The sequence below is a fragment of the Zonotrichia leucophrys genome, chromosome 2, assembly GCF_028769735.1.
Source record: "Zonotrichia leucophrys gambelii isolate GWCS_2022_RI chromosome 2, RI_Zleu_2.0, whole genome shotgun sequence".
In the NCBI taxonomy this organism is placed as follows: Eukaryota; Metazoa; Chordata; class Aves; order Passeriformes; family Passerellidae; genus Zonotrichia; species Zonotrichia leucophrys.
Window position 1 is genome coordinate 4,264,975 of NC_088171.1, and position 144,179 is coordinate 4,409,153.

A 144,179-nucleotide genomic window follows, 5' to 3' on the forward strand; every position below is an offset into this window, starting at 1 on the left:
AGGATATTAAGGAAAAAGTTTTATCTGCTGGTCTGTTCCTGAAAGGAAAAGGTTATGGAAAATGTATCCTAAGCAAAATGTGAGAAGAGGGAAAACTTATTTTTTCCTTTTTAGTTTGTTTCCAAATATTAAAGGAAGAGAATTCTTCATTACCTTACACAGGGCTGCACAATTCGGAGCAGCAAAATCAAATTACATCAAATTTCAGTGGTCAGGAAGGAAAATGTTTCAAAATCTGGGAAAACTTTTCTTTAAAAATTCCTAAACAGTCTTAACATTTACCATGCACAATGTCAAGATCATCAGAATAAGAGCCACAAACAACTCTTCTATGTAAAATCTTTGAGGCAGAAGGAACATTTATATATGACTGGTCCTCCCACCAGATATGGGAAGGACAAGCAGAATTCTTTTAAGGTAGATAAAATTTCCTTTTGGATAGAAGTCCACCTTCTATTAGTCACCACAATGGGAATCTGGTGGAATTTAGCCATAGGCAGTTGAGTTCTGCATTTCTTTACTCTTTTTGGTTTTCTTTTTTATGTTCATCCCCCTGTTTGTTTTATATCAAGACAACAATTTGCTGTCCTTTATTTCTTCATTATTCTTTCACTCAGGCATGGCTTTCTATTTGTTTATCTTTATCATATTTGATCCATCTTCTGAAATGCTAAATACGCAAAACTGATTTTTAATTTTAAAAAATCTTTAGAAATGAAAGAATTATTAAAAAAATTAAATCAGGAAATACTTTCCTGGTGGTGTACATACGCATGACTTCTTAGCTCTGATATTTATTCATTTTTATAAAATCTTTGATTTGAAAACACCATTCATTATTATAGTTCTGACAGGTGATACTTGCTTGTTTTGTCTTTGAGGATATTTTTTTGAAAATGAATTTATAGATAATTTTCAAATGTAAATTTAAAAGATGTCTATTAAAACAGAAGATGAAAATGTAATATGAAATGTCCTGGTTCTGTGCACTGCTCTATTCTGGATGAAATATCAGACCTACCACTGATTTTGTGTTTTTTTCCTCTGTGATAAGCGTGTCCATGCCATAAAACCACAAACTCCTAACAGATCAATAAAACATCCAGCTGAAGAAAGGCTTTCTGTTTGGTGGGGCAGCAAACACACAACCATTTCCACCACAAGCTGTAAATTTCCAGTGTCACAGGGATGGGCACTTGCTCAGGAACAGTCCCCCCATTTATGCAGCCTCTCAAAGCCGTGTCCTGTTCCCAGCCTGTGTTTGCTGTGAGCAGTGAATGCCATCCCTGTGGGGTCAGTGTCTGATGGGCCAGACCAAAAACACCCCTTGGCAGAACAATCCCTCCATGCTGAGACCTCTGCTGCCCTGGCTGCTCCACCTCCACAACAGGAGCTGAAGGTACCAGCTGAAAATAGGTGATAAATTCATCCCATGGTATCAGATTTACATTTACAGAGCAGGACAAGACTTTGGAAAAATTCCCATTTACTCATTGAAAACAAGGTTTTCTAAATATAAAGAAGCTTTAAGTCATCAGTGTTTTAAGGCAAGCACTGAAGATCTACAGAACTGCAGCGTTAGAAAGGTGAGGTTTGGAATTTCTAGAACCTGAGGTTTGACCTACATGTAGAGAAAAGCAAGAGAATGGGAAAGAAGTTCATCATCCAAGCTGCCCAGGGACCACCTAAATATCAAATAAAGTCCTTTCCTTCTGTCCTCAAAGCTGTCAGGAGCTGTTATAAACCTTCCACCCAGCAGAGCCCCCAAAACAGGCTTTTAGCATTTGTCATCCTCCCTCTCCTGCAAAACAAACCCTCCATCCATGTGTTCCACTGCAGAGCAACAAAACAGATAATGGAGATGCCAAAAAAGGTCATTTTGTGTATTTCTTCTCCTTCCCATTTCACGCAGCTTCTGTGGAAGATCCTGACAGGTGGTTTGAATAAAACATCCCACGTGCTTTCTTTTTTTTCATCAAAGGCTGACAAAGGATAATTTGTTTTTCTGCATCCCTCCTGCAGTGCCTTTATTGGGAAAAGCTGCAGCAGAGGCATTTTTGGGTTCAACGGTGATCCTAAGCATTTCTGGGTGGCTGAAATGAGGCAGATGGATAGATCAGACTGCTTTGCTGCACTGCAGGCCAACAACACCTTCTTTCCAAGCCAACCAGGGCTACCAGGGATTCATTACAGCTGAGCCTTGGCCAGTGGGTGTCACTAAAATTAAGCTGCAAGGGAAATTAGGAAAAAAGAAAAAAAAAAGGCATGGGGGCAAGATAACCTGAATTTTAAAAGCATTCCAGACCTTACTTTTGGCCCCAAGCCTTGTTTTGAATCCTTCCTTTGGTCAAACAATGGCAATGAGATCAGAGCCAGGCATCCAGTGCCCACTAATTACCGCGCGCGCTGACGCTCGCAGGGAATTGCTGGTAGGATGCCTGGATGGGATGGGAAATGCTTTTACTGAGGCATCCCTGGTGGTGGTGGCATGTTTCTTTATGGGTTTCCTACTGGCCTGTCCCTCCTGCAGTCAGCCAGGTGACTCACTGAGGTTCTGCCCCATGTTTACTGCAGCAAACCTCCCCACAGGGAGTTGCTCGCTGTGCGCAGCCTGATTTTCCCAAGAACACCTCAAAGGGCTAATTTTAAATGAACAAAAGCTTTGGAAGGCAGGGAGAAGGGAAGGGGGAGGAGGGTTTCTTGAGGGAGGAAAGAGATGGCAGAAATAGCCTCCTTCCTTTTTCCTCTCTCTTGTCCAAGATAAGGAAACATCACACGCTAAGGGCAATTTAAAAACAACTTAAAAGGCAGATAAATTTAGTCACAAGTATTTCACTGGGTGGACAGTCAAGATACAGAACAAGTCTTCAGCCAGAAAAATTTGAGGGAAAATTACCAGTGGTTAAGGCAAAGGGGCAAAAATCAAGGAAATATGGTCATCATTAAAACTGCTGTAGGACGGGGTCATAAAACCCCAATTCCACCCACAGCAGAGGGAAACTGAGCTGGGATGTTTCAGTATGCTTTGATTAGAGGTGTCCTTCTCTAAAAAGGGTGGAATGGCCCATGATGAGCATAAATACCCAATTTTCACATTAAAGAGTTCATGTTGCTGTTCTATCAGAATTCAGACTCTTTCAGAACTCTAAAAGGGTGAAAAACTTATAATTTTAGGAGATGAAAAAGTGTTGAATGGACATCACAGGCACTGCTGTGGTCTGATGATCCTTCCATGAAAAGCTGAAGGGACTTGCAGCTCTGAAGCAGAGAAATGCCACCAGAAAATGACACTGGCAACTGCTCAGCAGTTGAGGTTTTCATGGAATCAAACGTGCTGGAGTCACACTCCACAGATAAAATACATGGATTATAATAAAGTCTCCTCCTTTTGTGTCTCCTTTCAACTCTTTGCTACTTTATTGACTGTCTTCTCAGTGGGCTTTGGTTTATATGGAATTTGAGCCGAACTTCTAAAGTTGGACAGGCCAGCAAAGATATTCTATTCATCATTGTGGTGAGCATGTATCAACCACAGGTCAGCACTAGCTCGAGGACATCTGAACAATGCTCCATTGCACTAGGCAAACATGTCTTTAATCTCTTTGTACCATCTGGAAAATAATATTTCTTTTATTTTTCCCTTTTGATTTTCTTTTCTGTTGAGATTGCAAGTATTAAAAGGCAAGCCCTTTATCTGATTACAAAAGGATACACCAACACAAGCAGAACAAACAGTTCAGGACCTGTTCCTTGGCCCTGAAGGCAAGTGGTGTGATTCATCTTATGGACATATGGCTAAATTTTTGTCCATTTGAAAAAAAAAAAAAAAGAGTGGCCTCACCCACACCTCTTCATGGGAGCAGGCTCTGACCCGTGGTAATATTTGAACCAACTCTGAGCATTTTCTGGGAAAGAGAAAAATGGCACGGAGTGAAAATGTTTCAGGGAGGAGATCACTATGGAAGATAGCAGGCCCAGCCCTGGTCATCTTTAACAGCATAAACCCAGCTTAAGTGTACAATGCCCAAGATAAAAAGACACAAGGTTGTCTTGTCAAATCAACAAGGTTGATTTGGACCTGTGTTGCAGACATCTTTTTATGAAAATCCTTTCCTTAGGATTTTTTTCCTGCTGAGAGGCTGAGAGGCCTCAGGGATAAAATGTAAACAATGACTGTCTGCTGCTGTGGAATGCGTCAGGTAGATTTTTGATTGGCCCATTTTAGCGGTTTATAATTAATGGCCAATCAAAGCCCAGCTGTCTCGGACAGAGTCTGAGCCAGCTGCCTTTTGTTATCATTCTTTCCTTTCTATTCTTAGCTTAGCTAGCCTTCTGAGATGAAACCTTTTCTTCTATTCTTTTAGTATAGTTTTAATGTAATATATATCATAAAATAATAAATCAAACCTTCTGAAATGTAGAGTCAAATCCCCATCTCTTCCCTCATCCAAAAACCCCTGTGACCACCGTCACAGACCTATAGGTATTACTAGAAAAGAAAGAAAGAAAGAAAGAAAGAAAGAAAGAAAGAAAGAAAGAAAGAAAGAAAGAAAGAAAGAAAGAAAGAAAGAAAGAAAGAAAGAAAGAAAGAAAGAAAGAAAAGAAAGAAAGAGGATTTTTCCAATTTTGTTTTTGGTTTGGCTTCTGTTAACTCAAATCCCTGGTCATGAGCACCTCCCAGCAGGAAAATACCGACTCAAAGGCAGCAGGCAGCCCCTACACAAACCAGCACATGCTCTGGTGCACTCCCAGCCATTCTTTACTTGGTTTTCCAGCCCTGGAAATATGTGTTTCCAGCAGAATATTTTACAGAAGTTCATGAGGTGGAAATGCCATTAAAGAGCGTGACTCTCTTGACAGAGCAGTGCTGGTGTGCATTGCTTGGCTTGGCTGTGGTGCACTTCCAAACACACAGCAAGGAAAGAATCACCTCTCAGATAATCCTTCCCAAGTGCAGCGAGAAGGAACTGCTGGTGCCACAGAGCAGAAGAGATTTCCAAAGCCTGGATTCTAATTTCCTGATCTTTAAAAAGAAATTGCTCATCTGCAGCTAATCATGTTTGCGCCTTTCGCCGTCTCCAAGAGCAACATTTTCCAAGGTGCCTTTAATGAACTCAACAGCCTCCTAAAGACTCAGGAGAGACAGAGAGGCTGTCAGAGACAAATCCCTTTATTTGATTAGGCTTCACAGGATCTTGGTACATTCCTAACAGAAAAGAACACAACAAAGATTGATCCTCCTCCCACCCAAATCAGTTGGGCTTTCTCTCTGAGGCGGGACCAAATCCAGCACATATTAATTAGAAATGGGTTTTGATTAAATGTTGTTCTGTAGAGTGAGGCGTGGAACCAGGAAAGCAGATGGTGTTGCAGCAGAGATATTGCCGGAAGTGACTTCCAAAGGGAAAAGGACAAGCAGAGGCCAAGGTGGCAGGTTTGACCACAAAAGACAACAGGGAACAAGAAGGGGCAACCACACAACAAACCTCACCTCTTGTGGGACTTGGCCCCTTCTGTGGGACACAGTGGTGTAACCCCACCTACATTCCCAACTCTGGGCCAATAGATAAAGGCATTTCTTCCTAATGAACTGCTTCATGTGCCTTGGCAGAGAAGCACATAGCTGGGAGCAGTTGGGAAAGCGTTTTGTCAGAGGCATTCTGGCTGAAGGTTTGCTTGTAGCACTCTTTGCTGCAGTTCTGTTGGGATACATTTCTCATTTTCAATCTGTTCTGCTTTTGCTGCTTCGTTTTTCTTTAAGTATTATTTCTACTCTATCTAAAAGAGCATTTTCCCCCAAACCCAGATGGAATGCTCAGAGTTGTTAATTTAGTCATTTTGTGAATTTAGTGGCAGATTCTTGCAATTACCTGCATATAACACGGTCTCATAAACACCTTTGACAGAAATCACAAGGCACTTTCTTCACTTCTAGGCAGAGTCTGTGGTTTGTCTGTCAATTTATCTCCCACTTTTATGCTCTCTCTTTTTCTGGAAGCCAAATATTGCATAAAATTTGAGCACATAATTTGAACCAGCTCAACATAAACTGAAATGTTGTCAAAGGTTTATTCACAAGTTATAGATTCAGCTCTAGAGAAAAACAGACTTTTCTTTCTGCTCTGTTCTTTTGATGATAATCTCCTTTTGAACAAATGAAAACCCACTTCAGTTTTCATCTGTAGCTTTCCTGACATGTGAAAAATGGACTAATTCCGTGAAATAACATTTTCTTACATGTTTTCCTTCTTTGGTACAATTGAGATTTGGCCAGGATTATGCGGAAGGCGTAGGATTCATGGTATTTCAGACCCAGTCAACACAATTAAGCCAGCTTTGTTCTATTTTAAATTCACAGAACGCGGCAATCACCTCAGAAGTAACTTCCAGAAAGTTTTGATTTGTTTTGTTTTGTCCTTAAATGCAAGTTCTGGGCTGATTTCCAGGACATTTAAGTTTCAAACCTGAATAATCAACTTCTGAGGGATCACCTGAGCTGAACCTGCAGGTCCTTGACAAGAACTACCTGTTGGGAACAGACAGATCTTCTCTGCACACAGAGATCTGTTCAGCTTCAGGCCTCCCTGTAATATCTTCTCTAACTGCCAAACCATATCTTTCCAGAAGTATCTAGCAAAAATCTTCATAATCTCTGACCAAACCTGTTGGGTAAATGAAAAATGAAATAATCTATAAAGCCCTCCAGTGTTCCAACAGTGCTGGTCTATATGATGAAAAAAAAACCCCAAAATCTCAGATGCCTACATTAAAAAATATGATCCATATTCTAATTTTGTTTTTCTATTTGATTGCAAACGGATTTAAATACCAGGTTAAATCTAGCTCAGTCTTTTCAGAGCTCTGATAACCCCAAAGCAAATTGCATTCTCAGCTTGCTGACAGGAATATTAAGGGTCAGAACTCTAAATTCCATCACATAGGTTGAGTGCCAAGTACTTTGGAAAGAGAAAAAAAAGAATCAAGTAATCTTCATATGCATCTTAACAGATGCAAATAATTTTAATAAAACTAAAGTGTTGCCTGGGACTCTGCACTCTGGAGCCTCATTCAAGTTTTATTCTGACATATAAAATAAAACCTAATGAGAAGTTACCATTGATTTATGGGAAGAGAAAGGGAATTATTATTTTTTTTTTTCATTTCCAAACTGTTGTGGAGCCAGTAATGGATAAGAACGATTTGTGTTGGATACCATGGTGTAGTTTACATTGTCGTTACTGAGTTTTGGTTATGACATAATATCAGCAGAGTGACATGGAAAATAATTAATTTTAAGCTTCTTCTGGGCTTGCTGTACCCTTAGTTTCCACTACATTTTTTTGCATCTGGCATGAATTTCAACATTATTTACCAACTCCCATCTCAGTTGTTAGAAAAGAAAAATCTGGGAGATTTGGATTCAAAATATGGAAGCCAAACACTCAGCCCCTGCTATCTGTGAACAAGCTCTTGCTGTTTTTACATAATCACAGAAGAGTTTGGGTCAGTAGTCATCTGAAAGATTAACTTCTTTCAATCCCCCTTCCATGGGCAGGGACAACTTCCACTATCCCAGGCTGCTCCAAGCTCCATCCAACCTGGCCTTGACACTTCCAGGGATTCAGGGGCAGCCACAGCTGCTCTGGGTAATGTATTCCAGGGCCTCATCACCTTCACAGGGAAGAATTTATTTCTAATATCTCATTTAAACCTGCTCTCTGTCAGTTTGAAGCCATTCCCCCTTGTCTTGTCACTCCAGGCTTTTGCAAACAATCTCTTTCCATCTTTCCTGTAGCTCCCTTCAGGCACTGCAAGGCCACACTGAGGTCACATCTTCTCTTTTTCCAGCTGAACAATCCCAATTTTCCCAGCCTTTCCTCCCAGCAGAGCTGCTCCATCCGTCTGATCATCTTGGTGCCTCTTTCCAACGCCTCCACATCCTCCCTGTGCTGGTCCCAGGGCTGGAGCAGCTCTGCAGGTGGGGTCTCACCTGAGGGGACAAAAGGGGAGAATCATACCCAGGGTGTGATTGGCTCAGCCTAATGATTCAGTCATAAGAGGGGAATGTGAATTCTGCATCGTTTTTTGGAAATAAAATAGCTCTGGACGTTATTGAAAGCTTAAGGCAGCTGTATCATAACTGAGAGATCTCAAATAGAGGTTGAAATGGAAATGGGTTCAACCTGCTCTGCTGTTTCCAAGCACAAAGTCAGAAAGCAAAGGAGTTGTGCCATTATATCAACAGTCCCTAAAGCTCCCCTCACCTTGACAGCTCTAAAATTTTGAAAACCAATTACAAATGGGATTAAGTTTTCAGAAATATCTTTTAAAAGCAGGGAGCTGGGATGTCTTGGAGATTCCAGTATTGAAGTCTTCCACGTGCAATAAATTCCTGCCTCTTCTCAGTCCTTTCTCTTACAGAATAAGCCTCAGGAGGGTGATTAAATACAGAGAAATTATTCTTTTGGCTCCTTGGCAAGAGAAGGCTCTGGGATCATCCACTCCACACCGCTTCCCTAAAAAGGAGACGAGGAGCATGCACTGTAAAAAGTGCTTCCCAGGGAATGCTGAGGGAGTGATTAGGCACTAATGATCCTCCTGGGGCAGGGAAAGGTCCCGTTTCCCCTGGCCCAGGCTGGTTTTTCAGCCCATTTGCCTTGATAGCAGCTCTGCTTTTTCATATCCCGCTTTTTGTTGAATCAGTGATTCAGTTGTTTAAGTTCCAAGTTTTCTTAATTTATTTTTTTTCCCTGCTAACCTTGGTAAACAGTCCTTCAGTTGTCAGGTCCTGACTGATTATCTTCACCTGGCTAAAGACTCTGCATTTTTCCTTCTTTGGTAAAAACTTCATGGGTGTAGACATTTATTCCCTGATAGGGAACCCAAATTAACAGATAAAAAACAAGATTTTGTGTAGCCAAATGGTTGTACTATTTTTTTTTTTATATTAAGTGAACAGAATTTTTCTGTTTAAGTCAAGGCTACATTTTGTCTGAGACTCTAATTGCTCACCCAGTTAATTAATCCGAAAAATATCATATGATTATTTTTGTGAGGAACCATCCATCACTGACTTAGCACTGAAAGTGCACCATGGCCATAAAACTTCAGCTGAAATAGGCCAGCTCAATAGAATAACACACAGTCAGTTGGTTTAATATTATTTATTTTGTGCTTTGGGAGCTCCCAAATCAAGAACCTTTTCTCAATTATAGATTTTTATTTGATCCCAGATACCTCAAAGCCGATTTTTAGTGAAATTATCTTTGTTTTGAAATCAAATCATATTGATTTCAGAAGGAGTGGAGTTTCACTTTTAAATCCTTTTAATGGGATTCATTATCTTTCACACTCAGTTTCCTTCAATATAATGCTAAAACTTTTCTCCTCAAAGAAGTGATCGGTGGAGGTCAGCCAGACTTCTTAGCTGGGAATTAGGAATTAGGAGGGCAACGAGGCTGGAGAGGGGCTGGGAACACAAACCCTGTGAGGAGCCCCTGAGGGAGCTGGGGGTGCTCAGCCTGGAGAAAAGGAGACTCAGGGCTGCCCCCATCACTCTCTGCAGCTCCTGAAAGGTGCCTGTGCTCAGCTGGGGCTGGGCTCTGTCTGCAGCAGCACTGACACAGCCAGAGCACACAGCCTCGAGCTGCACCAAGGGAAATACAGGTTGGATAGCAGGGAAAAGTTTTTCACAGAAAGAGTGATAAAGTTCTGGAATGGCTGCCCGGGGAGGTGGTGGAGTCCCCATCCCTGGGTGTGTTTAACAAAGCTTGGATGTGGCACTGGGTGCCAGGGTTGAGTTGAGCTGTTGGGGCTGGGTTGGACTCGATGATCTTGAAGGTCTCTTCCAACCTGGTCATTCTGTGAATGTCTAGGCCTGTAAGAGCCTGCTATGGATTAGTCTAAACATCTTGTGCCAGTAGGGACAGAAGGCCCTTTAGACATGGTACTGATGGATACTGAAAAGTATCAAAGGCAAGACAGAAGTTCCCTGATTAATTCTGAGAGAATCCCAAAATGTTCTGGGTTGGAAGAGATCTTGAAGATCATCCAGTTCCAACCCCCTGCCATGGCAGGGACACCTTTCACTATCCCAGGTTGCTCCAAGCCCTGTCCAACCTGGCCTTGAACTGTTTCCCTTCTAATATTACAGCACTCACTCAAAATCACAGGGGAATATTGCTTTTTATTTTGCAATGGGATCTTGCATGTTAGAGTACAAAGATGCCAGTTTTGGTCTCAAACTCTATGCTGTTAAGAAATAGAAATAATTGAAATAATTGAGATGTTAAACTCAGTCAGTAAAGACTTCCTGAATATCCTTAAGCATATTAGGACAGAACTTAACAAAAGACAGCTGGATGAGGGCACTTTATTTGAATTTATTTGAAGCTATTTTCTTTCTTCTCCTGATTTCCCTTCCCCTTACTGCAATCATGTATTGCTGTTGTCATTATAGTCTTTGTTTTAATTTCTAATTAGAGAAGGGAAAACAGGACATTTTAAGTAGTCATTTTTAATTTAATAATAACTTGATGTCACTTACAACATGGGTGCTTTCAGAAGAATGTGCAGGCTAAGTTGATGCTGCCAAATGCTGCTAATTTTGGATAAAGCAGCAGTTTTACACTCCAGCTCTGGAGGATGCTGGAGCTTTCACCCTTCTCACTCCTAATTTACACAAAGGGCAACTTCACCATGGCTGAGTTTATTTGTTATAGCAGCAAACATCTTGGCACAGGCTGGCACTGGCACAAAAAGCAGAGAAATGTCACCAGAGGCCGTTTCCTACACACAGTACTGGGTTTGCTCAAAAATCCCCCCTGGAAAAGGGAATGCTGAGCCCTGAGATCATAAAGGGCTCCTCGTGCGCAAATGACACCGACCCTGATGCTGAACCAAGCAGTGAAAGACTCTGCAAACTCAGAAAGAACACACAGAAAATGCCTCTGAAGTTATGATTCATCATGTGTGCTGTGCTTCACTTTTGTGTATTCCCAAGGCAACTCCAAAAGCTGGGTCAGGATGGGCCATCCATTCAATCTGGCCCTAAAAGTTGTGTCTGGTGATGAGCTCCAATAAACCTAAAATTAAAAAGGACAGGTTTTACCTCAAAAGGAAAGCAGCATTTCACACAGTTCTGATTGATATTCAGGTACCAATCAGTGTCTGATATTCAGGTATCAATTCAGGTGCTCAGACTCCTGACACAGATTGTCAGAGCAGCTCTTCAAACCCATCCTCACAGCCCAAGAGAACTTTGTGTTTGTCAGAGGGGATGGAAAGTAAAGCTCTTCCCCTCATTTTGCCCCATTTTTGGTGTAAAATGGAAAGCAGACCCATGCTGCAGTAAACAAAATGCAACTTTGCTTCAGCTGGAAGGGACACTTGGTTTTGAACATAGAAGTGATTACAAGAAATAGGTAAGCTATGATTTTGACTGAAATCCAGATAAAATCTCCTGGCTAATCATCACTTTCCTGATCTGAATAGTTTTTTTCTCCAGTTCTCTGTTTTCACAGTTAAAATTTGTGTATGATTTGTGGACTTTAATAGGATAATAGGCAGAATTAGCCATGAGTTTTCCCAGGAAACCCTCATTGAGATAAGTTAATGATCTTGTTCATAAAAAAAAGTCCTTTATTTTTTTTAAATCCTTAGCAAAAAACTGAAAAGCACAAACCACAGATGAAAATCAAGGTCATGCACTGGTGAAGAGCAGGTAAGCACACCTAAGCATAAAATATTTCTGAAGATAAAGAACAGAAGAAGATAGTGGATCTGCATTTTCTGTTAGGCTCTGGAAGTGGTTTGCCTTTGGATTTTTTTCACAGATCAAAGTTATCCATAATATAAATTCTCTTTGCTTGTATCTGTCTAGATGTTGGATATTTTTTGATAATGAGAATATTTTTATACTAATTGCCATTAAAACTCACAGCAAAGAAGAAGCTGGTGTTAGGGTTTCACTGGGGTACCGTGGAGTTAAAAATCAGTAACAAAACTCTGGTTCAGACAAATGGCATTTAATCTTGGATTTGTGATTGGATGTGATGTGATTGGGTTGGATGTGAGGCACAACACACTGGTTTGGCATTTCATAAGTGTTCTCCTTTATAATGGAAAAGATGAGAGAAAATATTAAATCAGAAACCCCCTGGCCATGGAATTACATAATCCCAGAACAGCTGGGTTGGAAGGGACCTTAAAGCCCATCCAGTTCCAACCTCTGCCATGGCAAGGACACTTTCCACCAGACCAGGTTGCTCCAAGCCCTGTCCAGCCTGGCCTGAAACATTTCCAGATCTGTAGAAACATGGGGAAAAAAAATAATCTGAATTGTTTGGCAAGCAAAAAGACAGAGATGATCTCATGGAAGAGGAAATTTGAAGTTCTCCCAGACCAAGAGTGGTGGTGATAAGACTTTGTTATGTGTCTGCAGTGGAAATAAGGAGCAAAGAAGATTTCCCTGAGTTGCTGAAGTCAGCACACAATGTCCTACAAGTCCTTTCAGGAACAGAATCACAGAATAATGAGGTTGGAAGAGACCTCTAAGATCATCTAGTCCAACCCATGCCCTAACACCTCAACTAGACTATAGCACCCAGTGCCATGTCCAGTCTTTTTTTAAACACATCCAGAAATGGTGATTCTACCACCTTCCTGGGAAGAGCATTCCAGTACTTTATTATTTAATTTATTATTTATTTTTAATTTATTTTTGTTTATTTTATTATTATATATATTTATGTTTGTTGATGGAGCAACAAGTTCTCATCCCAGAGATTCAGAGCACTGGGAGTCCCCAGGGGGTTGCAGCTGTCCATTAGTGCTGTTAAAACCCCACAAAAGCATTAACATGAAATCTATTTCCCTTTTTAAAAATAGCTTGAAATAGGTACCCAAAAGCTTGGTCTCTCCCTTGGGGACTCACAGCATGACTAAAAGCCAATCACCACAAGCACCAAGGCTCAGTGAGGATCAGAGGGATGATGATGGGGGTCAGGATGATGGATGTCCGAGGCATTTGGGATCCCAGTGGATGTGAGATGTCCACAGCTCCACATCCCTCAGCCCTGCTTGCTGAGAGGCCCAGTGTGTCCTCACAGCTAAGCACACACCCCACAACCTCCCGAGAAGCTGCTTGAGACTTCAGACCCTGCAGCAGCCAACTTGCCACCCTCTGGCCCCTCCAGTATCTGTCCCAGGGCCGCAGTCTCTGCCAGGCTGAGCTCACAGAGCTCTCCCCTTGTCCCCAGCTGGGCTGAAATTCTCTCATCAAACCAGGAACATCCATGTGCAGGAGTGCAGCTCCTCAGGTGTAGAAGCCATGGGGGGTAGGATGGTGGGGGTAGATGGAGATGAGAGATCTCTGAAGCCAGGGCTTGGAACTTGGGTTTTATTTCCAAGGGCCTGGGTGCAGGGCCTTGCTGGGAGCTGCCAGCCACAGCTTGGAGAAGGCCTGAGAGAGGGAGAGAGAGGTTGAGAGAGTGGTAAAGAGGATGAGAGAGCGAGGTTCCCATTGTGATACAATAAATCTTCTTTGGGTCATGGAACTTGGGGTTTATTTCCAAGGACCTGGGTGCAGGCCCTTGCTGGGAGCTGCCAGGCACAGCTCAGAGCAGGCCTGGGAGAAGGGTAGAGAGGACGAGAGAGAGAGAGGATGAGCGGGTAAGAGCATAAGACAGTAAAAGGGTAAGAGAGTGAGGTTCCTGTTACAATATCATAAATCTTCTGTGCTGAATATTCTAATTCTCACTAGCCAATCTAGTACAAGATACAAATCCTACAGCATTTACATACAGCCTATAAGAATCATTACATTACCATACTGTGTTACATTTTAAACCCTAAAAACTCCTCTTTGGACCCCTTCTGCCAAGCTGGCAGGGTCTGCTCTGGCTCTTGGACCTGTCTGTGAGCAGAGGGTGTTGTTCCATCAAAAGCGGACTACATTCAGCTGGCCACACCATTGTTTTCCAGTTGTTCAGTAACTAAGGTATCTCAAAGCTTGCTTCCATTTCAATCTCGCTTATAGTTTCTATATTCTCAAAATATTTTGCCAGACAATCATATTTATAAAGATTTCCTGTTTCATCTTCCCCAACACTCAGGGAACACTCACATCCTGCTCTCTGCAGTTCCTGGGCCACACCAGCCCTGTAAGCCATGGCCCCTTCTCCAGCTGCTGGCCCTGAGACCCCACACAAACCTGTGGGGACCCAGGAAAATACCTGGAAAATGAGTTTAATAAGGAGACAGGGCAGATTGAGCAAGAGCAGAGTGTGGCCAGCCCAGTTTTTTTGCATGTTTTACAGCTTTTATCTCCTTATGTCTGTTTTCCCACACTTGCTCCTCCCCAAGCCACATTGATTGGCCCTTCTCTAAATATTCTACAATAACTTTCACACACTCTCACAGCTCCTGTAAAATCATCTCACTGTGAGTTTTATGTAATCTTCAAATGCTCCTCCTTTGCATCCCTGTTCCTGTGAGGGCAATAAACCCCACAGCTCTCAAGCTAAGACATTCTTTGGCCAAGCAAGCCATCTCAGTGGGGCTCAGCTGCTCACCAGCCTCAGTGTGACTGAGACAGAAAATCCCATTGGCACCAATCACATTTTTGGGGTTTCCTCCACCTAATTGTAGTTCCTCAACTCCTTGATGAGCCTTTGGGTTTATGGTGATTAGCTGTTAATCACCCATGCTAATGGCTTAGGGAAACATTCTGCCTGGTTTATTGCTCTTTCTGGCCAGCCCTTCCATGGCACCAAGCATGACTTGCACAACTGCTAATCAAAAAAAAAAAAAAATTTAAAAATTCCCAAGGTCTGGGAAGCCCTGCCTCGTGAACATCTTGTGCTCTCTTCCTTTCAGCCACCCTACATCAATCAGCAGCTTCTCCTTGCCCACATCTGTGAAGATTTGAGATCCTGTAAACCTCTTCCTGATAAACAGCTTCTGTGCCATTTGTTGGTGTGTGCCTTTCCCTGCAGCTCCCTCCCTCCAATTAAGCCACGAGTTTTATTTCTGAGTTTCCTTCTCATTCACTATGAGCCAAAGATGTGATGCTGACAGCTGTGCCCCATTCACATCCCTACTCAAAGCTGTCGTCCATTCACATCCCTACTCAAAGCTTTTGCTGGGAAGACTCACCAGATCACAATTCACCTCAGCTGGTGAAACATTTTCTCCACCCCACTGTGAGACAGAAGGGCAGGAATGAGGAGATTGGTGAAAACCAGCAGCAACTGCTTTATCAGAGAAATATTCTAGATCTTTCAGACTGGTTTTAAAGCAAATAAATCAATTTTCAAGAAGGTCCACATGAAATATTTTTGCTTTTCCATAGCTAAGGGTATCCCTTCCAGACTCACCCCAGCAGCCACAGAACCACAGAAGGCAAAGAAAAAGCTCCACCTGACTGAGCTACATATCAGAAAATTTAGCAGCACCCCAACATGCAGCCTTGAGAACCCCAATAAGAACAGATTGTTCCATTTCCCCTTTACTTCACCAGCCACTCCAGGACACATTTTTTCCATCCTCTTTGATGGAGCAGGGACTCTGTTCTGAAGGTGTGGCCATGGCACAGCTCAGAGGATTTACGCAGCCTCAAGACCTGGCCCTGCATTTTACCTTGGCCTTTCCAAGGTTTAATTTTACCCAAGGCCAAGAATTAAAATATTAAAACAAACCAAAAAACAACAAAAAAACCCCAACAATTCATGCCTGGTTACATTTGTGCTTGTGACCTACGCCTGTCCGAACAGGAGTTGGACAGGACAAAGCACAATGCACTTCCTTGCTTTTATTGCTCTCATTCACTTCATGTCATGCCAAAGAAGGTTGATTTAGGAAGTTCTAGTAATTAACTGCTGATGTTTTTGACTGCTGTTCCCAAGGGACTCACAATGACTTGTAATTGTTGTTCTGTAGGAAATGCTTTCTGGAACGATTGTAGATAACATATATTCTCTCTATGGCTTTACTTTTACTTGATTATTTTTTTAAGCTAGGAACATGATTTTTTTTTTTTTCCTTTAAGCAAAAGTCACCTGTTCCCTGCATCCTGGAAATCTCATAAATCACCTTTCTCCTCGCAGACCATGCTTACATTTTGCTGTCCACAAAATAAAGAAGCTTCTTATTTCAGTTACACATTAAACATAGAATATGTGACGTGGAAAAAAACAAGGACAGAGTAAAAATTAATGCTGTTTTTAAACTTCAAGTTACAAAATGCCTTTCTTTGCTCTCAGCAGCTGAGAAAACTTGAGAGGAGAAGGCACAGGGGCAATGTATATTTAGAGAGCACCAGTTGTTACAAGAATTTAAACCCAGGCTGGTGGTATTAGAGGAGGCTCTAACAGAATCATAGAATGGTTTGGGTTTGAAAGGACCTTCAAAATTATTCAGTTCCAACCCTCTGCCATGGGCAGGGACACTTTCCACTATCCCAGGCTGCTCCAAGCCCTGTCCAGCCTGGCCTTGGACACTTCCAGGGATCCAGGGGCAGCCACAGCTTCTCTGGGCACCCTGTGCCAGGGCCTCCCCATCCTCACAGGGAACAATTTCTTCCTAATATTCAGTTGAAACCTGCCCTCTTTCAGAGTGAAACCATTCTTCCTTGTCCTGTCACTCTACACCTTTGTAAATCCTCTCTCTCCATCTTTCTTGCAGGCTCCCTTCAGGTACTGGAAGGCTGCAATTAAGTCAGTCACTTCTCCAGGCTGAATAATCCCAATTCTTTTAGCCTTTCCTCATAGCTCTCAATATAGCCTCTCACTCATCATGATATTTCCCTATGTTTTCACTCGCTGTTCTGTTAAAAATTAATTTGTGGGTGCCTTAGCACCATTGCTTTATTGAATGCTTTTATAGATTCTACTCAAAATTTAAAATATATATTAATTATAGTTTTAATTCCTCTTTTTGTGGTCCCTGCTACTCATACACACAGACATGTGGTGTGATTTTTGGGGCGTCCTGTTCAGGGCCAGGAGCTGGACTTGATCCTTGTGGCTCCCTTTTAGCTCAGGATATTCTGTGATTCTGTGATTCTGTGATTTTATGCATTTCTCAAATGCAAATATTAAAAACCTATTTTCTCTCTCAGATGACTCAACAGTTGCATATCCAGAGCTATATTTCATAGTGAAAAAAATTTTTCCAAAAGCCTAATTTTCAGATTTTCACTTATTATATTCCTCTGCTACTGACAGAGAACCAACCCCAACGAACCCAGAGCAGATTCTACTGCTCGTGCTGTGTTTGCCAGGTTTACAAACTGGAATAACAATCTGAGAAATGCTGGATTGTTTCACAGGACTGACCTGAGCAAGGGAGACTCAGGAAGGATATGGTGATAGGAATTCAGCCCTGAGAAGGATGTCAGTCATAATAAAAGTGCTCTGCATTGAAGTGCTCGTAAAAGACCGACTTTCTTCACACGCCATGGCAGAGCACTCATTACTCATTTGTCACCGTGCCTGGGAGTGACATTTACCAGCTGCAATCTGCCATTGTGATAGTTTTCCCCTTTTGCTTCCATTGATCAAATGTAAACAATTCTTGACAGCAGCTCTGAGATGGCATCAACAGCGTGCTGCAGCCACTTCAAAACAGGAATACGGCCATGTGTCACTGACAATAAAACATAAAGGCATGGACCATGGAGGTTTTCCTCAGCCAAGGTGTCACAGCATGCAAGGGAGTGATCTTCCATCAGAAAGAGAAAAATGTGGAGCCCACTGAACACAGTGTTTAGCTGATTGCAACAGAAATGGGTCAGATTGGAAGGGAGCACAGTGAATCCAACCTCCTGCTCCAGCACAGGATTGTGTCCAGGCAGTTCTGGAATATCTCCAGATCCACACTTGGAATGAGCTTGGTCCTCAGTAGGTTTTTCTCCTGACTTTAATGCTCAATGAGGCAAATGAAGCACAGGCCTAAAACTGCATCACAAATGAAAAATAATCTGAGTAACACAGAAGTCAGTGATTAGTGATGTCCTGTAGAGTAAAACAATTTGTTTCATCTTCCATGCTCAATGTTTAAGGTGGATTTTTATTTCTTACTTGTGATACTAAAATTAATTTACTGTTACACCTTCCACCCTCCACCCCATGACAATATTTTTATAATGTTTGGGATTTAATACCTACCAAAACCCCACTAGTGTGACCCATGACACGTTCACAGCTCATTCACAACCTATGGCTGCTCCTTTCCTGTGATATTCAGCTTGGATTTGTACATCTCTGGGGAAACAGCCTTGCAGAAACCCATCCATCCTCAGGGGAACTGCCCCCACAGACCTGCACAGGTGGAGACCCTGCACTGCTCCCTTTCCCCAGCCACAAGGGACATTTTTCCACTCTCCCTGCAGCAGTGATTCAGCTCAGGCTCTGGAGACCTTGGCTGCCATCCACACCACTCACCAAACCAAGTACAGCTCAGCAAAAGGTATGCTAGTGGAATGTAACTTTTAACCTCCTATCCTTTGTGTATTTTACAGAGAAGAGCTGAACACTTTTATTCTTTTTTTGGTTACACATTCTTCACCGGCGTTCTGTCAATTAATAAATATTTGCTGAATTCCAGTGCACGGAGTATTTTTACAAATGCCCAGAATATTTCTTAGATTAATTCAGAAGGCTTTGCCAAAAGATAAGATGATGATAAGGAAGTAAGCAGAACACTCACAAGGTACAGTTATCTTGGGTGTTTTATCAGGATTTAGGGTTGTGACACAGCCCCAGTGCTGTTCTACAAGGAATCTGTGCTTACAAATTCTCACGTCCAGGACACCTTCCAGGTCCCACCTCTGATACAGCTCCTGTGTGCCCACGTGGGTAACCTGATTTATCAGCAACTCCTTTTCCAAAAGCTGGCAAATTCCTGCTACTCAGCCCTTTGCTTTCTTCCACAGAGGTAATTCTCTGTCACAGGTGAAAGCTGTGAAGTGGAAGCCAGAGGTGCAGGAGGCAGGAGGAGTCTCTGACCCATCAGCTCCTTCACTTTTTCTGCCAAGCTCCATAAACACAACTTCCTTCTTTTCAGGTTTTATCATTCACACACAGTGGGCTTCATTTGAATCAGTCATCCTGAACTCCTCTAATAATCAGTATAACCTGTGGAGATCCAGAGAGCAGCATGCAGGGAAGAGAAAAATGCAATTCCTTCTGTAGCACCTAACCCAGACCAGGTAACTCCACCAGTGCCTGCTTCTCACCAGTGGCTTTCAAGATATTCCTGGGTCACTGGTGTAGATGGAGATATCCACCCTGTGAGGAGATATTTTGATGATGATGATGATGATGACATTTACAGGGATGGGGCAGCCACAGCTTCTCTGGGTAACCTGTGCCAGAGTTTCACCATCCTCACAGGGAATAATTTCTTCCCAATGTCCCTTCCATCCCTGCCCTCTGGCAGTGGGAAGCCATTCCCTGTGTCCTGCCATTCCATGCCTTGTCCCAAGTCTCTCTCCAGCTCTCTTGGAGCCCCTTTAGGCACTGGAAGAGGCTTTGAGGTCTCCCTTTCTCTTCTCCAGGCTGAACAACCTCAAATCTTTCAGCTTTTCCTCAAAGGAGAAGTGTTTTATTCCTCTAATCACCCTCATGGACCTGCTCTGGACTTGCTCCAGCTAAGCTGGAAGTTTCAGAGCCATGTTAAAGTCACCTTGCAGATTTATCACCTCTGAGTATCTCTGCAGGACTCCATCTCAACTCAGGTTGTCCACAGCCAACTCTTTGTGCTGTATTTTTTCACAAATTGCCCTTGAAAATGGAGGCACCCAGATCCAGGGGTTGCTATAGGACATTTTAATCAGTGTTGAGCAAAGATGTGGAATGCATGGGATGTGCACAGTGCCATGAAAAACACTGAAACACCACCTGAAAATCACTGTGGGGCCAAGAGGGAGAGATCACAGAAGGTGTTTTAATGTGAGGGTCTGGAAGAGTTTCAGGGCTATTATTGTATGGATATTTGAGTTGTGCCTTTAAACTGAAATTACCCTTAATTCCTTCAGAAAAAAAAAAAAAAAAAAAAAAGGGATTTTAAGAAAAACACCTCATAGCAGATGAAACAAAAAATGTTGAATGATTTATCTTAGAAAGAACCCAACTTTTTCCTTGTAAAATCTGTTCTTGATTCCTTGCTGATATAGTCAGCAACTGTTACTGGGGGATGTCACAGAATCTGGTTGTTTTCCATTGTACCAACAATCCCTCCCCATCCTGTTTGAAATGACAAATAAAATACCTGATTGAGCCCTTTTTCCTTTTCTAGTTTTATAAACAAGGCTGCTAAGGAGGAACTGCTTCCTTATTTCAGAGCTGGTGTTGAATTTATTATTTGAAAGCCAATGAAAACAAATCAATGAAGAGTGTGAGTGTACACAAAGTGTTCTTCATGGAGTGACTTTTCCTTAGGAGGTGCAGCAGATGGGATCATGCAGAGATGCAGGAGCAACCATTCCATTAAAAAATCTCTGTTTCCAACATGACCTTTTTGATGAAAAAATAAAATAAAACTATGCACGTTAAGGCTTTGATGCTTGATTCTTAATTTTGACATTTCTGAAAACACAAACTAAGCAGACAAATTATCACAGGACAAACTTTGGTGAGGGTTAAGTTTTTGTCATCTAAAACATAATTGTGCATAACCCACGAATTGACAATGTGAAATTCAGGGCAGTTCCCTTCATAGTAAACTTACTCTGGGACAGGAAAATAAAACAGATTTACCAAAATAATTGAAATACTTTTTTTTTTTACTACATTATGTTATTGCAATCATAGCCAAAATCATGTAAGCCTTCTTAAATACTATTTTACTGCTTCAAAAGATTGGTGCAAGTATTTTCAGGAAAAAAACAGTGGTCTGATGTCTTTGGTTTCTTAATGCAGCTCCCATCCAGCACCAGAAGAAATCCTGCCTTCTCCCAGTACTTCACTTTCAGCAACTGAATCCTCAGAGCCCCTAAATCACTTCTCCCTAATGGAAAACTTGGCTTATGGTGGTGTCATTCTTCCAAGCTCTTCAGCTTTCCTTGATTACTGAAGTGACCATTTCCTGCCATTTCAAATTAGCCCATTAGATACATTGCAGACACAAACAAATCAAAATCTGCCCCAGGAAAGTGAAAACTTGAAAGCAAGAGACTCAAATTGTCATTTTTAGTTTACCTGGGAACCAAACCCACAGTGACTGCAGGGATTCACTCATGAGATCAGTCATCATATCTTGTCCCAGATTCAACCAGAATAAGGACAGGCATGTAAAAAACAAACACTAGGTCTACAAAATTGTGATTTTTTTTACCTATAACCATTATTTTTTGCTCTTGCCATTATTTTTCCACTGAGCTGATGAGGCCCATGAAACATTCACAACTCAATGTCCCAGATTAATTTCCACTAGCAAATCAATTATTAAAAAATGAGGAGGAAATCTGGGCTTTTGCCTGACCATTGCTTTAAATGTTTTATTTGTAGGAGACACTCTGTACAAGACAAAGCTAAATAAACATTTTGTAAAAAGGTGGTAGATGTGACACCCTGCCAAAATAGTAACTCTGCTTCCATATTCATCTCCATAATCCATGTTTGTTATTAGTTAAGGGGTCAATTTTCAGCACAGAGTGCACTTTTTTATTCCACAGAAGAAAAGAGAATGAAATGAAGACACCATGCAGACCTAAGTGCCAACACCACTGGTGCCTTTTAAAGCTCAGTTATCAAATGGTCACTGCTTTGTTCAGCTCAGGAAGTCACATTATTTGGGAAATGAAAAAAAAAAAAGAAAAAAAAGAGAGAAACAAGGAAGAGGAAAATATAATTTTAAAAATTGGATGCACATTGTGCAGAGGATGTGTTTTTACACAGATCTGTGCAAAGGTTTTTGCACTGCCACACAACATTTTGCATTGCCTCATGCGATTGACACAAAAATCTCAAAAAGTCATGAATTAGGGAAATAATTTCTGATGCTTTACACTGAATAAGAACATGCAAGTCTTGATGCAGGCAGTGACCAGGCAATGCTCTGGCACCTCAGCTTGTGCTTCAGTGTTTCTGGGAAGTCCCAACAGTCAAAGATCCCAGATGTAAAACATTTTTCCCCTCTTTGAAATTTCTTTATTCTATAATGTGCACTTTGTTTCATGAATAAAATAGAGTTTGATTTTCCCACTTGCCTCACAGGACATCCATAAAATAAAATTTTGAGGGGGGCATTTGGACCCCTCATTGTGGAGATGACAAATGTTGGACAATTTTTGGAACAAAAAAAAATTCCTTTCTGGTTTTTCCAGCCTAGTAAACCCACACCATTTATTTCAAAGCCTTAAACTGTGTCAGGTTGGAGATAAGGCAGAGATAAGGGCTGCTCTGGGGCAGGAGGAGCTGCTGTGGGACAGGCAGATGTGATCTGACTGAAATCTGGATGTCTGCAGGGCAGAGGTGTTCAGGGGATCTGTTCTCTGTCCAGAGGAGGGGAGATTCCAGGGTGTGGTGGAGCTTTGTTTTAGGATGAGAGAGTTGTTCCTACAAAGGGATCCCAAGAGGATTGACTCCAGTGCATCACACCCATGAAGATGTAAAGATGTTTAGGGTATGAGAAAGAAAATGTTTGGAAAATGTGGTTTTTGGGTTCTTGTGGAGGGTAAACAAAGATGAGGAGAGGCCCTGAACTGTTCTGGTTGCAGATTCCTTCCAAGGAGCCATTCCTTCTTGCCTGGTAAGGACACTGAGGTGCCCTGCCAGCTGGGGCTTGGGGAGGTGGCTCAGGTTCATTTTTTCTCATTTGTGAGTGAGGGCCTGGGCGAATCTGGAGCTAATTCACTGTCAGGTGGGCAGTGGACTTTGCAAACAAATATACAAGGACACAATGACAGATAATATGTAAGGAAAATCTGTTTTAACAAAAAATATTCTCCATCAACCAGTGATGAAGGAGGCTCAAAGTTCTTTGGAGTCTGTTTTAGACAGAGAGACAGAGTTCAGGGCCTCTCCTCATCTTTGTTTACTGTCCACAAGAATCCATAAACCACATTTTCCAAACAGTCTATCCTCCTTCTCATACCTTAAAAATCTTTACATCTTCATGGGTGTGATGCACTGGAGTCAATCTTCTTGGGATCCCTGTGTAGGAACAACTCTCTCATCCTAAAACAAAGCTCCACCACACCCTGGAATCTCCCCTCCTCTGGACAGAGAACAGATCCCCTGAACACCTCTGCCCTGCAGACATCCAGATTTCAGTCAGATCAGATCTGCCTGTCCCACAGCAGCTCCTCCTGCCCCAGAGCAGCCCTTATCTCTGCCTTATCTCCAACCTGACACAGTTTAAGGCTTTGAAATAAATGGTGTGGGTTTACTAGGCTGGAAAAAACAGAAAGGAATTTTTTTGGTTCCAAGAATCTTCCAACATTTGTCATCTCCACAGTATCTTCTGTCCAAATGCACCTCTCAAAATTTTATACTATGGATGTCCTGTAAGGCAGGTGGGGGAAAATCAAACTGTATTTGTTTCATGAAACAAAGTATGCATTATAGAATAAAGAAATTTCCAAGAGGGGAAAAAAGGTTTTACATCTGGGATCTTTGGCTGTTTAGGATTTGCCAGAAACACTGAAGCTCAAGCTGAGGTATCTTAAAGGCATTATTGAATCCACCTGCAGGTGACAGAGGAAACACATCCCTAAGTACACAGGGATGGCAGGGGCAGCAGTCAGCAATGAGCATGGATCTGGTGCTGATGATGTCTCAGAGGCTGAATCTCTTTGGGAGACCTGGACCTCACAAAGTTTTAAGTTCATCCATGTGAACTAAACCAAACAGATTTTATTACACTGAAATAAATAAAATTAAAATAACTGCAACCCTGAGATGCTTTACTGCATATAAATGGCTTTAAACTGAAAGGGGGCAGGTTTAGATTGGATATTAGGAGGAAATTCTTCCTCGGCACAGGTTCCCAGAGAAGCTGTGGCTGCCCCTGGGTCCCTGGAAGTGTCCAAGGCCTGGTTGGATGGGGCTTGGATCAACCTGGGATAATGGAAGGTGTCCCTGCCCATGGCAGGGGGGTGGAACAAGGTGATTTCTAATTTCCCTTCCGACTCAAACCATTCTGTGACAGTTTGATGTGAATGGGAAGCAAAGGGAGAGGCAGATCTTCATCCAAAGGCCATCTCAACCTTTCCTTTTCCTTATGTTCAGGTTGATTTTCAAATCTAACTCCAGTGCTAATTCCCTGAGATCTCCATTTTCACAGTCAGTTGGCACCCTGCACCCAGAACAACACTGAATTTTTGCTGGAAATTGATTTTCCACCCATTTTTCAGGACCCAGAGGAGTTTCCACACTGACTAGGAAGAAGGTGCTACAATAAACATCAGGAAGTAAAAGTCCTTTATTGAACTCTCATGAAATATTCACTCTCAAGAGAGGAATACCTCTAGAAACACCATTTATCTGCCTTTTTCCCTGAGGCATTTTTTCCAACATTCTGTACAGTAATTTGCCCCAATTTTGGTAAAGTGTTGCTAAAGCAGAATTAATCAGATTACAAACTGTGGCTTCAGTACCTCAGTATCCATCTCCACAGCCCCTCATTCCAGCACATGCATTTTATTTAACCATGGAAACTGGTACTTATCACAGATAGGCACCATTTGAATTTCAAAACTAACAAATCTTCTGTTTGCTTGTAGTTATGAAGAAGCAAATCCCAGCTCTGATCTGCCACCTGGGTGTGAATAAACCCTCATGGTAGAAATAAGGGCATCAAGGTAAAGACACTGATACAGCTGCCTCTTAGCAGAAAGAAAAATGAGCTATATCAGTACGAGGCACTGTTACACACCAGCTGCACCTACAAACTATCAATGGGATTATTCTGGTAACACACAACCACAATCCTTACTGCAAATTTATGACACAACAAGAACTTGGTATAGGCCAGGCTTTCCCCAAAAAAGCCCAGATGGTCACCAGCCTATTTAGGCTTGCTAACACCAGGTAACTAGCTGAATATATGTTCCTTGGATGATGTTTTATAGTGGCACTGCAGCTTTTTTCAAGGAAGAACAAGGCAGGACAGAGAAGGCTGTAAAGTGAGAGAAATCTGGGTTCAGCATCTCCCATCAGATGCTTCCAAACAATTGCAGGATACAGAGTGGATCCAGCAGGAGACCTCAAGGGGACGTTGATGACTTCAGAGCTTCATCTGTAACCTTGATTTGGTGGTGGGAACCCAGCCTGCCCTCAGGAGCTTTATGCTGAGGGCAGAGACAAGGAATTTACGTCAGTGTTGTTTATATTAAAAGCAAAATATCTGAAGCACGAGGTGACTGAGGTGAAACTCTGCCAGCCTGCAAACCTTGTCATTCTTCCTCATCTCCAACTGCCCTATTTCCTGCATTGGTGGGAATAGGAATGTGCTCATTCAGTCATTTCCTTTTGGTCTTCCCAAATAAAGTGCAGCTCAGATCAGTCACAAGATGGGTTCTGTGCCGTTCCAGTCGATGACAGCTCCTTGCCACCTAGAAATGAAATAATTTACATCCATCAGTTCATCACCTGAAAGGCAAACCCAAACCACCCAGGGAAGCTCAGAGAGATTGGGATGGGCTTGTTTGGGGTGACTAATCCTATCCCAAAGGGAATAGAGCAGAAGTGAGGGAATTGTACCCTGATTTTAGGTGCCAAGGTTGGAGTTCTCTGTCTTGACTCTTCCTTCAGCCTCTCTGGGCAACAGAGCAGATTCACAACAGAGACCTTCATGTTTGACACAATAATTAGGGAACTAATCCCATCCCAAAGGGAATGGAGCAGAAGTGAGGGAATTGAATGCTGATTTTAGGAGCCAGTGTTGGAGATCTCTGTCCTGACCCTCCTCCAGCCTCTCTGGGCAACACAGCAGCAGCTGATTCAAAACAGAGACCTTCATGTTGGACACAATAATTAGGGAATGCCCAAGATGGCTACAAGAATTAACCCTAAATAAATATTAACCCAAAATACTCACTGTCAGTAAGCAATTTGCTTATTTTGTTATTTTTGTTTAGCTCTGATTAGGAACTCTTTTACTCTGAGATCCTGTGCCTGGATCCCTTCACTGAGCTCCTCTCTTTGCTCCTGACCTTGGCTCCATGGCTCACTTTAATGGTGGTGTTTTGCTTTTCCTGTGCTAAGTTCTGCTTTTCTCTGCCCTTATTCCTCCTTCAGCATAACCCTGAGGAAGGACACTGAGACCAGAATGATTCTGGAACCTTCCAGGTTTCTCATTCCTGGCTCTGCACTGGCTGCCCACCTCAGCAATGTGACTGAACGCAAAGGAGGCATCAATCCTGAATCTGCCACAAAATGTGTCTGCAAACCATGGCAAAAGACAGAGATCTGCCCCAAAACCTGGTGAAAGCAGGACAGTCACCTCCCTGAAGTGAGCCACCTCACCCCTCATGGCATGGATTCACCCTTGGCCGTGGCTTTTCTCATCTGCAAGGTCACGCTCCACTTTTTCTAGGAACTAAACTGTTGCATTCTCAGTGCTGAGTATTTATATCTGTTCTGAAAATGTGTCTCAGAGTAGTAAGGCACCGGTGAGGGGGTGGAGGGAGCAGGGAGCTGCCAGTGCCACATTCCTTCTGTCACTGAGGACAGGATGTGTCAGCGAGGGTATGGCAGCTCAGTCCTTGAGCTGAGCAAGCCAATTAAGTGTAAAACAAAACCAAAAGCTGAATTCTTGCAGTCTTCAGGGCAATGTCTCAAAGGAAGTGACCATCTGAGGGCTGTTGTGAAATTTTTCCTTCTGCTTTTTTACTTTGCTGAGAAAATTATAATTGAGAATTGCAGAAAGTTTGTCTCCATCCCAGGAATACAGAGCAGGATTACACAGCAGAGACGTCCGACATCTTAATTAAAAGCAGAATTTGTTTCATCTGGGGTTATTCATCCTAAGTCTGGCATTTGCCAGAGGTGAGAGCCGTCCCTGCCAGACAGTTCAGAATGTCACCCTTAAACAACTAAATGGAAAAAACAACTGCCACCTTCTGTCCCCATTGGGTTTGTCAGGTAATGCCATCAAATCATCCCTTATCTTTGAGGACAATCTTCCCAAAGTGCAACTTGCTGTTTCACCAGAGTGATTACAGTCTTGAGACGGATCCACAGAGGCCAAAAAACCCCAAATGAGTCTGCACTGTGCCCTGTGGGATTGCTCACATTGCTGACACCATTTCTGCTTTTAGTAAAAGTTGTTAATCACTGTGCAGTGAGGAACTGGCTTTTATTAAAACTGGCTTTCCATAAAGAGCTTAAACAGAGCATAATTTCTGAAGCAGGCCTGAAGGTTATTTTAGGAACCAGCCTCATCTCCTGGGTTTATTTTCAAACCATTTTTTAGACCAAAAAGAAGCTTTTGGCTATTTGCTTCTATGAGACAGGTCTAAAACATTTTTCCCCCTCTTGCATCTGCACAAGAAAAGGCATCAAAGAGGGAGGAATCTCACTCACAGATGCTGAAATAGTATTATATTTACAAACAGATACAAAACTTCCTGGACAATGCAGCTGATCACTTCCCCAAACTCTCCTGCCCCAGTGTAATTGCAATATGAGGCCTTTTCTAGCTGCTGATTCAATTATAATTTATCAGATCAGCAAAAGGAAAACTACATTTGACCCACCTGCCTCAAGTACAACCTCACCCAAGGTCATGCAGTTACGGGAACTGGAGAGGAACAGGTCAGGCCCTGAACAATGCTCAGTCTGGAATAGCACTCAGGGAGCATCTCCTGTCTGACAATTTGGTATTGTTTGGGAGCACATCAATAATTCAGGGTGAAATGCCCAGGATCTGCTCTTCTCTCATCCACCAAATTCCCTTTGGGTGTTTCACAGGTGAACTCATGGATCCCACAGCCCCACTACCACAGAGGGTTAACAAAAAATCCTGCTAAATTCAGGTTCTAAAAGCAGAGGAGATTTTGGCCCCCTCAGGCTGAGCTAACAGATGTTATTTCCTCCAGTGCTGAGGATCAGCACTGTGATATAAGAGTATTCCTCAGGGAAGAACAGGATGAGTTGTCTGCACGGCATCTCCAAAACAAGCCAGGGATGCGCATTCCAGACATCCCTGGGCAGAATCCTCTGCTGCCACAGATGTCTGGGGCTCAGAGCCACAAGAAAAGCACTTTTACTTGTCCTTTTTTGGGGCCTGCAGGTTACACTGATACCTGGTGGTGACTGGTCATGCCAGAGGCAGCTAAAGAGTTCCCTGCTCTAAACTCAGAACTGAACTCTTCTGATGTTTCAGGGACTGAAAACACGAGCTTGCTCCTCCTGCTGCAGAGGCAAAATAACTCTCCTGATAATAATAATAATTTTATTAATAATAATAATGATGAGTATTACCATTATTAAAATTAAATGCAAAATAATAATAATAATAATTATTACTACTATTATTAAAAACTAAGTGCAAAATTATTATTATTATTATTATCATCATCATCATCATCATCATCATCATCATCATCTAAATGCCACAAGAAAGCACTTTTACTTGTCCTTTTTTTGGAGGCCTGCAGGTTACACTGGTACCTGGTGGTGACTGTCATTCCAGAGGCAGCTGAAGGGTTCCCTGCTCTAAACGCAGAATTTAACTACTATTATTATTATTATTACTATTACTATTATCTAAAAGCAAAACCTGTCTATTACCAGTGTAGTTTTCCCTTTAGGAGAGGGTAAGAGAACAAAGAGCAGGCAGATGTGAGGTGCTCAGGTACTGGGGTAAGCAATGGGCTTAATTTAATTAATGTAATTAATCTATTTAATTTAATCCATTGTCATGGACTAAACCAGAACTGAGGCATGTGAATAGAAGCAAAACTCTCAATTAACAATAAAACCAATTAATGATAGTTTATTGTCTCAGCTCTGCTTGTCCAGAGTGTGGAATTCTCCACTCTGCCTGAGAAATGATCCTGCATGTTTTGAAGAGAGAAGTCTTCATCATGAATTCTTCATCAAAAATAAGTAACAGCTCTTTGCTTTATTAAAAATTAGTTTAGGGGAGTTTTCCACAGTTATATCATAAAAAACACTCCTTTTTTAAATCCCATAAATTGCTAAAATTTGGTTATTTGGGTTGGTTCTTACTTTTCCTTATATGCTGTTCTGTAGTTGGAAGAAAAAGTTCTTAAAACAAAAAGGAAAAGAATTTAACATGAAAAACCTCTTGCAGCAAGGCCACGCTTAAATAAATACCCTCAAAGCAAAGGGAAAACACTGAAAACAAGGAGCCAGCCTGCCCAGGGTAAATGAGACTGAGAATGCTACAAACAAAATAAATTGACACTGGAATTTGCTGGTAATTTACCTCTCAAGCAGATGAAAGCAGGGAACTTAAAATAAACAAACAGCAGCACCACCACTGTATAACTCTGACACAATGCCAGGAATGGAAGATATTCTAAGACTTTAAGTAGTTGCATGCATTATTCTCCCTGTAGGGCTTTCTGAGGTTATACATTATTTACTTTAGTTTGCAGTCCTGCTGATGTGTCACTGGGAATGAGGAATCAATAAAATCTGTATGTGCAGGAAGGCTGCACTGATGTCACTGCTGTCACCTTGCAGGATGCCTCTTCTACCTTTCAGTGATTTTCTGATCAACACACTGGCAGCCACTGTCCTTATTTATTTATTTTCTGCTGGGTTTTTTGGTTTTGGGGATTTTTTTTTTTTTTTTTGCAGAGCAAATTGTAGCAAGGACAGGAGGGAAACTGCAAGAGAAACCTGAAGCTGCCTGGCTGGCTAATTTAACAAATGTTATGGTCTCTGACAATGAGGCTTTTACTTCTTGCTCCAGAGATATTCAGATAGTAACTTCCAAAGCCAGGCTGGAATTGATATAAAGCTGAATTTTCTGCCCAGTTAAATTTCTCCATTTTTCTTCTTTCATGTCTCACTGAGCTGAAAATGTTCCCATTAACTTCAGTCTGATTTGGAAGAATTGCTTATATAGGCCTCAAAATGGCCATGAAAATCCCAACATGAGAGGAATTAGCCTTGTCTGTAAGGAGAGAACAGGAGCTGAGGGCTGTCAGGAATGACTGCACAAAACCTGACAAACCCTGTGCTCTCCACAGAAAACTGAGACTCTTCACTGGGCCTTCATGCACTGAAAATAACACCCAGATCCCCCCTTTTGCTCTTTAGAAAAAACTGATGAAAATTGAATAAATTGTCTCCTTTTCTCATTATACCTCTGCAAACAAGCACTTTTGGGAATTAGATTTAGATTTGGATTAGATTTAGATTTAGACTTAGACTCTTTAGATTTAGATTTAGATTTAGATTTAGATTTGGATTAAACTTAGATTAGATTTAGACTTTTTAGATTTAGATTTAGATTAGAATTAGACTTTTTTTAGATTTAGATTTAGATTTAGACTTAGACTATTTAGATTTAGATTTACATTAAGACTTAGACTCTTTAGATTTAGATTTAGATTTAGATTTAGATTTAGATTTAGATTTAGATTTAGATTTGGATTAAACTCAGATTAGATTTAGACTATTTAGATTTAGATTAGATTTAGATTAGATTTAGACTTTTTTAGATTTAGATTTAGATTTAGACTTAGACTATTTAGATTTAGATTTACATTAAGACTTAGACTCTAGATTTAGACTTAGACTTTTTAGATTTAAATTTAGAATCTTTAGATTTAGGTTTAGATTTAGTTTTAGATTTACATTTACATTTACATTTAGTTGCAACCAAGCAGTGCTCTCAGACTGAATTTGGCTCAGTCAGTTCTTGGTGATGGAAGAAGGTTCCTCTAAGAATGAACACCTTGGACAGTTCAATGTTAATTACAATAGCACACAATTAAATGTGAAAAATATATTATCACAGCCTGGCCCATTCAGATCCTTTCTGATTTTTAAGCATTAATTTTTCAGCTTTACTTGCTGAAAATTTTTTTTGAGATTCCTCACATATTTTACTTGTGTCAACATCTGTATGAAAAACTGGAATTTCACTTACTTTGTCCTAATACAGTGCTCAAGTGGAGGAGTAAGATCATTTTCTTTATTTTCAGGGCACACCTGAGTTGTATCTGCAGAGACAAAATAGACATTGTTAGTGCCTGGGGAACCTTTTCTTCCTGCAGAACCCCACAGAAAAACCTCTCAGTTGGTTTGAGTCCAACCACTGCCCACTGTGCCTGAGCCAGGTTAGATTGCTCATACAGAGATGGTTTCAAGGAAAACCACAGATCAGAAAATGAAATCATGTGCTGCATGGCTGTCATGAAGGCTTTATTTTGCAATTGGTGTTGTAATTACTGAGTGATTTTGTCACTCAAATGTGACAGTGATGGTGCTACACTTGAACAGGAAATCCAGAGTCCAGTTTGAACTGGGGTAGGACCATTCCACCCTGGAAAAGAACATTTTACCTTTACTGCTTAGCAAGCAGCGCACAGACAGGAGAAGATGCTGTGTGGAACACTGCTGAGGAAGATGACACAGGAAAGCCTTATAAATATGATTGCCTGGCAAAAGATTTTGAGAATATGGAAAGTATAAGCAAGATTGAAATGAAATCAAGCTTTGAGATACCTCAGTTACTGAACAACTGGAAAACAATGGTGTGGCCAGCTGAAGGTCCCCTTTTGATGATGCAGACAGGTCCAAGGACCAGAGCAGACCCTACAGCTTGGCAGAAGGGACCCAAAGAGGAGTTTTTAGGGTTTAAAATGTAACACAGTGTGGTAATGTAATGATTCTTATAGGCTGTATGTAAATGCTGTAGGATTTGTATCTTGTACTAGATTGGTTAGTGAGAATCAGAATATTCAACACAGAAGAAGATTTATGGTATTGTAATGGGAACCTAGCTCTCTTATTCTCTTATCCTCTTTTACTCTCTCTCTTATCCTCTCTTTTACTCTCTCATCCTCTTTACCACACTCTTGCCTTCTCTCTCTTTCCCACTCTCTTTACCTCTCTCAGGCCTGCTCTGAGCTGTGGCTGGCAGCTCCCAGCAGGGCCCTGCACTCAGGCCCTTGGAAATAAACCCCAAGTTCCATGACCCAAAGAAGACTTATTGTATTGTAATGGGAACCTCACCCTCTCATCCTCTTTACCACTCTCTTAACCTCTCTCCCTCTCTCAGGCCTGCTCCGAGCTGTGGCTGGCAGCTCCCAGCAGGGCCCTGCACCCAGGCCCTTGGCAATAAACCCCAAATTCCAAGCCCTGGCTTCAAAGATCTCTCATCTCCATCCATCCCCTCCATCCTAACCCCCAATGGCTCCTACAGAACCCCAGGGAGCCTCCCCAGGCTGTGAACATTCCTTGGGGATGGAGAGGCCATCACAGCACTCCAGGGAAAACAGAGAGGTCACTGTCTGAGCCACGGCATCTGTCAACAGTGAAAGTAGAGCTGAACTTCCCAGGGACAAAACATCCTGCCACCAGCTTGGATGTCAGTCTGCTCAGCTGTTTCCTGTTTTGGAATCAGACATTTAAACTGCAGCAGACCAAGGGGTTTGGTGTTTTTTTCTCTTTCTCCTTTTCTCTCTGTCACCCAGCCAATGGAGCACGATGCCAAGGCAGGGTGCAGGATTTGGGTCTGCTTCAGTGAGACTGATGGAGACAGGATGGGAGGGGATTGTCCTGACCATTCACAGCTGCCAGTCTCAGATCTAGCTGGCTCTCTCATGTCACAGACAGGACCTGGCTCTCCCTTGTGTGTTGATCTGATGGGTACAAACACATGCAGAAAACTCTGGAGGGAGACGGACAATATTTAAAAGTACATGAAGTACTGGTGGTTTTCCTTTAGATCTTCAGGAACTTAGAGGCACACAGGAATCTTTTAAGTTTAAAAGAGCCTTTTTTATCATAATTTTGAAGAGTCTGTAACACAGAATTTTAGAATAATAGAAGCTGAAGTCTCTAAGATCATCAAAACTAACCATACATCCAGCACCACCACCATGTTCACTATTAAACCATGTCCTCAAGTGCCACGACTACAGGTTTTTGAGCACTTCCAGGAATGGTGACTCCACCACTCCCCTGGGCAGCCTGTTCCAGTGCTTGACAACCCCTTCTGTGAAGAAATTTTTCTCTAAACCTCTCCAGGTGCAACCTAAGCCACTGTCCTGACCATAGCCCTGATAGCAGGACAGGCACTTGGTGTGGCTGCTTTTCCCACTCATGGCCAACTCTGATGCAATTTTGTCATTTTTAGACTTGAATTCTTCCAATCAAACGGATTGAATGGAGTGTTTCCATCCAAAGAAACAGGAAAAAAGGTATAAAGGTGTACCTAAGAGTCAAAGAAAAGGAATATATACATTCTACCCTTAATTAGTGAGAAACTGAGTGCCAGCACTGTTACAGCTCTTCCTTGCCTATCCAAAATTTCTACTCCAATGGAAAGAATTATTATTATTATTATTATTATTATTATTATTATTATATATATACTATTATCTATTACTTTACTTTACTATATTACTATACTATTATATACTATTATTTTTCTTAATCGTATGTTGATGTCATTAACCTGATTTTATGAAGGAACTTTATGTTTCTTGTCTACATTTTGGCAAATGGTTAATTATGAGAAGCAGAGCAAACGCCCAATATAAAGTAGCAATTGCTTCTACTCCCAAAATATAATTCTACTCTTCTCTCTTTTTTGCCTTTCTTGCCCAGTGCAATTTCTTTAATATTTCCTGAAATGTGGCCTTGATGGTAATTTTACCTAATTATAATCAAGATTCCCACTTTAAGGAATTCAACTTTTTTCTCAAATAAAGCAAAAACATCTCCTGCTGCTGGGAGATGTCCCTTCGAGAGCACCCAGCTCCTCATGCTGCATCTCCAGGTGATGCTGCCTGAACATCACCTCTTGCTGGGATTTCCACAAGGGAAATACCAGCAATATTTAGCATTCTGCTATTTCCATCTGCTCCTGTGTGCTGGGTTTAGATGTTTGGCCAGAGTTACATTTTGGATGTGAAGTAATTACAGTTTTCCCCAGACTTAGCAAGGGATTACTGCACAGCCAGAACCAGGGCAACGTTTTTGTGGAATGATGAAAGTATTTGCATTTTTACTGCCTTTTGCAGAATTTCAGAGATAACAAAGGATTTACTGGGACACAACAAAGAGATATCTACAACTCCATGCACATATTGGCTTTGAGGAGAAACACAAAGGAATGCCATGACAGGTTGGACAGCAAAGGGAAAAATGTATATGTGCTCTGGGGAATTTCTCATCCAGGGATCTTAGAGGGCTTGGCAGCTCTTGGCTTTGAGAACATTCCTGGTGATGGAAAGACACATTTGGATACCTGTTTTGGACCAGATGTTATGTGGTACAACACAATAGAAAAAATGTGTCTCTAGTCCTGTGCTGAGCTGTGTCATCCATGTCACTTTTGTGTGGGATGTGGGAACCAGCTGGAAACCACAGTCCTGTGAAAATTGATAATTTTTGGAGCTAATATATCATGTGACCCCTGCAATAGAATGACAGGGATTTTCTTTAAAGTAAGAGGATAAATACCAGGCAGAAAGATGATTGAACTCACTACCAAATCTTGTGAGGGGCTCAAACTCCCAGCACTCACAGCACAGAAAGAACTTTGCCACACGGACTCAAGCAGAACATACAACACCCATGCTGTGCAAAAACCTGGATGTTGGTGCAAATAAGGAACAGAGACAACTTATTTCTAAAGAGCAGACTGCAGTAGAGTGGCTCCTTAAGATTGAGAAGGAATTTGGTTATCAAAGAATTACAGGCAAGATTGTACAAATGTACCAAAGGAAAGAAAACAAAAGATGAGTAGGATATTATTAGCAAACAGGGATTTAGTGGTGGGGAATGTATTGAAGTAGGTGCTTTCTAAGGATCAGAATACTCATCCAAATGCCTTCCAGTTGAAGAAGTATTTACTGTAAAAGCAGCTGTGTAATTTGGCATGGCTTCCTGAAAGAAGGAGTGTAACAAGTTGGAAGATCTTTTGCAGGCTTGCACTTCCAGGCAGGTAAGAAACTAAACTTTTTTAGCAGAGTACTGGCATCTTGCCTTGGAGGCAAGGATTTCATGTTTCCTCACCCTCTCTGATAATTTTCTTACAGGCATTTAGGGTGAGGAACTGGACACCTGCACTTTCTGCTACAGTGAGATGACGTGAAGGAGAATGGGAGTAGAGAAATATATTTTGTAGTCCTGGGAGTATGAATAAGCCAGAGATCACAACCTGTTCCTTGGGAATCAGTGCCACTGGAATTTTTGCCAGTGTGTACAAAGTGACACATGCTCAGTGTTAACCCTTCCAAGAGCTGATCCTCAAAACTTCCTTGTGAAATGCAATTAATCACCAAAACTAATTATGGAAACTGGACAACAGCACACAAATTAATGCTCACTGCCTGCACCCATCACCGTTTGTATTATTGGACCCTCCATTCTCCCCCCCCAGAGGTGAAATGCAGGTTCAGGGAGCTGCTCATACCCACTGTCAAGCGAATCTCTTCGTCCTGGTTGGCCAAGCCATCGTAGTAATAGAGGTCAAACCTCCGCCCCGTTTTCCAGTCACTGAGCAAATCCTTCTCCAAACAGAAAAGCACACTGAAGTGGCTTTCACTGCAGACCAGCCAAATCGGGTACTTGGGGGTCTTCAAGTAACAGCCAACCTAGAAGGAAAGTACAAAATAGCAGAACATCACTGGGGTTGAGAGGAGAAACAATTCATTGTGGAAAATATAAAATTTGGAAGATCATTTATTTATTCTAGGCTACAAACACTAATGAAGGCTTATTGGAGACTGTTGATGAAGCAGATCAGTACAGCTCTGGTAAATCGTGGAGCATATAAAGGAAATATTAGGCCTTGAGTTGTAGCAGGTAATGAAATGCAGTTGTAGTGCTCTTACAGCTCCAAGATCAGATCCCAGAAGAGCTGAACCAACAGGAGATATGTCATTTGCAACAGCTGTAAAACCACAGGAATACAGCATGGGATCAATGGGAGGCTGTGCTGTCATTCAGCACTGACTGGAAACCAGGTAAGAAACTCACAGCATCTCAAGTGCCCTGAGACATCCCTGCCTGGGCAACTCAACTGAGCCCAAAATCCTGTGTTGAGCAAAGAAAGCAATGCATTCCTTTCACTTTATCACCTCCTAGTTCACAGTCCAAACATGTATTTTCAGCTTCAGAAGAAAGCAATAACAGAAGCATTTGTTTCGCTTTGTTATTCTTAAAAATGAAATATGCTCATGGGGAAATAAAATTTTAACCAAAGCCTTTTCTAAGCCTTTGTTCTTCTTTTGAAAATGTATTTATAAATAATCTCAATATCCTCTAAGAAAGTGTACAAAAATTTTAATATTCAGTCATAGATGTTTTAAACTAGAATACTCAAGAGATTTAATCTATAAGGGATGGAGGAAGGGGATACCAGCAGCACTGCAGCTGGGTTTTGTACCTTTGAGAAATTGCTTAGGGAAACTGAAATCTGAAATTAAACATTTTGCTTTCAGTGAAATCATTTTACTTTCAGTCATTTTGCTTTTCACTGAAAAAGCCGTAGTGGAAACTGAGGAAATTTAACAGAAAAATTCTCATACATGAGTTCTAGATATAGATTTTTGGATGCAGCTCCTACAGTGCAGCCCTCAGTTCTTCACCCTGGGCACAGGGGCAAATGGCAAAAGCCAAAAGGCAGAAGCCAACATTAATTCTGTTGTAATCAAAACTCTAACCAGCACCCTAAGTGATAAGCAGTTTGTGTTTTCATCTTGATGGACATTTAGAATTTATATCTGAAGTGCTACTAGTGCAAATTCAGCTGCCTTCCACAACGAGAATTTCTTATGTTAGATAACAAGTCTCCAGCTAATTAAGTAACTGTTCCCTGACTCATTACTTTGCTAATATCTATTTAAAACAGCCTTTTATACAACAGTTTTGCTTTTTATGTGAATTCTTGGCTTAGAAGTAAAGAATTTTTTACAAGCTTCCAATAACACTCGTAACAGGAGTTATCAAGAAAGAAAATACGCAGTTTCAACAAAAGATGGCAAATTAGAGGGACACAGATGAAAAGATTCAGTCTCACAAACATGCATATTTTAATATGCAGATAAGTCAAAGCCAAAAAGAACAGCCAGTCTCCTCCTAAAAATGTGTTCTTCCTACGTTTGTCTGCAAAAGCAACTTCCCAGCTTCATCAAACATTTGACAAAGATTAGAGAGATGCAGAACTTTCAAAGCCACATCCACTCCAGCTCTCACTCACATGAACCATCCCCCTGAAGCCAGGACAAACTGTTCAGATGATTGAGGGCTGCAGGAACATTGTCCAAAAATGTGCCGTTTTCAATTACAATCTTTGCAGAAAGCAGCGAGGGCATGAACTTTGAGACAACTCAGAGTCTAAAAATATTTGTAGCTTAAATCCTCCTCTCCCAGAAGAAGGGAGAAGTCTTTGTTTTGGTCACATCAATTTAACTAGCTGAGGATTAGCTGCTGCCTTTGACACCGAGATGCAGAACATACTTTGTACAAAATATAATATGGAACCATGCTGATGACAAGGTGAGGACAACCCTCACTGTGAGGATTGCTTTGGCTGCTTCTTCAAGCATCAGTTGTGGTGTGGAGCAGAATCACTGAGTCATTTGGGTTGGAAAAGACCTCCAGGAGCATCAAGCCCAGCCTCTGACTGAACATCACCTCAACAACCAGAGCAAAGCACTGAGAGCCACATCCAGTGGTTTCTTCAATACTCCAAGGAATGAGGACTCCACCACCTCCCTGGGAAGCCCATCCTGACATCTGACCACACTTCCAGTGAAGGAATTCCTGCTGATGTCCTGCCTGACCCTCCCCTGGTGCAGCCTGAGGCCGTTTCCGATTGTCCTTGTCCCACTTGTTGCCTGGGAGAAGAGGCTGACCCTCACCTCCCCACACCTCCTATCCAAACCAAGGGGTCTGGATAGCAATAAGGTCATCCCTGAGCCTCCTTTTCTCCAAGTTTAACACCCCCAGCTCCCTCAGCAGCTCCTGGCTCTCCAGACCTTTCCCATACACAGAATTAATCTCTCATTTCTCTGCTCCAGCTGGTGAGGCCTGAGTGTTCCTCAGCTCCATGACCAGCCTGCTTGGTGGCAGTAACACTGGATAAAACCTGGAATAAAACCTGGAAACAGGACAGGGAAGAACACCCAAGGGTTCTGACTCCTCAAAAACCCCTCAAACTCAGCAGTGTCTGTGCCATCCAACAAGAGCCTGGAAGAGAACAGAGCTGATTGAGATCCCTTCTTTCCAGTGTCTTCCCTACATCTGTAGGGCTGAATTCCAAAGGCAAATCAGGGATGTGTGACTTGCATCCTTTTTATTAATTTTTTTTTTAATAAGAGTTCAATGGCTGTGTTTTTATCACTATTCAAGTATTGGTTTTCCAGCAGGCTCATTACTCATTTTCAGGCAAAAGGAAAATAAAAGGGGAATGAATGAGGTGTCCTTTCGTGCTGCATTTCTTCAATTCTGATCCTCTCCTTTACAAAGCCCTCAAGAATGCTCATAAATTTCAGGAACACCCTTCTGATCTTTGAGAAGCATCAACTTCAAAATAGCAAGCACCTTCAAAGGACTCATTCTCCATCTGATATCTCTGAGTATTCACACAGTGGTGAAATTCAACCTACAGACAAGTATTTACTGCTGGAGAATTATCCCAACAGATATGCCAGAGTGAGTGGATGGTACCTCACCGTTCTGCCCTAATTTAGGCCAACTTTTGCCATGCTTATTCCAAAAAACACCAAAACAAAACAAACAAAAAACCCCCAACAACAACAACAACACAAAAACAAACAAACAAAACCAACAACAACAAAAAACCAAATAAACAAAAAAACCCAAACAAACAAACAAACCAAAAAAAAAACCCCAAAAAACAACAAGAAGAGAATGTGGTACCCAAACCAAGCAGGATTACTGGATATGATCTAATGACATATCAGATCTCCAGGAGTTTTACCACTTAACATAATTTCACCCCCTTGCTTGTAGGACTTTACTGTTCATTTTCCAGTTATACTCAATCATTCCTTGCTTTATGTTTCTTTCCCTGAATACAGCTGCTAGAGGTGTTTATTTGAGAAGTAATCACAGCATGTCATGGTTCCACAGAGGGCTGGGTTCTGCCAAACTAAGGAATTTCTGGTAGGATTGACAGGCAAGAAGATAATTACACCAAGCTTTCAGAGTTACAGGCAACAGCCCATTGTTTGTTCTGTCAGGGTTTTATTCCCCACAGCTGCAGTGACCTTTTCTGAATGAATATTGAACAATGTTCCAGGGGTGTTCAGAGTGAAGTGTCAGGGGTGTAAAATCTAAAATCAAACACCTTTTCAGCAACCCTTGGGGGAGCAGTGACCCCACTGACCCAGGTCACCCCTGAAACACCAACTCAGCCACATAAATGCAGATAATTAAGGGACACTGTGAGGGTGAGGTTATTGCCATTGCCAAATACTTGATTTCAATCAGATTGAGAAAAATAAAGTTATTGCTTATGAGATCTGATATTCAGAGTATGCAGTATGCCAGGTGAGACAGAAATTGAAGAGGTTTTAGCCATATAAAATAATAGACATATAAAATAATAACAGCCATAAAAATAATTTTAGCCATATAAAATAATAGCAAACACTACTGCTACACTGGAGCCTTAGGTAATTTCTCTGCAGCTTTGGATCTGTTTTTTTTTTTTTTTTTGGTAGAAAAGGAAATCTTTCTGATAATGAACTGGGGGGGAAAAAAAGGACATGACTGAAGAAGAATAGAAAGAGATGTGTGTTAAATCTTAGGATCTCCAAAGCAAAGAAGAGACTCCTGGAAAGCACTGGCTTCTGATTAAAGTTCCCTTATAGTGCCATGGTCTAAAGCAGCAGATGTAGGAAGGAAAAGAGATATCAGAGTGCCAGGCAGATTCAAGATCTTTTCTTTATCCCTGTCCCATTCAGCTGCTCCTCTGGAATACCTCAAAAAATGAAGAAATTTTGAGGGAGATTCAGACCCTCCCTCAGATTCCAGCATTTTGCCATTTCCTCACTACAAACAAAGTTTGTAGCCCACTTCAGGGAGTTACATCACTGCAATGACACAGACAGGGGAGGATTCAGCCCACAGAACACTTCTGCATTTATTTCTAGGCTCTCTAATGCAAGTTAGCCCTTGGGCTTTGGCTGTAAAATCAAATAAGCAAGACATGGATATTGTCAGAAATTTAGACACTCCTATTCATCAGTGATGCAGGGAGTTGGCTGAACTCCTAACTGAAGAATTTTCATCCTTAAAAGCACCTAAAATGTGATGGGATAAATCCAGATCCACATGCAGGTGTTTATAATCTAGAGAGATGTGGGAAATACCTGACTTCTCATTTTCTGCTTTACCTGTTTGCAAAGCACACAGAGCTCTTCTAAACATGTGGGCTTTGTTATCCTTATTGTCTCAAATAAAAACTGTGTGATTCTATTTCATTTGGAAGGATGTTGACAGGGAAGCAATGCCAATACCCCAGCAACCTCTGGGAAAATGACTGGTCACAACTCAGAGGACAATAGGAGTCCATTAAAGAAAATTTCAGTTCCAGGCTAGAAAGGGAGATGTAAAAACAAGGAATGAAGAACAGATTTTTCTCAAAGACTTTTTCAGCCTTGTTTCAATCAAATTTGAATGTACTCCATGTTTTTGCTCACAGAAGTTTTACAGAAATAGCAGCTTCCTCTGCTGCACCTACAGGGCACAACATTAACCCCTATTCCTGACAAATAACTGGAAAATTGGAGCCAACCATCAGTTTCCATTTTGCACTTGTGTGTTTTTGTGGTTGGTTTCTCAGAGGAGGTGGTTAAAACCCTCTTTCCAAACTTTCCCCTCCACAACCCCACCAATGGCCTGGCTTGAATCCAGCCCATCTGATGGGGAAAAAGGGATTTTTTAGGGGACACATTTCCCTGGGAAGGAGGTTATAGGAGGGCAAAAACACAGGTGAGGTGCCAGGAGACAGAGCATGTGTGCTGAATTTCATCATTCAGGCCTTGTCATAGCACACAGTGGTTTCTTCAAAAGGACCAAAGATAATATTTCCCATCTGTGGAATTTTAATGAATAAATTCTGTTTGTTTCTGTTGCTTTGCTCTGCCTTTTTGAAAAGAAATAGGGAAAATGTGTGCAGCTTTTTTGTCTATGCCCTCCCCATTTTCAGAGAAGCAAAAACTAAAAAGCACCAGGTCCCTTGAAGTGCTGGGACAGCCAGGAATCAGAATGGGTGAATTTGGGAGGTCAGACAACAGGAGATTTAACTGACAGAACAGCTTAAAGCAGGAGAGAACTGGTGAAAACAAAGACAAATCAGAGAGAAGGCTCAAAAGTGACAAATAACTTTGAATATTTCCATTTCTTCACCTACAACAGCACATACCTAAACCAGTTTCAAAAAGCATTTCAGAAGGATGATGAAATTCATCAGCCAGCACCACACTGCCTTTCAAATGAGAGATTCAGACCTGTACTCATCCCAGTTCAGCCAGGAGCTTACTTTGACTTTTATTCACCCATTACCCCTCTGTGTAAAATGGAAATGACACTTGCCACTCTTGCAAAGCACAGATCTGCTAATAGGAAATGGCATGCAAATGCTATTTATCACTGTTATTATTATCATTATTCATGTTAATTAGCACTGTGGTGTTTGTTAATTGGTTGTTAATATTATTAAAGAATTAGCAAGTTATGAATTAAAATAATGATAATAATCTGTTTAAATTTATTACCTGAGAATGCAGATTATTTTTTCCTTTTTTCACTGTTATTTAATGCCTGGCATCAATATGAGGAGCCTCTTCTTCCATCTCTTCCTACTTTTAACATCTTAAAACATTTTGAAAGGAAAAATTTCATCATTCTAAGTCTTTTCACCTGCAATTTTAATGTGGCATTTAGGCCAAAGGCTCTGACTCAAACACAGGGATTTTCTCACCCAGGAGTGATAAAATTGCTCCTGTGCCTCATCCCCTTCTCCAAGGTCTTGTCCCTGCTGAGAAACCACTCAGCTTCCCTGAGACTGAACTGCTGCAGCTCAGCAGACAGAGCAAACCCTCAGCAATTTCATGTGGAAATGTTCCTATTGCTTGACATGCTCTAAATAAATCCCAGGAAACCTAAAAAAATCTCAGTTTTTTTAAGTTAAATGTGTAAGACCACGTGGAGTTGATATTGCTTAGCACAAAGAAAAGAAACCCAAAGATCTTGGGTTTGGATGTAACTTGCCTACTGAAAAGTAGCAGGATTGCACTTTTAGCTTTTTTCCCCCTGTTAAAATCCAGAATCTCACTGTGAAACTAAACATTTGCACATGAAACAGATGGAATGGATCCATCTGTCATTGTGAAACAATCTGCAGCAAGTAATTACACTGCAGAAACTCCACAGAGTTTGGTGATATGTCAGGACTGAGAGTGATGACTGAACATGAACAATTGCAGACAAATTACTCGGGGCACACGTTTTTCTCATCAGCAAAGATAACACAGGATCCACTGGAGGAGGTGAATGGATGGGGAACAGAGGGATTCTCCAGGCTGGAAAAAAAAAAGGGATGGATTATTTTCTTTGGATTTGCCACTGTTGGAGTTTGAGGATTAATTCAAGTGCCCTCACAATATCTGCAAGTCAGAAGCCACACCAAGGGACCTGTGGATTACACACAAATGCTCCCAATATTAGAAAAATTAGATAAAATAGTAGAAAAGTCTTCTTCCATGTGGATTTACTGCGTCTAGCCTGGAGTCTTGAATATCCTAAATGTGTTGATAAGTTGGAACAAGTCTAGAGCAGGGGAATACAAACAAGCCTTGGACAGGATGTGCTGATAAAAAAGGGAGGCACTCTTACATCAGCTGCAAATGCCCAGCGGATGGGGATCAATTGTTCAGGGGGCAGCTTGGATTATGAGTGAAATTATAATTAGAGGAAGCTAAGTAAATGAAGAGTCTGATTTATTAATAGTATTTCCAAACACTCCAAACACTGAAAATCTCCAAATTCACAAGGACTTACAAATCTTTATTTGCATTTATTCATGTTTTAGAGTAGAGATGGATGAGGACTGTAAGATCACAGTTATATGCACTAAAATCAATGAAAAAATGGCCATCTGAACAAAAAGGCAGGAACTTTATGGATGAAGATTTTTAAACAAACCCTGCTATATAACAGGACACAAAAATATCCTGAGTTATCCCCTGAGAGATTGGCTGGATGTGACCTAAAGGGAGTTTTCTGACTCCATGTCTATGATTCACCATATAGCACGCTCAGGATTTTCTTACTCCTGGAAACAAAAAACAAACCCAACCAAAACTGACAGTCCTTTTCCATGGCTGGCTTCAGTTACCAGCCCCAGAGCCACACTGTAATTGGATGCTGAGAGGAATAAGAGAGTCACTTTGAAAGACAAATTCTATTCTCAGTTCCACCCCTGCAAACTGCCACTGACATTTCTTTTTCCTGAACTGCTCTAAAGTTTACAACAGGAAGCAGAATCTGGCCCCTCACGCAGAAGCCACAGTGGAGACTCCCCAGTTTTGGGCCAAAATCCACCAGAATCTGACTTTTGTCCCAGTCCTAAGCAGACATTGCCTCTGAACTGAAATGCAGAGAACACCCAGATGTTTTTAATAAAAACCAGGACAATTTGCAGCAGATGCCCAACTAGTGTAGACTCTTAAAAATAAAAAAAGGAAACTATGTCTACTGGAGTTTCTGTAACTGATTAAGTCACTGGCTTGGAAAAACAGATCCCTGCTCATGAGTCCAGCTTGCATGAAAGAGCCCAGCAGTGGAAAGAGATCCCCTCTACCATATAATTTGCAGAATAAGTGGAAAATGGTGTTGGAATCTCTGGGTAACTTATTTTATTTTTAGAGGGCAGGTGGGTAAGAAATAGCTCTTACCTGCCCTGACCTCATTTACCATTTTGCTACTCCCGAGTCATTTTCCTCACTGGAGAATGGAAAAAATGCTGGAGTGGTGCATAACCATTTTTTGAGGGTTTAAATGTCACATTGTTTATAGAAAGAAAAAGAAGTGTGAACTAGACACAGAAGCTTATTTATTTTTAGTCCACTCTGTTCTGAATTAATCAGATTTGGGTGCACTGATAAGAATTCAAGCCTTTTGTAATCCTGTGAATAATGTAAATGATTGTGTTAATTAAAAATAACAAAATTTCTAGTTTTCCAGTAGCAGGAGGATGTAGCTGACTTCAGCCACATGGGAAGGAGTTAAAATCAAGCTTTGTTTTGTCACACATTTATATCAGATCAGTAAAAACACATCCTTTGGTAATCACTTTCAAAATTTACAGGGGTGCTGCTGCTGCAGATGCAGGTGGGAGTGATACAAGTATCCAACAAAAGCAAGAGAATTTCAAATAATATTCCTGGATCAAACACAAGATTGGCTGCTTAGGACAGAACTTGTCTTAGGAAAGATATCCATCCTGCCATGCTCCATCTCCTGTTGTGAACTAGTGAAATCCTTACAAAGGTAAATTAAATTCCTGAGATAAATTAAGATCTGTCACTCCTTTGAAAGTTTTAATCAATCTTCTAATTTTCATGATGACTACAATTAAAATACGACTATGAAAAACAGTTAAATGGAACAATTCCACTGCATTAACAGCTATTTTAATTGTCTTTAATTTTTTTACTGGTAATAGAACCACCACTACAGCACAGAAAAGATAAACTGAACCAAGCCAGTAATTTTTTTGCTGCTTTACCTACACGAAGCTGATTTTAAAAGAAACTATTTTCTTTTTAATGAAATTTTTATTGGAAAGCATACCTGACAGACATCATAGTGCTCAAACAGGGACAGCAAACCAATATCACTGCGACTCGTGATGCCTTTCAAAATGGTGATATTGCCATTCCCAGAGTCCAGCTCGATCACGTTGTTGAAAACATTGGACACAGCTTTGCCAGTCAAAAGCAAGTTCACCAATTCCTGTTTGGGACATGTTTGAAATAAAGGAAAAAAAAAAAAAGAAAACAAAAACCAAACAGAGGTTGATCAGCAGAAGACTTGTTCAGGATTGATGTGAAGTTACACGTGTACATGACCCCCAGTTTATGGATTGGCTTTAGGTTTATGGTTAGAATTAAAATTGATTATAAAAAGATTCCAGATATTTTGGTCAAAGTCTCCCAAACTAAAATGAGGAAATTATAAAATCACAGAATATCCTGAGTTGGAAGAGACCCTCAAGGATCATACAGTCCAGCTCCTGGCCCTGCACAGACCCCCCAGCAATCCCACCCTGTGTATCCCTTAGAGCTTTATCTAAATCCTCCTGGAGCTCTGGCAGCTTTGGGGCTGTGACCATTCCATGGGGAGCCTGGGCAGTGTCCAACCACCCTCTGGGGGGAAAAAACTCCTTTTCCAGCTGTGGGTTGGACTTCTTATCCAAAAGGATTGATGCCTCAGGTTTAGCTTTTGTATTTTCAGATTCTGTGCTGCTTTAGTGTGTGGGTCTGAGCTTCATATCAGGGCATGGTGAGCTCTGTGCACAGAGCAGGGAGACAAAACAATTCCTGCTCCAGCTGGGCACCAAGGACAAATGATCCAAATCTCAGCCCAGGAGCACAAACCCCGTGGGCTGGAGAGAGAAAAACAAGCAGGGTGGGACTGCCTGGGCTAAAGCTGGAATGGGACAATGAACTGCAAGGTGCAAATGGAGCAGAACTGATCCCAGGGAGAGAGCCCGGGAGCGCTCGTGCATTTTGGGGCCATTTTGGTTCATCTTGGGTGCAGCCCTGGCTGGGCTCTGGTGCTGCCCAAGGTGCATCCATGGAGGCTTTTAATAAATCCCTGCTTTATTCTTTAGCTCTGTCCAGCCTCTGTTCTAGGGCAGCCTGCACAAGGCATCAGGATGCTGTGAGAGACAGTATTGAAAGATTTGATGAAGTCCAAATAATAGACGAGTTTTCAATTTTCACCCTTCTGGAGGCAAACTGCTGATAATTTATTTACTCTCACATCCAACTCTCAAACATCTCCTGTAAGCGTTCAGTTCTTTTTGTTTTTTTTGGTTTTTTTTAATGAAAACATTTTGGTGTCTCCTCTTCTGTACAATGAAAAGTACAGCATGAATGGTAGAAACTCGAAGCCTGTCAGTACTACATGACATTTCTGTATGTGCTTAGTGATGTATTTTGTATGTTGGACATGATTTGTTAAATTGTGATTCTTCCTCACTGATTATTTCTGGGTGAAATTAGGTCTCCTTCAGTAAAACATTTACCCATATGGACCCTGATCACCAAGATATTGATATTTCCTAGAGATGATTGCTGATTATTTCCCCTCTAGTTGAAGCAGGGGGATGTCAGAGGCTAAATACCTGTGAGAGGGTGGGTGGCTTTTGCACATGTGAATGTGCCTGAAGTTCAGGAGCAGAGATTTGGGATATTTTTCTCAGCTAACATCCCACCAGGGCCAGCTGGGGTGTATGGAAGCACAGCTAGCAGCAGACTGTGCTGCAGCAGTGAACCAGCTCACCATTAATAAATAACATATGGCTAAAACCAGCAGGGGGAATAACAAAGAGAAAGTTTCCAGAAAAAATACTGCAAATTACCATGCCCAAAGACATGAATAACTCTGGTATGGCCAGTTTGGAACTGGTTTTAAAAATACTGCACACAATTACAGCTCTGTGTTTCTCCTGAAGGATTCCCCAGATTTTATAGGCTTTTACTGATATTTTTAGCACTTTTATTCATCATCACTGGTGTTCTACCACCTTCTTGAGGAACCATTGTGTGGTCACAGTACAGAAGTCCTCTAGCAACAAGAGAGGAGCATGAAGTTTGTCTTTGGCAGCCAGAAGGGCAATGGATGGGATCCTGGAATCACTGAGGAGCTGTAGGGTCAGACATGGAGCCTCAGGCATGTTTCTGAGAGGGAATGGAGGGAACACAGCAATATCTCAGCACTGAAATCAATCAAGGAGTCGCAAAGAGGAAGATGAGAGGACTGTGAGGACATGAACACACAGCTACAGGCACATGCAAGCCAAAAAAACAGCCTGCAAAGCAGAACCTCTGAAAGCAAAGACAACAATGTGCCAAAACACGAGGAAAAGCAATAAAGGATGAAGGTGCTTGAGGATATGGGAATAAGGGGAAAAAAAAAGGGAATTGGTGGAGATTTTATAGCATAAATCTCCACCAATTTATTTTCATAAATCATTTTTTTCCATGCCTGAAGGGGCTGCAGAAGAGCTGGTGAGGGACTTTTCACAAGGGCATGGAGCGCTGGGATAAGGGGGAATGGCCTCCAGCTGAAGGAGTGTAAGTTTAGCTGATATGAGGAAGAAATTCTTTACTGTGAGGGTGCTGAGGCCCGGGCACAGGTTGCTATGAGAGGATGTGGATTCCCATCCCTGGAGATGTTCAAGAATGGGATGGATGGGGCTTGGAGCAAGCTGGGACAGAGGAAGGATGGAAGGGCTGGAACAAGATGAGATTTAGGGTCCCTTCCAACCCAAAGCATTCTGTGATTCCATGACTTTATGTCTCAAAAATAAGAAATCCATCTCTTCCAGAGGTCAGTTCACAGCAGAGGCACAGGACATGTCCAGAACTGTGGTTTTTTTCGCTCACCTGGGTGCAGTAGCCGTGGCTGCCAATCAGGCGGTTTGTAAGCACATCAAAGTCATTGCGCACCCTGCAGAGGAAAAAACAAATTTAAAACCAATCAAATTTCAATACAATTGCTTCTTTTCATCTCTAAATCTTACTGAAAACTGTTTCTCAACCATAAATATAGCTCTGTGTTTTCTGAGTCCTTTCAAGGTGATTCTTTATGAGGCAAAAAAAAAAAAATCTCAACTAAGCCTGTGGGAAGCAGAAGTTTGGCAGAGCTTGAAGGAAACAACTGTAAGGAGAAAAGAAGTCATTGTCACTAATTAGAATTTTAGAAATTAGAATTACTGCACTATCTGTGTGACAGAATCACAGAATGGGTGAGGCTGGAAGGGACCTCTGGAGGTCCCTTTGTCCACCCCACCTCTGGTACCTGAAGCAAATTTCTCAGGTCTGCATCTGGATGGTTTCTGAATCTCTCTAAGGAGACAGACTCCACAAGGGACCTGGGTAACACATTCCAGCACTCAGATAAGATCTGCTAGTTGCTATTCCTATCATAAATACTTGTAATATATCCATACAATCTGTATGCTACATTGTGCATAAAAAAAAAAGAAATTAAAAAAAAAACAAACCCAAAACCCTCTAGGTGTACACATTTATAATGATGCTGTGTGGCCCCTAATTATATGTTGTGACATCAAAGAGAAAAGTCTGTGAAACTGCATTGCCCATAATTAAGGAGTAATGTGTCCCCAACCTAAGTTCACTATCATAACTCCTGGAATTACTGCATCAGTGATTGGTTGATGGCCTAAACCATAAAGGTTGTAACTGTGATCATTTTTTATCCTGCAGATAAAATGGAATTGCAAGCATTATTTTACACATGAATAAATGTTTAATCTAAGTTTGAGGAAAATCAATGTACTATGTTGTGGGGGAGCTGTGCCAATAAAACCCCCTGATTAATTCTATGGGTCATAAAAAAGCTATTTTCCTTCAATATAAAATATGCTGATCTCAATTGTTTTGACTCCATCCTTATTTTGATATTGCTACTGAGGTAGAGAGAATACTTGAATAATGATCAATTAAAACTTAGTTATTCTATACACATCCTCATTCCCATTTGATTTGGCAAATCCATGCATACAGATATCCATGTTTCTTGACAACTGGCACAATTAATTTTGTTTTAAAATGAAAATATTTTGTTTCTGACAAAGCAGGAGTTGAATTGATGTGGTCAGGGTACAGCTAGCTGGAAATTTTCCCTTAACATTGATACATATCTTCCATTAAAAATGTATTTATTAAGTAAAAAGCCATGACGTTTCCTGCCTTCATCCAAAACTTTAGATAATTATTTTCTCACAGGATTTCTTCAGATGCCAAAATCAGAATGTAACATATAATTTCGAGGTTTACAGCCCTAAAAGTATTTTAAATAATTTTTAAAAAGTCAAAGTCGTGGAATCACAATTCCCAAACTTTAGACAATTATTTTCTCACAGGATTTCTCTGGATGCCAAAATCAGAATGTAACATATAATTTTGAGGTTTATAGCCCTAAACGTATTTAAAATAACTGAAAGAAAGGCAAAACTGTGGAATCACAATTCCCCAATGTTAGGTAATTATTTTCTCACAGGATTTCTTTGGATGCCAAAATCAGAATGCAACATATAATAATTTCGAGGTTTACAGCCCTAAAAGTATTGAAAGTAATTCAAAGAAAGCAAAAGTCATGGAATCACAATTCCCAAACTTCAGGTAATTATCTTCTCATAATATTTCTTTGAATGTAACATGTATTTTCAAGGTTTACAGCCCTAAAAGTATTTAAAATAATTATGAAAAATGTCATAGTTACGGAATCACAATTCCCATTTTGATAAATGCATTTTATCCCTTTTGAAAAAATCTATTTCATCCCTTTCAAAAACAGTTATTTTAAAGACAATTCACAAGTCAGTGTCAGACATAACAAAGTGCCACTGACGTCTCTTGCCCGTGTGAAATCAAAGGAAAGGCTGGGGAAAGTGTGCCCGAGACATGGAAAACTCCCTCGTGCACCACTGCAAGGCATGGATGGGATGATAAAAATCTCTGGATTTTGGCCATTTTTCAGTTTTAGCAACGGCCTCATCTCGCCAGCGCCGCGGGCAGAGTGTCCAACATGCGTCAGTCGGGGACGAGGGGACATACGGCACACACAATGGCAGGAAGCTCTAATTCCATCTGAAGGCACAAACAATCTGGGAGGCTGGAGGTGGATCTCAGCTCCTGCAGAAGGAGGACAACATCTGCCTTTGCAATCAGCCCTGCTGCTGAGGGAACCGACGTCAGGCGCGCGGCCGCGGGGTTTACACCTCGCTCAACGCGGGGTTTACACCTCGCTCAACGCGGGATTTACACCTTGCTCAACGCGGGGTTTACACCTCGCTCAACGCGGGATTTACACCTCGCTCAACGCGGGGTTTACACCTCGCTCAACGCGGGGTTTACACCTCGCTCAACGCGGGATTTACACCTCGCTCAACGCGGGGTTTACACCTCGCTCAACGTGCTCAGGCCTCCTCTTCCCACCTGCCAAAGGCTCCCCAGCCTCTCTGCAGGTGTGTTGGGGGTGTTTCAGGTGCAACTGCACCTCATGCTTTGTAAAAATATCAGACGGTCACAATTCTGTGGGTGGTTTCTGCCGGGTATGGAGATGTTCACTGGGGACAGGCAAATCTGAAGAGTTTGCTCATTCTGCTGTCCTGGCTGTCAGATGTCAATGCAGACATAATCCATAAATCATTATCATCAATATGACTCCTCCAGCATGGAATTTTCCATTTATAATTTTTAAATCACTTTAGAACAGAAAGAAAACCCATTAATTTGAAGCCAGGAGCCTTTTAATAATCCCAATGATCATCAGACAACGATTTAAGGCTTGACTCCCTGAATCCCTTTTTAATTTACAGCCCAACACAACACGTGCTGCTGTAACAGAATCACAGATCAGTAAAAAGACACTAAAAAGCAACAATATTAATGGTAAATATTCCTTTCTTGTGCAGTATTATCACTATTTTCCAGTGTTGTGCTAGTTCTTACCCCAGCTGGAGAGTGGGGTAGGAGAATGTTGGTTGCTAGAGCAGAACAGTGGGGTTTGCCTCTCCTGGTAACATTATGAAGTCTGTTTAAAAAAAATATTCAGGCTGAAAGCAAGATGCTGATTTTTAAAATATCCTGGATAAGGATTTTAAATCAAGCATGTGCTCCATGGGCTCCATTCTTTTTTCAGCAGAAATCATTCCCTGTGCTGATACGAATCCAAAAGTTGACAATGAGACTTTGCTAAATTTCAGGTCACTTGTAAGATCTCCCAGCTTGGTTTTTAGTTTTACTTGTAAGGTGTGTGATGTGCTTTATGCCTGCCTGAAACCTGGGAAGACAGAGTTTGGATTCTAAGATATGTACAGAATGTGGATGTGTTTTAACGTGCTCACAGAACTTAAATAACACGGCAAAATTCAGATCCACACGGTTTATTCACTCTGAGCTGTTTTTTAAAAAATATTTGTATTAAAGCCTTTTTTTCCCCCCAAAACAGAGTAATTGTGAGCCTTATCCTGAGGCTTAACTGTCCTTTCAGTTCTCATGCAAGCAAACATTTTTTCTCACAATATTATCACACAAAATTAACATCATTATGTGGTGAAACCAAATGATGTGTAAGGTGGCTTCAGAGTAAAAACTTAATTTATGGCATCTGGAGAAATCTCCTCATGACAGAAATCACCAAAATACAGCTGGTGTGATTTATACCTATATATTAATGGTTTTTACTGCTGCTGGGTTTAAGGCAGGGATGCCCAAAAGTCTTTCCAGAAAATATCTTTATATATTAAAAATTAATTTCCTCTCCATGCTCCTGTTGGTGAATCTGTGTTTATCTTAAGTTCTAATTATGTGTTTATAAAGGGTGATAAGTACTGAAGGTGGGCAGATGTTCTGAGCCAAACCTTTAAATTCTCTGAATTATCACAGCCCTACTGACACCATTTGTTGACTTCCAGGCAGTTAACAGAAATCTGCCTAGAAATCAATCCATTCTGGGATATAAAAATAGCTAAAAAAATTAAAAATTTAAAACCTAAAGATAGATAGACCAAACCACACTTGACAGAAGAAACTCTAATGGCAATAAAAACCTTAGCAGTGATGGTGCATTGATAAAATACACTTCAGTGATCTGCATGGACTCAATAAAGTTTTATAAGTTCATAAATACAAATCCAAAATATAAATTTTTTGAGCATTGGAATCTCCAATATAACATAATCTGCAATCAGGTGAGCTTTTCCTTAGCAAAAACTAAGTGAAATAAATGTTTTTCAGATGCTTCACATACATTTATTCTCAATTTACTTCCAAGAAAATTCTTGACAAGTCTTCAATGGAGAATAATTAAATATTGAATACAGGAGTCCCATACAAACTGTAATAGGAATAATCCCAGGCTATCACAATGTGAGTCAGTTCATGCCACAGGTATGGCTTGGCTTGATAACAGAAATAAAATAAAATAAAATAAAATAAAAAAAAAATGTATAATATAAAATTATATATACCAGATATAATATATATTATATATATAAATATATTTATATATATATAAATATGTATATAATATAAAGTAAGACAATAATATAAAAGAAAAAAGAGTACATTTCAGTAAGAGCTGGCTGGTTTACAATCCTGAACTCTGAGGCAAAGCTGCCACAGAAAATTGGTGACCTCACTTTGTTCATGGCAACAGACAGTCACATTAACAAACACACAATTACAAGTCTACTCCCAAAATAGATTTGGGGCTGGCAGGGAGAAAAAACTCATCTTCAAGCATAAGGATTTCAAATAATTACAATGGGGATATGGAAAATGACAGGATGGGTGACTGCCTTATTGTGTAAATGTTCCAGAATATTTCTTTTTTTTTTTTTTTTAATACTGGCACATGGCAAAGGTTTCAAATGAATGTTCAAAGAAGAAGGAAAGAGCCTCTCTAAAAAAATATAAAATATTGTTTGGGATTCAGACCAGGGGAAGCGGCTTCATTCTTTATTTATCACTTTTGCCACATACCTGCTAATTTCACAAAGTTCTTAAAATGGTCTGAGGTACTCAGGCAGGTTAATTCATCAGCTCTGCTGCTCCACAGTGCTGACAAATTATGGGAAGTATTTAATTTCACAGGGATAGATCTGATGGGAAAAATTACTAATCTATTGTCATGTTCAACCCACTATTTAATTTTTTTAAAGAAATTATCTTTCTGACTGAATGCAATGTTCTCCTGAGTGCAACAGAACAAGGAAAGATATTAAATCTGTATTTATCTCACCACACTGGCCCTTCAGCAAACAGCTGAATAATCTGAATGTGTGAAAGTAACTTGCTGAAATTTGGCCAAAATCTGACAATTCATTTGTTACTGCTACATTTTGCAGTAGAATCACACTTATTCTTCCACAACTCTGCAGTCTTTTAATCAATATCCTTTATTTTCCTAAAATCAAAAGAATTAATTTCTGAAATGCTTTGATTTGCTAAAGGAAAGGAAAAAGGGAAAAAACAAGATTAGAAAGATGAAAAAGCTGATCAATCACTGCAGGGCAGCGTTCATATCACTGATTTTTATATCTAAAGACAAACATATAAACAAGCAATCCCTCTGAATTCTTTAAATTTGTGTACATGGAGAGAAACTGGAACATCCTGAAGAGAATTTAGGTGACCTCATTCAGGTAATTTGCAGAGTAGAGGAAGAAACTTCAGGAAAATTCCTTTTCTCCATCTGATGAACACACAGCAAAAGGAGCCTGCCACAACATGGCCATGGCCATCAAATTTCTAAATATCAAGGACTGGAGGGAAAAATCACAAATATTCTGGCACTGAAGACAGACTGAACCTAATTTTTTATTTTTATAGATTAAAAGCTAAAAAGTCAGAAATAAGGTTGATCTAGAAATAAAAACACCCTGTAGCCATTCTTTGAAGAAGACTCCTCAACTGGACAAACCAATTAAAAGTTCAATTTCTTTTAACCAATTCAAAGTTCAATTTCTTGAAGTTAACTTACTACAGATTTTAGCTCAACAGAATCTGAGCATTTAGATATTACAGGGTCAGAAGAATTTCTGATGGTCAGAAGGAAGGAGAGTTAAAAACTGGAGCAGTTTTCCTGAGGGAAGAGGCTGCAGAAACCAGGATCATTTCACCACTGCAGGACACAAGTGGTGGACTCCAAGGTGAGGAGATGATTAAGGAAAATTTCCTCACTACTTTTCAAAACATGAATTCCACACCACTCCTTAAATGTCACTATAGGACACGAAATAAAACGACGCGCACACGTTGTTCTTTTCCAGGTAAAAAGAGACTTTTTAATTTCTGACTCCAACATTTATAGATTTTCAAGAGTGACAGTGGAGTGGAGGGTGACAGTGCCACCTCTCCAATGACACTGGACAAACCAACAGTCCATCAATTTTTTCTTCTTCCATAAAAGAATACAAAACAATAACTTACTTACATAAAGCATGTGAGAAAGTTTATTACAAGAATGTAAACATCAGAAAGTTTAGAAAATCTTTAAAAAATTAGAACGACACTTAAACTTACTGGGCAATTCAAGGGAAAAAAAAAAAGAAAAAGTCCTTCACAAAACACATTTCTGCAGTGGGGAGCTCATTGCCACAAATTGCCACAAATTTGGGCTGTGGAGGCCAAAAGGATTAAAGGGTATAGAAAAATTCATGGAGGACAGGTTTCATCAAGGGCTAATAAACTCAGTGACCTGGGCACCAATGGCAGTTTGGGAAATCCTGGGATTACTGCTGGAAACATGGAGAATATTCCAGCAGAATGATCCTTCACTGCATTTCTTAGTGAATTTCCTATCTTTTCCCTATCAAACACAGCCTGACAGGCTTGCAGAACCTTTCCTTGATCCTGTAGGGGCAGTCCTATGGAAACATGGGGCAGCTAAACCCACAAATCTCAGGTGTCACGGACATATTTTATGAAAATTATTTTGCTAGGATTTTTCTCCTGAGAAGCTTCAGCTTCTCCATGTTTTTCTGCTTTGGAATGTGATCTGGAGAATTGTTTACCCAGCATGTGAAATTGTTTTTACTTGATGAGCAATGACAGCCACCTGTGTCGAGGCTGTGAGCAGTCACAGGATTTTCCTTTCCTTTCCTTTCCTTTCCTTTCCTTTCCTTTCCTTTCCTTTCCTTTCCTTTCCTTTCCTTTCCTTTCCTTTCCTTTCCTTTCCTTTCCTTTCCTTTCCTTTCCTTTCCTTTCCTTTCCTTTCCTTTCCTTTCCTTTCCTTTCCTTTCCTTTTTCCTTTCCTTTCCTTTCCTTTCCTTTCCTTTCATTTCCTGCCTTCTGATGAAATCCTTTATTCTATTCTTTTAGTATAGTTTTAATATATCATTTTCTTGTAATACAATATATATCATAAAATAATAAAAAATACTTCTGAAACATGGAGTCAAGATTCTCATCTCTTCCCTCCTCCTGGGATCCCTGTGAACACCCCCACACTCAGGTTGTCCCCAGAACAATATTCCATGTTTACATCAGCCCTGGTGTGGATTACAGCCACATCCACGCTGGGATAAAGCAGAATTGTGGAAAGGGAGAAGAGATGATGTTGTTCTCTGCATCTGGCAGGTAAAACCCAGCCATTCCAGTTACTCTCTTTCACAGAAATTCACATTTCTTGGTTGTTTTCTCAGCTTTCCATACTTTTCTCAGAGGTAGCTCAGGACCCTGGAATCTGCTCACACTCTGAGGAGGTTCACTGATGCACCTTCTCTCTGTACTAACTCTGATCTTTAAATTTAATCCCTTTCTCTGCCTTTATTGTTTATTTACAACCACTGCCACCCCAGTTTTTAGGAAACAGCTATGTCCCACCTCAAAATTTTCTTTTTTTAAGGCTATAAAACATAAAAACCTTTTGTTCTTTTAGAATTCTTTGACAAAACAGATTCCTTCTTCCCCAGCTCTGTGCTTTTCCAACACATCCCCCAGATTTAATGTGTGAGCCCAGCCTGCCATGGTGTTTCTCTAAGGACACATCAGTGCCTTGCACAATCCATTAACATTTCTTCACCTCCTAAAACCATTCTGATACACCCTCAGAGCAGATCCAAGGCTATTTTTTAATGCTGGCCCAGAGTTCTGTGTGCTCTGCTGCTCCTCCTGCTGCCATTTACAGCTGATGAACTCCCAGCACAGGAGTGAGCAGGCGCTGTTTACAAGACCTTGCACTTTCTGTAGGGAAAATAAATTCCTTTTTTATTGCCCTCATCAGGAGGCTGGGCCAACTCTTTTTTTACAGCACAATTTGTTCTCCCTATTGACAGGGCCTTTCAGCTTTTCAGTCATCAGGTCACTCCATCAGCACACCACTCCCTTTTTCCATCTTAGTGTCCCACATTTTATTAAAAACAAAAAAATAAAAAATTAGAGGGGAATATAGCTCCTCCAGAACTTTACATTAATATTTACACAAAAAATTTTGGTATCAAATCAAATTTGGCCCCTTACCTTCCTGAAACACCCTTGGAACCCCAAGAATTAGAGCTCCTGGGTTCTATGAAATTGGATTTTTTTTTAAATACACAGGAAGGAATCAGTCTAAAATTTTTAAGAATTTTCTTCCTATCACCCCTGTGTATAAGAATCAAACCTTTTGATGCAATTTTACTTGTGGCAGCCTTTCTAAACCCAGGAATGCCCCCTCTGTGTCTGCCATAAGGAATATTTTTAATTTATAAAGATCAAACCTGAGCCTCTTAATGGCTGGAGTTTTTTAACTAAAAGATTCTTTTTAAGACAGGTATGTATGTGATAATTTTGGATAATAATTGTATTAATCATGATACCTTTCAATGTGGGCAGAGATTAATTAATAAGGCAGAGATCAATTAATAATTAAAAGAGTGGTTTTGGTGGAAAGGAAAAGGGGGAGATGTTGGGGTACACAAAGTAGAGAGCACTTTGGACTTTATTAGCATGAGAGATTTGGTAACAGGATGTTTGGCAAGAGCAATCAGAACTTTGAGAATTAAATCAAGATTACAAGAAATCAAATCTGATGGATTTAGTGGAAAAAAAAGAAAATTACATCAGACTTCTGCAAGCAAGAGATGTTGAAAATGTGTAAGTTTATGTGATGTTTAATACAATCATTGCAGTAAAACATCACTAGCCTTCCTAGAACAGTATATAAGCATTTGTAGTCCACAATAAAATCAGATTCTCTGACCATCACAGTCCCCATGTCCCTCCTCATCACTGATATTATTGTAGGGAATAAAACATTTTTAATCCCAGACTGATCATTAACAAATTCCATCAGTCACCTTGCCCATGCTAACAACACTTTCTGAGTCCTTTCCTCATCACCTTTCGAATCCTTAAAAGATGTGTTATTTTCACATTAGTAAATGATTTTTCATTTAATATATCAAATAAAAATCTCTTACTAAGTCCCAATTAACTATTTTAGTCTTTTTTTTTTTTTTTTAGTTTAACTACCAATTCTCCACTTGCTCCTACAACTGCAAGTCAAGTTACTCAATATCTAAATAAGGCAGGACAAAGGTAAGCTTTAGGATCAGGTCCATTCATAAAGTCTGGCAAAGCAAGAGAAAGCTTGAAAGTGCTGAATAAATTTAGCAATGAGGTGTAGGTACAAAGATCCTTGGTTTATTTTTTCCTTCCCTTTGTGTAGCCATCATCACTTTTTCAGGTTAAATTCCACCTGCCACAGATTTGATGCAGTTATTATCCATGAACTCCAACCAGCCATGCTGGCTTTGCACTGTATTGTTCTCCTTACTGAAAGGCAGAATATCAATTTAGACTTGGAGCATTCTTTACATTATTCCTGATATCAGCCACCTCCACTCTACACAGAAACCTCACATCTTTTCCTGATATCTTTCTATTAATATGATAAGGAAATCACTTGTTGTTTCATTTCCTCATGTGCGACCTCATCTGAACCACATTTATTCTCCATTTTCCAACACCAGGACTCAGACCACTGCTGACAGAGAAGGTTATTGCTCACCATACCTTTTTCATTCCTCTGCACTATTTTAAGAAGTCAGAAAACTCCCCAGAGAATGAGATAAAAATCTTCCCTTCCTTCAGTTCCTCAGCTTTTTGATTTATCCTGATCAGTTCCACAGGGAGCTGGATGTGTCAGGGGAGCAATCTGCTTTCATTCCCACAAGTGACCTTCCTGCTGCACATCCACACCAAATCTGCTTTCCCTCAGCCTCCAGTCCTCCCCTTCTGTGAACCCAGCTGGAATTCCTGAATTTCCTTACCAGGGGACAAGAGCCACATGTCTCAATTACTGGGCAAACTCCACAATTTCCCCCATTTATTATTTTTGGCATTGTTTCCCAGTTCCCCAGTCCTTCACCTATCAAGATAACAAACAGAACCAGCATAGAAACATCTTTGTCTCCTTGATTCTGCCCTTTTTTCCTTAGTTGAGTCTCATTTACTCATTTTTCTTTATCCCTAACCTTTGTTCCTTGTCCTCCAATGCAGCAAACACCTCAAACCCAATCCAACATTTCCTCTTCTTTGCCTTTGTGGTCACATTTCCACTCGGGTCACATTCCTTATTTACAATGCTAAATAGCTTCCTTATATTCACATTTTATTTGGCAAATCCTACACATTTCTCTAGAGTGAGACCCTCCTCTCCTTTCCTCTTCCTTGTCTTCCAAACCCCCTTTTCTCACCATCTTTTGTCCCTGGGTCCCCTCTCTTTCAAGCATTAGAAAGTGACATTTTACACGTCAATATATTCCACTTTTGAAAGCACAAAGCTTCAAATCTTGGTCTCACATCCTCCCACAAATATTGCTAAGGCTGTCACTGATTATCTCTGTATTCTTGCCTTTTTTTGAAAGAAAAACATTAAATTCTTTCAAGCAAACTCTCTTCTTTGTTGCCCTTTAGCAGCTGCATTCATTATTCTGCATTTATTAATTGATTAATATTGCAAGCAGCTCTTGCCCAGTGAACATTTCGGCTACAAGGGTCTCTGTCCAATTCCCACAATGGCAGGGAAGATACTGAAAATTAGGAATTGCACACAACCCGTCAAGCAGGGGGCACAGAAGTTCACTCACCCTAACAAAAATAGGCTCAATTATTCCCCACCAAGGTCTAGATCCCACAAAATCCCCCCTATTTGCTCCTCCACCAGTTCCTGGTAAATCTAACCTGCTTTCTTCATGTTGCAAAATCACAAATGGCTCTTGGAGAGCTCTGAGATTCTCAAATATATATATATTTTTTTTTTTCAGTTGTATCCAGCTCCTTGTTTTTAGCACTGTAACATAATTGACAGCTGTTTCCCCTCAAACCCAGCAGCTCCTCTGTGTTTTCCAAGCACCAAAAGCTGTAAAAAACCACGATGACATCTATTTATATCACATAACTACAAGCCCTGAGTGCAAAGTGCTCCCAGACACAACCTCCCCCTGCTGCTGCTCTCCCAGGCACTCTCAAGTTTACCTTTAAAAAGGTTTTCCCAGAAATTTGGCTCACAGGAAAATCTACTTCCACCAAGAGCTGAGAGTGCCCCAAGTGATGGGAACCTCCATGAGAAGCTGGAATTGGAATTTTCCCCCTGGCCCAGCCAAAAGGATATTTCACAAAAAAAAAAAACCTTTCTGCAGCATCAGGAGAGAAGGTGAATTTCAGGGGAACTCCAAATTAGAGATTGGCTCTGGCACAGGAAAAGGTGTCAGCAAAGGAAAGTGGATTGAGGGTGGGGGACCCTTTGTTCCACCCACAGCTCATGAGCCAGCAGAGCATCACTTTCCTTTTCAAATTCTGCACGACTGAAAGAGATTTAAAGTCCAGTAATGTGTCAGAATTGGGGTTATTTTACAGTAAATGATACAGAAAGGATATAGGAAAAAAATTATTACTGCATTACTGATAATTTCTTGCTACTAAAAATAATAAATAAGATAGAAATAAAATAGAATAAAAAGTAATAGAATAAGCCTTGATGAATAAAAGCAGACAGAACTGTTAAAATTACCAAAAAACAGTAAAAATAGTTTGCCAATGGACAAGAAGAGGAAGATTCTTGTAGGATTGCTTGCAACCAGATAAATGATTATAGAAGAAAACACAAGATGATAAACAGATATATTTGACCATGGTAAAGGGCATAATAATGGGCAGCATTTAACATGATTTGGTGCTTCTGCATGTTTTAATTTCAAAGATGGATTAGAATGGCAAATTGAGGAGATTTAACTTCTTCAGTTAGGTAAAACAGTACCAAAGGAATGAAGGGTAAGTGCACAGAACAACATAATTCTACTAATTTGTTTCCCTCAAGTGAAAAACTGTTCCTTAATAGATTTCAGAGAATGAGGTGAATTGGTGATAATCAAGGACAGAATTATTAGGTGTGAGAAATCCTACACTGATAAGGACCCATAATAAGATTTATTTGATTTAATAACAACAGGCTTTTGAAATAAATAAATTAAATAAAGAAATGCACCTCCAAACAACCAAAATTCCACAACACCAAAATGAGAACGGCACAGGTAACTTTGAAACAAGTCTGAATACCCTTCTCTGCAGCAGCAAGGGCTACAGAAATGCAGTTAATAGAGCTGTGGGATCACAGCAAGGAAGATGTTGATGTGTATTTTCCAAGGTTTACGAGCAGCCAACCTTAATGAAGTCCACAGCCTCCTCCTGACTTGCAAAATCAGTCTCCTTTTTTTACTTTTCCCACAGCTAAAGCCATTGTTTTACTTATTCTCACAGCAACGCCTCAGAGAAAACAGGGAAAAGACACCCAGTGGCCAATCCTGACTGGAGAGTGACACGTGACTGCTACCAGTAACTGATAAAATATCCCCAGGTCACAAAAGTGATGCAAACAGAGGAATTTTGATTTGTGAGCAGCACAATGAGCCTGTGTTTCAGATCAGGCTCTCTGCATTGTCTCCATTGCCTGAAAATGGCAATACCTTGGTTTTTCCAGCCGAGGAGTTTTCTTGTTCCATGTGTTCTTTGCTCTCCTGGGTTCCAGCAATGATGATTTTATGCAGTAAGTTATTGTGGAAGAGGTTTTATGTCACAGACATCTTTTATGAAAAATCTTTTTTTAAAGATTTTTCTTCTTGAGAAGCTGAGAAGCTTCAAGAACAAAATATAAACATTGATTATCTGTTGCTGTGGAATGCAACAGGTGCATCTGTGATTGGCCCATGTTGGATGTTTGTAATTAATGGCCAATCACAGTCAGCTGGCTTGGACAGAGAGCCCGAGCCACAAACCTTTGTTATCATTCTTTCCTATTCTATTCTTAGCTAGCATTCTGATAAAATCCTTTCTTTTATTCTTTTAGCATACTTTTAATATAATATCTATAATAAAATAATAAATCAAGCCTTCTGAAACATGGAGTCAGATCCTCGTCTCTTCCCTCATTCAAGAACCCCTGTGAACATGGTCACAGTTTTACAGTGACTTCTGTGAGCCAGAGAGAAGCTGGATAAGAGGATCCATGTAAACCTCTGAAAGAATTTTCTACCAAAGTCATTGACACAGAAACCAAGAAAAAAGGAGGATAAATAAGAGAAACCTGCAACTGCCTGTTCCAATGAGCACTTTGTCTTTCATGACCAAAGAATAAAGTATAAACTTATGAGTTTTGTAAGAATGTATAAAAAGCATGCATGCTAGAATAAGACCAGTTTGAAGCCTTCTGAAAATGGAGTGTGTTGCTTTGTATTGTCTTAACAATAACAACAAGTTATTGCAGTGATTAGGAAATGTGACAGTGTTCACAGGGGTTCTTGGATGAGGGAAGAGACGAAGATCTGACTCCATGTTTCAAAAAGCTCAATTTATTATTTTATTATATATATTACATTAAAAATATACTAAAAGAATAGAAGAAAAAGTTTCATCAAAAAGCTAGCTAAGAATAAAATAAGAAAAAATTATAACAAAGGTTTGTGGGTCAGGCTCTCTGTCCAAGCCAGCTGACTGTGATTGGCCATTAATTAGAAACAACCACATGAACCAATCACAGATGCACCTGTTGCATTCCACAGCAGCAGATAATCATTGTTTACATTTTGTTCCTGAGGCCTCTCAGCTTCTCAGGAGGAAAAATCCTAAGGAAAAGATTTTTCATGAAAATTGTCTGCGGCAACAGGGTTGGCGAGGAGCTGGAATGTAAGGAAAGCTGAGGATCCAGTGAGTGCATCCAAAGGAGCCTCATCCCACTGCAGGAATGGCTTTGCATGAGGGAGCACAGCAAGGAAGGAACCAGGGGTTGGGGAGGATGAGGCAGCAGCCAGCAGGGAAAGCTGGGTGGAAATTCAGTATTGTTGGAACCTTAATGCTGAGAATTTTAATTTTTCTGTGCTTAAAGGCACAGACCCACAAGAGAACACTGCATTGACCTGAGGCTGTGGAGAAGGCTTCAAAATTTGATTAACAGCACTAGGATTACAGGTGTGTAGTTGGTTAGAAGTGTATAATATCACAGGGTGGAAAACTTAAGAGCTTGGGGTTTTAGAATATAGAAATAAATATGAAGCAAGATAGAAGTTTTAAGGCAGAGGCAAGTTATTCTTCTTTACCCTCTTCTTCCTTCTTTTTCATAGGTTTCAGTGATATTTTGTAATTAGACAGAAAAGTCTACACTGCAGGCTTTGAGGGATGATTTATTGGGTTAAAAAAGAAAATAATCTAAGTGTCATTTCTTAATTAGATAGCTAAGTCTTAAAAGACCTTATAACAAGAGAGAGCCATTTTGTGCTCAAAAACCCACAGAGTCAGACTGTGGGGATCACTTGAGTTCTCATGAAAACCAATCCTGAATATTCATATTTACACAGAAAATAAATCATTGAATCCTGGAATGGTTTGGGCTGGGAGGGACCTTAAAGCCCATCCAGTGCCAGCCCTGCCATGGCAGGGACACCTTCCACTATCCCAGGGTGTTCCACCTGCCCTTGGACACTTCCAGGGATGGGGAATCCACAATTTTCCTGCACTCAGTGGTGAGGCTCAATGGGGGCTTGCAGCCCAAATTTTGAGCTCATTCTCTCTCCCATGCATGGAAAATATCCCGTAGCTCTCATCAACGTGAAGATCCCAGCAAATATCTTGCACACTCAGAAAGATTAATCCCTTGAGCTGCTATAATATGGCTTTTTTTTTAGCATTTTTTTGCTGGTTGCTTAAAAAAAAAAAAACCAAAATTAAAATATAAAAAAACAGGTAACAATTGTTAGGAACCAGAATTCCTTCCTGTACCAGAAGCAACAACGCGTTCTCAGCAACTTCCTCAGGAATTCTCACTCCTTTCTGGCCATTTGTTATCAGCTCAGGCAGTGATGATCATTAGTGCCTGGAGCATGAAAAACTCATTACCCAAAATCTACAAAGCAGCACAAACTCCTGCATTTCCTGGCATGCGTCCCCCCTGAAATAAAAATGCTTCAGATTTGCCAGGGATCTTAGAAGAACTGCCCAGCAGACCTGGCTGAGAGCTGGAATTTCCATTTACAAGGGAAGATCTGTAACAATGCAAAAATTATGGAGCTGGACCAAAAAAACAGCAAAAGCAGCAGGAAACTTCACAAAAATGGGGGGACATGGGGGTAACATCAAGGCCAGGAGGTTTGGGGATGCTGGAGATTGCACCTTCCATTAATTGCTCTCAATTTACTTAAATCTCTTGGCCTCCTCATCTCCCAGTACTGAAAGTTGTTTATGCTGTGGAAATAATTAGAATTATGCTTGTTTTAACATCAAAGCCTGAGTGCTTCCCTGAGAGCACCCAGGATTTTGGATTTTGAGGAATAATGTATTCATCCTTGTCATGAGTGCCTGAATTTTTATTACTTCAAGTTATTTCTCTTTATTGGTGAAAAAAAGAGATTTTTTTAATCTGTTTAAATTAAAAGGAAACTTTGTTTTTGTTGTTTTTGTCTTCCACTTTATTCCAGTACTAATGTGACTTTACTGGCCTGGGAAGACAGGACTAGAAGCAAGACAAAATATGGAAGATCATATATTTATATGAAGCCATTAATGTGCTTTTATTCTGTTCTCAACTCTCAACACATGATTTATCTCTTGTCTATCACAGAAAATTGAACTGATATGTTCAGATAATTAAATTTCTAGTGGTAGTGCCAGAATTTCTCTCCTTTTTTTTATAACAGCATATTTAAAGCCCACCACTAGGTGAGTACAGTTTTGTCATGAATAATGCTTTGCTTTATTAACATTTAATCTCCCATTTTTCACTGACCTGTCACTAAAAAGCAGATTTCATTGCATGACTTGATATTTATAGATAAAATATCTTTATGAGTAGGTTATTTAGATTTTCACACTTTATGGAGGAGATAACCAAGCACTTCAGGAGATTATTTATGTCATTCTAAGACAGATATTGAAAATAAGTCAAATTAATCATGGGGGTGTTTTTTCTCTTTTTTTTTTAATTTAAAGGCCTAAATGCAAATATTTACATAGAAAGTAAATAAATCATTGAATCCTGGAATGGTTTGGGCTGGGAGGGACCTTAAAGCCCATCCAGTGCCACTCCCTGCCATGGCAAGGACACCTTCCACTGTCCCAGGCTGCTCCAACCTGGCCTTGGACACTTCCAGGGATGGGGAATCCACAACCTCTCTGGGTAAGAAAGATCATTAAGATAGATAATTACACTCAAATTAGGAAAAAACTAAGTGCTGTCAACTCCTCAACGAAAATTAAATAATCTTTTTTTCTTTTCAGTGCAATGTGCACACAAAAATCCAGACAACTGAAACTTCCATGGAGTTTTCTGCTGTAAAAATCTGCTGATTTTTCTGTTAAAAAAAAAAAAATCCCAAAAACTGGGGCAGAACAATCCCAGGGAGATCTATTACTGGCTGAAAATCCCATTATCTAAACCAGCTCTTGTTTGTCTTCAGCTGTTCATCCAGAACTATGCCAGTTATGTAAATAATTGCTTACCATGCTGGTAACGCTCTCTGAATGGTACATATTTCTTGAGGATATCAGCACTGAGTTATTTGTCTTGATATTTTTTAATATTCTGAGAGGAGCAAGGTGACACAGGCAGCTAAATCGATTGCTGAAGATTACATCAACAAAATTCACTTTGCACTTCCTAAAAAAAATTGTGCAAAGGTCTAAAAACACTTTTCAATGTGTTTAAAACCAGAAAAATTCCCATTTCTTGTAAAAAAAACGGTACCAAAGCAGTGTCTTACACAGTACAAGCTAGAGGACAAACAGTACTTTAAAATGAAGTTTTGTGAAAAAATCATGGCAATTCCTCAAAACAGAACTGCACTTCATGAACTGCTCTGACACTCTGGATCAGATCTGTAAAAATATTTAGATGGTTTAAAATGCAAACAGGCACCAAAAGGAATTGTCATGTTCACTTTAGACACAGCTCCCCCAAATAAAAACACAGATGATTGATTGGCCTTGTCATAATCCATCTGGTAGGAACTGGGAGGTGATGAGGGAGAATATATCCTTGCTCAAATGATTAAAGAATATTTATCACTTTATAGCAAGCAAAGCAGTGCAGACAGCAGCAATTATGAACCTCCAGATCATTACTTGCACAAGTGACTTTACTCATCTGAACCTCCCTGTTGTAACCAGCTCAGAAAAATAAGAATAAATGGCATTTGCCCTGAAATTATCAAATAATTTGTGTTAGAGCACAAAAGTGGAGTCAAGCCAAGGGCTGTAGTGTTACTATAAGCAAAAGAAAGGGAGAAATTACAATAAAACCAAAAAAAACTCAATCTGCAAACACATGCTGGGATCCCAGCAGGTGAGCAACTGATTGTGGAACTCAAATTTGGACTAACTTGCTGTTTTTTGTCAAGACAATGCAGAGCTGTAAGAAATAAAAACTTCCATAAATCAGCCTCCTGTAAGAAATAAAACTTCCATAAATCTGCCTCAAGTGCAGCTGTCAATTGTTTATGGCAAACTGGCAGGGAGCAGCTTCCCCCTGCTGCTGGGGCTTTTCACAGCAGTGAAAATTTGACTTTATATTCTGACCCACTGACACTCACAGCACCACAGAAACACCTTCAGTCTGTGTAAAAACTCAGTTAAATGCCACTGTATATAAAAATTAAATGCCACTGTGCCTGGGCAAGCCTCAGGGAGTTTTTAAAGAGTTAGAGTCAGAATAATCATGACAGCAATAAACACATTTGTCATACATTCCTTACAGCTACCTAAAAATGAGCTGCCTCACCCATTTTATTCTGGATTTTCCTTTTCATTATCACTGACAGAGACTGGGAAGGCATCACAGGTTATTGCCCCCTACCTAAGATACCTGAAGTATGTGAAATAAATAACCTTTTAAACAAGTCTTGCTTGAACTGTCAAGGTAGAGAGAACAAAAACCAACCTCAGGCATGACACCTAATGTTCAGATGGAGCAGATGTGGTGGAGTGACCACTACAACAGATATATATATATAGATATATATATAATTATATATTATATCTATCTATCTATCTATGTATATATATATTTTTTATATATCTAACATATATATTATATATATAGATTATATATAATTATATATACTATATATATTATAATATATTATAATACATTATAATATTATATATACAATATATTCTATATTATATTATATAATTAGATATAATTAGATATAATTATGCATTATACATACAATTATACATATTAACATATTATATTAATATAAAATTATATATATTATATAATTATACACACACAAGTGTGTGTATATAACAAAAAAAGACAAGATTAGATGGGTAAATCTGCACAACTCGCCCATATTTATCAGCGCAAACACCAGGACAGATTAAAAAGGCCAAAATTGAAGCCCACCATGGATTTTTCTCATTTTCCCTGCATTTGCAGTTTGTAAAACAAGGCTAGAGAGGCACTCACAGGTTGATGGATCTTGATAAGATGACAGACACAGTCAGGAGGATGCAGCCATAGGGACCAATTTCAAACTGCAAAAGAAAAGGTGTTATTTAGCTGGTTTTTTTTTGTTGTTTGTTTCTCTAGGATTTTGGTGCTATTTTGTTTGTTGTGTATAAAATTATTTGTCCAATTCTCCAGAAATGCAAATGGAACTAAAGGAATTGCTGTGATTTATGATAAAGCTGAATTTGTTGCTGTGTTTGTTAAAATGGAAAACATGTCCATAGAGTGGTAGAAACAGTGTTCAGAACACATTGTGTGAGACTAATAGACACAAAGGCTGGAAGCTGAACCATAATTTGTTTAATTAATATATAATTAAACACAATACCTGGTGAATATTCTGCTGTAGAAGTACAATCAGGTCCTCATATCTTGTGGCACTGTGAAGTATTAGCTGGGAAGAAATATAAGAAGGAAAAAAGATGACTTAAAAACAGCAGCTCAATTTTATAACCTGAAAGCTGAAATAAAGTAGCCAAAACTTTCAAACTGCCTGGAAAGATCTGAACTAACAAAAAGAAATAAAGATGTAATGAAATTTACCTCTTACTGTTGTCATTTTTCATAAAATTGTACCTCAAAACCTGATATATTCTGAAATTTTCAATGCTGCTTTTTGATGATTTTTAAGTTTCTTGAACTGACACTTTGATTCCATTTTAAGCATTGTCTATGCAATGAAAAACAACCCCTAGGACAGAGGAATTCTGCAGCTTTAGAAATCACAGGATGGGCAAGAGGCTCAGGGGTTTGTACTTATGTGGTGAGGCATTTACCACACTCAGAGAATATGAATATTCCCATTTAACATGAAATCCAGCAGATCCAGGCTCTCACTTCAAGATTCTCTGCCTGTTTTTCCATCTCCAGATTTTTTGAGACTTCCATTCCTTCATTTAGAAGGCCAAAAACATTTCCTGCAACCACTAAAGCCTGGCTGAAGGCAGCACTGCTTGCAAAGCCATCAGAGAGCCTCAGATGGAAACAAGGCATAACTGGAAAGTGTTCTGCCATTTGGAGCTTCTGGAGGGGGAAAAAAGGCAAAGAATTCTGTGTAAGACAAAAAGAAAACAGAGCCTTTTCATGCTTATGGTCAATTGGAGGGGCCCGTGTTCATTTTTACAGTGTGTCATTAAAAACAGGCAGAGTTTTTAGGTTTAGAAGGTAAATATATATAAAAAAATTGGATTTCAGAGAGCCCAACTGCTCACAGCAACTGGGACAACTCAGAGCCAGGCAGGCTGTGGGATTTTATCTCCTACTGGGTTTTGGATCATGACTAATCTGATTTTAAAATGTTAGGAGAGCAACAGAAATCAGATTCATTGAACAGAAATAGGGAAAGCAAGAAGGAGGATGTGGAGCATGGGAGTCACACAGAGCCTTACAGTTTCCAGGATTCCATCTGCCTTGTATTTCCCTGTGGGAGTGAACTGCTGTCTTCCTGATGGCCTGAAAAGGGATATTCAGACAAAACTCATGTTAAAAGGAGAAAATGGAGAAAAATAACTTATTTTTGCAAATAAGTTTATATTGCAAAGCAAACTTCTACCAGTGAAACAAACACTTTGTCTGTGCTGTGCTCTCAGTCAAACATGAATTACAAGTATCTCCATACAGAAAGAGAATAAATATAAGTTGAAGACGTTAATGACAGTTTTCGTTTGAAAAATATTTTTATTGAAAGATATTTTTAGAGTAATGACATTCAAACAAGCAGAAGAACATATGTAAAATATCACAGAGGAAGAAGGCTTCGGATGTAAAATATGTGAAATATCATTTTAAATGTCTTTGAATTTGCTGCTTCTATTTCAGGTTTACGAAGGATTTCTGTGTCCCAAAGCCTCTCTGTTATTTTGCAGCTATTTTATGTCACATTCACATTTTCTGAAAAATCTCTTTGCCCAGGATTTTTCTCCCGGGAAGCTGAGAAGCCTCAGAGAAAAGGAAAACAATTCTTATCTCATTTGCTTCTCCTGTGTTGTGCTCACACGTGGAATGTGTTTGGAGATTGTTTACCCACAGGTGATTGTTCCATTGGATTCTGCTGTGAGTTGTTTTCACTCTTTGGCCAATCAGGGCCAAGCTGTGTCAGGACTCTGGAGAGAGTCAGGAGTTTTCATTATTATCTTTTCAGCCTTCTGTAAGTATCCTTTCTGTATTCTTTAGTATAGTTTAGTATAGTATAGTATTCTTTAATATAATATAGTATCATAAAATAATAAATTAGCCTTGTGAGAACATGGAGTCAGATTCATCATTCTTCCCTGCCACAGAGGTCCCTGCAAATACAATAATTTTAGTTGATCTAATAAAGAAAATTAATTATGGCCACAAAACCTGACTCACTTAAAAATGTCCTTTAGGTTCCAGAGCAGCCAAAGCTTGGGATCTAAAAGTTGGATGTTTTATGTACAAGCAGCCTCATTGCATTGCATAAATCAAGCAAAAGTAGCTGAATTCCTGCCATAATGGAATATCCTGCAATACAGGAGCAGAATGCTGCATCTGGAAAAATAACTCTTAATAAGAAGATTTCAGAGGATCCCTACAATCAATTAAATCTAATCTATCAATTTAATAAAGATCCAGGATCTTTAACAGCAACTTCAAAGTGTTTTGTCTATTTTGCTGTCCCAGCTACTGGGGCAGCAGAAATTACATTTTGCATTGCTCCTTAGGCTTCTTTAGGTGGCATAAATGCAGCTCACAAAGCATTTCTGTGGTATTTTTGGGATCCCCAGGATGAAGGAGGAATTGAGAATCTAACTCCATGTTCTTAGAAGGCTAATTTATTATTTTATGATATTATATTATATAGAAGAATGCTATACTAAACTATACTAAAGAATACAGAAAGGATACAGACAGAAGGTTACCAAGAATGATAATAAAATCTCGTGACTGCTTCGAGTCCTGACACAGCTGGACAGTGATTGGTCATTAAGTTAAAACAATTCACATGAAACCAATCAAACAATCACCTGCTGGATAAATAATCTCCAACCACATTCTAAAGCAGCAAAACACAGGAGAAGCAAATGAGATAGTCATTGTTTTCATTTTTCTCTGAGCCTTCTCAGCTTCCCAGGAGAAGAAATTCTGGCAAAGGGATCTTTCAGAAAATAAGACAGTGACACATTTCTATTGTAAATTATGTAGATGTGGGACAGATGGAGGTACAAGGGCAGTGTACAGTGACTGAAAAGGCTTTTTCTACTCACAGTGCCACCAGGGCTTTCTCGTGGCCCCCAGCACGCCACAGAATGTCAGCGAGAGCCAGGGAGAGGCACTTGGTCCTGTGAGCTTCTGAGGGCTGGAGACAACTGCAGGCCAGGAAATAGAGGAGAGAGAAAGCAGCAAAATGTGAGGGAAAACAGATTCAGGGCAGGTTTGACCCTAAAAGAACAAAAGCATCTTTAGAGAGAGTTTTATAACGATTAATAACAAGGCTCTGATCAGAAAGTCATTATTTAGGTACTTCAGTTCTTCTACAGCTGAGAAGGAGACAACCTGGATGGCCAAAAATGCTGTGAGCTGGAGAGGCAGCTGGTATTGTCACTGGGGAGATATTCCAGGGGTAAAGGTAGAGCTGAACCCCACTTTTCCCTGGGAATGAGGGACCACAAGAGCACCCATGGCACACCCTGTGCTGAGACTGCTCAGCACCTGCACGGGGAGAGGACATTGATGTCACCATGGGCTTTTTGGAACCATTCTCTGAGGAGAAACCTCATTTCAGGCATTCAAAAAGGTGCTTTGGACCTTGAAGATCATCAGACCCAGTGAAGGGAGCTGTAGGGAGAAAAATTCTCTTTGGATTGCTGCAGAACAAACTGGGCATACTGGGTAGGTTGCTTCTCAAGTAAGAAGGAAAACAGGCATTCACGGACATTTAAGGACATAAATTCCCCAAAGTCCAGTGGTAACAGCTCTGTGCTATTTTTGGGGGGATCTCTATGAGTTTTTGTTGCTCCTAATGAGGGTTACAAATAATTTCAAACTTGCCATGTCTCTGTGTTGTGTGACACTGATCCTGTCACACAGGTGAATTTAAGTGATGAAATTCTCCTAGAAGTCTTCACTTCCAGGAGATCATTACTTAAGGTGGTGTCTGATTTATAAGGAATGATTAAAATAAAACTGGTTTTGTCATTAAAAGCAATGGATGAAAATCAGGAGAAGAGTAAATAAGGTAAGATCAACAACAGGAACTGGTTAAGCACAGATCTGTTATCACACCCTGACCTTCTAAAAGAAGGAGTTCCTCTTCCACAGAACACATTTTTAATTGCTTGGACAAAAAAGCAGATAAATGCTTCAAGGAACAAAAATATATTGGCAAATAATGGACAAGAGAACCTACTTCATCTTTAAATCTGTAATAAAGCTTTCAATATTCCCCAACAGGATTGGTTTAGGTTTTAAACATAATTTTTAACTTCTAAAGGCATTCATACTCAATTTCTTTCTGAAGTTTTTACTTCTTAATCCTTTTAAACAAATCTACACCATAATGTTTTTAACCACTACTAAACTTTCTCCAAAGTACAATCTGCAATAAATTCTGCTTACATTTTTTTAAAATAAGGTCTGCCCCAAAATCAGGACCTAAAGCATTTTAGGATCAGGAGGCTGAAAGTCCCAAAGTGGCAGATTTGAGAATAAACCAAATATCCATGAGACTGAAAAAGTGGCCAAAAATCCCATGCCCTTGGGAAGAACATAACTGGAGTTTTCTCTAGTGGCTCCAAGAATGGCAGTCTTTGAAATTCAGATTTTATCAGTTTTAGAGCGTTACCAGCATGGGAGATGAGGACAAAACCTGTTCCCACTGTTTGAGTAAAAGATCTAATAATTCAAAAGACTAAACAAGAAACACCAAACATCAAAAAAATTAAACAGACTTTCAAGTTCAATGTCTGCCTTGAAAATAATGTTAATTTAGAGAATATTTCCCTCTCTGAAGGATGTGAGATATGGAAAATAATTGGTGAGAGTTTTCAAGTGCAAAAAAAAATTATAATCACAACTTTCTCTTATCTCTGCCTGTGTTCTAATACAGACACACAGAAATTCATGGGAATCACAAGTAATTTCTGTGTCTGAGAGAGGCAGCAGAGGAAGGAGACATGATAATTATTTTTTGGATATTGAAGAAGCCTGAAATCAAACAATTCCTGTGAAGTGGTTGATAAGTTGAAAATCCAGGTTAGAGTTAGAAAGGAATATTTATCCATTCATTCAAAGCTCTGAGACTTCCCTTTCCTTCTGCCTGCTGAAAGTTTCTGCCCATAGCAAAAACAGCATAAGAAAAGTATGTTTATCTCATGAATAAAACCCAAAAAATTTTAAAACCATGTGGATAATAAGAGGGGGAAAGCAGGAGAGGCAAATTCTGCCAAATAAACAGAATTTGTTGGAGAAGACACGAGTTGGGACACACAGTTTAAAGAACTCGGCCTCCATCCATTTATTTGGGTGCCACATAATTTTATTTCATGTATGATCTCTGAACCATGCTGCAAGAGGGAAATTATCATCTCTGTTTTCACTAAGGATGACCTGAGACACAAAGGGACCAAGGAGCAGCTGATCAAAGGCTGTCCTCAGAGCTGAAAGAAATTCTTGCTTTTCACAGCCAGAAATAATTCTTCTGTGGAGATTCCTGGTCATAAAACCTAAGCATGCACTGAGTTTCCTGCAAGAAAGTTTCTGAGGTTTTTCTTTTATGTAAACAAGAACCTTGAAAAATCTGAATTAGAATCTTGAAGTTTTGCAGGATAACTTCTGTCACTTCCCATGCTGGATGCTGAAAACAAATAATGATGCTCTACAGGTACCTGTTTCTTTCAAATATTGATGAAAACCAGCCCAAATAATGAATTTACATTAAGGGTAAGCCAGACAGCACTAAGGAATATCAACACAGACCACAGCATTTTCCTACACAGTTCCAAGCAGAAAAATGGGTATTTAAGGCCAAAAATTAATACCAGAGGAACATTTTTATATTGTAAGGTAATGTAGGATCTCAGCATGAAAGCTTCTCTTCAGACTAAATTGGAGTCAGGCTAATGGAGGTCACAAATAAAAGAAGGTGGTGGCAGCATAAACCAGTAAAATAATTTTCCCTCTTAAACATTTTGTTCCTTTAAGGCACAGGGAGGCTTTGTGAAATTTGTCTTTTGTAAAGGATTGAAAGTCTTATTGAAAACAAGAGGCAAATACATGAAAACTGGTAACAAAGTAATTTTTGAGGCATCATTTTCCAGAATTTAATTCAGTAACTCATTTTCCTTTAGCAACGTGACAAGTACATCATTATTACAGCAGTCCAAGCAATTTCCTTGTCAGCAGCAACACCTAACAAAATTCCTTTAAAGCAAGTAGAAAATACACAGAATATAAATTCAAATTCCATTAAGGAGTTTAAACAGGAATAATCAAAAGCAGTTACAAGAAAAAAAAATCATTATAACTTTAATTTTTCAACCCTGTTGAGATTCTTAGTGTCGAACACTGGATGAACTTCATGGTCTATCAAACCTTGATTACTTTTTTGTTTGAAATCCATTTTCCATGAGGACCTCGAGGCTAAATAATTTTCACTGGCCTCAATTCAAGCTGTTTGGTTTTTGTAGAGGTTCTTGGGTTAATCACAAGCAATTACACAAATAAGACACCAACTTGTACATTCCTACAGTTCCACGGGAAGCAAACAACTAAATCAGATGCTGCTTTCTTTCTCTCTCTCTCTCTCTGAAACAAAAAGTTCAGTAAGTTCAAACTCAAAAAGCTCCTGGGTGGCTGCAGCAGAGAAATAAAATTAATAATAAAAATTAATATATATATGCATAAAATTATATTATATATTATATGTTATATATATCATATATCATATATTATAATATATAAATACATTTTATTTATACATATGTGTGTATGTATATATATACGTATATGTATATACATATATATATGTATATATGTGTATATACATATATATACATATATGTATGTATACATATGTATATGTACATACATATATATAATATATGTAATTTTTTTTTTTTACTTCTGTAAGCAAAATTCCTGAAGTTTCAGTGCCTTACCGAGTGTCTTTGTTCCTGTTGGTGTCTGCAAAGATCAGCTGCTGCAGGACACAGGCTTGGACAGCAGCCAGAACCCCACACGGGCCACCCTGGAGGAAAATGGGACATTCCATGAGCAAAAATATTGCTGGATGCTGGGGAAAAAAACTCTGGAAGCTCGCACCCAGCCCAAAGCCATCCTTTCATCCCTCTCTCTCCAGCCAGGACTTTACAGTGCTCTCTGTGGCTCTGGGGTTCTGTGCAAAACAAGGAAAATCAGGGGTTTTAAGGGTTTTTGTGGTTCCTGACTATTTTTCCTTAAAAGACCAAGACATCTATAATGGCAAAAGAAATGTGGGGTTTTATTGAAATCCGGGATATATGAAATAAAAACCTCCTGATCCCCACTGAGCTGCAGTTTGATTTTCAGAGAGGAATCAAATCTGAGTGTTTTCCAAGGACTGAAAACAAGCCTTGTTCTTGTTTCACCCCTCAGGAACCTCGAGTTCCCACCTGCATCACTACACAAAATCAGGTTTCAGTAAAGCCCTCTGCACCTCAGATCCTCCCTCTCTCCCTCTCACTGCGGGAGAAAGAAAACCAAGAAAGTTCAAATCCTTTAAATTATCAGTTTCAGAGGAAATAAATCACAATACCAAGAAATGCCATATTAACTTTAAATTTTATGGATTTGTAGCTGGTTTTGGGCTACATGCTGGACACAAGGCTGATATCACAGACACCACAATGCCACCCATCAAACTCCTCTCAAACCCTGCAGAAGAAAGGGAGAAAGGGGGAAGAAGGGAAAGGGCAGCCAGCCATGCTGTTTTCACACAATGTGATTAAAAGATCAGTTTAATTTTCTGATTGTCCCAAGTGCAGAACCCAGAGGAGACCTGCAGGTAAATGCAGTATGGAAATCAGAATAGTTTAAATATTGACACCTTCTCATATCTCATTTGTATGATACATACTCTGCCTTTCTAGGTTTATTTAAATAACTGATGAGTGAATAATCTGAAATATATCAAGGAAAACAGCAAGGTTTGTGTCAGTCTATCAGGGAGAGCCTTCCGGTCAAAAAAGAAATTATTCATTCTAAATATCTTCTTATAGCACCACAAAAGCTTAACATAAGAAAGAACTGAACAGTTGTTCAGCTGAATTGAATTTTGAAAGTGAAAAGGAAATATATTAATGAGCTGAAACTGGCACAATCTAAGCAAAACACCATTCCTGCACTGGAATTCATTGTGGGGAATTTAATGGCTGGAAGTGATGAGATCCTTTCTGCAGGCTGGAAACACAAAGTAACATTTACTGTGGGCCAGTGACCACTACTGCCACAGCTCCTTTTGGAGCATAAATGAAGATTTAATATCTTCTTTTTTCTGCTAGGCTTTGTGAGATAAAGCAGCATTCTTCTGAGATCACCAGCCTAATGAAATGTTTAACTAGATGAGGTAAGTTAATTAAACATCTTAATGACATGTTTATTACCCATTGTCCTTGCCTCAAAGCCTCTCTTCCTCTCATTTCTGTAACATGGTTTGTTGTGTTTGTGTTCTCCCCAGATGAAGGCAGGAATGATGAATCTGACTCCATCTTATCAGAAGGCTAATTTATTATTTTATAATACTATGTTATATTAAAGAATACTATACTAAATTATACTAAAGAATACAGAAAGGATATTTACTGAATGCTAAAAAAGATAATAATGGAAACTTGTGAGTCTCTCCAGAGTCCTGACACAGCTTGGCCCTGATTGGCCAAAGAGTGAAAACAACTCACAGCAGAATCCGATGAAACAATCCCCTGTGGGTAAACCATCTCCAAACACATTCCACATAAGCAAAACACAGGAGAAGCAAATGAGATAAGAATTGTTTTCCTTTTCTCTGAGGCTTTTCAGCTTCCCAGGAGAAAAATGCTGGGCGAAGGGATTTTTTCAGAAAATGTGAATGTGACAATGGCCTCATTCTCTCAAGCCAGATAAAGATTTTCTGCATCAGCACAGAGGCTTTAATTAGTGTTTTGGAAAGAGGAGCCTGCAAGTATTTACTGAATCCCTCAGATCCCTGCTCCTGAGGGGAGAGACCTTGTGTGGACACCCCAGGAGCAGTGCAGAGCCCCAGGGCTGGCACAAAGGCTTCACAAAGCTGGGGAGGATCCATTCTTCCAAGGAATCTGGTGGATTTTTGTGGAAGAGGTTTTGCAGCAGCTTCTGTGAGCCAGAGAGAAGTTGGATGGGAGGATTCAAAGTTTTCAAGTTCAAAAACCCCTGAAAGAGTTTCCTGCCGGGGTCACTGACATGGAAACCAGGAAAGAGAGAAGGATAAATAAGAGAACCCTGCAATGAGCACTTGGTTTGTCTCTTCTGACCAATGAGTGAAGTGTTAACTTATGAGTTTTTTGAGAATGTATAAGGAGCACACATGCAATTATAAAAAGGGTTTGAAGCCTTCTGAAAATGGAATGCTGCTTTGTATTATCTCCATCTCAACCACGACCATCTCATCTAGGATAGATTTTGGGGCAGCTCCATGACCCAGTGGCACAAGGGTGGTCCCTGGGCTAAGCCTAATGAGGAACACAGAGCTGAGAGGGGTGAAGCACTGTCTGGGAGCCTGGTGCTCAGGCAGGGCTGAAAGGGAGAGCTCAGAGGAGTCACTGGATCAGAGAGCACCAAAAATCTCTCTGGATTGCTGTACTGGTTTTGGTTCGCCAATGCGAGATTTCCTGGCCAATGCACCAATGAGTGTGGTGGGTTCAGTGCTGGCCAAGCACTCACTTTAATGTGCTAGAACGTGCTTATTTCCTGCTGTGAGGTAGGATTAGGAAAAAGGCAAAGCAGGCTCAAAACTTTAAAAGAGTATAAAGAAAAATTTATGAACAGTAACTAAGAGTAATAAGAATCAAAACAAAACTTTAGGACACTTCTCCTCTACAACTTCTTCTTTCTTACTGACAGTGTAAAGAGACAAAACTTAAAATTTTCAGTCAGTTTACCACCTCCAGAATAATCTTTCTTTAGTTCACTTAGGGAGAGAAGTCTTTCTTGCTAATGTTCTGTGATGCAAAACAAGCACAATTGGGCACGTGCTGGCCAGGCTTGGCCAAGTCATGGCTGGGTGGTTTTACCAGCTGTGGTCACCATGGGGACCTGCTGGACATTCCAGATGTGTTCCCCTGCTGGACATTCCAGATGTGTCCCCCTGCTGGATGCTGCTGCCATGGAATTGATGAAAATCTCCTTGCAGGGATCTTGTGGCTGCAGGAGAGGTGAGCCCACCAGCAGTGCCAGTGTCCCAGGGTGCCTGCAAGGTGTTTGTCCCTTTTATTTCAGGAATGAACCTCCTCACCTGACCCCAGTATCTTCAGCAAGTAAAAATCTCCATGTGATTTTCCAGGTAACTCTTGCCACATCTCATTTTGAGCCAGATCAAGCTGCATCTTCAATTTGTTTGGCCCCACATATCCTTTTTCTCTTCTACTCCACCCCTGATTTATGCTCTTTTATTCTTTTACCACCACTAGCTTTCAGCTGCAGTGGTTCCTCCTCCTCCCTGTGAATAATTCCCCATCACACACACACAAACATTTGCACACTTTCTGCAGCTTTTTCACTTTTTCCTCCATCCATCTCAAGTCTCCCATCATGACTTGACAAGGTGACAGCATCCACTGGTAACCAGAGTTTAAAGGAAGAGAAAAGTCTTTAGAAAACTAATTTTTTTCACTGCTGAAACACACAGCCTTTGTAAAGTCAGTGTAAAAAGCAAAGATCAGTGTTAGGAAGGAATTTATAGTACCTTTTTCTGCACAATGCCATATTTTAGCTGTGGAATATTGTTAAATGTAAAACTCTGGATTTTCCATTCTTCACTGAAGCAACAAAGACTGGAGCCAAACAGAAGATTTTTTAATTCCTATAAAAGAAAGAAAAAAAAATTCTCATTTTAAAAACAAGCCCAAAACACTGTAATTTGTAGAAAAGAAAGGAGGAGTGTGGAAGGGTAATGACTAACTGTTCAACCATCCTCTCCTGTTTTAGCCATACTGCAAATAGCAACACCCCAATGAAAAGAAGCAATATTTTCCTTTTCCTGCCATATTCCTTCCACTCATAATGCTAGGAGCTGCTCAGCACTGGAAAATATTTATGTCTAATGTCTGGGGCACAGTTTCCCATGAAAGCATCCCAGTACATTGCCTGAAATTCAACAGCTGGAAGAGCAACCAATGGTGACATGAGGGAGAAAAGGACCCTGTACAAGATAAATGTTAATTAAATAATTGATTTCTGTATTTCAGGTGGCACAAATCCAGAGCTTGGCCCTGAACAACTACAGACCATGGCCAGTAATAGCCACAATGAATAAATTGCATTCATGCTAAAGCAGAGCTCAGGAAATTAAAAAAAATTACTCAGGGCTGGTAGAGTTACTCCAAGCTCATTGATCTAGAAATTAAATTGGAAGTCACCCTCATTTTTTGGCCTGGGTTTTTTTTCTCCTCTGTCTGAATGAAAAGTTAAAGTATTTAATAATTTCATCTCTGCTCAAAATAGGGGAGATAAGCAAGGCAGAAACAGTGAGAGGGGAATAATAAACCACTGTCAGTGAAAGGACTGGAGAGTAACCACATGAATAACTGACATGGGGCATTAAAGAAATAATACAAGCTTAATTAATTAAAGCTACTATCTGTGCTTCAAGTGGGCTGATGCATGAGAGTATTTTTCTGAATTTAAGCATCCCTAAATTATTCTGTCACCTGGACAAGGAATAGACTCAGGAATACAGCACATGTTCAAAAGTACAACTCAGAGCAACCCACTGCAGCTTTGCCTAAGGAAACTCAAACAACAACCTCACAAATCTGTTTATATTTACCATAATTACTCTTACTTTTGCAAGAGAAATATCAATTGCCTTTGATACTATTTGGAGCATATAGAGTGTTGAAAGATCTGGGGTCTTATTGACTTCTCCAGTTGTCTCTTCATCCTCAACATCAACTGAAAGGAAAAAAAAACCAAGTGTTGGATGAAAAGAATTGTTTTCCCCAGCATACTCAGTGCTAGGGGCTCATCAACATGAAAATCAACTTTTATTGTCTTTATAAAAAGAAAAATAGTTTTAGCCAGAATAGGCAGATAAAAAACCACGAGCCAGCCATTGTCTGATTATTTCTTAATCATTTCTTTGTCTATTTAGAAGTTTATAGCAAATTAAATTGCTCTAAATCAATCAAGAGTTACAAAAGAAGCCACTCCTATGTATTTATTTGGCCACAGCTGCTCTGAACAATACAAAAGATGGCAAAAGCCAAACTGAAACTTGACATAACTTACCCAATTCCAGGGCTTCTTTCATCTGGTCTTCTTTACAGCCAGTGGATGTTGGAGACCTCCTACATGAAAATTAATCAAGAAATTAATGACAAAATGTTAATTTTAAATGAGAAAAGGTGTTTGAATAAACAGTAAGAAATAGGGTGCATTCCCACACAAGGATATATAACTTTTACATGTGTGTGTGCATATATATATATATATAAATATATCTATCTTTATTATATACATATATAAATACAAATATATCTATCTTTATATATATATATATATCTTTATATATATAAAAAATACATCTATCTTTTATTTTCTATAAAAAATAAATATATGGTCTAAGAAAGAAAAGGTCTTAGAGAAAAGCCTTTTTCAGTGGAAGAAAGCTGCACTCCAGGAGTTTATGAGGAAAAAGCAGCCAGCAAAGAGCAATACCCTGTGTTTGATTTGGGATTTCAGTCCTGTTCCAGCATCAATCTCATTTCATCTGTGTGATATGACAGATCAGATCATAAAATGAAATTTAAATCCCTGACAGGGGTCAGGGTAAGATTCAAATTAGTCTTTAAACTATTTGAAATATCCAAATAATAAAAGTGGGAATAGGTCTTAGGCTGGCTCCTTTACCAGGGTATATTTTTAATCCATTAAGAGGGATCAGTTGTTCAACTCCTCTTGTGATTTAATTGTACATTACCCAATTAACAGCTTAAAATTCTTATGAATGAATGCTAAAAGGACTAAGCATTTAAACTTGGCTGTGAATTCAGAGCTGAAATAAAACATTTGATTTTTGGAAACAAAATGGGTTTTATTCTTCCTGTTGAAATCACACCAAAACAAATTCAGAATCAAGGAAAACTTTTGAATAATCGTTTCTAAAAATGGCAAAATTTGACCCTTTTTTTCTTTTTTTCCCCAAAAAAGCAATACTGTATCATTGGCTTTTCCTTTGGAAAAAAAGGAATTGCACTGACAATCCTTTCAAAAATAGAATGGAATAGTTTCCTCAGCAACATTCTTTGCAGGCACGATATTACAGCAACAACTGCTGTCATGTCACATACTTTCCATGGGCTTAATTTCCTTTTCAGAGAAAGAAATAATAAAACCAGAATACAGACATATCACACTCAGGATTTGCCCAGTTTAAAGGCATTTTGGCAGCTTTCTCACAGATAGTATTTGATACTATAAGAACAGAAACACTTCTCTTTTTTAGCTATAAATAAGTTAAAGGACGGAGGCAATGAAACGTGGGTGGCCCTGATTCAGGCCAGACAGAATGGAAATGAATCACCCACATTCTAGGAATTTCAGGTAAAAATAAATGGGAGGCCCAGCAGGTCAATAAAAATAAGAGGACTGAGAGCAAATCTGTGTAGTGGCAAAAGCAGCCCTGAGCTCCCACTGAGCATTACTGTATTTTTATGTGATACAGAACTGAATAGAGTTTATTGTGGTATATTTTACAACACAGTCAGGTCTCCTCTTGGTGTTTCCTGACATGAATTTCAGCTGAGATTCCCTTCCCATAACTGCTTGCTACTACTTTCCTCTCTCCTGCTCAAGGAAAGGGTCTTAATGACAACAAATTCAGCAATGAAATACTTTTCAGCCAAGTCATGTCACTCAGGCATAACCAAAAGCCAGATTTTTGTTTTGCCTGAGATTGCAAACTATTCTGTCTGATTTTCTAGTGCTTCTTCCCAGTCAATCAATTTCTATCTAATTTTGCAAGAGTTTTTTAACACCTTCCAAGGCCAGGTTGGACAGGGCTTGCAGCAAGCTTGTCTAGTGGGAAGTGGATGGTCTTTAAGGTAGGATGGTCTTTAAGGTCCTTTCCAACAAAACCATTCTGTGATTCTGTGATTTTGCAATTCTGTGATTCTGTGATTTTGTGATTCTGTGATTTGGTGATTTTGCGATTCTGTGATTTTGTGATTCTGTGATTCTGTGATTCTGTGATTCTGTGATTCTGTGATTCTGCGATTCTGTGATTCTGTGATTTTGCGATTCTGTGATTCTCTGATTCTGTGATTCTGTGATTTTGTGATTCTGTGATTCTCTGATTCTGCGATTCTGTGATTCTGTGATTTTGTGATTCTGTGATTTTGCGATTCTGTGATTCAGTGATTCAGTAATTCTCTGATTTTGTGATTCTGTGATTCTGTGATTCTGTGATTTTGCGATTCTGTGATTCAGTGATTCAGTGATTCTGTGATTTTGTGATGCTATGATTCATTGATTCAGTGATTTTGTGATTCTGTGATTCTGTGATTCTGACAATGCAGCACTAGAGTTTCCATTTATAAATGAAAATCCAGCCCCCCATGGTACAATTCACATGTAGCTCTCCTGGCACCATTTTTTTTATAGTGTTAATTCTCTCTGGAAAGTCTAAAAGATGTTGGTCCTACACCATTCCAGGAAGAACCAAGCCCGGGATGCAAAGTGCTCAGAATTCTCAAGGCTGAGAATTCCCATCAAGCTGAGGAAAGCACTGACATCCAAGATTAATGTTGGGTGTTTTCTGCTTAAGTAGGGTATTTTTGCAGGTGGAGGTTCCCCTCCTTGAGGGGAACTTGTGTTTCTCAAAACAGCCAGGACATTTATTGCAATTTCCATTTCAGCACAGGGCTGCTGTTCCAGGAAAATTTATTGTAGGTGTAAAACCAATTGGTTGGAACACTTAGGGAAGGGGGAAGTCATCCATCATGGCAGGAAAATGGGACAGGAAGAAAATATGTTTCATTCTAAACATACTATACAAAACTTTCTCTAAATATTTGAACATTCCTCTCTGGCCTCCAAGCATTGTAGGAAAATGGATTTACAGAGAAAAGTGAACCCACAGAGAGGGAGCTCCTTGGCAGAATAATGGATGTGCATTCCACCATTTCCTATTTACACCAACACTCACAAGAGGTCAAATAAACAAAGAGGCTTAAAAATTACACATCAGTGGCTTTAAGGTGGTGGTAAAACCCATTTTCATTGCCAGATTACAACAGCTTTTCTACTGGATGTGGAATAGGCAGCCATATCTGATATTCTTGGAATAGTGAGTAAAATCTGCAGAGCAGAAAATAAAAAAATAGATTCTATTGCTGTTCGCAAAAGGGTAAAAAAGGCCATTCTGTGTGTTGCAGCTTGTCACAGCTTTGGGACACAATTATAAAATCAGAATTATTAAAAGAAATTGTAAAGATGCAAAGGACATGATCACAATCAATCCCAGGCAATATTTTTCAATGGGAAAAAGGCCCTGTCATGAGAATTTAATATAAATTCTATCATGTTGGCAAGGCTGATTGACAAAGGTAAGAGAGGCTCATGCACCTAATTTCCCTTAATTTCCTTTTTAGTGAAGACCTGCATCTGATTTAAACATTTGCAATATGAAAAGTTAACTGGTGAACAGATGACAGATAGATTTGTGAACACTGACAGATACAAAACAGGTAAATGAGAAACTTGGCATTGAAAGGGTAATTTCTAATAGAAGTGGTCACTTCTGATAGAAATAGATTCCCTCACACATGAATCTGCATTTGTCCTGCTGAATTTTACCAGCTGTGACAATGTGAAATCTTTGTTCGGAAAGATATAAAACATATATATAAAAAATATAAAAAAAGAATGATTATAATCATAGGTTGAGCTACAAGATGGTTTTAAGTTGGGCTCACCTGAACACAAAGCTCATCCATAGGCTATGAATACATATTTATCTCCAGCTACAAAATCAGAATTACAATTAAAATGGAGCTGCTTTGTTCCTACTGTTCTCCACCAGAGATTTTGGAGTGTGAAATTCCCACTGGAATTTCCAAGCAGCTCAGTGTGAACTCACCACTACGTTCAGCAACTCTAAACTGTTGTCAGCAAAATAAACAAGAATCAGTAAATTTTTTTTAAAAAGAAGATAAAATTCCACTAAATAAAAATACACACCACCCACAAGACACTACATAAAGCACAGAAAATGGTTCCCAGGTTTTGGCACTCAACCAATTCACATCACTGGAGATGAATCCAACCCTCTGCTCTGTCCCCCATCAATGAAGTACCCTCTCTGTCTGGTTTGGGCCTTCAACTCTTAGGTCATTTAATTTTTAATGATGTGGAATATTTCTGGTCTTCCATTTCCTGTCAGAAACCTCAGATTTTTAACAGTCCAAACCATTGTAACATTATAAATTATCTTCCTGAAAACTAATATCAACTGTTAAACTGGGAGATAAAAGCTTACACTGAGGATGGGGTATTCTCTTATCTTCTCATAAAAAAAAAAAGGTGAATTCAAAAAACAGGTTACTGGTGAGCCCACAGAGATTCTGCCTCCTGGTAAAGTAATCTTAGGGGTAAAAAGAGGTAAAAAAAGCTTCCTTGTGCTACCTGCACACAAATGATTTTTTTAAGGAGCAAATAATTCCACAGAGTCATGGAATAATTTGAATTGGAACACACCTCCATGATCCTCTAATGCAAATTCTCAACTGACTGACTGCATTTCAGGCAATAGGCTGGACCTCTCCAGATTTACCTCCTTTCCAAAAATAAAGAAATGATACAGCAGCCATTTGTCATTTCCAGTAATTGCAAAGTGCCTCTTCCTATGGAGTGCTGGAAAAATACTAAAAGGGCAAATGGCAGCCCCACAGATGTTACACCGTGGGTTTTGCTGCCATAAATCCATTGGCACCACACAAAAGTCACAATAGTTTATAAATTTATTTTAGGCCCTTTTTTCCGGTCCAAGCATTATGTTATAAAAGGCGTTACACAACTCCGGGCACTTGAAGGTTTTCACTCCTGATTTGGCAACCACAACCTCTCTTTTCATCCACGGGTGAGTTAAATCCATATTCCCCATGGATGAGCCAGTTTTGTGTGACAGACATTCCTCTGCTGCCAGTTGGATGAGTCAAATCCAGGCTGATCCCTGGAGAAAGGGATCAGAGCCCCTCCAGGAGGGTTTGGTTCCTCTCCCCAGGAAGGTGTGGCTGCACTGCTCTCACCATATTTCCTGCCTCCAAACCCACCTCAAAGCACTGGAGATGATGCAAAGTGGGGCTGAAGGACAATGCAGAGACCCCAGATAAAGGTGGAAGGAAATGTGACACCCCAATTTACTCCTGGGCTGTTCTCACTGTGTTTCCTACCTCCAAACCCACTCTAAGCACTGGAGATGATGCAAAGTGTGGTTGAAGACCCCAGACAAAGGTGGAAGGAAATGTGCCACCCTAATTTACTCCTGTGTGGAATTCACATTCTCTGAAAAAATCCCTTTGCCCAGGGTTTTTCTCCTGGGAAGCTGAGAAGCCTCAGAGAAAAGGAAAACAATTCTTATCTCATTTGCTTCTCCTGTGTTTTGCTTACGTGGAATGTGTTTGGAGATTGTTTACCCACAGGTGATTGTTTCATTGGATTCTGCTGGGAGTTGTTTTCACTCTTTGGCCAATCAGGGCCAAGCTGTGTCAGGACTCTGGAAAGAGTCAGGAGTTTTCATTGTTATCTTTTTAGCATTCAGTAAGTATCCTTTCTGTATTCTTTAGTATAGTATAGTATTCTTTAATATAATATAGTATTAGCAAATAATAAATTAGTCTTCTGAGAACATGGAGTCAGATTCATCATTCCTGCCATCATCGAGGCATTCCCAGCAAACACAATACTCCTGGGCTGCTCCAGCACTGTTCTCACTGTGTTTCCTCCCTCCAAAATCACTCCAAGCACTGGAGATGATGCAAAGTGTGGCTGAGGGACAACACAGAGACCCCAGACAAAGGTGGAAGGAAATGCACCTACGTAATTTACTCCTGGGCTACTCCAGCCAGACTCTGACTCAACTCCAATTTCTAGAAACGCCACCCCAGCCCTTTGCATCCTCTTCCTCTGAGAGTGGGAAAAACTGATTTGATTCCTCAGGCGTTGCTCACACACACACTGAGAATCCTGGAATAACCTGGGGCTTTCTGGCTGGTTTTAAATGAGATCACATCCAAAATGACCTGGCTGTGGGAGCTCAGCCCTCATTCCACAGAATTCATTATACAGGTGGTGAGAACTTTTAGGAACTGCTCAACACCAACCAGGATCAAAATTTCATTACTCACCAAATTGCCAGGTATTACTTTAGACAGTGTCAGCCCATCCCACACACCGATTTTGTGAGTAACACTGAAATATTGCAGCCCACCAGGCAAATAGAGAATATTCCTAGAAAAATCTACTTTTACACCAAAATTCACAGTAGGAAAGACTGAAGCCAAGCAAATATACTGGGTAAATACTATACATTATATAAACAATATACATAACTCTTCTGGAACTATTTTTCCTTTCAGTTGGAAATTCAATTTTATTTTTTAAAAATAGCATTAAACCTGGAATGTTAATTAGTATTCTTTATGAAATGAGACATTCACATATTAACCTTCAACAGGCATTGAATTTTTCTGTTTCACTGAGTCAAGAAATTATCAGTGCAGTCCAGAAACCTCCTGGGTTGCTTGTGCTCTGCTTTGTTGCTTACACTGACTGAGGGAACACCAAATCCTGCTCAGGACTTGCTCAGAAACTCATGGCCAAGATTCTCTGCCAATCTCCTAATGCAGATCAGCCCAGATTGTGGCTGGGGATGATGCAGGATAAAAAGATAGGAGAGGATATTTACAGTTTTAGGCACTCAAGCATCCATAATTGACAGGTATTGGCACAGTCCTCACATGGAAAATAAGCTTTTTTTATTCCTGTTAATAACAGAGAGCATGAATATCAATCCTTTAATGACCATAAGACTTTCAAAATAATATTTTGAAAGCATTATGGTCCTTACAAGATTTATACAATAATATTTTGAAAGTGTCAGATATCTAAAAGAATAAAAAACCAAAACAGCTAAACAACTCTGAATATATTTTTAAAGAATTTAAGGAATTTGTTTTAAGATCTGGGTTTTTTTCCTCTAGGGATTTCCTATTTCTATAAATAAGTTTTCAGGGTCCTTTTTTGTGGAATATATGCAAGAGAAAAAGCAGAATTCTCACTAACACAATGGGTTCACCTGTACTGTGATTTAATAATGCTGAGGACCAGGCCAGGAGCAGAAGGTGGAAGTTCTTGGCCTGTTATCTGAGAGTCACAGAGTGACAATGCCAAAGACACCCCTAAATACGTGGGGGAAATATAAAACAAATCAGTAAAACCTAAGAGAAAAACAACAGCAAAAGTTCAGAGCAGCAAAGATAAAAATATTTAGCAGACAGTACAAGCTTCAGACAAAAAATGCCTAAAGGAACATGAAAAATATTTAGAGTATTTTAACAGAGGTGAATATGTAGCAAGGAAAAGAAACAGCAGTCCAAAAATCAACTTCAGCTGTGGATAACAGGGCAAAACACAGCAAATGGAAGGTGAATACAACAAAAAGAAATTCCTTATAATAAGAACTGCTAGAAAGTGAATGTATTATCAGGGGAGAAGTGTCACCTGAGTCACTTAAGACTGGAGCAGACAAAACCTGGAAAAAGTATTTCAGCAAATCTAAATATACATAGCAGTGATTAATCTGCCTTAGAAAGAGATGACCCCAAAAGTTCTTTTCCATCCATAATTTCTAAGGCTCTATGAAATATGAGCGATGTTCCACTTGATGTCTGTGGCAATTCCCTAACCCAACCCTATCCGTGCTAGAACACAGGGCAGTGCCAGAAAAAGACTTCTTACCAAACAAGGAGGGATATTTTGGGAATGGGAAGCACTGAACAGTGCCCAGCTGTGGTGAACTCAGCAGAGAGACCCTGGCAGAAGGAGAAACCCTGGCTCTGAGCTCACTGGCACTTCCCTGGAGCTGCAGTGCATGGGAGAGGCTCAGCTTTGGGTTGGAAATGGTGCCTTGTGAGGGCTGACCTAGAACAGAGACGGGACAGAGCTAAAGAATAAAGCAGGGATTTACTAAAAGCCTCCATGGATGCACCTTGGGCAGCACCAGAGCCCAGCCAGGGCTGCACCCAAGATGAACCAAAATGGCCCCAAAATGCACGAGCGCTCCCGGGCTCTCTCCCTGGGATCAGTTCTGCTCCATTTGCACCTTGCAGTTCATTGTCCCATTCCAGCTTTAGCCCAGGCAGTCCCACCCTGCTTGTTTTTCTCTCTCCAGCCCACGGGGTTTGTGCTCCTGGGCTGAGATTTGGATCATTTGTCCTTGGTGCCCAGCTGGAGCAGGAATTGTTTTGTCTCCCTGCTCTGTGCACAGAGCTCACCATGCCCATTGATATGGAGCTCAGACCCACACACTAAAGCAGCACAGAATCTGAAAAATACAAAAGCTCAGAAAAGGGACCTGAATCCAACTTGCAGAGCCATAAAGCAGTGCCTGGAACACCCCTGTGCCCTGGCAGAATGCTGCAGCAGAGCAGCAGCACAGCCAGGCTGCAGCCAGCACTGGTGGCCTGGCACAATCAGGTAATTGAATCCAGGGGATTGCTCACAATGGAAGGATGAGTGCAGAATCAATTATCCTCCCTGCTCCTGGAAATGCACACATCTCTGCCTCTGGACAATGGGATTCACTGCTGCATCCCTCTGCTCACTAATGGCAAAAGGAAATTTTCATTTTGACGTCATGATACTCCCAGTTCTTTGTGCCTTTCTGATTCTGAGCCATTCCCTTGGAGTTCCTATGAAATATCCCTAACTTCAGGTCTTTTGTTCCCTTGGCCCAGTTTTACCCTTTTTTTCTGATTTCAGTGCTCTGATTTTAATTTCATGCTGTTTTTCCTGGAACTGGGGAAGTTGGTTGGCTTTATGTGAAAACCAGAATTTCAAGCATCACATGTTCTTCTTTGTAACTACCAGAAGAGAAATGGAGCTGTACTGACCAAACCTGCCCCTCTAACTCAGCAAAAGTTGGTTGCACCACACTGCAGAACTGCCAGCTCAGATTTACTCATCCAAAAATTATTCAGCTGACAACTGGAGGTTTTCCACAGCACCACCCCACTTTGCACTGATAGACTTAACGGAAAATTAGGAAAACACTTCAGGGGCTGCAGGAGCAACAACTGCAGCATGCCTCTGTAGTCAAGACAAAAGAAGTGTTTCTCAACAGTTCTGAAGTGGGTTTTTCTTGCCTTTCCCCAATTTTGTTTGCTCAAGCTGTGAAATGGGGAAATCTTGACCTTCTAACCCCATGTAACCTTCCCAAAAAAGTCATTATTCGTCGTGGCTTTATTTCTGGAAAAGCAATAGAAAGTCTTTAACGCAAGGACAGTCATCAACTTCAACACCCATCTATTTCTTTACAATTTCTAAAGATCATTAATTCCATTCCACTCATTCTTTATTCTGTTTGCTGAGGTTAATGATAAATATTCCCCTCCAGTAGGGGATTCAGCACCAAGCAGAATCACAGGATGATTTAGAGGTCACCTCAAGATATTAAAGGGAGCAGAGAACCTTTCCCTGCTGCCATTCCAGGCTCTACCCAGGATAAAAGACTCAGGAAAATCTTTATTAATTTGCTCCCTGTGACCTGAGTTATGTTCCCTCAACATCATCTCTCCCAAGTCCTTACAAATGTTAAGAAACCACAGACACAGCAATTTTTAGGTGGAATCTTGAACTGGGTACTTTTAAATTTAGGTTTTTATTCCCTTCAAAATCTCTTAAAAAAAAAAAAAAGGTAGTGAATAATCCACGTTTTATTTGGCCTTGCACACAAGAGGAGCAGAGACTCAACAAAAAAGGGGAATACTCTTTTGAAGATGAACAATAAACAGCAGCATTAAAATAACCTGAAGAGGGTTTCAAATTCTCCACTGAAGTGGCACTGAGACATAAATGTCATTTTTAATTTGTTAAGTTAAATAAAACTGCTGAGAAGGAGCATGGAGGAATTACTGACATATTCCTGAATAAATGTGAGCGCACTGCTTGCACAACATCACCACATTAAAGCCTGGCTCCAAATAAGATGGAAACTCCCTTTTTCCAAGGAATCACATGGAAAAGACAAGAGGCCATGGGTACAAATCACTCCTGGGGACATTCCAATTGGACACAAGAGGAAAATTTTTCAAGAGAACAATCAGCCATTGGAACCAACCCCCAGGGAAAAGTGTTGAATTCCCAAACCCTGGGCACTTTTAAGATTTGGCATAAAGGGTGCTGGGTCACCTTGTCGAGACTGTGCCTTTGCCAAGGAAGGTTGGACCAGGTGATCCTTGAGGCACCTTCCACCCTGGTGCTGTGGGATTCTGTGAATTGAGAAATTCAACTGGCTGCTGGCTGCTTACAGATGAGAATAAATGAGGATTTGCTGCCACCTATATGTTGCTTTTCTCATAGATTAATGAAAAACAAAAATTCTAAAATAAAACCTACCTGTAGGATCTGGGTAGGTATGCAAACTGAACAGCATAATATATTTTTTTTATGAAACAACCCATCATGACTTTGCAAAGAATACAATCATGGCAATAAAGAATCATCATTGACCCCTGTAATATCTTTCATTAAAAGGTGTGAGTCAAAATGTTGAGCATCTGCATTTCCCTAAGATATTTTATGGCCAGGTATTCTCTTAAAGGTTGGCAGTAGTTTTACCTCCAATTTTTTCTCCTATGTTTGCACAGGATGCCTTCAGCCTGCATGCTGTTACAGCACTTTTGGCATGGGAGAAAAGAGAATCAAAAAGCAAAGTAAATGGAAGGAAAAATTAGATTTATCTTTAGTTTTCTATGGGAAAAAAACCCCAGAATTGCAGCTGTGGTTAATCCTACAGAGGTTTTCAGCTACTCATGTGAATAGTTAGATTGGGATTTAGTAACAGAGAATGGAAGAGGATCCAGACAAATACTTGCTGTATTTACACTGTAATTTTTCACTGTATTACCACTGTAATCCACCGTATTACCACTGTAATTTTTCATTCTTTAAAATGCTCAATCACTTTGGCTGGCTCAATCTGCAGGATTTGGCTGAAGGGAAATAGAAGTTTTGCAAGAGCCAGGCCTGATATTGTGGGTGTTTATTTGGAGTCTCTATTCCTCCCTCTGACCTCCAGGAGTCCCAGCAGCCCTGCTGGGTTCTGTGGGTGCTTCCAGGAGCTCAGAGCTCAGCAGGGACCAAATGCTCTGCTGTGGTGTTGGGAGGGTCCCCAGGATGAGGTGAGAGATGAGAATTTGACTCCAAGTTCTCAGAATAATATATAAATAATTATAATAAAATATATTATAATATATAATTATAATATTATATTATGCAATAATATTTAATTAGACAATATAATATATAATATATCATATGTAATGGAATGTAATATAATGTAATATAATGTAATATAATATAATATAAATATAAATATTTATTATATATTGTAGATTATATATTATATATAATATATTATATATATTATATATATTATTATATATAATATATTATTACATATATAATAATATATATATTATTATATATATTATTATATATAATATGTTATTACATATATAATAATATATACAATTTATTATATTATATTACATTACATTATATTACATTACAATACATTATATTACATTATATTACTAAAACTATACTAAAGAAAGAGAAATGATACAGCAGAAGTCTAAATCAAGACTAAATCAATGAAAGCTCGTGACTGACTCCTCAGAGTCAGACACAGCTGATGGTGATTGGTCATTAATTAAAAACAATTCACCTGTTTGGATAAACAATTCTCCAAATCACATCCCAGAGGAGGAAAACATGGAGAAGCTGAGGCTTCTCATCTTCCCAGGAGGAGAAATCCTGGCAAAGGGATTTTTCAGAAAGTCTCACAGTGACACTCTGCTGCCTGCAGCTCCCACTGCCCGGCAGAAATGAATAAGGCTCTGCTTAGGAAAGGGCTCCCTCTCCTGCTCCTGCTGAGACCACAGCAGCTCTGTGAGGGAAGGGAATTGCTCCCAATCCCTCCCTGCCTGCAGGGATGGAGCACAGACAAGATGGCAGCACATCCTGTGGGTCACCCCCCTACCAGCCCAGCTTCTCCAAAGGTTGGGAAGTGCCAGCGTCCAAACACATCAGAATGAACCACAGAATTACAGAGTTGTTTAGGTTGGAAAAGATCTCTCAGATCATCGAGTCCAACCAGCATTGCTGTGTCCACCACCAAACCCTGTCCCCAAGTGCCACATCCACACAGCTTTTGAGCACTTCCAGAGGTGGTGATTCCATCACTGCCCTGGGCAGCCTGTTCCAATGCCCGACCAGCCTTTCAGGGAAGAAATATTCCCTAATATCCAAACTAAATCTCCCCTGACACAACTTGAGGCCATTTCCTCTCCTCTCCCTGTTCCCTTGGAGCAGGGCCCGACCCCCACCTGGCTGTCCCCTCCTGTCAGGAGCTGTGCAGAGCCACAAGGTCCCCTCTGATCCCCCTTCTCTCCAGGCTGGCCCCCTTCCAGCTCCCTCAGCCCCACCTGGTGTTCCAGACCCTTCCCCAGCTCTGTTCCTTTCTCTGGACTCACTCCAGCCCCTCAAAGTCTTTCTTGTCATGAGGGGCCCAGAAGTGACTCCAGGATCTGAGGTGTGGCCTCAGCAGTGCTGAGTGCAGGGGACAATCCCTGCCCTGGCCCAGGCCAGCTGCCCTTGGCCTTCTTGGCCACCTGGGCACTCCTGGCTGAGTTCAGCCACTGTCACCAGCACCCCCAGGTCCCTTCTCACTTTTCCAGCCACTCTTCCCAAAGCTGTGGTGCTGGCTGGGATTGTTGTGACCCCCTTGTAGGACCCAGCTGCTAACAAGGGAGGTTTGGATCAGACTTTTCACTGGTTTTTAGCAAGTCTTTCCAGGGAATTCCACACTGAGAATTCCACCACATCTCTGAGGCTCATCCATAATGAACTGTCCATTCATTGATTAGCTAGTATCAGGAATAATACACTCAATATTCTCAGCTTTGGAGCTGCCAAAGCCACTTAACTCTCTTCTCTATCTCAATTAATGCTGAGTGTGAGGAAAAAATCATCCTGAGAGTGGAAAGGATGAAGGGATGGGGCAGCACTACCTTATAGAATCAGCACTACCTTATAGGATCAGCCAAGCTGTATGAAACCAGAGTTTTAATACTTTAGACTGTGGTACTTTGGCCTACTACACGTTAATCTTTTACAAATTAAATGAATGTGGAATGCTGGCCCTGTGGAATGCTCTTTTCAGCAAATTTTTGGTTCCAAATAGGAATCAAGTGCCACTTCTGGCCCATCTGCAGCTCCAGCACACCCCCAGTTTGATAATTCCCACAGCCCCTAACTTATAAATGTACTTATACCTAATGTGTATTTGTTTCTTTCTCAATAGTGTCTCCACATATGGTATCTCAATAAAAAATTAAACTAGAAAACAAAATAGCAATAATAATTTTAAGAAAACAATGTTAGTGTATAAATTAAAAAAATGCTACGCCTCCCACTCTTACATTTTATCCAGAAAAAGAATTAAAAAACATTAATTAAGAACGTAAGAGAGAGAAAAGCCAAAAATATATATTTGGAGCTCTCTGAGGGAGACACTTCTAAAAATTTTATACTACGAAATAATGCAGAAAAATAATAAAAACTCTGTTTTAGCATAATATCCCCAGAAATACTCTCACCTGTGGCCTGACAACCGACTCTCAGCTTTCCTGAGGGATCTTTCCTTCTTTTCTCTCCCAGCCCCTGAATGCCTGTGAGGGACACTCACTTTAAGGCTTTTCTCACTGCTGTCTGCACCAGAGCTTGCAAGAGATTTCCTTTCCTTCTCTCTCTCAGACAGCAGCTTGGACAAAAAATCCTCTGCATCTTTGGGGCTGTTCCTTGGTTTTTCAGAGGCAGAGCTGGTGTGTGAGCTTAGCACGGTCCTGGATGCAAATTCCAGGTGGGATATTGTTGGAGATGCTTTGCTTTCCTGCAGATCAGGGCTTGGGACACTCAGGTCGTGCTCTTCATGCTCCTCACCCCTGGGCTGGGCTGTGCTGCTGATGCTCGTGGATCTTTTAGAAATCCTCCTTTTTTGGGGATCCTGGAAGAAAGGGCCATGAAAACCACAGATTTCACCTTTATCTTTCAATAAACACAAAAAGCAAAGGAAAGCTCTAGCACTGATTTCTGAGCTGATCTATTAATTCATTTTTAGGAACCAGCTTAGAGAGTAAATCAGATTTTTTTAAAAATCAGTAATAAAATAAGACAAATACTTTCACTTAAAATTTGACCAGCATTAAAGATGCTGCCTACCATTAACGCATTTCCATATTTTTACCAGGAACAACAATAAATTACCTCCTAGGAGCTAATTTTAGGACTGTATCTAGCTCAGAAAATCAACACATAAAGGATATTTTACTGGTATCTAGCCTATAGGTATCTAGTCTTTACTTCTAAATCAAAAACATTTACAAATATCCAACGAATTAATTCAATTTCCATATCCTCTTCAGTACTACCTAAATGTCACAGTTAAATATTTTAATTTCTCATTATCACAAGCTTAATTTTACATTGGAAAAGTCCCTGTAATTATACAAAAGAAACATAAAGAAAAAAAATAGGCAAGAAATTTTTAACTGTGCTTTGAAAGCACTTCTTAATGGAATATGGTCTGGTGTGATCAATTCAGAAATATATTTTCAACTGGAAGCAATTTTCAGTTCCAAACTGCTGCTGATTAAATGTTGGGTCTTGGAAAAACCAGAGTAAAACAGATACTGTGAAGGTAACAAAGCAATTTTCATGGGAAAAATGGAAAACCAAATCTGTCAAGAGATTTCAAGAATGGGCAAGAATTATAAAGGAATTCAGCGACCTGAGATCACAGACATGCAGGGGGTGATTGCCTGCACTGGTTTTATCTGAAATTCTGAATGAAGTGCAACAACTTCCCTAACTTACCCCTTCTTTTCAGCCTGCAGATTTAATAATGCATTAACATGCAGAAGCCATTTGAACATTATTTGCAAGTGACTTTTTTTAGCCCAGCAGGCTGGATATAAAATCCATGGGCAACTCAAACATTTTGTAAAATGTTAGGAATCACCTCTGGTGAACTTGCCACCGGTCCAGCCATCATTCCTCTGGCAATGAGACCAGCCCTGGGCCTGGACTTCTCCTTCCCTGTGGATTTCAGCTCCTCAGAAATCACAGCTGCTTTTAAATCCTCTTGACTGTCTTTGAACTTCTTGTCCCAAGCACAGGATAAGTTACTGCTGTGGGTTGTCCCTGTGTGGCATTTTTCACTTCTGTGCTGATGCTTTCTGGGTGCAGGGATTTTATCCAATGGGTTCTCAGCATCATGCCTAGAAGGAAAAAGAGGAAAAGCTTAAAACAGCAAAGTTATGCACAAGTAAATTAATAAAACCAGATAGAGCACTGCTGTAAAATTAAGTTGCATTTTACCTTGAAACGGTAATCAAATGCAGTTACTTTTCATCTAAACATTTGGAAGTAGGACTTCAGGACATTATGTCATCATTATTATGTGTCACAATTGGTTATAATATGGGCAACACCATCCCGTGATTACTTATTTTGATGTAAAAACTGTTCAAAATGAGAGAAGGGAAATTAATTTCTTCTCAATATGTAATGTTCTCTCCTGTGAGGGTGGGGAGGCCCTGGCACAGGGTTCCCAGAGCAGCTGTGGCTGCCCCTGGATCCCTGGCAGTGCCCAAGGCCAGGTTGGACAGGGCTTGGAGCAACCTGGGATAGTGGAAGGTGTCCCTGCCCATCCAGGGGGTGGAATGAGACGAGCTTTTAGCTCCCTTCCAGCCCAATCCATTCTGTGATTGTATGATTGTGTATCATAGCAGAAAGTACAATTTATTTGTTATATCAGACAGGTGCTAAGCTACACCCAGCAGCTCCTGTTCCTTCTCCATGTTTGAAAATGTAACACTTTTGCTCACATCCTCTGTTCTCCTGTAACTTAGACTGACTCTACTGACCCCTCTCACTCTTTGTTCAGCTGTAGAACACTTACTTTAGTCCAAAAACAAAAGCACTTTTGTGATGGCAATTATTTTACTGAGTAGTTCCCAGTTCCGTGTCCATTTTTAAATTTCTAAATTCTGTGTAAATCAAAACAACTCGCCTTCCTTAATACAAGGAAACAAGTCTCTGAACTTGTTTTTCCCTCTGGGATGTTTTCCTCCATCCTAATTTAACGTAAAGCAGCTCTATAAGTTGAAACATCTTGTACCACAAACATGTTCCTTTTATTTAACCCATTTTTCCAGGAGTGTGTCTCATGTGGTGAGGACACTCTGTGTATGATGTGTGTGATGTGTGTGATGTGTATGTGCAGGCTGACCTAGAACAGAGGCTGGACAGAGCTAAAGAATAAAGCAGGGATTTATTCAAAGGCCTCCATGGATGCACCTTGGGCAGCACCAGAGCCCAGCCAGGGCTGCACCCAAGATGAACCAAAATGGCCCCAAAATGCACGAGCGCTCCCGGGCTCTCTCCCTGGGATCAGTTCTGCTCCATTTGCACCTTGCAGTTCATTGTCCCATTCCAGCTTTAGCCCAGGCAGTCCCACCCTGCTTGTTTTTCTCTCTCCAGCCCACGGGGTTTGTGCTCCTGGGCTGAGATTTGGATCATTTGTCCTTGGTGCCCAGCTGGAGCAGGAATTGTTTTGTCTCCCTGCTCTGTGCACAGAGCTCACCATCCCATAATATATGAAGAACTACAGAACTACACACTAAAGCAGCACAGAATCTGAAAAATATAAAAGCTAAAACCTGAGTCATCATGTATATAAACTGAAGGGAGCCTGATCTGCCTCTGGAATCATCAGGAAAAGCAAGGACTGCTACTCCCAACCCAACTCCACATAACCCTCACTGCCAAAGGGTGCTGGCTCAGAGGCTGTTTTAAGTTACAGACACTCACAGCAACCTCCCAGAGCAAAGTTAAAAGCAAATCAGACTCATTAATAATGAACCAATGCAGAGTCATGTCTGATTAAACTTTCCACCCCTGACAGCATGGTTAAAAGTTACACAGGTGGTTGAAATTAAAGCTGATTTCAGGCACTGCCTGGCTGACCTTGGCAATCCCTGGTTTTCCCTTGCCCAGAGGGGATGGCAAGGGTGAGAATGAGCCTCAGGGCAGAAGGCAGGGTTAGATGGGATATTGGGAAGAAATTCTTCCTTGTGAGGATGGTGAAGCTGGCATAGGGGTCCCAGAGCAGCTGTGGCTGCCTCTGGATCCCTGGATGTGTCCAAGGCCAGGTTGGATGGGGCTTGGAGCAGTCTGGGATGGAATGAGATGATCTTTAAGGTCCCTTCCAATATTAACACCACTTAGCACTGCTGTGCCCTCCCAGAGCAGTGTCAGGGACTCCCCTGTGGGAGACATCCATGAAAAGGAAAAAAAAAAAGAGGAAGAAAAAAAGAAAAGGGGAAAAAAGCCTTTGCTCTGCATCCTTTTCAAGTGTTACTTCTGAGCTCAACTTAAAACATCTTGGCTTTCTTCCCCTTTAAGAAATGACTTCATGGGTTTTTTTCAGGCACTGATGCTCAGACTTGGCTGCTTTGAGCATGTTGCATTTAGGATGAGGAACAAAACCTGATTAATTCCCTCAGGGTGGAGGCTGGGAAGCTGAATTACACTTGTGTGCCCATTTTAAAAGGTTCCTATGGAAGTACAGAGCTGTTAATCCTCTTTGAGGCACCAATAAATGAAAAACTTGGTTACATGCTATTTTCAGGTATTCTGCAAGGTCTGAACCTGCACTATTTTAACAACACTGAATTTAAGACATTAAAACTTGTTTTTGCCTATGTAAGGCATGAATATATTCATAGTTTGAGCACAGGTGGTTTGTTTTACCTCCAAACCTGCTTCAATTTGAGTATTTCCAATGTAAAAGGCATGAAATCCCCTATTTCAATGTGCTTCAGTGACTGAAAGATGCAATTGAGTTTATCAGTCTTCATAATTAGCAGGCAACATAAAAGATCATTTTTGAAGGGTGGCTTGCACAGGAAATATTAATAATCTAGAAAATTAAGTTTGTGTTACGAGGACAACGAACAAAACAAAGTTAGCTCAAGATATAAATGATAAAACATTTAAAACTCTTTCCTTCATTAGGAAAAAACAAGTGAATACACAGAGATAAGAGAAATAAATCAGAGAGTACCTGGAGGGCTGAGTTTTGCTCTCATCCAGAGCAGTGGCATTGCCATGGTCCTCATCCAGGGGGTCAGGAGGGTGGGATGCTGAGCTCTTACTCTGAGGAGCTGCTAGAGCAGAGCTGGAACCAGAGCTCCTGGAAGTGCCACGGTGCTCCAGGAAATAATTAGTAATAATTTCCAGCAGCGTCTTCAGTGGGTTCTCCTTTGCCTGGCCAAAAAGAGAGATAAAATGTGGGAAATTAATCTGTAGGGAATTCTCCAAGCCTGACAGAAGGCTCACACAGTGTGTGCAAACCTTGAGATGAGAAATGCTGACTGGGAAATGGCATGGAATAGCACAGACATTGCTGAGAGAGAAATGGAACCAGGGACAAGCTTCAAATAAGACTGGATACTTTGGAGAGATAGAACTGTGAAAGATGCATTGTAGTGAGACCCACGAGGGGTAATTTTAGATTATTGGCTTTGAGGCATTTACAGCATGGTGTGGCTAAAGCTGATAGGCCAAGAAACTATTTATAATCTATTGTAATTAGGAAATAGTTGGGTTCTGATTGTGATGGCATGAATTATAACATCTGTATTGTCTCACCCTTCACATGAGACTGAAAATGGAATAACCATTTAACCATGAAAATGGTTTTTAAAACACCTCTCAGTTGCCCCAGCTCTGGGTCAGAAAAGGGAATAATCTGACAATAAAGTTCTTGGTGAGTATTGAAATGCTGTGTTAGTCTGGCTGCAGGGCATGATTTTTACAATGTAAAGCTACTGAACATTTTAACTGTTTCCCAGAGTTACCTGAGGTGCATCCCAGGAGTGACTGTACAACCAATCCAGGGAAATGGAAGATGGCAGCTAGGGAATGTCAAGAGCTCAAAGGTGCTGCTGTGTTAAGTGAAGGAAGCAGGACACAAAAAAACAACCTGTCATGGTGACTTCTGATTCCCATTTTAGCTAAATATTCCCAAGTGAGGAAACTGTGCTAGAATGCACTGGGAGAGGGTTTTTTGAAGTGGCATTTATACACTTTATATGAAGATACCAAAAGCATTGTGGTGCCTCAAGTTATGAGTGAACTGTTTTATTGCATTTCCAATGATAATAAATACCAGAAGTGTAATTTCCATCTGCTGTGCCAAATATAAATGGAAATGCAGATGGAAATGGGCATGCAAGGACACATGCACATGGTGCCAGGTGTTCCCTCACCTTGTTCTGTTTGTACAGGGAGTGCAGGTGCAGGACATTCCTGAGCTCATTCCTGTTGTTGATGCTGAGTGCAGAGCGGGGAAGCTCCCGGTCCATGGTGCTGATGGTTTTCTTCAAACCCTGAGGAGGAAAAGTGTCAGAGGCCAAAGCTTTTACTCTGGGTTTTTGGTGGGTGTGACATGAAACTTGTGGATGGCAGTAACCAGGAAATCCTCAGAACCTGTGCTGTAATGGTACAACCTTGAATTATAGCAGCCCATGGATGTGAGAATCATTGAGGTGGCTACGTGAGATGGAAATTGCTGAACAGAGAAAAACAAAAACCTCTATGCAGGTGACCTCAGCTGCTAAACAGCCTCCTAAGACTGATGGTCTGTATGAAATGCCCTGAGCTGAAGTTATTACAGCCAGCCTCAGGTTGGAAATTGTGGGAACCCAGAACATCCCTCTGGCTGTCCTGGACTGCCATGACCCCTGCCAGGGGGCTCAGAGACCCTGGCACAGAGCCCAAAACCCCTGTGGGTTTGATTATGACCCGTGGAGCAAGTTACCAACCCTATAGGAAGACCAGCAAGCCACAACAGTTTATGTAGAATGATAGTGAATTTATCACGGGGTGGAAAAGTAGATTTTGGGGTTTTTAGAATGGGTGTTCAGGGGACAAGATGGAGGGATCTGGGCATGTCCAGCCTTTCTCCTTCTTCTTCTTCTTCTTCTTGGCCTCCATCTTCTGCTGTGATGTTGGCACTTTTAGATTGGTTTAGAGTAGGAGCTCACTGTCTAACATAGGTGATAGGTATTGGAAAGTAATTGTAAATATTGTACATGTAGATTTTAGTATAAAGACATAACACCACCCCAGGGGCAGGCAGAGTGCCTGGAACTGTCCTGCTGGATGGACCTCGGCAGGGCAGGAGAACATTTTTTTATAGATAAGGAAAAATAAACAACCTTGAGACCAAGAAATGAAGAACTCCGACTCATTCAAGTGCCCACGCTGGGAAAAGAGACTTTTAACATTCTTGGGGTCACAGTGACCCAAAAGATCCCGAGAGGAAACCAGCCAGATCTCCATGGCATCAGCTAGTTTGGGATCTTCAACTTTCAGTCTGTGGTCAGCACCCATGGGAACCTCAAAGATAAAACCCATGAGCATCTCACTTTCTGGGGGGAGACACTGATTTATTGTGAGTCAGATCCAAAATAATTTGAGTGGTACAACACCAGGCTACTATTTTGAGAGAGAAAGCCCTGATTCCTTCTGTGGAGGGTTATTGTCACAACAAAGGATTTCTTCTTCTGCTGACAGAGCGTCTGGCTTGGATGTATGAAATTGAGGGCAAATTGTGGTAAATAAAGGATCATCATCCCTGTAGGCTCTGATGTGCATGAAAGATCTGGGGGGAGCAGAAGCACAAAGGATTATCAATGCCCCTTGTTTTGAAAATGTGAATTTGGAGACAAAATGCAAAACATGAGACTGAGGTTTGTGTAACACTTAATGGAAGAGTGGCTGCTTAATTTCTGACATAACTCCTTCCTGACACAGGGGGTCCAACATCAGCAACATTTCCTAAGGATTGAACATAAATACAAAGTAATAGGTGCTGCTACATGGAAATGTGAAGGTGGTTTCCCGTCTGCTCAAGCCCACACTCCCCACATGCTTGTGTAGTCCAAAATTCACTTTATAGTATTACATTTGTGACAGGTACAATGGCTTCTTTCCTCCCCTTATCTCAATTCCTTTCCCAACCACCAAAAAATGGGGCTTCTGCTGAGTTATTACTGAAAACTGGGGGGGAATGCATGTTACCAGATTCTCTAAAACTGTAACCTTTTGCCTTTTAAAAAAATTTAAAATACTATTAAGATTATATAAAATATAAATATATTTATATATTATTTTTATATCTATTTATATATTTATATATACATATATACATTCCTATATTATAAATATATATTTCTATATTATAAATATATATATTTCTATATCATAAATATATATATATATTATGGCTATGATAGATATATATGATCTATTTATATATAGATATATTATATGAAATTATATAAAATAATTACAATTAATATAATATGGTATAATATAATATAATATAATATAATATAATATAATATAATATAATATAATATAATATAATATAATATAATATAATCTGGTATAAGTATAGAATATATTTATATATAAATGAATAGAATATATTATATATAAATAAATATATTATATTATATATTATATTAATAATTGTATTACATATTTTATATTTTTAAATAAAATTATATAAAAATAATTTTAAATATTTTTTTTTAATTAGGCTTTGTATGCCTCTTGCAAACACAAGGACAACAGCAAAACAGGCAATTAACGATGGAAAAAAAAGAAAAGAAAATTTAATTTTTTTTTTTTAACCCAAAAACCTGCAAACAACACGAAAAACCAAACTGAAAGTGCGTTTCTCGATTTAATTCCCAGTCTCGCAGGCGTGCGCGGGTAAGGATGGGCTTCCCCCGAGCAGGAGGAAGCAGCTCCATCCCCGGCAATAAAAGGGCACTGTGGGAGATGTAGTCCAGCCGCTCACCCCGGAGCCTCCCCCGTTGCCACCCAGCTGATTTCGGTCCGGATAAACCCCCGAGCATCCCTGAATTCTCCTTTTCCCGGAGCATCCCTGAATCCCCCTTTTCCCGGAGCATCACCGAATCCTCCTTTTCCCCTTTTCCATCCCCAGCGGGGCTCACCGGGCAGGAAAAGCACACGAGTTTACCTTTCTACTGAGAAACTCTCTCACCAGTGATGCGGCCACTTCTTGCACCAAGGCGTTGTCCATGTTTTAAGGCGAAAGAGGCGGATTTTGGGTGCGGGACGGAGCCCGCGGGGAGGCGGCGCTGGGGACCGCGGCATGGGAAACGGGGAAACACGGAGCGCTCCTCCCACGGCACAGAGGGAGGGATGGATGGAGGGAGGGATGGAGGCGGGGGAATTTGGGATGGAGGGAAGTTGTAGGGAACGGGAAAAAAAAAAAAACCTGCAAAAAAAAACCCCAAAAAACCAAAACCAAACCAATAAAATCAAAACCAAAACATAAACAAAGCACAAAAACCTCCCAAAAACCACAAAAAACCACAAAAAACCACCAAAAAACCCCAAAAAAAAACAAAAAACAACAAACCCAACAAAACCCACCCCCAAAAAAACAAAGAAAAACCAAAAAACACAAACACAACCAAAACAACCCTCCTCCCAAAAACCACGCATACAAGAACCACAAAAAACCCACGCATAAAAACCCACAGAAAAACCACCAAAAAACCCACACCAAAAAACAAAACCAAAAAAAAAAAAAAAAAAAAAACAAAAAAACAAAAAAAACCAAAACAACCCTCCCCCCCACAAAAAAACCCACAAAAAAACAAACCCAAACCCACAAAAAACACAACACACCAAAAAACAAAAACCAAACAAAAACAAAAAAACCACAACAAAAAATCCAAAACCCCCCAAAAACCGACAAAAAACGCACACAGAAAAAAACCAGAAATAACTCCCCCAAAAACCACACCAAAAAACCACAAAACACCTCAAAAAAGCAAAAAAACCAAAAAACACCACACCAAAAAAACCACAACTCCCCCAAAAAAACCAAAAGAAACACAAAACCCCTTCAAAAAAAAACCAAAAAAACCTCAAAAACCCAAGCCCCCCCAAAAAAGCACCAAAAAAACCAACAAAAAAACCCAAAACGGCAACAAAAACCCAAGCAAGGCTTAAATCTGAAATAAAATAATTAAATGATAAATTATGTTGTAAATGACAAATACATTTACTGGTTTTCGTATTTATGTGTTGAGTTTTGTTCTGCAAGTTTTAATTGTGAAAAATAGAATTCACTGCTTAGGATTTTGAAATTATTTTTATTATTAAAAATATGATTTTAAAATAATTATTATTTAATATATTATTTTAAAATAATAATTAATAAAATATTATTATTGTTATTATATTAAATTATTTTAATAATAATAATAATAATAATAATAATAATAGCATTAATAATCACATTATTAATAACATTATTATTAACGTTATTATTAGAGAATATTTCCAGTACTGAGGTGCTCCTGGCCAAGAGCCAAAGAACACACCTGGCTCTACAGACACTGTTATTTTATGTTGTTACATCACTAACATCCTTAGATATTCATGTGTTTCAGGCATTATTCAAACATTCTTTGGAACTTTCTGATATTTTGGGAACCCCTTTGTTCACTTGTCCCACTCAGGTTTATCTGCATGACATCCTGGGTGTCAGGTCAATATATTTTATTTCTTCTTGTGCCTCCATCCTGCTGTTTCACATTCTCTGATAAGATTTTAGTGACCTCCTGAACTTTAACATGGTATTCTCTAATTGTCCTCTGGTGCTCTGGTTTGTGTCAGGATTATCTTATCACTTGGACAGGTTGGTCAATGTGGGATCTCAGCACCTCAGGACTGAGGTGCCGAGTCACCGAGAGCACCCTTGGGGGGCTCGGGAGTCCTGGAATGTTCCAGAAGTGTCTGGTGGCTGGACTTTGATCCTACACAGGAGACGACACCTGTATGAGGATAGGAGGGTTTCACCGGGGTGAATGGTGAAGGGATTGGTTAATTAGAGGGTGAAACACAGGGTTTAGGATTTATGTAAGAGAAGTAAGATGGAGGAATTGGGGCGTGTCCTGTCCTTCTTCTTCTTCTCCTCCATCTTCTGTGGTGATGGTGGCACTTTGGGATTGGTCATTACTAAAAGTGCACCGGGCAATAAGGGTGAAAGGTATTGGGGAAAATGATAAATATTGTACACGTAACCATGGGTATAAAGATAGGTGACCGCCCGGAGGGCAGGGAGTGTGCTTATGGCTGGCTGCTGAGCAGAGCTCTGTCGGGCCGAGAGAAAATCTTTTAGATAAACAATTAATAAACACCGAGCCCGAGAAAAGAACTGAAGCCTCTTCTGCTCCTTTGAAACGCGGGCTGCCCCAAGGCCACCCCGGGCCTTTCCAGGCCCTCCAAACAGCCGAAAACCGGACAGGTCAATGTTTCACTGGTTTTAGTTACACAAAAACCTTTTCTTATTTTTTTATTCCTTACGTTTTGCTAAGGCCTGTAACACAATAAATTCATAATTTCCATAATTCCATCATTTCCATAGTTATTATATTCATTACACTACTGTTTCTATGAGCAATACAGTGCCGACTTAAGCTGATAGATTATATTATACTAACACCCATCTAAAAGGAGTTATATTTGATACTATTTCTAAATACTTAAAATCACTAACAACATGCATAAGCTAATACATAAATGCAAAAACCAATATTATGTGGTCATTTTTCACATGATTGATGACAAAAATCCTTATATAGTTAGGATTTTTTATTTGTATTTATTTATTATTTCATTTTTAATGATAAAAATAATAAAATATATATTATTTATTTTATTGATATATAAAATCATTATTATTTGTATTATTTATTTATATCAAAAATAATAACTATTACAAATAATAATTTGTAATTACTGCTTTTTGTTATAGATACATATTATAATATTGGCTTTTTGTAAGTATTAAAATGGATTTTATATCTGTAGTGCTAAAGTAACTTTCTTATAAAGACATAGTTTTTTTTCTCTTGCTTATTAAAGTTAGACATAGTAGTGAAATAGCTGATATATGTGTGTGTTATAGATACATATTATAATATTGGCTTTTTGCAAATATTATATTTACAAAAATATCATAAATACAAATAATATCATATTATTATATATACAAATAATATTATTATTTGTAATAATTTAATATAATTATAATAATATAATTATTATAACTATTACAAATAATAATTTGTAATTACTGCTTTTTGTTATAGATACATATTATAATATTGGCTTTTTGTAAATATTGAAATGGATTTTCTATGTGTAGTGCTAAAGTAACTATTATAAAGATATAGTTTTTATTTGTCTTGTTTATTAAAGTTAGACATAGTGAAATAGCTGATATATGTGTGTTTTATAGATACATGTTATAATAATTGCTTTTTGCAAATATTATATTTGCAAAAAAATTATAATACAAATAAAATAACATTATTTTAGATATAAATAATATATTACCATTAATTGCAATAATTATTATAATTATAATAATATAAATATAATTACATTTTATACAAATAATAAAATATCATTATTGTAATAATTATTATAATTATAATAATATAATTGCAATAATTATTACAAATAATCATGTGTAATTACTGTTTTTCGTTATAGATACATATAATATTGACTTTTAGTAAATATTAAAATGGATTTTATTTGTGTAGTGTTAAAGTAACTTTGTTATAAACATATAGTTTTTATTTCTCTTGTTTATTAAAGTTAGACATAGTGAAGTAGCTGATATAAGTATGTGTTATAGATATATATTATAATATTGGTTTTGCAAATATTATAATATAATTATTATTACAAATAAAAATTTGTAATTACTGCTTTGCCTTATAGATACATATTATAATTTTGGTTTTTTTGCAAATATTAAAATGGATCTCATATGTGTAGTGTTAAAGTAACGTTTTTATGAAGATATAGTTTTTATTTCTCTTGTTTATTAAAGCTGGACATAGTACTGAAGTAGCTGATATAAGTATGCATTATAGATACATAATATAATATTGGCTTTTTGAAAATATTGTAATATAATTATAATAATATAATTATTATAATTATTATAAATAATAATTTGCAATTACTGCTTTTCATTATAGATACATATTATAATATTGGCTTTTTGTAAATATTAAAATAGATTTTATATGTGTAATGTTAAAGTAACTTTGTTATACCGTTTTCATTTCTGTTGTTTAACTTTTAACCATGTGTGTGCCTTTAGTAAAGTGGTGCTCTATGAGTAAAGCTGCATAAAACAAAAAAAAGAAAAGAAAAAAAATTGCAGCTGCTAAGTAAAGCTGAATTTCTCACACTGGCACTGTCTGGGGTGGGAGTTTCATCAGCTGAGCCTTTCCTTTTAGGTTAAACCTGCATCAGGCAGTGATATAATGTGGTCAAGGCTGAGATTGTGGTGCCACTTTTGGGCCAGGGGAGCTGATTAAAGTACCCTGTGCCCCTGGGGTTGAGATTCCACAGCCTGGCCACTCTCTTCCAAAATCTGGCCCCTCTTGTGTGGGTCATTTTCCCTGTCTGTTCCAAACTCGCCCTGCTGTGGCTCCTGCTGTTCTGTCTCACCCCTGAACTGAGCCCTCCAATGTGAGTGTTTTACTCTGGGTTTTACTTCCCCCACATTCAATACTTGCACACAGCCTGCAAAGCCTTCCCAAGTCTTTTATTTCACTTTTTTTCAATTAATCATGAACAGACTCCATCCAAATCCCTCTGAGGAACAGGGGATCAGGCAGAGTTTGAGGTTTTATAGTGGATGCTGCTCCAGCATCATGTCAGGCTCAGGTTCTCACTGCAGTGTACCTGACCTGCCTTGCTGTGTCCCTTCAGAGCTCCCCAAATAATTCCAGATGTGTTGTTAAGCTCAATAACTTTTCTTAGTTACATTTCAGAATATAGTAAGTGTTCCCAGTGTTGTTTCATTTATCTCTGGGCTGTGGCCCACTTCCTACAGCCTCCAGCCCTGCAGGCTGCATCCCTGCCCTGGGAAGGACCTTCTGGAGGCCAAATTGTGCAGATTTTCATTAGAACTGAGTCTGCTGCCAAATTAAGCTGAGTCTGAGGTGTTCAGTTTTCTGCAGAGCTGCTGTGGTGGATTATAGGCTTGGTGTTAACCACCTGCATGACTTTTGGAGATGAGATTCATGTTCTCTGAGATTCCCCTTCTCCAAGGCCTTCAGAATGATTTTTGGATGCATTGGGTAGCAGCATCTGCAGAGGTGTGATGCTCTTGAGGCACAGAGGTGCCTGCCTACCTCATCCCTGTGGTGCTAAGATTTGATTATTCTCCTCCATGTCAGTGACAGCAAGACAAATTTGGCAGCACAATGCTCTGTGTGATGCTGTTCACAGGGGTTCGAGGATGAGGGAAGAGACGAGGATCTGACTCCATGTTTCAGAATGTTTGATTTATTATTTTATTATATATATTATATTAAAACTATACTAAAAGAATAGAAGAAAGGATTTCATCAGAAGGCTGGCTAAGAATAGAATAAGAAAGAATGATAACCAAAGCTTCTGTCTCAGACAGAGAGTCCGAGCCAGCTGGGCTGTGATTGGCCATTAATTAGGAACATCCAACATGAGACCAATCACAGATGCACCTGTTGCATTCCACAGCAGCAGATAATCAATGTTTACATTTTGTTCCTGAGGCCTCTCAGCTTCTCAGGAAAAAAAATCCTAAGGAGACGATTTTTTAGAAAATATCCTGGCTACAGCTCTGTAATCCACAGACAATAAACCAGTTTACAATGGTTCCACTGAGAAAAAAATCACTTTTTTCTTAACTCACCAGCTGCATCCCACCTGCTCCACTTTCCCAGGTCCTGCAGAGCTATTCCTGAGGCATTTCCCACACATGCTTAATCTCTGTCTGTGCAGAGGGCTGAGCAGCCACACTCTGGGGATGTGGCAATGTTGTCTGTGCAGGTCTGATAATCAACAGGAACTGGGGCTGCCTTGTGGGTTTCTGCGTTTAACCAGTCCTGGATCTCACAAATGTCCCTGTCCCTGCTCCAAGGTGGTGGCAGTCATTATTGGCCTGTGGCAGTCATTATGGCAGGCACATGGAGCTCACCTCCTGTCACTCACCAACTGCAGGACAATCTGGTTGCTTCAGCATCACCAGCTGCTGATCATATGCAGTCGTGTCTTGGTTTGGAAAGACAGGAGTCTGCTAAGGAAGTCAGGAGCCTCCCCTGAAATGGAGAATTTAAACCCTCCCCACGCCTCCAAATTGCTATAAATTTTAAATTAAGGGGCTCTCAGGCAAAAAATATGGGAGCAGGAAATAACTGTTCTTTAATAGGGAAAAAAAAATAAAAAGGCTAAAATAAACAATGCAGTACACTAGAACAACACTGACAGAGTCAGAACCCAACCTGACACCCTGTGGGTCAGGGTGTTGGTGGCAGTCCCATTGGAATTGTGGCTCAGCCCTCCTGCAGTGTCAGGGGTGGTTCTGCTGGAGCAGGGATCCTGTAGAGAAGGATGGATTCTTCCTCTGAAGATCCAGTGGAAGGAGAGGCAGCTGCTGTTCCTCTGGGGAATCCAGTGGAGAAGCTGTGCTGGTGTCTCAAAACCTCTGGATTATATCTGGGTAGGAATGCTTGGCTCCTCCCTCTGGGCTCACATCTCCCAATGGGATGCTGTAGTTCTTATCAGCCATGCAGTGACACTCAATAGCTGTTATCAGCAATGTCCCCTCCCGAGGGAGGAGTGAATGTGGTCACTCAAAGAGAGAGATAAGGCAAACTGCCCACTTGACAAAGATAATCTGCCATACAGATGGTAATAGAATACATCTTGCTTTGCAATCTGGAACAAGTCTAAAACATTCTTCTGGTTAGGAACTAAGGGAGGTGCTTCCAGAAATTTGACAGTTCCAGCAATCCAGCTGGAAGGGAGGATGAAATGGAAGGTCTGGAATGACTCCTTAAAGTTTTCTTTGAGCATTGTGGTATCTGTAAATACCATTATTTTCCAGAGTAGGTAACACTCAATGAGTGTAATGGCTCTGACTTTTTAAGGGGCAGCTGTAGTTGGCTGAAAACTTTTTGGTAGAGAACTTAGAATACAATAAAGCCTGATACTAATGCAAAGTAATTAGAACAAAAGTAATTATGTATAGTTTGTGTAATTGTACACAGCTAGGTGCATGCTGCAGTTTGTTGGCTCCTTTGTTCTCTGCTCTGTGCTTTGCAGAACATAATTGCACTTAAGCTTGATGTTTTATGCTCTGTTTAAGGTGATCTTTATTGCCTAGTTAATGTTCCTGTGGGTTTTTGTTGAAATGCAGAACATTTCATTGTATGTAACAGCAGAAAGTGAAATGCATTAGAAGAAATTTAAATGTCAAATCCAGCAACTTTTTGTGAACAAAAGGCATTTTTGTAAACAGTGGGGTTGGAGAGAGGCTGATTTGTACAGGAAAGAAATTGGCTGGTATTTGTGGTGATGAACAAGAAAATTGGTTGATCACCTTGTGTTGCAACCCTGGTTGCTGAGAATTTCAGATTTCTGTGCTGCCAGGCACTGACCCCCCAATAGAACACTGCACTGACCTGAGGCCATGGAGAAGCTTCCAAAATGGAATGACAGAACTGGGATTGTGGGTGTGGAGTTTGGATAGAAGTGTGTGATATCACAGGGTGGGAAACTCAGAGTTTAAGGGTTTAGAATACAGTAATAGATATAAAGCAAGATGGAGGTTTTGGAGTGGAGGCTGGTCCTTCTTCACCTTCTTCTTCATGGGTTTGGGTGGTATTTTTGTGTAACCTTGTTGCCAAAACATTTTTATTTTGGTCCACACTTGTTTCTTTTTCTATTACCTGTTTCTTTTTTTCACCCCTTAGCTTGCTCAGAGGAGCTGGGGGGGAAAGGAGTTAAAGGCATGAGAAAGAGGCAGATGGGTCAGACCTTTGAATATACACAGGGCCACAGAATAGAGAGTAACTTACCTGGGACAGTAGTTGGAAATAAAGCTTAATAAAGCACAGGACAGACTGCACTGACCTGGGGCACAAAGACCAACAGCCCTGGCTGCACACAGCCAGCCCCTTCTAACTCCTGACCTTTCTCTTTTCCTTGTACTGAGGTACCAGAAATGTGACATTACCCGATCACAGATCATGGGGATGTGACCTGATGTGATCTAAACCCCTCAGAACCAAGGGGGTGAATAATTCCCCTCATCATTTCTCCTCAATTCACAGGCCATGCTCCTTTTGGATGCTGCCAGGACCCATCACTTGCTGACTGCTAAGAGCTCCCCCTCCTTTCCCACAGACTATTCCAAATCACCACCATTTCCTTCATGCAGAAATCTGTTCTGGGAGGACTCATTTCATCATTTCCCCACAAACTGAAGGGAAGATGATCACTTTGTGGGGCCCTGGGTAGAACCTTTGGCCTCTTTTTGAAGCAGCTGAAACATTTATCTTTCATCAGTGGCTGAGGACCTCCTTGGATGCTCACAACTGGACAGCAGCCTTGCCATGACCTCAGTCATGGGTGTGAGAGGAGCAGCACTTCTCTGAGCCCTTAAAATCTTCTCCAAACATGGACTGTGTGTTCTCTGGCTTTTCTGACACCATCTCCACCTGCCTTGGCAGCATTTCTAAATTCCTCCATTGTACCCTGCAATCTATCACGGAGCTCCAGTCATTCAGACCTCTTGTGTTGATGTTCTCATGGTGCACCTTGACTGATTGGACCAGAATCTGTGGTGAACCAGATTCTTTGCTTCTTAAAAAAAAAATTACTGTTTGTAGCTATAATTTCACCCTCAATTTAAATTTCCTTCCTTTGTGTCACCTCATATACAGGATTGATCTTTGCATGTCTGCATTTTATAGATACAATTTTCTTTCCTCTATGATTCATGTTCTTTATTCACATGAAGAATTTTCTCCTGAGTTTTAAAGGTGCCTTCTAACCCAAACCATTCCATGATTCTATGATGCTCGTGTTCCTTGGAACTGGGACTGACCTTCTTCTGTCTAATTGTCATACAGGTGGGTTCTCCTGTGGAACTTGGAAGTGTTTGTGAGCTTTTGTGTGTTCTTTGTGTGTGTTCTTGGTCATTTGAGGTCTTTGGAAGCAAGGATTGGGAGCTTTGATAGTCTTTGTGGGTCCCTTCCAACTCAGGGATTCTGTGATTCTCAGTAGATTGACAGTAAAGATGCTCCTGAGTGGATTTACAGAGGTTTTCTGGATGGCTTGGAAGCACCTTGACTGATTGGACCAGAATCTGTGGTGACCAGATTCTATGCTGCTTAAAAAAAAAAAAAAAAATTATATATATATTATTATTTATATATATAATATATTTATAATATTATTTATATATATAATATATTTATATATATTATTTTTATTTATATATATATATATATATATACTATATGTAGCTATAGTTTCACTCTTGATTTAAATTTCCTTCCTTTATATCACCTCATATACAGGATTGATCTTTACATGTCTGCATTTTATAGACACAATTTTCTCTCCTCTGTGATTCATATTCTTTATTCACATGAAGAATTTTCTCCTTGTTCTTTATTATTTAATGCAACAGCACCTGAAATGCTCCATTTCAAGCCTTAAATTAACCTTGGATGTGAGACATAGATTTGCAACATTGTACAAGGGAAGAATCTTTGTTAAATGATTGACAGAGTCTTTTAAAGTGGTGCTTAAGCTCCTGGAGGCTGTGACACCCCCTCCAGTTTATAGAATTTGGGTTTGAGCAAAATGATGCATTTAGCTTGAACTTGGCTCATTAGTGCTGGTATTGATTAGAAAAAAAATCCATTTCAGTTTTGCAATTGTACATTTTACTTAAAAATGTACAGTAGTTTGTGAGCAGGGATACAGGGAATGCTGCTGATACAGTGAAATAAAAAAGAATTAAATGAGGGAAGGTGTTTTTGGGGTGAGTGACCTGCCCTTGGCATCAGCTTGTCAGGTTCACATTGCAGAGAAGGAGAATCAGTTCTGGGGGTTTATTGACACCTTTGGTTTGCTCCAATAATTTTAATTTAATTTAATTTAATTTCTTTTTTATCCCCAATATTTTTAATTTAATTTACTTTATTTTTAGTTAAAGTATGTCAGAGATGTGGGAATCTCCCCAAGGTCTATGTCACAAAATCCCAGTAAAGAAATTCACTGGGTGTTTTGGCTACATTTTCTCCATCAAGCATTTCTGGTGACTCCTTAGCTGACCTCCTGCTTTAATGCTTTTCAAGAACTTCTTACCATGCAGTTGAGTGTCCACTTAAGGTGCTGTTCAAATTAATTTCCATCCTCTTAATTTCTTGCTTAGCTTTGACCTGCCATGTTTTATGCTTTTCTGCTCTCTGCATGTGGACAAGTTTTAAACTTCTTTAAATTCTGACCTTTTCCTTCAGCCTCCTGAACTCCCTGTTGAGCCAAGCAAAAATTAATTGGATTTTCTTTCTTCTCTTTTCACCTTTGGTCTGTGTTTTATCTAGCCTTCTAACCCAGTATTCTGTGTAGTCTTTAGCATGTTTGTAGGTGTGACAGTTCCTGCTTCAGGAGCTGTTCTTCTCATTATTTTCCTGTCTAATAGGCTTATTTCTACATTTTTACATTTCTTCACTTTTTTATCTTGTGCTTTTTTCCAGCTCTTTTCTACAGCAACCCAATTTTGTTGTGAGCACCACTAGAAAACTGCTTTTCCAGTGATTCCACTTGAACTGCTTTCCAAGCACCACTTGAGTTCTAAATCCAAAGCAGCATCTTTCCTGTGGATTCCTGTGTAGTTTCTTTGAGAAGTTTTGGGTTTGCATCTCATCCTGAAGAGCTGCTGACCCAATTTGGGTATGGGTGATTTAACTGCTCTCCATCCAAAATTTGCCTTTTCTGTGCTCAGCATTTCCTGGTCACTGTCATTGACAGTGGGGATCCAGTTACAGTGTTAAACTGAGATTATGGGATTCCTTGCCTCAAGGGTTCTTCCACACTTTTCCTGTAATATTTTCATGCTGTTACACTGCAAACATATATAATTCTCCAGGAATTCAAGCAGAGCACAATTTGCCTGTTTGAGGCTGCTGCAGCCCCAGCCCTGGGAGCCTGCTCTGGCTCTTCCCTCCAGAGAATCTGTCATTTCATTTCCAAAATTTTCAAAAAGTCATCTTGTTGCCTGTGTTTATCAGAGCTACCTTCATTTAAGCGTTGGAAATCAAAGGTAGAAATGACTGGAGGAGTAAAACAACAACGGCAAGAAATTTCATAAAGCTTTTCAAGGATGAGATGCTTGAAAGCTGTTAACACTGCTTTCCTGCTCAGGAGTGCTGCTGTGAATCTGTGCTGCAAAAATTAACCTGTCACAATGAGATGTGAAGAATGCACTCTTAAGGAAAAAAAAAACACTAAAATACCTGCCACACTCTGAACACTTCAATATCAAGGTAATTTGCTGCTACTGTGCTGACTGAAACCAGCAGGATTTGAAATGTTTGACGTGGATTCAGTTTATCTTGTTGTGTATTGTTCAGTCAGTGTTGAATCATAGAATGGATTGGGTAGAAGGGACCTTAAAGCCCATCCAGTGCCACCCCTGCCATGGGGACACCTTCCACTGTCCCAGGCTGCTCCAAGCCCTGTCCAACCTGGCCTTGGACACTTCCAGGGATCCAGGGGCATTCCCAACTAAGAATGACTCCTGATTAAGCCTCACTGTCTGGAGTGGCTGGAATTCCATTGCCCTGCTGACTGAAATCCCTCTCCAGACACTGAGCATCTTCTCTTGGATGTGATGGATTGAGGTTCCCTTCTCCCAGTCACTTTCGTTTCAAGCCATTATTATTATTATTATTTTTATTATTATTATTATTGTTAATGGCCATGATATTTTAGACCCTATTATTAAAACAAATCAAAATACCTGTTTTGATAACTATCATGTTGGTTTGGATTCCTCCAGTGTGCTTTGGTTAGTATTTCCTTAAGAACTTTTTGATGCTGGATTTAAAAGCTGTTTCATTCTGTAAAAAAGAGAAAAGACATGGCACCAGCTTTTTCTTCTTCCCTAACATTCTTCCCTCCCCATTAATTTAGGAGGATTGGGAAAAAAGGCCTTCAAAACCCTTCACTTATACACTGCTAGCCTTGGCTGCATCTTTGTGCAGTTCTGAGTATTTCAAAATAACAAACAGCAAACAAGTAATCACAGAAGCACCAGCCACAGTTTGAAATACAGCATCCCCATCCTTTGTATAACTCATAAACTGTGAGCTCTAGCACTGTTTCAATCTGAAACTTCATCCATCTTTTTGTCTCACTCCTCTGGTGAAAGAGGACTAGTTTAATGGAAATTTCAGCTTTCTATTACAGAAAAGTTATGAAACACAGCTAAAAATTAAATTTCTTAGAAGAAATGAAAGCCAACAATATGTACTTGCCCACCACTGGGTTTTATAATTGCATCCAAGGCCTTGAGAGGAAGCAGCTGTGTAATTTATAATATTGTTGTAGTATTCCAGGTAGGAATATGATGGATGCCTTGTTCTTCCTGAGCCCTGTTGTTGAGGAACTGCTGGAATCCTGAATCATTGTTAAATGTAGCATGTGTGTAATGACATGTGTGTCTTTTGGGTACAATGCTGTTATTAGTTTCCTAATTTCAGGTTGTCATATCCCTGTGAATATTGCATTTTAAATAGTTAAAAGCTAATTTAGTCAAAATCTCTGGGACTATTTGCTAATACAAGGTGTTAGAGAGCAGGAGGAAGAGATCATTGTCTTACCTTAAAGCTTGGAAAATAGTTATGAACAGATGTTGGCCACGATTCTGTTGGAAATGTGGAATCAATGCAGCTGCACAGTGGGGCTGTGCTTGGAGCATTCCCACAGTATCTGCTAGCAGCAGGATTTGCTGCTCTTTCTTTGTGCAGCCCTTCCATGGTAGCTGACAGCCTGATTTTCTTGTATTCTCCCTGTTTTTATTCTATCCTGTCTTATGGGCAACCCTCCTGATGTCTGCTGAGGGTCTCTATGTGTGACAGTGCTCACAGGGGTCTCAGGTTGAGGGAAGACACAAGGATTTGAATCAATGTTTTAGAAAGCTTAATTTATTATTTTAAGATATATATTACATTAAAGCTATACTAAAAGAAGAAAATATTTCTTCTTATTATAAGGGATGTGATTTGCCTATTAATTAAAAACAACTTACATGAGCCAATCACAGATGCCCCTGTTGCATTCCACAGCAGCAGATAATCAATGTTTACATTTTGTTCTAGAAGCCTCTCAGCTTCTCAAGAATAAAAAATCCTAAAAAACCCATTTTTCATTAAAGATGTCTGCGACACTCATGGAAATCCAGCCATCCCTCACTGTGCTATTTATCCACTTTTCCACTGTTATTTTTATTCAGCAGTTTCTAATGTTGTGTCCAATAGTTTTTCATGGTCTGTTCATCTGGCTAAACCTCATCCCAGTGCCCCAACTTCTTACAGACCTCAGCAGAAGCATTCTGAGTTTGGTGGCTCTCATAATTTTCTTTTTTTATAGCATTCTGCCCCACAAAGACCCACAGAAACTTTGTGGGAAGATTTCACTGCTACTGAATTATGTCCAGTGCCAGACAATGTGGCTGCATAGAAAATCAAGAATGTATTTTGGTATTTAAATAGGAACTGGTGCTGTTGTCAGGAAAATAATTAACTCCAATCCAGCAGTGAACAAGAACATCTTTTGGCACACAGACTGAGAAATAAACAAAATGCAGAATAAATTAGAGGGACTGAACACCCCCTCTGGCTGTCAAGTCGGATTTCAAATGTCCTTTTTCTCTTTTAAGGTTTTTCCCTCAAGATACAAGATACGTTGAATACAAGAATGTGAATCAGAAGAACACAGGAGATGTTTTCTTTTTTTGTGCATATCATTGTCAGCAGAATAAGATGTTTCCTTGTCCCCATCAAGCTTTTGCTGGCTTTGATGGGATCTCTCAAGCCCCCACTTTTGGCTAGCCTTGCTCTTAAATCTCCTCTGTAAAACTTTATTTTTCTTACAGGTCCAGTTGCTCTGACTGAGATAAAAAATAAGAGCTTTTTATCTGAGATTTAGATTCCTTTATTTTTTCTTTTTCCTTTTTTTTTTTGGTAGGTTTTTTTTTTTTTGTTTGTTTGTTTTCCTTTAAAAGGGATTTTTAAGAAGGAATTAAGATGGAAAAACCACCTAGCTTAGTCACAGGTCATGCGTGAATTGAGACATTCTTATCAATCCTTCAGACTTTTAGCTGTTGCTTTTCTTCCCCTTCCTTTCTTCTCTCTTGTGTCTTAAGCTACAGAATAAAATCCTCATTAACAATTTGCTAAAGATTGTCCATGATAAATGCTGCTGTTCTTGGAGCCTGCAAAATAAACAGTAATTTACTGATTTGATATTAATTAATTGACAACAAAATGTGCATCAAAAAACACTGTTAAGAATGAACCAAAAACCTTTACTTCTCAAAGTTTTGCCCTCAAATTTCTGAATCCATCTCAAGCTTTTCCTCCTCCTGTGGGTTTTGAATTCAGGTAGGAATTATTATCATTATGCCAAGTTGTTCAGTTTGGTTTATACACAGTAACACCGAGGCATTGGCACACTGAGTGTTTTTCTTCCTGGTACCATCCTGTTGTCCCTTTTCTAAGGGAAAGAACAAATTTCCTGCATCTTTGGAGCAGTTTTGTCTCAGGTAAATGCCAATGTTCCCCCACCATCCCTGCAGGGTGGCTGTTCAGTGCTCTGCATGCTGCAAGAATTCTTTTCTTCCCCTAAAATAGTCCAACCACTTTCTGACTATTAAGGAATTCACCTGCTGTGGTGAATTGCCTTTTTATTTTTTTCTTGGCAATGAGCAAACTACAGAGTATTTTACATCTGCCCCTAAAAAGCTGTAGTTTTCAAATGCTTGACCTTCCATCTTTTCTTTTTTTCTCCAAATTTGCAGCCCAGTGCACGCTTCTGTTGGAATTAAAGTCTTTACTGTCCCACTTCTCCTGATACTTTCTGTCCTCTTCCTGAAGAAGGTCACCTTGCCAATTTACAGGGGATAGGCAGTGTAAAAACCATGGGTCTATTATTTATTTTTATTTTTTTCTCTCTAGGCTGGTCTGTGTGATCATGGAGTCCCAGAATGACAGAATGGGTTGGGTTGGGATGAGTTAGTTTGGGTTGGGTTGGGTAGGGTTGGGTTGGGTTGGGTTCGATTGGGTTCGGTTCAGTTGGGTTGAGTTGGGTCAGATTGGGTTGGGTGGGGTTGGGCTGGGATCAGTTGGGTTGATTGGATTGGGATGAGTTAGGTTGGGTTGGGTTAAGTTGGGTTGGGTTGGGTTGTGTTAGGTTGTGTTGAGTTCAATCGGGTTGGATTGGGTTGGTTGGGTTGGGTTGGGTTAGGTTGGGTTAAGTTGGGTTGGATTGGGTTGGGTTGGGTCAGGTTAGGTTGGGTTGAGTTCGATTGGGTTGAGTTGGGTTGGTTGGGTTGGATTCAGTTGTGTTGGGTTGGGATGAGTTGGGTGTGATTGGGTTGGGATGAGTTGGCTCGGCTTGGATTGGCTTGGAATAAACTTCAAAGATCATCCAGCCCCACTCCTGCCATGGGCAGGGACACCTTCCACTATCCCAGGCTGCTCCAAGCCCCGTTCAACCTGGTCTTGGACACTCCCAGGGATCCAGGGGCAGCCACAGCTGCTCTGGGCACCCTGTGCCAGGGCCTGCCCGCCCTCACAGGGAACAATTTCTCTTTAATATCTCATTTAACCCTGCCCTCCTTCAGCTTAAAATCATTCTCCCTTTTTTAGGAGAATGACTTTCTCCCTACATGCCCTGGCATTGACCCATCTGCCTAAAATATGTTATTTTATTAGGAATTAAAATTTAAAAGGCACAAAGAGGAAGAAAAATTAGAAAGACAGCTGCATGTAGGCTGTATTTATGTAAATGGACTCATTTCTAAAAACCAGGTCATGAATTAATTGAGAATATATTTTGTAGAAATTCCACATGAAATGCTTCAGATTTTTAGCTGTTGCTTTTCCCCCCTCTCCTTTCTTCTGTCTTGTGTCTTAGAATAAAATCCTCACTAACAATTTGCTAATGATTGTCCATGGTAAATACTGCTGTCCTTGGAGCCTACAAAATTAACCATAAATCAGTGATTTGATATTAATTAATTAATTGATACCAAAATGTGCATCAAAATACTGGAGTATGTCCATTTTGTTGTAAAATGGGAGAGCCAGATGAGGAAGATTTTGTTAAACACTACTGGAAAGAAATCAGAACTTAGGTAAGGAAATTTTTGGCTTTTGTATAGACAAGGTGCACAGCTAAAATGATTTATGAAAACACCAAGTAAAATATGTAGGGTTTTTTAGCTCCTCACTGCAGTCTGATATTGAAACACTAGGGAGAGCTCCTGATTCATGGTTTCATTTTTCCAGAGGCTTTTTTTGGAGAGCTGAGCCTCCTCATGTTCTCCTAACTGTAAATAAAAGAGAAACTTTCAACAGAATATTGCCTTTTACTCCATATCACAACAAATTTGTGGTTAGTTAAAGTTGAAATGTAATTTAATACAATTATTAAACAATTTTGTCAGTAGTGAATTAACAAAACACTGATTTTACAGCTCTTCATCTGCTGCTTATCCAATTATTTTTTCTTACTAGTAACAGTTGCAGGTGTTGGGAACCCACTTAACACAACTTTTTTATTTTATTTCACTCTGAGAACAGCGCAGGAGTTTTACTGCAATATTAGAATTTTGATCATGCATTTTTGGAATATCTTCCCTGTCGCAGTGGTCCCAACTATTCTAAATTTCCTTTTTGGTATTTGGGAGCGTTTGGGTAAATGAACCACAAGCAGTAGCAGCATTTCCGTTCCTTGATTGGATGAGCAGCTCTGGCATGAATCACATTCTTGTGTGTGTACAGATCCTCTCTGGAGCCTCAAATATGCACCCCTGAGAACTCCAAACTAATTTCTTATGAGTGCTTCTGCTAAAAAAAGGAATGCCTGGATGTTTGCTGAGAGCCAAGCTAAAGTCTCTCTGTCCCAGGCTCCTGCAGGAATCCCAGCCATCCTTTACACAGTAATTTGAATGATTTCCAGCCCAGCAGCTTACAAACAAATTTACAAACTTGTTTGAGTTTGGTACCCAGGCTGTGTGATTTCAGTTTATTGAGAGCTGCAGAAACACAAAATAATTGACGATGGTTAATGTTTGGATTGAGAAATAAGGCTGACGTCAGACATAAATGTGCAGGCCTTGTGTATGTGATCATGTGTATGTAGATGTTTTTAAGAAAAAACATTTTGTGGTTGTTGTCCTGGCCATTTTTTCAGCCTTCAGCCTTGCTACCATCAAAAACAAGGCAATTTTACTCTAGATTTGCACCCCAACCCTGGAGAATGGCAAGTTCCCACAGGGTCTTCTAAAATATGTTTTTGACTCAGAATTATATTAACTGGCCCAGACCTTACTGCATGTTTGAAGTTCAACTTTTGGACTTAAATCCATGTTTTGGAGTACCAAGAAGGGAAAAATCTTGGGGTTTAGACTAGATCTACCCAGGTCTGGTCTAGTAAGTGTCCCTGCTCTGGACAGTGGAATTGGAACTAGGTAATTTTTAATGTCCCTTCCAACCCAAACCATTCTGTGATTCTGTGTTTCTATGGTACTGGATATTTCAATACAAGGAGCAAGAAAATCAGCAGTGCAGAGACCTGGCTAAACCTTCCTTCTCTTCTCAAATTTTAATGGCACCCAACACACCTCATTTCCATTGGATGCTCTCTTCTTAGCAACAGTTCTGGTGATGAGGACCTCCATCCATGCCTTAAAAACAAAGATTCAGAGAATTTGAGTAAGGAATGAGTTTAATGAGGCCCATGAAGGGCACATTATTTGAGCTCGAGTAGAATTTACATCTCATCCCCATCTCTCCTGCACCAGCCTGGGACAGGCAGGCTTTGCTGCACAGGTGAGCCTCAAGAAGAGGTACCTGGTTTGGATGTTACCATGTCACCAGTCACTTTCCCCACATTTTAAGTGGGACAAATCCTCATGGAGCTGAAGCTCTCAGTGACAGAGGCTTCCCAGGAGCTGTGAGCACAGGAGATGGAGAACAACACTGCTCACGAGCTCCCAAAGATGTGCCAGTGGCCTCTTTGTCTTCTCCTATTGTTTGTGGGTGTTCTCAAAGTTTAATCCTTTACTGAGGCACGTTTCCCTCCTAATGTTTATGCATGAGCAAATTTCTATTTACTCCAGCATGACTGTAAGGTCGCAGTTGTTGCTAGCATGAGTGTCACTTATTTTGATTGCTCTGTTTCCCGGGGTGTTTATTTCCCTCTAACAATGCTCTTCCTTTTTTTGAACAACTGCTCTCATTAGTGTGATGTTGTTTAATGATAATGTCTAATTGTTAGAGCCTCTGCTTCCCCCTTCCAGATGTGTGGGGAGGTTTTGTTTGTGGTACGGGATTGTTCAGTGAAAACATTCAGGGGAGTGGTTTTGGATTGGGAAATGGAGCAAGGATTGATTTCAACAGGAACATTCAATTGAAATTGATACAGTGAAATTGCAAGGGAAAGTAAAAATTATTTCTAATGGAGATTCTGGAGAAGAAGCAAGGCCAAATGTTTCCCCTACAATTAACCTACAATTAAAATGTTAATTGGCTGATAAAACCATTCATCCTCTATCATATCAAAAATTGTGTTGTCTCCAATGTCAGTTTTGTTGTTCCCTCCTGTAACAGACTGTCCCTGAACCTTGAATCTCTTTCAAAATTCAGAGGTATTTAAAATTTGGATTTAAAATGTATTGTGCCTGAGGGCTGTTCCTACTTCACATGTTCATCTCATTTGAATGGAGACCTTAAGGTCTGCCCAGCCATCAAAGGTATTGGAATTTGCTCTTATGGAGAAACATTAAAATTTTTCACTGGGGGGAAGGGAAAGGTAAAATTCCAATGGAAATTGTGTCCTGCCTTCCCAGCAGCCCTAGCAAACATTTCTCATCCTGTTTCCCTTCCTACTGAAGGCATGCCTTCCATATTAGGAGCCTGTTCTAAATTACCAACGTCCAGAAGGAAGCTTCGAAACATTTGTGGCTCTACGATATTCCTGTGCTGTCTTTAGGATCATCACTCAAGCTTTATCAAAAATATCTACGGTCTTATGTTCATGTTTTTTTTGAGGGAAGCTAATTATAGATACTCAAACTAGCTGAAGTGGAGGAGGTTTTTTTTCCTTTTTTTTCTTATTTTTTTCTTTCTTTCCTTTTTTTTTTTTTTTTTGGTGGAGGCACCAAGCCAAGCTCCTCATACAAGGCTGCACAGTTTGTTGCCTGTGTGGGCTTGGGGAGCAGATGGAGGGAGGTATAGGGACTCTCTCAAGTAGAGCTGGCTGGGAATCTGTGCATCTGCCTTGTGAAAAATAGGGATGCTTTGGAATATGTGTGGCTGCCAGTGTGGAGCTGTAGGGCTGGTGCTGCCCTGATGGATGGGTGAAAAGGCAGATTCCTGCAGCAGCAGCAGCTTTGCTGTCAAAGACAAGCTCTCAGTGGTGTCAGGTGCTGGTTTTGCAGCAAGATTTGAGCCCAGGAGTTGTTGACCAAACACCCCACAGAGGGGAGGAATAAGGAGAAGGGTGATTGCATGTGCAAGTTGTTCTAAAATGTTTGTAGTTATTTTTCCTTATTTTCCAGTTATTTTAAAGCATGGTACTAAAGCCTAAAATTTCACAGGGGCATGTAGGGACAGGACAAGAGGGAATGGCTTTAAGCTGAAGGAGTGCAGGTTAGATGAGGATATTATAAAGAGATATTAGGAAGAAATATTAGGAAGAAATTCTTTCCTGTCAGGGTGGTGAAGCCCTGGCACAATTTGCCCAGAGAAGCTGTGGCTGTCCCATCCCTGGACATGTCCAAGACCATGTTGGAGCACCTGGGATAGTGGAACAAGATCATCTTTCAAGTCCCTTTCAACCCAAACCATTCTGTGATTCTCTGAAAATGTCACTGAAGACCTGCTCTGCCCATGGCTGTGATAAATTCTGGTTCAATGTGAACTTCAGATGCTGAAGGATTTCCACAGTCCCAGCACGAGAGTTCCTCTTCCTGTGGTTTCAGCTTGACACGGTGAAGGGTCTTGCTTGGATCAACCTTGCCTCTGCTTCACAAGGCTGTAAGAAGTAGAGAATTACAGAATTAATTACAGAATTACAGAATTGCAGAGCTGTGTCTCTGCTTGTTAGAATGACAAAGCCTTTTAGGCTGGAAGGGATCTCTGGAGCTCCCTGGCCCAGCCTTGGTTTCCAGCACGATACACTTCCCAGTCAGATCATGTGGCCTGAGGATTTTATTAGCTGAGTGCTGAAAATCCTCAAGGACAGGGATTCCACAGCCATTCCAGGCACCTGTCCCAGTGCTGCCCCAGCCTCACATTGAAAAAAGCTGCTGCTTATTCCTCCCCAAATTCCCCTTGGTGCAGTTTGTGTCCATTGCCTCGTCTTTCAGTCTGGTTTTGTCTTCCCCACAACCTTTGTCTAGACAGCTGAAGGCAGGAATTTGATTCCTTGCAATGATCTTTCTAATTTGGTGCAATTGGGACAGGAAAGGAGGGTGGCTGCAGCCAAAGGATCACTCATTTCAAGTTGGCCACATATTCACGGATATTTCCCTGCTGACCCAACTCACCCCATGGAACAGATTTCTTTAGCACATCCCTGTCCCCCAGGTTAATTCCTCAAAGCAACACACCCCAGAGAGCAGAATTTTCCTGACTTTTTTATTTTAACTGCTCTAAATTAGATAATTACTTAGAGCCCTGACAGATTTACAAGATTAATTGCCTGATTTTTATGATGCAACACTACCAAACCCAAAGATTTCTTGATTTAAATCAGGTCTTGAAAAGGAAAGTCTCGCTGGAAGTGTTTGAATAATGTCTGAAAAATACAGTTTAGCTGGACTACAGTTCCCTGAAGTTCAGATGGGCACTGGGGAAGAATCAATTCAGATTCTGGCCCAGCCAGCTCCAGGGAAGCAGCGCAGGGAACTGGAGAAGCTTGGAACATAAAACCCTTCAGGATACAGAGAAGTAGGGCAAGTGGGAGGACACAAGTAAGGAGATCCACCATAATGATTTAAAGACCTTGATAAGCCCTTTATTAGCAAGCTGAGTTCAATTTCCAACCAACTTCTTGGGGTTTTTTTCTATTTTTCTCTCCACTTCTAGTCATTCAAAACAACTTCTTGCTCCAGCAGTATCGAGCCTGGGTTGAATTTGATCCACTCTGTCCTCTTTCATTTTGACTGGCAGCATTTTTGGGCTCTCTAAAGAGTAGGATACTCTAGAATAAGTGCATTTGTTGGAAAACAAAATAGTAAAACACAAAATTATAGGAAATTTGTCGCTTGCCATTGTTACATTCTGCTCAAGCATTTTTCTGACTCTCCTCACAACTGTAAAATGTCAAAATGGCTGCTGTAAATCAAACAGCAGGGTTTTGGCTTCTCTGTCCTATCCTGATGTGCAAATGAGGGGTCCCAGTTACTCCCTACACGTGGCATTTTGTTCCCCTTGCAATGAAATCAGCCCCCAGCTAAATTTCTCACTGTCTTTAGCACTGCTTTGAACACACCAAAAGGGATTCTGGAGCCAGGTGAGTTTAAGAGTCATAATTTTATTGTGTTCAATCAGTTCAGAATTCCTTTTCCATGGGCATGCTGGGAGAACTAATAATGGGATTTTCTGCATGTCCACAAGATCTGTACCAAAACCAAATCAAGAGGGCTTTTATTCCAAGAGACCCTGAAGGCAAGGTCTAAGAACTGTGCAGGGGTTTGAGGGTCCCCAGGACAAGGGAAGAGATGAGAATCTTGACTCCATGTTTCAGAAGGCTGATTTATTATTTTATTATATATATTATATTAAAATAAAATGATATATTAAAACTATACTAAAGAAAGAGAAAGGAGACATCAGAAGGAATAGAAAATAAAGGAATGATAATAAAATCTTGTGACTACTCACAGCCTCAACACAGCTGGACCTGTGATTGGTCATTCATTAAAAACAACCACATGAGGCCAATCAAAGATGCACCTGTTGGTAAACCATCTCCAGACCATCAGATAATGATAAACCATCAGATAATTGTTGTTTACATTTCTTTTCTGAGGCTTCTCAGCTCCTCATGAGAAAAATCCTGGCCAAAGGATTTTCATAAAATACATCTGTGACATTGCAGGTGCTGCATTCTCCCTGCAAAGTGAATCCAGTGGGTTGAGGACATCCCAAATTCCTCAGGTGACTTTGGGAGCTAGGTGGGTTTCTTCCTGCAACAGGAACCATCTGCCTTGGAACAAGGTGCTGAATTTCTGAGTGGCTGAGCTGGGTTGCCTTGCCAGTGAAGGAGAAAGGTAAGGGATTTGAGTCATCTCTTTCAGGGTAGGACCTCAAAAATTTGGGATGAGGCACCACCTGGAAATGGAAGCCTGGAAGAATAGTTGGGATCCAATGAGATAGACTGTGCTAAGTGAGCAGCTGGAGCTTACTGTCCTGCTCAAGAGGAGTGAAAATCAATGAAACTGAACCTTCTTGGCCCACATTTGAATTTTCTTACCCATCTTTGGTAAGATCAAATAATTAAACAACTAAACAGGATATTCCACTGAAAGCTGAAGGAATCCTAGAATGGTTTGGGTTGGAAGGACCATGAAGAGCATCTCCTTCCTCCCTCTGCCATGGGCAGGGACACCTTTCACTAGACCACACCTGGATGGATCTAGTCTAAAAAAAAAATCAAGATTTTATCCTCTTGGCACTCCAAATCATGGATTTACCTCCAAAAGGTGAACTCCAAATGGCTTTTTCTGCTTTCTGAGCATAAAGACCCAGATGCAAATATTTCCACAGTAAGTACAATAAATTATAGAATCCTGGAATGGTTTGAGTTGCAAGGAATTGGAAAGATCACAATTCCAACCCCCTGCCATGGGCAGGGACACCTTCCACTATCCCAGGGTGCTCCAAGCCCTGCCCAGTCTGGCCTTGGACACTTCCAGGGATCCAGGGACAACCACAGCTTCTCTGGAGAACCTAAAGGAAGACCCTAAGCCTGTTGAAAAAGTAAGGATCACAGAATAAACTGAATTGGAAGAGATCCATCGAGTCCAACTCCTGACCCTGCACAGACACCCCAACGATCCCAGCCTGTTCCTGAGAGCATTTCCCAAACACTCTTTGAACTCTCTCAGGCTGTGACCAATTTGATACAAGGTGCTGATATTTATTTTTTTTTTTACTTTTAGATCCTGACATTGCAGCTCTTTTATTGCCATTTCCTGTGGTGGCTCCTCTGCTGAGCCAGAGTTTTTTTCAGTACCAACCATCCCACTGCAAATTGCTATGGCAATAGAAATCAAGCACAAAAACAGTCCTGCCCAAACATGTAAAGATTTATTTACCCACATTATTGGACTGCATACTTTCTCAGGAATATTTTTGGGGTATCAGACTCAGAACAGAACGAACTGAAAAATTGTGTTTAGTATGAAATATATGGAAGGCAAAATGACAGGTCCTAGATGCCCACTTATCCCAGGAGGATTGACTTGCAGAAAATAGGTATTATACATATTTCAAAAAACAAGAATCCTTCCTGTTACAACAGGGCCACTCAATCCCTGATGGTCTTATTTACTTTTTTGTGGAAAAAAAAAATCACTCCAGAGTCCGCCACACTAATGAGGGACAAGTCTGCCCTGTTAACCAGCTTGGCTCCCTGCTTTCTCTGATCTGTTATGGACCATGCTGGGTAATTCCCAGGCCTTCCAGCAGAGGTAAAAATCAGCTCCTTTGGGAGTGAAGGCTGAGTTTGGTTCATTCCAGGATTTCTGTGATCATTAGAGACAGGTCTCTGTATCGTGTGTCCTCCAATTTACATCTCAGAATGATTCCAGGAGAAAAGCTACTCTGGCCATATGTGCCAAGGGCTGTCAAGTGCTTGAGAGAATTATGATTCTTTTAGTGGAAAAGTAACAATTTCTCGTGGAAAGCTGTGCCAGGGGAGGTTTAGATGGAACAGGAGGAAGCATTTCTCTACTGAGAGGGTTTTCAGCTGCCCATTCACCAGGGGCTTCTCTGAGACCCTGGGGTTGCTCTCCGGTGTGCCTGCATTTAGCACAGAAGGAGGATTAGGATTAAAGGGAAAAGATCCAATAAAAACCCACCAAAAACACCTCTTGGTGTTTTCAGACTTCCTGAAGGCCAAATGTTAAAACAGAAGAGTTGCCTTTTGGAAATTCTGTGCCATTGCTAAAGTAACAATCCTTCAGAACACGCTGCTGTATGTTAGTTGTTCTATGTTAGTTGTTCTTCCCCAGCCCCACTTTTCCTGTAAATCACCCCATATTGTCTGAGTGCCACTGCTGAGACACAGACTGAGACTTCTTCTTCCTTAAATCATACCAGAGTTACCTTTAAGATGCTTTCAGTGCATACATTTATGTGAAAATAAAGAGAGCTGAATTAAGTGTGGCAGAGCTCTTTCTTTCCAATTAAATCAGCCATGTAATTTATCACTGAATTTTATTCACAAACTCATATTTCAACAAGTGATTTTTCATATCATCTTTTAATTAAAACTGATTTACATCCCTGTGGAGGCTCTTAAAATTAACTACCATTATCATAAGTCCATAATCAATCACTTGTAGAGTGTTAACAGACCAGTAACTGCAGATATTTTTCCCCCAACTATTTATTAAGAAGCATTTGCTAAATTTCCTTATTTACAAGCATCTCTCTGTTTTGGCAATCAATCTCAGAATCAAACTGAGTCTAAACATTTGTAGTTTACATCAGTGATGGTGCCCTCTGTGTTTACTGGGAAGTGAATTTATACCATACTGAAGCACGCTTTGGAACTAAGAGTGGAATAATTTTATGACTCGATTTTCTGCTATGAAAATATCTTCTGGGAGGAGCAGAGGAAGCTTTCCATGAAGACTTGAGTGTGGCATTCACATTCTCTGAAAAAATCCCTTCGCCCAGGATTTTTCTCCTGGGAAGCTGAAAAGCCTCAGAGAAAAGGAAAACAATTCTTATCTCATTTGCTTCTCCTGTGATTCGCTTATGTGGAATGTGTTTGGAGATTGTTTACCCACAGGTGATTGTTTCATTGGATTCTGCTGTGAGTTGTTTTCACTCTTTGGCCAATCAGGGCCAAGCTCTGTCGGGACTCTGGAAAGAGTCAGGAGTTTTCATTATTATCTTTTTAGCATTCTGTCTGTATCCTTTCTGTATTATTTAGTATAGTTTAGTATAGCCTTCTTTAATATAATATAGTATAATAAAGTAATAAATTAGCCTTGTGATAAGATGGAGTCAGATGCATCATTCTCTCCCCTCATCGGTGGACCAGCATTTGCTATACTTGAGGATGTGGAAAGTGGGAGAAGCAGCTGGTTTTGGCGTGAAATATAAAATAAGAGCACCTGCACTTACCTGGATGAATATGCAAAAAGAGGGAAAGGTGAAGCTGCTGAACAGCCAAAATGGTGGAGAGGTGTAAGAAACTATTAAGAAGCTGTGGCCTCTTTTGTAATTTCTATTTCCTAGGTCACAAATCAGGTGTCAGATATGGTTGCTCCCTAAAACATTGAAAATATGTCATTTTGATATTTGTAATATCACCAAGCTGATGAAAGGTTTAGCCATAGAATCTTCATATATGGCCAAATTCTGCTTGTATTTCTTCTAACCTCACTACTGCCAGGGCTCTTGGTAAGATTATTGTATCTTCTTTGTAGGCAAGAATCCACCAGGTGCCACCTTCTCCTTCACTGTGCTACAGAAATAAAATATTTCTGGCTCAGACTAATTTTTAGGATGCTTTATGCATCACACTGGCGTTGACTGAATTTCTTTCCATTGCCTTTTTTTTTCATCACCACAATAAATTGACAGCAAAGTGAAGATGGAGGAATGAGTCTGATTCCAGGAGAAAAGCTGATCTGGCCTTGTGTGCCAGGGGCTGTCAAGTGCTTGAGAAAATTATGATTCCTTTAGTGAAAAAGTAACAATTTCTCATGGAAAGCTGTGCCAGGGGAGGCTTAGATGGAACAGGAGGAAGAATTTCTTTACTGAGAGGGTTGTCAAACACTGGATCAGGCTTCCTGGAGAGGTGGATGGTATTCCAAGACTGTCAGGGTTTAAGAAGCATTTGGACAATGACCTTAACATGATTTTTGGTCAGGCAGTGGGATTAGATGATAATTGTAAATCACCTTTGTCTGAAATGATTCTATTCTGTTCTATTCTATTCTGTTCTGTTTTATTCTGTTCTATTCTACTCTAATTTATACAACAATATTTTTAACCTAATTTGAGAAAGGTAGTGTTTTCTTAGTCACAGAATGGTTTGGCCTGGAAAAGACCTTAAATTCACCCAGTTCCACTCCTCTGCCATGGCAGGGACACCTCCCACTATCCAAGGTTTCTCCAACCCTGTCCTTCCTGGCCCTGGACACTTCCAGGGATTGGGCAGCCACAGCTTCTCTGACAGGGAAGAATTTCTTCCCAAAATCTAAACCTGCCCACTTCAATTTAAAGCCATTTTCAATGCCCTTGTTTAAAGTTCTTCTCCATCTGTCTTGTTAGTGTTTTTTGTGAGTTGTGTTTTCTTTTTTTTTTTTTTTTTTACTATTTCCTATCTGTTAATCATTGATATCCTTATTAGGATGACATGATTTGGAAGATGATGCAGAAAAGAGACCTGAAATCTTTAGCATTCCTCCAAGTTCTGTGAAAATCTGTGAGAAGTGCTGTCCCCAGTGTGGGTGCAGAAGACCAACTCCACTTCCAGCCTCAGGAGATTGATCCTGTGTGGGAGAGGAACCCACAGAGGCCCTGACAGCAGAGCTCTGCCAGGGCTGAGAGAGGCTCAAAGCTGAGCCTTGCTTGGAACAGGACAACATGGATGGAAGATGTAAAAATCACAATTAATTTTTTTTTTAATAACCTTGCAAACTACTTCTGTTTCTCCTTCAGGATGAAGTCAACACAGCATGTTGAGAGTGGGCAGGAACCTCCTCTTCTCATCTCAAAACACCAAAAAAAACCACACCATAAAAATGAAGAAAGCATCTACCCAGGGGCTGATACTTGCATTTTCTCAGCTGTAGTAGAAGTGTGCCAAAAAGATGCTGTGCAGCCTAATTGAGGGCAATTCATTTAAAATGAGTAAAGAGTCCTGCCCCTCCAGTCAGCTGGATGTGCTTGGAAACCAGAAACCAGAGCCTGTGTTTGCAGCCTGCCTTGGCTGCTTTCATCATTTAATGAATGAAATAATGCAGTCAAAGGCTGTGATTGTGAGCTGCTGAGTGATGCCTTGCCAAGCATTCTGTAATAGTGATTAAGACACAAAAGGTGGTAAAAATGTGTATAATTACATCATGTGCAACATGGCTTAATTGTTCTCTGCAAGAGCCAGAGGAAATTCCCCCTGTGAAGTGTTATTTCCTTGCACTGGAGATCCACTCTGGTTGTCTTCTTAGTAGCTTATTCTGATCCCTTCAAGAAGGGATGTCAGAGAACAATGGGAAAATCACATTTTTGGGAAGCATTTCTGTGCCCTGATACACCCATAAAACAATCAGTGGCATTTGTCCTGAAGCCTGTGGGATGAAACATCCATTTTCCAATATTTTAATAAGGTCAGTCATTAGCAGGTCTTGCTTGTCTTGAGGGTGAAAACACCACAATCTTGTTTTCCCTCCTGAACCTGCCCTTCCATGATTTATTTCCTGTCACTGACTTGTGTTGATCTTGGCAGCTCAAAAGCCAACAGCAGCTTTGTTTTGCTGCTGCAAGTCCTGTAGTTGCTCTTGTCACTAAAAGCCAGTGAGTAGTTGGTTTATTACCCACATAACACAATAAAAGAATTGCTAATAGAGACTCCCAGGAGTTAAACACTTATGGCCACAGGCAGAAAGCAGAGGAAGGTGCTTTATAACTTCTAGCTGCTTCCTGAGTTGCTATGCAGAACATGGATGTCTAATTCCTGGGTGAGATCTGATATCCTGTAGATTTCTTTTTTGTTAAGGTTGGGATTAAATATTGGAGATGTTGTGTTTGTGAGGTTCCCAGATGAAGAAAGGAATGATGGATCTGACACCATGTTCTTAGAAGGTTAATTTATTATTTTATGCTACTATATTATATTAAAGACTGCTATACTAAACTATACTAAAAAATTTAGAAAAGATATTTACAGAAGGCTGAAAAGATAATAATGAAAAATCCTGACTCTTTCCAGAGTCTCAACACAGCTTGACCATGATTGGTCATTAAGTTAAAACAATTCACATGAAACCAATTAAACACTCTCCAAACACATGCCAAAGGAGCAAAACACAGGAGAAGCAAATGAGATAATTATTGCTTTCCTTTTTCTCTGAGGCTTCTCAGCTTCGCAGGAGCAAAATCCCTAGCGAAGGGATTTTTCCAGAAAATATGATTGCCACATGAGACAATATTTCTTGTTTGGATTTAGATGTTTATTGGTTTTTGTTTATATTAAAGTCTCTCAAACTGTGAGTTCTACAGTACTTCACTCTAATGAATTAAAAATGGAGTTGTATTTCTTTCTTTACATAGCTTTTTAAGGATAAACTGTTTAATTAAGAAATTATGCAAATTATTTTTACTTTTAACTCAATAACTAACTACTCGTAACTCATAATGTGGATTTTTTTACTTAATTACACAATACTACTTAAACATATGGAGGAGAAGGTGAAGAAGAAGGACTAACTTCTGCTCTAAAATTTTTATCTGGTTTTTTATATATATTACTATATTTTAAAACTTTAAGTTTTCTACTATGTGATATCACACACTTCTATTCAAACTCCACACCCACAATCCCAGTTCTATCATTCCATTTTGGAAGCTTCTCACAGCCTCAGGTTAATGCAGTGTTCTCTTGGGGGTCAGTGCCTGGCAGCACAGAAATCTGAAATTCTCACCAGCCAGGGCTCCAACATGATCCCACTGAATGCAGGGGAGAGGAATTCTTGGCTTTTAAAGCCCTTTGCAGAGCAGCACTCATTTACAAATGGGATGATGTGATTCCGTGTGAAGTTGTGTGTCACCGTGATATTTTCTGAAAAATCTTCTTTGCCCAGGATTTTACCCTGAGAAGCTGAGACGCTTCAGAAAAGAAATGTAAACAATAATTATCTGATTGCTTTGGAATGTGGTCAGGAGGTTGCTTGCCAACAGGTGCATCTTTGATTGGTTCCATGTTGGATTGTTTTTAATTAATGATCAATCACAGTCCAGCTGTGTCAGGCTTTCTGAGTCTGTCACAGGTTTTTGTTACCATTCTTTTCTAGCCTTCTGATATATCCTTTTCTCTTTCTTTAGTATAGTTTTAGAATATAATGTAATGTAATATAACATAATATAAATCAACCTTCTGAGAACATGGAGTCAAATTCTCCTCTCTCCCCTCATCCTGGGGACCTCACAACACCAAAATTTTGTGTGAAGTGCAGCAGCAGTTTCCTGAGTGCTGCTTCTCCCAGGCAATCTGACCTCAGCTGGGGGCACAGGGAGAGCAAAAGGATGCTCAGGACTCTAATTCCATCTTTCTTTGCTCCAGCCCATTTGCCAGCTCAGGATGTTCTGATTTAACCCTGTCTGTATCAGGAGCAGAACTTGCAGTGTTTGATTTGATGGTCTCTGCTCCAGCAGGATTTAACTGGAACTTGGAACCACAAGTGATCAACTCAGATGAGAGAATTGTTTTTAATTAGCTGTATTTGAATTTGGGAAGGATTACATCAGTGGTCTGAGATGATGAATTGCTCAGAGCAGCTAATTTTTCTGCTCTCCTGACTCTGTTATCAGAATTTGCTTTATCTCTACTACTTTTTAATAATAATTGAGACTGGGACAATGGAGAATTTCCAATCTGTGCCCTGGTGAGAAGCTGCAGGAGCTGCCTGACACAAAAACCAGTGTGAGCCTCAGGAACTGTGTTCTCATTCTTGATGTGTGGCTATTTGGTGTGAAAACTGCCCAGACTGGGATTGCCTGCCCATGCAGCCGAGCGCAGAGAGCACAAGGGGAGGTGGACGAGGTGGGAAGTGAGTAATTTGAAAAGAAAAAATAAAAATAAAAATAAACCAGCCTCAGATGCACTAACTGAAACACAAAATATCTATCCTTGAGATCTGCGCTTCTTTATCACCCTCTCAAACTGTGGCATGGCACAGTGGACTAGCAATTGTGAGATTTGGGTTCCCTGGTGGAACAGCTCTCAAGGCTGCGTGAAAACACCATTCTGTGGATAACCCTCCCTAGCCCTTGTGATAACTTCTCAGTGAGAACAAAGAGGGAAAGGTAGGTGCAGAAAGAGAAATCTGTTAAATTAAGTTTCTGCAGCTTTCTGGGGCAGAATGGAATGGACGCTGCAGCATCTCACTCCCTGGAGCCTGGGCAGGATGCAGGAGGCTCAGCCCTACTGAGGAGCTGCAAGGATCACAGGCTACCCCAGCACAGCCTGTTGGCCTCTTTCTCCCTCTGTTTGCCATCCTGCCCTGGCATGGGGATTTTTGAGCTCTTCCACCCTGCTGTGCTCTCAGCCAGGCAGCACCTGGGAAAGGAAATGTGGGTGCCTCCATTTCCCCAAACCCATCAGTTTTCTGCACTCTCCAGTCTCTGGGAGCCTGGGCAGGCTTCACAAAAGATCTGTTCCCTTCCAGTGGCAGCATGAGGTTGTTTTTCACACTAATATGGCTGTGAATGCACCCATGTGCAGGTGTGGGACAAGAATTAATCACCTGAGCTGGCCTCTGTGTGCTCAGAATCACCCATCTCCATCTGCCCTTGTCACTGGTGGCTGGGGGGCCTGGAGCAATTGTCCCTCTGGGTTATGCCCTTTGGGATGTTCCTGCCAGGAGGGAATTGTCCCTCTGGGTTATGCCCTTTGGGAATTCTTGGGCACGCTGTGACAAGCTGGACAAGGTGCCAAGGCTGAGCTGCACCCCTGGGGAGGGTGGGTGGTCTCTGGGGTGGGTGGTTGTGCCCCACAGTGCCCTGGCAGAGGTGTTTGGGGGACTGTGGTGCCTTGGAGGGGGTATCTGGAACAGAGGCTAGGCAAGATTAGGAGAATAAAAGTGAATAAAAGTGAACCTTCAATAAGTTCACCTTGGGGAGTCCCAAGAGGGGCTACACCCAGGATGGACAATGGTCATAATTTTTTCACACAATTATAAGTTTGGTCCATTTACATAATTGGAAGGGTTAATCCTCCAATTACAGTTTCAGGTAATGAAGTCATTTACTGTTGGAATCTGAAATGCAGAGAACTCTCAGAATTTTGTAAGCCAAAGCTTTGAATTAAACCCAGGATTTGATCTGAGACCTTGGAAAAGGCTTCCAAACTGAGGTGCTAGAAGTGAGAATGTGGATTTATAATTTAAAGCAGAGACACGTTAAGCTAAGAAGAAGAAAGTTTAGAGTTTTAGAGTTTAGAATATAGAAAAAAATAAAAGTAGTTATAAAGGTAAACAAAGAGTTTAGAATGCAATACGGTAAGTTTGTCTGTTATAACATGACTGGCTAAGAAAGTTTACATTGTAGCATAAGTCCATAAGGCAAAATATTTAATGATTGGGTCAAAACCACAAATATCCTTGTTGGCAGTGTTTTATTGGTGAATAAATCCTTTAAAGGTCTTGTAACTAAGGGTCTTGTGCCCTTCTGAACCACAGGGTAAAGATGTGACCAAATTCACCCTTCCTGTCTATGTAGAAGACAGGAAAAATAAATCACATTATCAAAACCAACTGAGAGGTCCCATCTCTAACTCATTCAAAACTCCTTCAAAAATACACATAATTTACTCCAAGTTTTCTCCCCCCAGTTCACTGCTGTCTACATCTCTCAGGGCTTGAGACAGTCCTTGTGTTTCAGGCCCAGTGAGGAATTGTTTTGTCTGAATAAAATGAGAGAACAGCAGCTGACAGGGTATGGAGTTTTACAGCTATACCCTAAAGCAGTACAGGATCTGAAAAATACAAAAAAAAATACAGAAATACAAAAAAAAACCCCAAAAAAATTCCTAAGTCATCAGCTGTAGTGTCCTCCTGCTGTTCCCCCTTTAAAAAAATCATTGTGCATCCCAGCTTCCCAACGAGTAGTAGTGTCACCATATTTTCTGTAAAATCCCTTAACCAAGATTTCTTCTCCTGGGAAGCTGGAAGCCTCAGAGAAAAATGAAAACAATAATTATCTGATCTACTTCTCATGTGTTTTGCTGCTTTGGAATGTGGTTTGGAGATTGTTTATCCAACATGTGAATTGTTTTTACTTCACCACCAATCACAGTCCAGCTGTGTCAAGGCTCTGCAGAGTCATGAGTTTTTCATTAGTATCTTGTTAAGCCTTCTGTCTGTATCATTTCTCTATTCTTTAGTATAGTTTTAGTATAGCATTCTTTAATATAATATAATATAATATAATATAATATAATATAATATAATATAATATAATATAATTATAAATTTGCCTTCTAAGAACATGGAGTCAGATTCATCATTTCCTTCCTGCCACGGGGCACCCCGAAAATCCCACATAGCAGCACCTCAACCCACCCACAGGGAAAGGGCCTGGCAGTGGGAATGCTGCTGTGGAGTGTGGAAAGCCTCACTCAGAATGTCATGTTTTCATTCCATTATTGGCACTGGAGTTTTTAACAGCAAACAACCGCTTGGATGCTCTCCCATCACCGTGCAATAATTTTGCTGCTTTGTCTCGATGGATCTCGTTTTGTTTTCAAGCACTGCACTGAAAGCAGCCACTTGGAGTGGAACCATTTCATCCTCTCAATTATTTCTTTTGTGTGGGGCATGACTGCCATCAGTTTTGTCATAAACGTAAAAAGCTTGTACCTGGGAACTCAGAAATTAGGGAAATCATGTTTTTTTAATGTTTTGAAACATCAGGCTTCATCACCCTTGCTGCAATTTTCTTTGGCTGTAATGTTTTTCTTTCAATGCTTTTTATGCTCAACGTTTTGAGAGGGAGGAATTAGTTTTTTAAAAATTGAGGGGGTTTTTGGAGTTAGGCTCTGTGAAAAATGCATATTACATGATTGGCTCTTCACAAATATTAAAATGAATACTATATATGTTATGTTAAAAAGTTATGCTGTATTAATCTCTATTAAGTAGCATGGTGAATATAGTTTTTATGCCATAGGTTTTTCTTTCAATGCTATTTATGCCCAATGTTTTGAGAGGTAGGAATGACTTTTTTAAAAAATTGAGGATTTTTGGGGGTTAGGCTCTGTGAAAAATGCATATTATATGATTGGCTCTTCACAAAAATTAAAATGAATGCTATATGTGTTATGTTGGAAAGTTATGCTGTATTAAGCTCTTTTAAGTAGTGTGGTAAATACAGTTTTTAGGCTATAGCATAATATTAAAATAGAAACTATGTGATGTAAGATACCTTTTGTAAGTAGATTAAGGATTGGATAAGAAAATCAAGAAATTCTTCACATACAGATAACAGCAAGAAGACACCAAGATTTCAAAAGAAGAATTATTGCCTCCTTATAGGGAAAACCCAGATTTTGTGGGTTGATTGATTTACAAGATGAGGGGGGAAAGTTGACAATAAACAGAAGAATCCCTAGTTTGAAAGGAATATTTGCATCATGTATGAGGTATATGAATATGCAACAGGCTACTGCTTTTAAGGGTTAACCCTTTGCTAGAAAAATGTGTTTCTGTGGCAGATTGTCCAGCACCCAGACGTCTGTAATTCTTTGCTTTTTATTGTCCTTTATTATCCTAACTCTGATTGTCCAAATTCTTTTTGCTCTAATTTTTATTCCTGTTTTTGTAACTATTTCATTACTATTAAACTTTTAAAATTTTAAAACAAGTGATTGGCATTTTCCACAGGCTCCTTAACATGTCTTATTTCTTCAATTCCTTCAACTGTTTCATCCCCAAGTCTGACATTTCTGTTTAAGCAACGTGTGTTTTCTGAATATTTTATATCTTGGTTTGAGTATTATCATGGCCACATAATAAATAGGAACTACTTGTGGTATCACTTTAAAGCAATCCTGTTTATGGTGGGATGTGGTCAAGTGAGATGTTAATTTGGTCAAACAGGGTTTTCTTGATGCCACATGAGCCCTCATTCTGCTCTAGGGCTGCTGTATCACTTTTGAGTAGATGTAGAAAATGAATGCCTGGGTTTGCATTGAGGTATTTTTTCTGAATATCGTTGCTCAAACCATTCTGATGAGGGAGAAATAATCAGATTTTCAGTACAGTTCTGAGGAAATTGGTTGCTATAACTCAAATTTCAGCATACAGTTTTGCTGCTGTGAGATGAGATAGCTCTCAGGTTGCATTAAAAGAAAAAAAAAAAGGAGAGAGGAGGGGGGAACCCAGTAGTTTTTGCAAGTATGAATTGGTGGCCAATTTCTGATTGAATTTGGAAGATCAAATTCCAGGCTGTGTGGAGAACAATGACTGCAAAGAGGAGAGGAAATCACCAGCACTAATTCAATTGCAGCTCCCATTTAAGGGTGGGATTAGCACCAAATCAGTTACAAACCCTTCCTCTGCTATTCCAGACATCTTAAAAACTCAGAGGGTCACAGGGTGGGTGCAAAGCTGATTTTTCCTGCAGAGAACTTTGGGATGAGGCTGTGGCTGGAGTGGGAAGCAGCACTGGGGTGATGATGGGGAGCAGTCTGTGTGTTGTGGCTGCTGTCAGACACTTCCACCTATTATATGGAGGCTTCAGGCTGTAAAAGAGGGAATTTTCTGTCTGACTTGAGCAAAAAATAGAGTAAAAAAAGCTTTACCAGGTTGGTGGCAAAGACAAACAGCCTGTAGCTGTGCTCTGAAGAGACCAAAGACGTCTGGACTGTTCTCAGCCTGAAAGATTTTTTTTTAAAGCCTTTTAATCATTTTGCCCCTTCAGTCTCCCAGTATAAAACAAGAATAAGTGTCCCTGTCTTGCTGTCCTTCACTCTTTTCTTTTGGCACCATCTCCAAAGGATGCTACAGCAACCCCAGCAGCAAAGCCCCATCTCAGCAGGCCCCCTGATGCTGACATAATTAGGAGAATTAATGGATATTTTCATCCTTCCCTGGAAGTGTTTAATTTTGCAGCACACTTTGGAAGGGACCTTCAGCCAGCAGTGGTTGGTTTTTTTTGTTGGTTTTTTTTTTTGGTTTTTTGTATCTTTTTAAATATTTCAGTTGTTACCAACTTTTTTGCTTCAAAAGAGGTTTTGCCAGGTAACTCAGGGCAGCAGTGCTGGGTGTAAAACTGACCAGCATGGGTGGAAAACCTTCAGGCTGAATGAGCATGGAAATGATGAGGCATTTGCTTTCAGGGAAAATGTGCTATTTATTGACCAGAAATTTCTAAGTAGCTCTAAGAGCAGCTGTTGAAGCACTTACTTAAGGGCCAGTGTTACCTCTTGGTGCTGAAAAATCAGTCCTACAACAAACTGTACTGGACAAAGAAATGATGCAAATTCCAGGTATCATCCTCTCAGCAAGGCAGGTTAAATAGCTGCTAAATACCTAGAAAATGGAAAAAGAATCGATGCAATGGCTTTGTCTTCAGCAGATGTGGATAATTCTGCCTTAGTGTCAATATACTTGTGATAATGAGCTTCTCTGAATTTCATTTCTATCCTCTCCTAAGTAGCAACCTAAATATGTCTTTTTAAAATTGCTTATTCTTGGGGAGTGAGTGCATTCATGGCTCTAACAACATGTGGGGTCAGTATAATTTCTTGTCCTTGTTTTAAAATTACTCAGAAAAATGGAATATTGGCTCCACTTTTCTATAAGGACAGGCTGAGAGAGTTGGGGGGATTCAGCCTGAAGAAAAGAAGGGTTCAGGGAGACCTTGGAGCATTTTGTAGTGATTTAAGGGGCTACAGGAGAGCTGGAGATGGACTTGGGACAAGAGCATGGAGTGATAGGACAAGGGGAAATAGATTCAAACTGAAAGAGAAGAGGTTTAGATGAGGTGTTAGGAGGAAATTCCTCGGTGTGAAAGTGGTGGGACACTAGAACAGGTGTCCAGAGAAGCTCTGGCTGCCCCTGGATCCTTGGAAGTGTCCAAGGCCAGGTTGGACAGGGCTTGGAGCATCCTGGGTCAGTGGGAAGTGTCCCTGATGGTGGCAAGGGGTGGAACAACTTTAACCTTCCAGCCCAAACTGTTCTGGGGGGAAGCTGTCAATAACTCAAGGACTGGCTCTGTCAGTGTTTCCAGGGAAATACCCTGGTACTGACACCAACAAGACAGTTGTGGGCCACCTGGGCCACTCTTCCAAGAGCAGCTGGCAGCAGGGACAAAATTAACAGCTTTTAAGTAGCAGTTAAGCTTTTTCATGGCTCAGACTCACCATAATCTGTGGTGGTGTTCACAGGGGTCCCAGGATGAGGGAAGAGATGCAAATCTTGACTCCATGTTTCAGAAGGCTGATTTAATATTTTGTGACATATATTATATTAAAAGAAAATGATATATTAAAACTTACTAAAAGAATAGAAGAAAGGATTTCATCAGAAGGCTAGCAAGGAATAGAAAGGAATGGAATAAAATCTTGTGACTGACCAGAGAGTCTAAGTCAGCCAGACTGTGATTGGCCATTAATTAAAAACAACCACATGAGACCAATCAAAGATGCACCTGTTGCATTCCACAGCAGCAGATAATCATTGCTTTTCTTTTCCTCTGAGGCCTCAGCTTCTCAGGAGAAAAAACCCTAAGGAAAGGATTTTTCATAAGATATATCTGTGACAATATCTTTCCCAGCAATCCCATTTTACAGTGGTTTTGGGTCATGGTGAGTCCCAATCCAGATGTTCACCCAGCCTTACCCTGGTTAGATGCACAAATTCAAGGTCATGTTCCCCTCCAGGTGGTTCCTCACGGTGGGACACGCGTCAGATGCAGGACTCCAGCTGTCTGCTCTGCATTATTCTTTTACTTTGCACATGTTTCTCATCCATTTCTGGTTAAAAAAAATAATACTCTGCACTTATGGCTGAAAGGCACAAGGGAAGTTGGAGTTCATGAACTTAAGCTGATACTAAAAGTGGGATAGAAACCTGAGAATAAAGGTGATGATGGGGAAGTTGCTGGAGTGAAATTTGGGAAACTGAGCTAATTCTTGATCTGTTGCTGCCAGGAATGAGTGTAGAGGAACCCCTAACTCTGCATTTTGTGGTTTTTCATAGCAATAAAAATAGCCTTATTTTATTTTAGCTGGAGTCTGTCTTATCTAATGGATTTCTCAATTGATAAAGCTGGAGCCTTGACACATCTGTGGTCATCATTTGGAAAATCATGAAACCCTTCAGGTTGGAAGTGACCCTTAGAGTGTCTGTTCTCAAAATCTTGCCCAGAGCAGTGCTGGCTTCCATCCCAGACCAGGCTGCTCAAGGTTTCAGTGCAGTCCTGAAAATCTCCAGTGATGGACTGAAGGTTGTGGTTGAACATTGGAACACGTTGGCCCAAGAGGTTGTGGAGCCCCTTTCTTTGGAAATACTCAAAACCCATCTGGACATGGTCCTGGGCAACCTGTTGTTAAAAAAAGGGTTTGGGCTGGAAGGTCTTGAGAAATCCTTGCTGATCCCAACCAATCCATGATTCTGTGGGGTTTCACAGCCTCTCAGTGGCTCTGTTCTCGTGCTCCACCGCTGTCATGGCAAAACCAGTTTTTATTTTTCAGCTGGGAGTTTGCCCCCCTTCACCCTGTAGCTGCTGTTTCGTGTCCATCTGCTGTGCCCTGCTCAGCAGTCTGGCTCCTCATCTTTATTTTCCCTGACTTGAGAGTTAAAGGAAGTCATTTAGATCCCCCTTGGTCTTCTCCAGGCTGAAAAAACTCTTCCAGGCTCTCCTCATCCATCACATCCCCCAGGTTGGTAGACCCCAAACCACCTTCATGTCCCTCACTCAAATTTCTCAACAGCTTCCTTGTTCAGAAGGAACATTCCAGAAGTGGTGTGCCACTTGGAAAGGAATAATAACTTTGCACAGCCTTCCCAAAGCAGGCAGCATTTTACCTGAGCATCATTTGCTGTCCCTGTACCTGTCAAATCCTGAGATGTGAGTGTGGTGTTTGTGAGGTCCCCAGGATGAAGGAAGAGAATTTGACTCCATGTTCTCAGAAGGCTTATATATATATATATATATATATATATAATATTATATCCTTAATGCTATACTAAAACTATACTAAAGAAAGAGAAAGGATACATCAGATGGCTAGAAAAGAATGAATAATAAAAACTGACGCCTAGTGTCTGACACAGCTGATGGTGATTAGTCATTAATTAAAAACAATTCACATGGAACCAATCAAACATTCACCTGTTGGTAAACAATGTCCAAGCCACATTCCAAAGCAGCAAACACAGGAGCAGCAATCAGATAACTATTATTGTTTTCATTCTTCTCTGAGGCTTCTCAGCTTCTCAGGAGAAAATCCTGGGCAAAGAGGGTTTTTCAGAAAACATCATGGTGACATGTGAGTTCAAAGGTGGCTGAAGTGAGGTGAAATCAATCTCCATCTCCAAAGGAATAATTGATGCTGGGCTGGGTCCAGCTTCTCCTCCATCACTCTGGCATCTCTCTGGGTGTGCAGGGTTTACCTAACACACATGTGCAGCCCAAGGCAAAATCCTGTGACAGCTGGTAGAAAATCCAATATATCCGGAAAACCAGGATGTAATGTTGGCATGAGGAATCAGAGATAGAGGGAAATTGCTTCCAGCTACAGGCAAGCTCATTTGTAAAACATCTGGAGAAGGAAGAGTAATTTATTTCATTATTGTTATTATTATCATTGCTGTTGTTGTTATAGTTTCTACTATTGCTGTTATTTATTTGGCTGTATCACAATGCTCATTTCTACTGTGCACACCTGAACCACTCATCATTTTTTAACTATACCTCCCAGTTGCTCCCACAGCCCACTTTGCCTGGGGTGAATCTGCTTTCTGGGTTAAGCTTTCTTGTCCTTTGAGACAGAGGGAAGAGCTGCAAAAGGGAAATGGATAGATTTGAGAAAGCCAAGCTTGCCCAGCAAAGTAAACTTTTTATATTGCTTCTGGTATTTCAGGAAAGAAAACATTTGGAAACAATTCAGATTTTTCCAGCTGAAAACAATATCTGCTGAGCTCATGGAGGAGTGGGTTGATAAGCACAGGCTTCCTCTGGCAACTGCTGCCCAGTGTCTTGACTAAACATGGAATTTGTGGAGGGATCAAACCAACCTGGAGAATAAATCAGGATGCTAAAACCCAGTGGATCGTGGTACTCTTTCATTTGCCAGGTGGATCTGGTTCCTATCCCCCTATCATGGGCTTTAATGCCATTAATCATAAATCAAACCACTGAGTAGTTTGAAAATTTCAAAATTAACTGAATGTGTTGAATTTTGAAATGTGAGTAATGCTGCAATATTGCATAATTTGCTATATGCAGGCAAAATGGGGACCTCATGAAAATCATATTTCTGTGATTTTCTGTATGTGTGCCCTCAAGACTGTGCTTCCTTTAGGGTATCCATGTAGGAGATGTTAGATCGGCCCTTTGGGCCAATATACCAGAATAAAATTGCAAAAGATAACCCAGAAAAATTCAACCCCCTGAATTATGGACAATCTGGAGCTGTGGACAAGCAAGTTCTGACAGGGCAGCTTGTGTGGTTCAGGCTCTTGGGGTCACACAAGGATTTTCTAACACATAAGGGCCTGCTGGGGTCAGTGGCCCATTTCCAACATTAATGTGGAGTCCAAGATTATCTGACGGACTAAAGATCATTTATTCTCCCCCCACATCTCCACTGCATACTGACACAAGTCCCTGCCACCTGTCCCAGGATCTGCCACTTCCATACAACAGTTTTAGACCTAGAACTTGTGGGGGAAAGATCATAAAGATACCTGCTGGGAGACCTTAACTCCCAAGTGACTTCAATATTCTGGACTTTTCACCCTCTTCTTCAAGAGTGAAAAAATCCATTCCCACCCCTGTGGTCACAGATTGTTGTGGTGTTGTTGAGGTTCCCAGAATGAGGTGAGATATGAGAATTTGACTCTAAGCTCTCAGAAGGCTGATTATTATATATTATATTATATTATATTATATTATATTATATTATATTATATTATATTATATTATATTCTAAAACTATACTAAAGAAAGAAAAAGGAGACATCAGGAGGCTAGAAAGGAATTAATAATAAAAATCCGTGACAGCCCACAGAGTCTGACACAGCTGGACTGTGATTGGCCATAAATTGAAAACAATTCACATGGAACCAATCAAGATGCACCTGTTGGTAAGTAACCCCCAAACCACATTCCAAGCAATCAGGTAATTATTGTTTACATTTCTTTTCTGAGGATTCTCAGGAGAAAAATCCTGGTGAAGGGGTTTTTCATAAAATATCACAATGACACGCCCCCACCCCAGATTCCAGTGGGGATGCATTCCTGCTGACTGCTGAGATGAAAACAGGCTGCCATGGATTTGATTTGGCTGGAGCTGGGTTTGTCTGTCATTAAGTCTAAATCTGCCCAGAGGCATCTGTGGCACTTCAATGGCAGAGCCTGATCCTGTCACAGTTTCCTTATTCAGAGATTGGCCCTAAAAGTAAGGCTGACTGATCAGGAACAAGTTTAAGTACTTATGCATTAGAAAGAGGAATTAAAACTGAATGTTTTGGTGTTCTCAGACGTCTGTGAAATTATACAAAGCCAGAAAATTCTTCAGTCCTTGACGCAGAAATAATAAAAGATTAAGGAACACTTAGAACAGATGTGGTGAATTACAGGGATGCATTAACATGAAATATAGAGGAGCTGATCTTCATCTGGCAAACCTAGATATGGCTCCACTGGGTTTCAGGGAGCTGCTTCCATCAGCTAAGATCCAAATCAGGCTTGATAGAGTCTGGGGTTCAGGTTTTGTGTGGTGGTGTTCACAGGGATCGCAGGATGAGGGAATAGATGAGAATCTTGACTCCATGTTTCAGAAGGCTGATTTATTATTTTATTATATATATTATATTAAAAGAAAATTATATATTAACCTGTACTAAAAAAAATAGAAGAAAGGATTTCATCAGAAGGCTAGCAAGGAATAGAATGATAATAAAATCTTGTGACTGACCAGAGAGTCCGAGACAGCTGGACTGTGATTGGTCATTAATTAAAAACAACCACATGAGACCAATCACAGATCCACCTGTTCATTCCACAGCAGCAGATAAATATTGCTCACATTTTGTTTCTGAGGCCTCTCAGCTTCTCAGGAGAAAAAAATCCTAGCAAAAGGGTTTTTCAGAAAATATGTCCGTGACAATTTTCCACTCAGGAGGTATCTGAGAGGCCATGCTGGGTGATGTTAAAGCAATAAATTCAACCCCACAGTCACCCTTTGTGGTCAGGGCTCTTCCAGGAGCAAGGTGGGAGATGCTGCACAGATCAATGGTGCTGCAGTTTCTGACCTGTGCAAATCAAAAGATGGTGCCCTTTGCTTGAGGGCTGCCTTTGAGGTCTGATAAAAAGCTTATAAAAGTTAAATTACATTTTCATTTCTTTCTCATAGCATGTGAACACCTAAAAATCTTCAACATGTGAATATCACATGTACTTTGAACACTTGCTGTGTTTCTGAAATTTATACAAAAGACAGGAAAAGACTGAACAACTTTGGGGACTAGAGATCTTGGAATTAAGAAAACTCCAAAAGATTTAAAATCCCTGACTTCGCCAGACTCTCTTTTTACAACAGACTTGTGAATTTTGTGCAGTTCTGAACTTCCAGTGAAAATTTGAGATGACATTGAAGAGATCAGATTGTTTCGTTGTTGTTTGGGTTTTTTTTTTTACGCATTTATGGAACCTATAGTTGCTCTGACAATAATCAAAACCCACCATGACATTTTTAAATACACTTCAGCAAAACAATCCTGAAAACAATATGTTCCTGGTGCTGATTAAAGCCAAGCTCAGGTTATCCCAATTAACCCCATCACCAGACACTGCAGAGAACTGCCTTGTGGCAACCAGGTCCCATATTTTTTCTTTCCAGCAGCCTCAATTGAGCTGCCAAGAGTAACCTCAGTTCCCATCTATCAGAGGTGAAACAGCAGCCCTCTGCCCTTGGCTTTTTGGCTCTTCAGCTGAGCGTGGCATCGAGCCAAACCTAACAAACTGAAAGATTTGAGCCAGGAAATAAACACAAAATAGAGCCTGCTGTTGGTACAGGGGAAAGAGGTGCTCAGCCATCCCAGCCACGTGTGGCACTGCTGGGGACAGCCCCTGAGCAGGAGCAGGTTTGGGGGAGTGGACAGTGCCTGTCAGCTTTGAGGAACAGCCACCAAGTGTCTCCTGTGCCAAGCTGCTCCCATCACCATTCAACGTGTCATTTTGGGATGGAGAGCTGCTGTCATGGTTTGGAAAGACGGGTGTCTGCTAAGGAGGGCAGGAGCCTCCCCTGAAATGGAGA

At 40.1% G+C, this 144,179-nt stretch overlaps 1 protein-coding gene across 2 annotated transcripts; it reads right to left on the reverse strand.

The window, feature by feature from the left end:
* Window positions 1-24,408: 24,408 nt before the first annotated feature.
* MINDY4 (MINDY lysine 48 deubiquitinase 4) lies at window positions 24,409-101,757 on the reverse strand. 2 transcript variants are annotated; one of them, XM_064703809.1, is made up of 18 exons: window positions 101,575-101,757; window positions 98,789-98,908; window positions 97,582-97,784; window positions 94,474-94,732; window positions 93,053-93,459; window positions 79,401-79,459; window positions 78,955-79,064; window positions 77,857-77,973; window positions 74,060-74,148; window positions 70,169-70,270; window positions 68,330-68,393; window positions 67,270-67,335; window positions 66,900-66,967; window positions 47,816-47,879; window positions 44,994-45,155; window positions 35,578-35,758; window positions 31,078-31,150; window positions 24,409-25,558 (listed from the first exon to the last, which is right to left on the reverse strand). In XM_064703809.1, the coding sequence occupies exons 1-18, from the start codon at window positions 101,635-101,637 to the stop codon at window positions 25,510-25,512; spliced, it is 2,256 nt and encodes a 751-aa protein (XP_064559879.1). In that variant the 5' UTR covers window positions 101,638-101,757; the 3' UTR covers window positions 24,409-25,509. The 2 variants fall into 2 exon arrangements, with proteins under 2 accessions (XP_064559879.1, XP_064559880.1); XM_064703810.1 differs by having other exon boundaries at window positions 101,599-101,751.
* Window positions 101,758-144,179: the final 42,422 nt, after the last annotated feature.

Excerpts from the sequence above, each read along its gene's own strand:
- MINDY4 (XM_064703809.1), bottom strand. The coding sequence starts at position 101,637 with ATGGACAACGCCTTGGTGCAAGAAGTGGCCGCATCACTGGTGAGAGAG. Across the intron at positions 68,394-70,168 it reads GAGAAAGCCCTGGTGGCACT|GCCATCAGGAAGACAGCAGT; the intron begins GTGAGTAGAAAA and ends ATCCCTTTTCAG. Across the intron at positions 45,156-47,815 it reads GCCACGGCTACTGCACCCAG|GAATTGGTGAACTTGCTTTT; the intron begins GTGAGCGAAAAA and ends TGTCCCAAACAG.